Below are 119,356 nucleotides of genomic sequence, written 5' to 3' on the forward strand. Positions count from 1 at the left end.
CAAAACATCAAGACCACACTAGCTCCTTCTTTCATTGCTGTGTCAGTTCACAAGCTTTTAACTTGTGTTTGCCAGTGGAGAGAACAGATATGAATCAAAGCTAAAGCAAATATTTTCTGACTATGAACCCTCTCTAAGTTCAATAGCTCTCCCAATAGTTCCCAGTTGCTCTTTTGTTTGAGGCAGAGGCCCCTGGGCTCCAATTTGAGCTCTGACGCTTAGTTTTCAAAACCACCTTTGAAGTTGCATGTGTTGATGCTCTCAGCAAGTGGGAGCGAGAGGTCACTTCTTTATTTCTCTGAATGAAAAGAAACAGTTTAAAATATCTTCCTGGTTAGCATTTAGCTTCTTGCATCAGCTGTACAAGGAAGTACTTTTACTGCAGACAGTAGCACTAAGATGGTGCTAAAAATTAGGAACATGTACATTGTGTTTCTTAATACATGCCAGAGTCGCTCATCTGGAGAAGCAGTTATGTTACGACAACGTACACTAAGTTCATGCATTTGCTGTGACAAAACACTAGAAAACATCAATCTTTAGATGACATACAGTAGGAGTTCTGAGTCCTAATAATGTAAAAGTTTCCACAATAATTAAATTCCATTGCAAGGACACTGACATTAATGGAGCATAGTTTAAAGACTGTGTCAAGATAAAGCCTGTATTATCACTACAGTTTGTTTTTAGTAACATTTCCACTAATGTTAAACTTCATGTCATCAGTAACTATTGTCTTTATTCAGTAACACAGTATTAATACGTATAATCAAAGCAGCAATTTTAAAACTTGAGTGGTTGCTTACACAAAAATACACTTTTTAACAAATATTCCTCTGATCTGTTAATAGCAAAAAACATACATTTGTTTCCCCAGAGTGCTCTGAGAAGTTTAAAAAGGCATCCAAAAGAAATGTCAGACACCCAAGATTTTTCTTACCCTTAGTACTTCTTAAAACACTCAGAGCTAATCTTAGATTATACTTTATCACCAGAAACTGTCATAGAAAACTTGAGCTATTCCTAGACTACAAAAAACCCCACTTTGAAATAGATCCTCTAGCAAAACAATGTCTCGGTTGCCTTTTTCACCCTTGCTTACAGCTATGCCAGGATTTCAGCTTTTGCTGTAGTGAGGCTGCACTGTATTTGCACAGTAACTTGTGTATTTTTCTAAAGCATTAACTTGTTTGCAAGCTGGGGGAACATTCTCCATTAATTGGTTTGCAAGCAAGTAGAGCTCAGCAACTCCTTTATCAGGAATATCTTTCATATAATGCTTTGATCTTGGCTATTTCTAAAATGTGTTGCTTGTTTGATTTTTCTAGGACTGCACTTTTAAGTGTCGGGCAGCTGCAGCCTCTTAAAGTAGCAATCATTCAACTAGCAGCTGTTAGCATAGCTGGCTTTTCAAGTCCAGCTAAAAGTAGCTGCTATAACTTTTCTGAGAAGATGTTATTTAACTTACAGAGGGCTTACTAAGAACTTCTTAATCCTCATTTTGAGGTCATACATGAAACCAGAGATTCCATAATCCTGTTTTGAGAACAAGTATGGAGGACCTGAGGGATTTGGGAATCTAGCTCCAATTTCATCACTTTGTGTCATCCTAGATGAATCACTTCTGCATCCTCAGAAAGAACGTCTCAAACATTTGTAACATCCTTAACTCCTATAGCTGTTTTTCTCCACCCATTCCAATTTTTGAATGAAGTATGGGGAGAATTCACACCTTCCCCCAACACCCAAATCTGGGAATAAGTTAAAAGCCTTTAAGTACAATGCTATTAGGAGGGCAAAATCATCTTGCTAAGGGTTTAAACGAGAAATTTTGTCCAAAAATAAGCTCTCAGGAATCTTTATCAAGCTGCTTAAGCATTTAAAATGAGAATGTTAGCAGGCAATGTCTGCAGAACATAGTTTGTAAGGCAGATTGTATGAGGTAGCAGTATATATTCTGATGTTATTCTAATCTTGGTCTGGATGAAACCATGACACTCCCCCTGCAGAGTGCAAACAGTGTGATGGTTTATTTAAAAAAAGAAAGTGGGTTTAATTCGAGGCTGAAAATATGCATCTCTGTCATAAAACAAAACATCAATTATCTATGCCCAGGTTAGATGCTGTCTTGAACCCAAGCTTGGTCCAGAATAATCCTGAATTTACATGAGCCTGTGAACTCTGCAGCTCTTTTCTCGGTGCTGTGGTACCTGCTGTGCTTAGACCCCACATTCCCTGTCTCAGCATTTTGGGGGGGGGGGGGGAGTGTGAGGAAATGGGGAGCAACCTATCAAAAACAGAACAAAAGATCCCAAACAAACAAACAAAAAGGGACAAACAAACAACCAGAAGTAACCCCTAGAACTGGCTCATCCTTTCTGGGGAGCAGTACAGTTGTAGAAAGCCTCTAGTTCAAAACTAGCTCTCCAGAGCCAGAGGAAAGCTTTTTTTATTCAGTGCCTTTATCAAGGAATCGAGGCCTGATGTTTACCTAAGCAACTGTTTTGCTGTATGTTGTAATTAGGGTCTTTTCAAGCTAAAAGAATGTTAGGAGGGTCATCTAGTTAAACCCTGGAATTAGTTGCCTGTGTGACCTGAATTTCGCCCTCGGTGCATATTTTAATTGCAATGTGTTTTCACACTGTTCTTTTTTTTTTTTTTTTTCCCTACAGCATGGGTGCCTTCCTCAGTGCTCAGAAGCGATGGTAGCTGTTGAGTAAAGGCTCTACCAGGTGCATTCTTTGCTCTCAGAGTTCAGCGAGTGGTTCCACACCCCTCAGTGCCCGGACAAGCTCAGCTTAAGCGCTGGCCTGGAGTTTTCCCTCGTAGTTACAGGTAGCTTCTAAATTAATTTCTCCATGGTGTGACAAACTGCCTTGTCTTACAGACAAGCAGAGGCACAAATAAATTAGGCAAACACTTTGCACAAACCCCGAGTGGTTTCACCTCCAGCAGCCTGGAGCACAAGTCTGATGAGGAGCAGTTGAGGGAGCTGGGGCTGTTTAGCCTGGAGAAAAGGAGGCAGAGGGGAGACCTTATCACTGTCTGCAACTGCCTGAAAGGAGGTTGGAGCGTGGAGGGGGTTGGTCTCTTCTCCAAAATAACGAGTGATCCGACAAGAGGAAATGGCCTCAAGTTGCGCCAGGGGAGGTTTAGATTGGATATTAGGAAAAAATTCTTCCTGGAAAGGGCTGTCGGGCATTGGAACAGGCTGCCCAGGGCAGTGCTGGAGTCACCATCCCTGGAGGGGTTTAAAAGGCGTTTAGATGAGGTTCTTAGGGACATGGTTTAGTGCTGGAATATAGGTTAGGTTACGGTTGGGCTCGGTGATCCCAAGGGTCTCTTCCAACTGAAATTGATTCTATGAGCCTGTACTCATGGCTGCCTCCCCCGGGGCATTAATATCGTTTCAATATTGCTCGGCCCGTGCTGCTGCGGTGTTCGACGCCGAGGCTGCGGCCTTCCCCCCCTCTCCTCCCCGCTCGCTTCTACGCAAAGGCCGCGGGGCTCGGTGCCCGGGGCGCTCCAGCCCCGGGGCAGCTGCCCGGCGGCCGCGGGCGGAGCAGCCCCGGCTCTGCGCCTCCCTCGGCACTGCGCATGCGCGGGGAAGTGCCCGCCCTCCGCCCGGCCAAGCGAGCGCGCAGGCGCCTCTCCCGCGGTGGGCGGGGCGGGGTGGCGAAGGGCGGCTGACAGGGCGGCTCTCGCGAGAGTTGCTCCGGGAACGGCGGTTGCCGAGCAGGCGGCGGGCGGGGGGGGCGCCGCGGGCCGGGGCAGGAGCGGCAGCCGAGGCGGCGCTGGAGGGGCGGCCGGGACGGGCCGCGTGGGGCCGGGCAGGCGGCGAGGACCCTCGGGCAGGGCGGCGCCCCCCAGCGCTGCGCGGTGAGTCTCGGGGGTGTGTATGGAGAGCGGCCGTGGGGCCGCCGAGCCCCCCCCAGCACCCGCCCTGGTGCGGCGCGGGGATAGGCCCTTCTCGGTGGCGCCCGGCTCCCCTGCCCCCCGCGGGCCTTGCCGGGACGCGGGGGGCACGCTGAGCCCTGGCGGAGGGCGGCCCTCGGTGCCGCGGCCTGGGCCCCTGGCGCGTTCCGCTTGTCCCCGGTGTGCTCCGCGGGAGCCGCCTCAGCGCAGCCCCTGCACCCCGGGCTGTGGGGCTGCGCCCGGCGGGCCCGACCTTCCCGGGCCGCGGCGGGGCTGCGGTGAGGTCCTGGGCTGGAGGGGCGAGATTCACTGTCAGGGGCCGCTCTCCGTGCTCGGGTCCCCCAGGCGGCTGTTAGTCGTGGGTCGCTTCCCGCTTTGCCGTCTGTCTGTGGAGCGTTGGCTGCTGGTAGTTCTCGGGGCTTATTTTCAATATTCCCCGGAAGAGTTCTGTAACTTCAGGCTGCTTCTAAAGGTTAAAAGGTTGTGAATACCCAGTGGGCAGGTTAACATCCATATCTTTCTTTCTCCAGAGACCTTTGGGTCATGCTTCAAATGTGAGTTGCTATGATAGAGACGTTTTTCTTCCAGCCTTTTCTTTCTCTTCTGAACTTCCTGCTTGAGATTCATTGTTGGTTTTGTGGTATAAGGTTTAACTTGCCAATATACTTTCAAATGATCTGTAGAAGACAAGGATGCAGTCTTGTTAACTCCCACAACATCTGACTCAGACATCTCCTTTATAACCTAAAGAGAAAAATATTCTGTAGCACAGTTAATAACTGGGGGAGCAATTCATAGATAAATATAGTGTTTAGGGAAATTCATTCTTTGTTTTAAAAATTATGAAATGCCTTTGGTTAAGGGCCAAAATTTGGAGGGTCACAAATTGTTGATCTTGTTCAAACACAGTGTCGTTGGTAATAATTTTCTGGGCAAACTTTGGATATTGAGAATTTGTTCCAATAAAAGGCCTTTCAATTATTATCATGTGTTATGCTGATCAAGTCATGTAGTGTTTTAAGTATTTCATAATACCAGGCAAGCTTGTACTCTTTAAAACTGCTTTATACAGTTTAAAATAATGGCAACAAAAAAAAGTAGCAATAAATTTTGTGCAGTTGTCTACTACCTGATAAAATGATTTGATCTGATAAATATTGTCTGTGCCTTGTGCTGTAGCTTAGTTTCCTAAATAGTATTTTGACTTGTCCTCTGACAAGATGTGCTTAAGGAAGTCGAAACATATTAAGATAGTAGATCATGAGGATCATTTATGACCCTGAATGTTCTGGCTTTTATATGTTGATAATTTAACTTATATTTTACCTCGCTAGTTTATTGTGTTATACTTCCTTATTTGGCTAATTTGAATGAGTACTCTGCTCTTATGATTTTTTTCTTTCTATTCTTTTGTCTAGAGCCTGACACTTAACATTTCTGCATGTCTTCTGCATGATGTATCTGCACGTTTTTCTTTCCACCCCCCTTAGTAACGTTTTGTCCTGTAACAGCTGATGGAGCTTAGGATCTGATTCTTTGCAAAATCTTCCACTGAATGTATTTTCTTTCTTCCCTCACTTTGGCTTTCCCAAACTGTCCGTTCTTCTATTCCTGCCTGTGTAACTTCCCAGAAGAACAGCAAAACATTGGAAAGAGTACAGTGAGAAAGCTCTCACTTGCTAGAAAAAATGCTGTTTGTAAGAGCAGTATAAAAAAACCTACTTTTGCCTCTGTGTTTTTTTAAATATGTATTGAAAAGGACGTGAGAATTGTTTCCTGTTGGCTACAACAGGGAGGTTTGTATTCATAATTACTTGTATTCCGTCCTGAACTGCAGCTCTGTATTGCTAATACAAATTTACTGTTAGCTGCATCTACTGCCTTTGCTGCCTCTCCCCTTGCCCAGATCTTTTAAGGGCAAGAGAAGTATCTTGCCTCAAATCACAGTAAGGCAAGAGGTGAAAAACATATTGATATTCTTGAGAAATCTTAGTCATTTCTCTAGTAAGATCATATTATAATTCTTGTGAAGTATATTTATCGTATTAATGTTTTGTCTGTTATTCATTCATGCTGATCTTACTCCATTTGAAGTCTGTGGAGCTGGAGTACACTATAGGATTTGCAGCATGTCGTGTTTCACTGCTCTCTGCCTAAAGCAAACACCTACAGCTGTGCTCTCGGTGGGCAGGGGCCCAGCACAAGCCACTTCCCCAGTGAGCTTATTTTTGCCCTTTTTGTGCAGTGGGTTTGTTTGTATTTTAATAATTATGTGGCTGACTGTAAGAACTTATTAAATAAGATTAGTGAACAGCAAATGCTTTCTGAATGACTTTAAGGGAACTGATGTTTTAAGTTTACCTTTTCTGGCATTTGCTGTGTAAGTATCTGGGTTTAATATTTTCAAAGCTTTTCCCTAATTTACGTGTAACTTGTGCCTGAACTTCAGCTACGCTGTTGCCTAAAGTCATGATGGTTAAAGTTTTGTTCTACGCTGCAGCTGTTGTTAGTGTTGCTACCTAGAAACATCACTCCTTTAAATGCTGACTATATATCATGGTGGTAGTAATATGAATGCACGTTTAAAGAAAATTGTGTGATGAATCTCTTTCATCTTGAATTGTGCTGGAAGATTTCCCAACATTGTGCTATTGCTAAGCTCAGGAAAATGCCAGTATAGGTCTTGGGAATGCTGCATCAATTTCTTTATGAAAGCTGGATATTAACTCCTTCAGTTAAAAAACATTTCTTAGATGCTAATGTAGTACTAGGTAGCAGTACTTGTGTACCCCAAAGCAATAAACACCAATTGGCAGCAATTTCTTTCTTTAAAGGTGTCTTGAGCCTATGGTGTATTCTTTAAGTTGTGCAACTTGCTGTTACATTCTTAGGTTTGGAACTTTAGCTTTTCAAGCAGTGTTGGTGATGGTGTTTGCATGCCCATATAATGCTACACATCTTCAAATGTAGCTGTTTGAAACACCAAGCTTTTGCCAGTGATATTTATCCTTTAAGAAGGAACAGAAACTGATGATGTTTACCCTGAAACATACAGGACATGTAGACAGCATGCTTGAACAAATGTGTGCATTTTCCATTGCTTCATACGCAGTAATTCATGTTGCTCGTTAATATTGCAGAAAATTATAAATACCATCAGTTAAAAAAAAAAAAGGTTAGAAAGATGAGGAGATAGTGAACCAAACACAATAGGGACTGGCAAGGGGAGAGTGTTCCTGGTGAAGGAAAATCGTTGTTTGTATGAGCATGCTAGCACAGTGTGGATGGCTGACATCAGAAAGACAGATCCTTTTTTTATCAGCATTGAAACGAAAGTTTAGTATTTTAGACTCATCAAAATATAGCTAAGGTGATACGCTTTTTGGTTTTGATTAAGTGTGTGGGCCAAAGCTTGGATCCAGTATGTTCCTTTCCAGTAGCACAGGCAGGTTGTTCTGTATGATCGTCGTGGCTGCTGACAGCTGTGTCAATCTTGCTGACATTTCAGTAGTGGTGTAGGAGCACCAAAGAAAACCCTGAGCCCTGTCCGTTGATCAAGATAAATCCTGTAAATACCTCTTCTCGTTCTGCCAGTTTCTTGGGATAGAAACCTTAGTTCTGGTGTTTGCCTTGAAGTCCGTTATTCTTTATGGGGAGCTGAAGGTTGGGCAAACATGGGGCTTGTGGAATAGAAGCATGTTAATTGCCGAACTGCATTTATGTAAGGCAGGTTTTTCTCTGGAATGAGAAAATACTGTTGCCATCTGCTGCCTTTGCATATAGCAGGGCTCTTTCTGGGCCATAACCACAGAGACGGAATTAGCAGGTGCGTGGGTTCGCTGCTGTTTGTCACATCTCTGCTGTCTTGAATTGTCATTGACAAGTACCAGCTCTCTGCTGGTTCTCCAGAGGGTGCTCATGATGGTTTTTAATTTACAGTCTATCTTACTTGACTTTTTTTTCTGATCTTTTGTCTTCTCTGCTATCAAATAGAGCTGGAGTTAGATTAAATCCTTCCTATTATAACCCGAGATCAAGATACAAGCCTTTTCAATGGTTTCAGAGTGTCTGTATATACCTTGTCAGGTTTGGTGTCATTTCTTTTCTGGGCCCATAAGAGATACTCAAACTTGCTGATTTTCATGCTGTGCTTATGAAGATTTTTTTTAACATGTTCTGCTGCTCTAGACGCTAGAATTTGAGGATGGTTGCTTTTACGCTAGAGTGAGGCCAAACTTATGTCTCTAATATTATTTTAGGGCGCTTTTTTGGTAGGCATTCAATTCCAAGAAAGTCGTGTTATAGATGACCCACAGAAGTGTTCTCTGCTTTGTCTTACTGTATTTAAATTGATATAAGCTGTATGAACGGGAAGAAAATAGCTACGTTGGTGTAAGCTGCATCTCCAGAATGGTCTTTCCCAGCCGCCAATCCCCATCGTGGGGTTTAATTTTGTGTCCCCTGCGCGGGGATGCCCAGCCCTGGCAGGGCTGTCCCGCCGTGTCCTCTCGCCGGAATGCACGGTGCGAGGAGCGGGAAGAGGCTTCCCGGGGCGGGCCGGACCTGCCCTCCCGTCCCGTCCCGGGGCTGGCCCGAGGAAGCGGTGCCGGCGGCGGGTCCTGCCAGCCCCGCGGGACCGGCGGCTCCCCCTGCGGTGCCGCCTCCCTCCCCCGGGGCGGCCATTGGCCGCGGGACGTGTCACTCGGGCGAGCCGGGCCTGGGCGAGCGGCGGCGGGAGGAAGCGGCGGCCGCGCCGCGCCGGGCGGAGGGAGCGGCTCTGGGCGCGGCCCCGGCCATCGATCCGTGCCACTTCCCCTAATGGCCCGTCTCTTCCTCCTCTTCCCCCTCCCCTAGGGCGGATCGTCCCCCGGGCTCCCTGTATGTGAGAGACGGGGCCGGCGTCTCGGAGGGAGCCGGGCCGCGGGAGGAGCGGAGGCTTCGGGGAAGCGCTTCCTTCCAGCGCCCGCACCGCCGTGCGCGGCAGCCCCAGCATGGAAGCCATCGCCAAGTACGACTTCAAAGCCACCGCGGATGACGAGCTGAGCTTCAAACGGGGGGATATCCTTAAGGTAAGCGGAGGGTAAGGGCTCGGGAACTCCCTCTTTCGCCCTGGACTTTTCAGCTTCTCTCGGGAGTCTCTTCCTGTCCATCAGACCTGACCCTCTTTTGAGTTCCCAGCGAACGCCATCTCCTTTTCATAGGGTTCCTCAAGATTTCCTCGATCCCAATCTGACCCCTTTAAGATCAGGGAGACTGTTTCGTTTCTGGGTTAAGCAAGCATCCTGAAGTCTTTCTTCTGAGGTTGGGATATTTGAAAACTTAGTCGTAAACATGGTAGCAAATAAGCAGAAGTACAAGATAATCGCTACACTGAATTCCCTTCTACGAGAGGAAACCCCTTAAAGTAATCAAGATCAATTTTGTATTCCTTTCCTTTGCTTGCTGCCAAGGATTCCAATATCAAAGAGCAGTGATTAGATTATTTCTCAGTAGATAATCTTTTAGCATCAGGCTGTCAAATATTGGTGCTGAGTTTTATCTTCAGTCCTGATGAACTCAAATGATAAGCTTGTGGCTGAATATTTAATGGATCCGTGCAGATGTAAGTGAATGTTGGAGTGCATTAGAGGAATTTTGGTCTGTAGTTCTTTCAATATATCAAAGGCTTTTTAGGCTTCATCTTTGCTATATTAAGGGAACTTGAAAAATATTCGAATTTTTAAAACTTCATTTAAAAAAATGGATACACAGAACAAGCCCAAAATTTTATTTTGGGAAGGAATAAAATATAAAAATCCATAGTGATTTGGTGTTAGTGAAGCATAGTTCTAAGCTTTGTCACTTCCAAGTAGCATGAACCATATTGTGGAATGTTTTAATGGAGTTTCATTCAGAGTCAGTGTTTCTCCATAGAAGTATAAGATGGGCTTTACCTTCCTAGAGTGATGTATTTAGTATTAAAGCATTTTAAGTTGCTTCTTTGTAAAATGCTTTGAGTAGAAACTGTTTTGAGAGGTGCCTTTCCGGCAGATGCAAGGCCGTAGCTTTGTGTATGCTGACAAATCAAGTCCTGCAGACCTCAGTGGGATTACTGATCTGCTCAAAATTTTCGCCAAGGAACAGCTTGGTTTTAACTACTGTTTTAAGATAAGTTGGAGAAAACAACCGCTATGCGTAAATTTAATATGTGACTTTTATGGCTGATATTTCAATAACAGAACTGTGGCTTTGTTAAAAGTGCAGTAATATTGTGTGGCCATCAACAGATAAAGGCTGCAAAAACGTATCCTGCTTTGAGATTGTTAACTTTAAAAATAATTGTATCTGTATATATCCTACACATTCCTGTCCCGTAATCGATCTAAAAATGCCTATTAGACCAGTACGCTTGAGTTCCAGTGTTCAGGTAAATTACCATAATATTTCCTTTTGCTGTTTTTAAACATTTGGAACTGTCAAGATTTCTGTGAAAACCTTGCATTTATTTTTCTTAACCTGAACTGCGTCCTTCTATTTTGGGTTACTACTAGCTGCCCTCAGCTTTTATAGTGTATTTGAAGTAGAGCATAGCTGAAATAAGCTTGTAGAAAATGTGGAACAGGAAGGAAAAATGAAATATAATGAAATATAGTTTATTTTAAAGTATATTCTTAATTATTTTCACTGCATTTGGTATAGAAGTTTGTTTGAAGTACCTGGAAAAAATGTCTTATAAATTTGCATGTGTTTAAAAATATTTTATTCTCTAGGAATTGAAGGAAAAATAACTTTTTTTAGACTTTCAAAAGTTTACTCTGTTCTAAAGCTCTTACAACTGTGCACAGTGGCTGATAATAAGATGTTCTTGATGTCATCCCATAGATACAAATGTTGTCACAATAGCAGAAACACAGTGGTGTCTATGCTGTTACACTACATTAATCATTTTATTTTTCCTAGAATACAAAGAGGGGTTTTCCTACTCTACGCAAAACCTAGGCTGAGCACTTCTTCAAAGTGTTGATGAACAGTTCTTCAAACTGTATCTCTTTTCAGCTCATGTTCTGAAAATGTTTGCAGATTTTATATATTTCCTTCATAGATGAGTAAACTGAGGCATAGAAATAGGAAATTGCTCAAGATTATCACTAAAGTTAGTGGAAACTCCAAGAGTTTCAGGAATCCTTCTTCAACACATAGTTGAGACGAGTTCATTGCTGCGTGGTAAGGTTCACTGTTAAAGCTGGCAAATTTCAGACAAATAAGCCAACAACTACTAAAATTGTTACAGTTCACTTTACTTGAACTGACAACCTTCTGTGGCACGTTGTCATTTTGAAAGTCTGGTTCGCTTCAGATGTGTTTCATGTTGTGCAAATTAATTTCCATCAAACATGCCACATCAGTTTTGTTAGTACTTTTTTGCTCATGACTGAGAAATCTCAGGGCATCCCATTCATGTGCCTCATGTGATCTGTCTTATTAACCAGGTCAGTCCTGCTGCCCTCGAAAGAAATGGGAAGAGAAACAAATTTGTAACACGTTGAATGTACCTGCAGGCTTCGCTCCGTAGATATCCCTTGCTGAGGCGCACACGTAACTTGACGTGTAGTGGAGACTTCTTTAAATCCAGCTATTATGCGCCTCTGGAAAGTCAAATTAGTTTGATGCCATATATGATGATGGCAAAGGATTGTTTTGCAGAGAAATGTTACACTATGCCCACACAAAGAACAAAATCTATAACGCTTTAATTCCCACTCCTTAAAAGTTCATGTTTCTCTTTGTGGGGAGAGAAGGCAGAGATGCAAACTGTCTGACTCCCTCCGATTCCAGCAGATAACTTGCCTATGATGTCATGGTGCCATTACTGCCGCATACCCACAGATTCGGGACTTGATTGAATAGCATTTGAACTGGAGCCATTAAGCTGGTTGTTAGTAATCTTGTGGCTGGTTTCCAGAAGTGAGTGAAGATAGTTGACCTTTGGCTTGCAATTGTAAAACAGCTGAGTGAAGAGGAAAAAGTGCTCGGCCTTTTCTTTTGTGGGTGCTGGATGGTAAAAGCTGCTTCTATGATTTTTGTGTCCTGGGCAGTATACTGGATCCCCTTGCCCTTCTGTCTAGTGGTTCTACAGCAGTGGGTGGTATTGCCCTGCAAACTGACAGCTTTCTTTAAACTTTTAAAATATGCTAAATATTACTTGCAGAGCCTTTTTGAGTGAAAGGAAAGGTTGCAGCTTCCTTCTGTGTCTTCTGATCACAGTACAGTGCTGCAGCTCTCAAGATCACCATTCTTTTCATGTACTGGTGGTTGCTTCACAAAAGCTTGTTGGTGACTGGCATCCTCCTGGGGGTGTGAAGGTAGCCTGTCCTGTTATTTTAAAAAGTAAAAAAAGGGAAGCTGAGGGATTCCTACTTGAAATTTTGATTTACCGTTTTTCACTTTGAATAGTTGACAGTTGTCATGATGCTTTTCTCAGTCTTTTCCACTTTTGCTTGCTGTATTTATTGAAGTTGGGAGTAGTTAACTTCAGTCTCTGTCTGTATTTGTATTTCAGGTTTTATGTCCCCAAAAACTATTGTATTTCTAGCAGCTTCTGGTTTGTTGCCCTTTGTGCTAACTGGCAAGTATCCAGACCTAAAGTGTGCTAATATTTGCTGGTGGTTTGGCAGGAGCGGGGCTGGGAGGAGGAAAGAAAAATCATCATTCTTTCTCTCGTGTCATCATCATTTATTTTCTGTATTCCTCCTACACCTAATCTGAAGTGTGCAGTTAATACCATGGTGCTCTGATAACTGTTTCTGCATGGTTAATAAATATTCATTAATATATTGAATGTTAGAATTGTGGGTTTGTTTTTTTTTAAGTATAGACCACTGCTCCATTTCCTCTTTCTCCTTGTGTTGTAGGGTTGGGGCGTAGCTGGAAGTGATTTTCTGAAGAACTGAATAAGTTCCTTTTCCCAGTAGCTGTCAGCGTAATTAATTTGGGGTCATTTATAGATTGTTTTTATGAGTAAAATTATTCAGGTGGTGTTTTAAATAGAGCACCATCATCTTTAATTTGGGGATTTTCAGTTTTGTGTGACATACAAACCAGCTTCTCTATTTGCTAAAATACGGAATTCCTTGATAGAATTTTGATCATTTGACAATTTTGTTCAGCAAAGTCAAGATTTTTTTATTCCTACTCTGAACATACACTTGACAGTCACCTCAGGTTCTGTTCACGTGACTGCTTGCCACCAAGCTGGTTTTCTTTCTGTCAGCCTTTAAGAGGATTGAGTGTTTGCAAACAGTTGATGCTGAGACAGCATTTTCAGTTCCTGCATGAAAACCATTTTTCTGTGTCTGGATACAGTGGAACAGTTTTGAATAGAGGCAGGAGTATGACAAACAAGGGGAGCATGGCTTCCTTCTTCTTCATCCCTTGTATTTGACCTCACCTGCACTGACTGTTTTGTGCTGTCTGGGCTAGAGAACAGGAATTTGTGGCTTGCTGAAGAGTAGTGCAAAGACTTTTCCTCTGTTTTGGGTGAAATTGTCTTTGCTCTCATCATTCCTCTCCCTTCCATCATCTTTCCCCATTTTTGGTAAGGGGCTGGACTCGGTCTTGACAATTTTAATACATGAGAAACAGTTTTCTGAATTAGTGATTCAGGCAAATTGCAAGCACTGTGTGTTTCATAGTGAAGTAGGTTAAATACTGGAACAGGTTGTCCACAGAAGCTGTGGAATTCCCATCCTCGGAGGTGCCCAGACAAGTCCCTGAGCAATCTGATCTAATTAGACTTGTTTTGAGCAGGGGAGTGGATTAGGTGACTTCCAGAGCCCCTTCCAACCTATGTTATTCTGTGACTTAGCTGTGAGTGGCAACTCTGTGGTATGTGATGGTCGATGTGTAAAGGTGTGGTTAGGTCATGTTCCTTGGCTGGCCGCCTGGAATGAAGATATTTGTCATCAAGATGCGATCAATATTGCAGCCTAAGAAGACAAAGCTGTGCAAAAATTACAAAGACTCATAAAGACAAATACAGTTCTCTTAAATGTAGTTGATTTGACATCCCGGCAGTTGGAGATCTGTGTTACAAAGAGATGCTGCTATAAGAGGTTGCATTCTGCTGCTCTACCCAACTGTTCAATGCATATGTTTTTATTAATAGTACAAACTTTTCCAATATTGTTTGTCTTACGTATGACAGTAATCTGAAGGTGGGATGTGTTTTATTAGGCAACTTCTCTAGGTATTTGGGGGAAAGAACTGCCTAACCTCTCCAAGGCACATGTCCCCAAAAAAGCAAACACTCATGTTCTGTATTTGTAAACAAGCTTGAACCTTTTTAGAGCAAGATTGCATTGCTGAAGGTGTCTGTGTGCAGAAGACATAAATATGGACTACTCCAGATTGAAGGTATAAAGCAGTCTTTGCAAGCAAGGAGTAAACACATTCTTCCTTAAAAATTGCATCCTTGTTTTTATAACATTTAGTAGCTATTTGTGGTGATTATTTAAACTTGTCGCTGAAATTGGGAAAAAGTTTAGCTCTTGTGAGCTGGGTACTACCTGAAGCCTGCTGGAGTTTAGAATGTCAAACAAGACACTGACTAAAGCTCGTGGTCAGCTCAGCTAATTTTATTATATTGACTTAACATATATTGCATCCTCTTACAGCCAGGGGAAATTATGCTGATTTGAAGCTCCAGCTGCTTTTTGCCAGCTTAATGGAAGTGCTACAGTTGGAGATTCTCTGCGAGGTCCAGCTTTTGGTGTGACTGCTCTGGCAGACTTCTGAAAAGTGTTAGCATGGACATATCAGCAAATCGAATTTTGGGTCGCTAAATTATTTATCTGCTTTGTTCAACATGTGTGTCAAACTGCAACCAATGTGATTTGCTTTTGTTTTTATTTACTGGCAACACAAATGTCATTTCACTGGGGCACTAGTGAAAAGAGGCACTAGGTCTCAATTTTTTTTTAATGCTTTACTTGCTTTATTTAGCATTTTGTTAGGAAAGCTGCCTTTGATCTCTATCTTTTCCAGTTTACTCTGAAAATTCTGTTAAATTCAAAATGCAAATGAGTAGGTGACTTGTATGCATTCTGCATTTCTACACAGATCAGCAAACTGATACTGCTATAGTTTGATATACTAGTTGTTATCTGCAGCTTTATCCCACAGTGGTTCTTGCTCTTTCATTTCCTTTGCTGGCCCTGCAGCAGCAGTTAACGTTATCTCCCAAGTTGGGTAAACATCAGTGACTAGAATATACAGAAGGAAATAAAAATGTGGGGTTTAGATGCTTTGGGCCTTGGGAAAGAAAATAGGAATTGGAGAACAGGTTGACGAGAAGCTCAACATGACCCAGCAATGTGCATTTGCAGCCCAGAAAGCCAACTATGTCCTGGGTTGCATCACAAGCAGCGTGACCAGCCGGTTGAGGGGGGTGATTCTGCTCCACTCTGGTGAGACCCCCCCCACCCCCGGAGTCCCGCAATGAGCTCTGGGGCCCCTAAGGCAAGAGGGACATGGACCTGTTGGAGCAAGTCCAGAGGAGGGCACAGAGATGCTCAGAGGGCTGGAGCACCTCTGCTGTGAGGACACGCTGAGGGAGTCGGGGTTCAGCCTGGAGAAGAGAAGGCTCCGCAGAGACCTTATTATGGCTTTCCAGTACCTAAAGGGGACCTACAGGAAGGCTGGAGGGGGACTTTTTACATGGGCATGGAGTGATAGGATAAGGGGTTATGGCTTTAAACTGATAGAGGATGGATTTAGTTTAGATATAAGGAAGAAATTGTTCCCCGTGAGGGTGGTGAGACACTGGAACAGGCTGCCCAGAGATGCTGTGGGTGCCCTGTCCCTGGAAGTGTTCGCAGCCAGGTTGGATGGGGCTTTAACAAGCTGGTCTCGTGGAAGAGGGATTGGACTAGATGATCTTTAAGGTCCCTTCCAACTCAAATCATTCTATGAATACTTTATGATTTTTTTTTTCGTTATCTACAGTTTGGGGAATGCTGTATGAAGTTGTTCTTTCCCTCAAATGTCGATATCTTTTTAGATGGAGCAGCAGCATTGTTGATCTCAATCTGTCAAGCTTCAAGCTGCACTTTGTCACGTTCTAGGCTCATGCCCTGTTGCTGAGTATTTAAAGCACTGCTCATGAGTGGCACATCTTCAACTTTGAAGTCATCAGCACCTCATAAGAGTAGGTGTTCAAATGGAACAGAAAAATGGTTGTGAAGCAGATTGTCTGTGGTGGAGCCTGAACTTGTTCCCATGTCTTATATGCATGATTGGTGCCACCATCTGACAACTCAAGTGAGAATGGGTTGAACAAACTTAAGAATGTGGGTTTTTTCATGGTGACATGTGCTAAACACATGGGGTTGTATGACTGAGTTCTAGTGGAGCAAAAAGTGAACTGATAGTCTCCAGAACTGCTCATGATAATTATTTTTAGGATATTTGTTATACTCCTGAAACCCAGATGCGACTCTACAGTACCCTGATCAGTTACTAGATGCATCTGAAATCTGCATTTTAAATAGTTGCATTCATGGTTTTTCTCGGCCTGTCTTGCCTTTCTCTCTTTACTAAAAGTGTTTTTCTGCAGATACTAAGTAAAAGCCCATTTTAAAAATGTCTTAAATGTCTTGAAGATCCTAAGAGGCTTTTTTTTTTTTTTCCCTTAAGGAATGGTTGCTCACTTGTGTTTCTATAGCTGATCTTGGATCCTTTTGTCTCCAGTTGTTTGATGTTGTGCAAACAGATAGAGTCCTGTTATTGAATATTCATCAAATCAGTTGGGTTTTGATCCCAGGGGGCAGGTCAGGATGGTGACTGGAATAAGGCAGAAGTTAGGATAGCTATTTTTGTCTAGGAAGTAGATTGTCAGCCTCTGTAGAGTAATTAGTTTATAATTGTGATGTTGAAACACTGCTGACCTTTATAAATAAAATATATAGAGAGAATACTTAACAGAGTAGATTTATTCTGTTTGTACCTGCTGAATTTAGCTCCTTTGCATGCGTTCGTGTCAGCGTGCACACTTCGTCATGAACTGCGTGTTGGCTCTAGTGCAGCTGGACTTCATGCAGACAGCAGAAAGCATTTTTTTTTTTTTTAAGTTCAGCTGAACTGTAATTATACTGTTAGTCTCTAAAACCTCTTATTTAAATAATTTGTCTCTGGAATTCATGCTTTCTGCATTGAGCCAACCTACTTCTTGCTCTAACTTGTACTATAAAACTCTACAGGTTTGTATATGGAGGGGAAAAAAAAAAGTGCTGCTGTTATGCAAAATTGTTTCCCTTGGGAGGAAAGGGGGGAATTCTTCATGAGTTATGTATGAGCCAGCAGGTTCCACTAATCACAGCAGCCCTGCTGGTACAGAAGACTTGTGGTCTCAGCTACTCAGCCCTCTGGTTTGGGAGAAATTGGCACAAAATTTTAAACCATGCAGCTCTTGCTGAGCTTGAGTAGTTTTTTCCATTATAAATCCATATGTGCTGTCAAATTTTGAGTATTCTTTTGTTACCTGCACTTCTTTAGCATAAATATAGAAGTGATATTTTAACCATTTGATCTGTATTTTACTTTCTGCTGTTAACAGTGGATTACGGTCTGCTTGGAAAGAGTTATGCTTAGATTCCAGGTTGAAGTGGATTTATTTCAGAATACTAGGAAGGATTTTAGACAGCAAAAGTCTGCGTCTTTGCTAGTTCCTCTGGAAAATCTGCCACTTTTACTAAAGAGGTGTTTCCATGAGCTCCTGTGTAGCTCAGGCCTTGTGGTCTAATCTTTACTGCTCCTGAGGGCATAACTCATCATGGAAAATTCCCAAATTCTTCATAACTCATCAAGGAAAACTCTCAAACTTTTTTGGGGGGGAGTAGGGAAGGCAAACAAGTGCTCAAAGTGTCTTACAGTTGCAGAGGAAGGACAGAAACAAATGCAAGGAGGAAAATGAGGAAGAAGTAGCAACTGTAACAGAGACAAGTCCAATGAAAACCTTTAAAGGTGAAATTTGGCATTTAAGATGTTTTTCCCCAATCTTGCCGTCAGACAGTACTTGAATTTTTGCGAGATGAACATCAGCTTGACAAATGTGCCTCGTTGAGGCAATATCAGGAAGATTTGTTGTGCATATATTCCACAGCTTAACTTTGTAATGTTTTGCTTGTCCTTGAAGAATACTTTTTCAAGACGTATCCTTAGCCCTGAAGGTGATAAAGCATGGACTGGCAACTCAGGCTCTCTTCTGACTGCTGCAACGGAGGAAGCAGAAGCAACTTCTGCTTCCTTCTTGCCTTCACTTCTGTGCTTATTTCTCAAAATATATTTTGCACCAACGCCTCTGCCCTGCCTCTAATGAAACTATAGTTTGTCAAAAATTGATATGTAGATTTGTCTTTGACCGTTTGTACCAAGGCGCTTAAACTTTCTTGCAGCATCAAGCTGTTTTGACACTTCCTTACTCCTTAGCAAGAAGTGATACATTCCTTCTTGTTGTGTTTTTTTGTTTTGTTTTGTTTTCCCTGAAAATTGCCATTTAGGTTAAGAGTGTAATTTGCTCCCTTCCAGGATGGGTAGATGAAGACTGTTGTGACCCTACCTAGGAAGACCTGGATGGAAAGTAACAGCTCTCTTAACAGGGTCACAAAAAATAGTGATAACCAAAATGTTTATAGTTGACCCAGCTTTCCTGGCTTCCTCTCCTTCCTTTGCAGCTTGTTGTGTCTGGAAATCTTGCAAGGTGTTACCTTTACTCAGTTTATTTAGGCAATGTAAAAAAGGAAGAGCCTAGGTAAAAAGAGACTTCCGATGTTTCTATAAACTTTCTTGAGCTTTCTTTTGCTTGAAAAGCTTGTGTTTCATTCCACCTGCCTCTGTTTGGATTACAAACGTGTGTGATGCTGCAGTAAGATTAGAGACACTGTTGATGCTATTTGCATTATGAGTAATAAGTTCCCAGTAAAGCTTATTTGTTGAGAAGAAAAAAAATATTTTTAGCTTTCCAAAAAGCTGTAGTTATTAAACATAAGGCAATATGTTGATAAAACAGCTGCTCTACAGTCTGATCAGCTACTGAAATGCACCCACAGGTGACTCCTGTGAGCAGCAGGTTCGTGTTCCGTGGCAGTGTCTGAGCTACCCAAAGTTCTAGTCCCTTTGGGGCTCCCTAGTTTAAAGTCCTCACAAAGCAAATATGGTTATACCATTTTCTTAGTTTGCTTTGCATCTAACTGGACTTAGCCATTTTTGTTCAGGATTGCAGTCCAAAATAAGAAGTCGGGCCATACCCAATCGGACTCTTGCAAAACCACCTGTGTTCCCTCAGTCATGGTCCCCAAAACTCATAATTTACTAATTGGGAGCAGAGAGCATCATCCAAATGAGTGGAGCTGGCTCTAGTGTCCTAATGCGGGGAACAAGTAACACTGTGGGGGGTGCATGGGTCTGGTGAGGGTTTTCAGCACTGTCAGAGACATTCTGTGCTGACCTCTTACACAGCCCTAGTACCATGTTGCCAACTACCTGTATTAGTCAGCTTTCTCCTACTTACTGTTCATTGCCACAGATGATATTGTTTATTATACCTTTATAATGGATTCTGCTTTATCTCAATTAGTGATTCATCAGTCTTCTATACGGAGCTGTATTTTTGTTCTCTCTTGCCACTGATTAAATGAAGGTCTGAGGTGAAGACTGCTTTGTGCTTTTATAGCTGTGCCAGAAGAGCCCAGCTTCCAAACAGCTGCTTGAAAGTCAACTTAATTGGTTAGCTCTATTTCCACGGTATTGTGGCTGCATACGAGCGATATTGCTGCAGAGCAGCTGGGACCAACTGGCATCTGTCGTGGTACAAGATATGTGTTTAATATCTTTAGATAAGGCCTGATCCTGGTTTGTGAGTGTGTTATTGAGATGGCATCCACATACTGAGGTCTTCCCAGAACTCTGGTTTTGGGCAAGTTTTTGAACGCATCCGTGCCAATGCATGGTCTGAAAATCCCATTTTGTTGTGTAGCAATGAGTGACCCCTGTTCGGGGCCCTGGGGGAGTTTTTTTGTGGTTGAGGCATTGATCTCCTGATTGAAATCTCCCAGTAAGGGAGAGTTTTAGTGCCTTAGCTTGTACTGAGGCTTACAATGGAGATATTGTGCTACTATAATGTACTTGAGAGCTTAAAATTAGTCTGTGGTCAAGTAATATACCCTAGGGTGTCAGTGGCCTGCATTATGATATCCCTTCCAGGTTATTGCAATGGAGCCATAACGAGTTCTATTCTTGTTTTAATTTGTTCTTGACCTGGAACAGTTCTTCTAATTTGAGACACTAATTAGGAGATGTTTTTAGTTATCTCTGATCTTTTCCGTAAAGAATTTGGTGCCTCAGCTGTCTTTAGGATTCTGAAGCAAGTTACTGCTTTTGGCATTTAATATCTGCATTTCTGCATTATTCATGTAAGGACACTCTTTGATTTTTCTTTTCTGCCCATAAGCCAAGAAAGCAGCAATAGACTTTTCTTGTAGAGATCACTGGTATTCCTGATAGTACGTTACATTTTTAAAAAAATTTTTTAAAAAAAGGAAATAAAAATAGCACTTACTGGTACTTACTAATCAGTTGCATACCTCTCTGCTCCTCTGAAATATCATAGGTAGTGTATCTTTTTAAATTAAAAAAAAACCATTCCTGTATTAGTATACTGATTTTTTTTTTTTTTCTCAGCCCTGAGTATCTTTGGGTAAGTGTTTCTTTTCCTAGTTCACGCAATAGTGAGCTATAATGACTATTGTACGCTCGGTCTCTTATATATACAAAGTTCTACTCTAACTCGGTGTATGCAAATTCCATGTAAATGTTTTATTTTCCTTTTATGGAGAGAATTGGACATGAACTAATGCTATTTTATTAGCCCTGAAGTGAAAGAGGAACTTCATAACATAAGGGGAATTTGTTTAAAGCATCGCGTTGACGTGCAGATGTTGCCCTTTTTTGTAATACTCCTCATTTCCCCTCCCCTCTCCCCTACAGTGCATAATTCAGGCAATTACTTTCAGTGAACCCCCTCAACTGTGGGTTTGGACTGTTTCTAAGGTAGAATGCAAGTTAAACTTGCTTTGGAGTTCCTCAGCTTAAATCAGAAAGGAACATTGTTTTGACACTGAAATTAGTGTATTTTACATACTGTCAGGCAGTTCTCTGGCCCGCGTGTCCTCTGTACAGCATGGTAGTTGTCTTTCCTCCTTCTTCAAAAGAGGAGGTTGTTGATGTCTTTCCACTTTTTTGATATTCACGATGGCTTCTGGCCTTCTGTCTGGGTTAGCTGAAGGCCATTTAGTTCTGATAGCTTTCCTTGTTTTAAAGGAATGATCCTTATTCTTCCACATCTAAGTCCTTGTGTCTGGTTCAGATGTCCTCTCCAACCCATCATCAGTTATCAAAGTATCTTCTTTTTCTAGTCTACGGAGGAGTGCATGTTGTCACAGGCTCTGGTGGGGTGTGTGTTTTTCTTTTCTTTTTGAAAAGCTATTCTTTCCTGTTTTGCCAGAAGTTGTTGAGCTTTTTACGGTTAAATCAAGGCCATTGTAATTTTGAATTTCGTTATTCCAACTTTGTGAGTACAGGATTGTGCGTGTGTTATTCTGTATACTACTGATTCTTCAGAAATTAAACCTTAATCTAATGATGAGTTTGGAGAAGAAAGAAAGATGGATTAGTGTTGGAGTGAATCAACACCTTTAACTAAGGCCCATTGTGACCCAAAAATAGGCTCAACTTAAAAGTCATTAAAAGATTTCTGGGATATAATCAGTCATTATTCCATAGCAGACTGAAAACAATCATGCATTTCTTCTTATCATGAATTAAAGATAACACGAGACGTTTGTACACCAACCCTATTTTGTGTTTTTATAGAATTTGGTGCATTTGTCCTACTGAGGTTCACATCTGCTAAAGGACGAGTGACTGAGGAAGCTTCGTGCCAAAAAGGCTGGGATTTCAGGCACTCGTGTAAAAGTTGGGGCTGATTGTGAAGTGTATTGTCCAAGTCTTCCTAACGAAATGACTGAGGGTATGATGTTAAGAATATTGACATACAGGTTGTTTCCCTCATGATGAAAGAGCTATGAAAACCTGGAGAAGAAATGGAGGGGTTGTATCTGAAACAAGTTGTTTTGGTCATTTTGTAGATTTAGAAAGATAACTGAGCATAACCAGTTGGTGCAATTTGTTTTTCTTGGCCTTTGAAATTCTTAGAAACATTTCTCAAAACAACCTGTGAACCAGAATTGTGATTAAATATATTTTTACACAGGTTATTTAGCTGCAAAATCCACTGAAATCTATTTATTTTCCCTTTTTTGTTGTTGTTGTTATGGGGTGGGGTGTTTTGTTGTTTTTTTTGTTTGGTTGGTTGGGGTTTTTTTGTTTGGTTTAAATCAAACTTTTGTTTTGTTGACTTTTTAAAAAAACTTAGTTTGCTTCCTGAATGACCAGAAGTCTGAATTGGAGTGTACCTGATGTCTTTGGCTAGCAAGGGTCTTTCAGTCCATCTGTCCTTTGAAATCTTTTTCTCTTAGCAGACCGGAGCAGGTGGAAATGACCGGAGTTGCTGAGTGAAATCTCTGTTGTATCCCATAACAGCTGTCACAGGTGGCTTGAGCTGTTTGAACTGCCTCTGAGCGTCAGGTTATTATTGCAGCATCAGCATAATCCTGATGGGGTTTTTTTGGTGTTTTGTTGCTGTTTTAAACCAACCAGGTTGGTTGATTTTTTGTTGTTGTTGTTTGGGGTTTTTTTTTCGGTTGGTTATTTTGATGGTGGGTTGGGTTGTTTGGTTTTTTTGGTTGGTTGCTTTTTTGTGTTTTTTGGTTGGTTTGGGTTTTTGAAACATCGGCACAAGAAAATGTCAATGTGCCATCTCAGGCCTTTAAAAGCAAGTCCCCTAAAAATCTTTTTTCCATTAAAGGGCCTCTTTATTATCCTCTCTTTCTCCCTCATTTAATGTTACATGGGCAGGAAAATCATTTGGTGCTAATGTAATCTTGTACAGTAAAGCTGCATCTCATTTCTTCTTGTTTGGTTGTGTTTTACGAGGTTGGAGACATGTCAAATGTTTCTAAGTGAATATAATGTTCTAGAGCCAATTGTGCAAACTGCCTTCGGTTTGGTAGGAGCTCATAAGTTTTGCAAGATCTCTCGGTGTGCTTTGCATTATGCAAATGTGACAGGAATGAGTCAGACGATATTCAGCGTTCTGATCAGAAACCATTTGCAAGTGTCTTCCTCTTGTGTGTGTGTGTCCCACTAGAGAGGAAGTCTGAGCGGCTTTGCAGTTACTGGAAAACAAGAAGAGTTCCTGTCCCTCTTCAATATTCTTGCTCTCTGAAGATCAGCCAGACCCAGTACCTGTACATTTCCTCTCCAGTTTGAAATGTTGCTAGACGTTTAGTCAGTAAAACCAGGTTAAATAAACTGGATCAATTGAAAATACACTAGATGACAACTGTCACTCTGCAGCTGACAAATCTATTATTGTATGGTGATTTTTATACTCTGGAAAACTGTGCTCTTATGTCATACTAAGCCAAAATGATGTTGGTTTTATGCACGGAAATTACCTTGATTTTGTACAGGGAAAGATAAGCTGAATTAATTTATCTTTTTGTTAGTCACTAGTCATTTATGACTGAACTTACAGTCTAGTTATTAAGGTGTCTTGTTTTAAACAAGGCTTTGTTTACATTTAAATGAATTAAGATCCCGATAGGGAGCAAAAAATCATCCCTGCAAGGAGGCTCAAGTTAACACGATGGTTGGTTTTGCTGTTCTTTTTATGTGGACGAGACTGTCTGACCAGCCCTGTGGAACTGATGTGATCAGGTCTCCCACCTTTCATCAGTGAACCATCCCAAAATGAAATGACTTAAAAGTGCTTTCTGCGGATCTGCGTGTCTTTGCCACAAAGGAGACTTAAATTTAACATTTTAAATGTAAAGATAAGAGCTGAGGCAGCAAATTATGCATATATACACGCAGGGTTGGGGCAATAGAAAGAGCTTTGTGTGGATACCGACCAAATTATTAATTGTGGCTACGTGTATATAACATGTTACAAAATCATGAGGGCTGTGAGAGTGTGAACAGGCTTTTTGTGGGCTGAATTAAGACATCATGTAAAATTATTGGCTAAGTGCAGATGCATGCAAACTGCTAATGTGCTCAGAGTTAGGAGAGTAATTAGTCTGAACCAACAAGCGAACCTGCTTGGTCGGAGATTGGATCTTGTGGTGCTTTTTTTCTTTTTCTCTGTTTTTTAATTCCTCCCCTTTCTCAGGCCTTTGCATAACTAGTGTACAATACTGCTCAACTTCACATTGAACCTCAAAGGTCTTGTGTTGCAGGCTTTGATTTAGAGAGCCTGAGGCTTTTGCTGACCTATAGGATAGGGCTTTTCTTTTTTTTTCTGGGAAACAAGAGCAGTTAGCTGCTTGAAAAATAATTTTCCATTTATCTTTTAGCTACCAGTGTGTTTTTAATTCCTTGGGTGATGTCTTGCTTACCTCTGTTTCCCTTAACAGTGTTATTTAATCTCAAGGCATCTTCCCGATCCTATTTAGTGTTAAAATATAGCATGCTAGTTTTTTCTTTCCCCTAATTTTCCCTATTGCTGATTCTTGGCCAGGTTCCACTGAGGTAGCTGGACAGTGGCCACCGTAATCTCAGTGATCTTGTGTATCTGGAGCTATTTCATGCTTCCCCTCTCCCCCCGACAATATGAATGTCCTGCAGAACAGGAGAATTAAGGGTTCGTTTCATGCTGCCTCTCTTTAATACACTGCCTTAAACCAAGACTAAAACTGTCCCTTCCTGTGACTGCTTTGTGTCAAGCTGGTCACAGGTGCAAATTGCCGTCTTAACAGTGTTTATCCACCTTATAGTGTAAATCAGTAAGCAGCCTCTAATCATGTGCAGTTTTGAGATCTTTGTCTGTTTTTTAAATGGTTGGTTCTTTCCTTGCTGTGTTTTCAATTAAAGCATCTGGGAATGGTATTGGCCAGAGTCTCAGTAAATTAGTCTCTAAGCTAGTCTGTAATATTCTGCAACTTATTAAAATTACATTGATGTATTGCTTTTTCTTATTGTTTGCGTAGTATGGATTTGGAGCTCCCCGATTCTCCCTTCCAATATGTTACATTAGAATTGGTTAAATAGGTACAAATCTAGCAAAATATTGACTTACAGCTATGGTGAACCTTGAAAAGCTGCCTATTCTAGGAAATTGGCCTCCTGTTATCTCTGATTTCATGCTTTTTCCATCTGTCTCAAAATGAAGAGATTAGGGCTGATCCTAACTACGTGTGTGAGGCAGATTATGGTAATCTTATTATTCTGATCTCATTACACTGAGTCTCTAGATTTGAGAATGTCCTGGTCTTAACCCTTTCTTCAACAGTTACAAAAAATTTAGTGAAAAGGTAGTTGAAGCATGTTCTGCAAACTTCAAATTAAATGTTTATATCATCCTCTCTTGAAGACGACTTTCCTAGTCAGAGCAATACACTTAGTAGTTGTTCGTGGTGGTGGTTTTTTTTGTCTAAAGAGACTATCTAAAGTGACAAGTAAATCAACTCACTTGAGTTACAAAGGATGAAATTTGCCCTATATATGGCAACAGTAATAGTTATTAAGAATTCCATTTTCAGTTTAATACTTTGGGGAATCTAAGAGCTCATTCTGGAGATCCTTAGTTCATGATAGGTCAGAATTCTTTTTTTTTTTTCCCTAGCTTTTCTGTAAAGAAATGAGATTTTCCAGACTTTTGTACCAATGTTTGACGGACAAAAATATAAAACTTAATGGAGTGTCTCCCACTCATTACAAGTACACGGAAGTTAATGCAAGATGCTGGGGAATACATAGCTGTATATTTTAAATGAAGAAGGGGTGACTGAACTGCAGCACCAAATTCCCTGCCTTTCCAGTATCTACAGCACAACTTGGCTGTTGCTACTGGGAGGTCAATTTTAATTGATTGCCAAGGGTTAACTTGCTAGTTTGTGGTGAAGGGACTTTCTTCTGCACTGGGCTAATACGTTCTGCTGAGAACACTAAAGCAAGCATCAGGTGGACTTTGAGGATTCCAAGAGGTCTTTTTCTTCCACTCGTGGAAGAAGCTCTGTTCTTTCTGCACAGTTTCAGACGCCAGTTATGAAATAAGTGTTAGTGCTGCTTCAGGCCTGTAAATGAAAAGAAAGCAAAATGACAGCTGCTCGCTGTGGGAGTTAAAAAGCAAATATCATTCTCTGTCTTTAAGTGATCTGTATTTTATTGTAACTCCTGTTCTAATGGATTCATAGGATATTTTGAGATTTGTACTACACTGATGGACTTCCAGATTTGATACTGCAGGGGACTATTTTTAAAGCATTTGAATATTGCTCTGACTGCTCTACTGGGCATCTTTGAATATCAGGCATGTTTGCCAGTTCCCATCCTGAAGTTGCATTTGGAGGGCAGGGAAGAAGATTGGAAAGGAAGGGGAAAAGATGTGTTAGTACATCAAACAAAGCTGGGATAGAAGGAAGCAAGTGTCTTCTCCTTCTCTGTTTATTCTGTCATTTTTGTAGGTCATCTAAATTGGACCTTTTTGTGGAATGATACGTATTGTTGGACCTGGTTTTGCCTATAGAGGAGCACGCAATGCAGCAACATAGCTTAAGTTGCTGCCCTAGCTGCCTAGAGTACATTGAGTGTGTAACTCTTAATTAAGCTTCATTGTTTTGTAGTACAGGGATCACTGGAGCTTTTTCCTCTAGTTGCTAAGTCCTGTGCTCTGGCTATATAAACTTCACATAAGTGAGCAAGTTCCACTGGGACTGAGCAAACTGGGGAAAATGGAACCCTTGCAAATTACGTGGCTTTTTTCTTTGCCCTGTTTGGTCTTGACTGACTTCCGAAACACTTGGGCCAGCGCAGGGTGGGGATGGAAAGTGCAGAGGTGGGAATGAATGGCTGGAGGGAAGAAAGTACTGGGAGAAGCCTAACTTTGCCCTGTCACAAACTTCACTTGTGGAATCCCTGCCTTGGGGACATGCCTTGGCTTTACAAGCAGGATATTCTGTTTTGCCTGTCACTCTCGTGGTAGCGCAGATACTTGTAGTGTGGCACTATGAGCTGACCAGGGAAGAGAACCAGCAGTGAAGAGGGTGGTGGTTGGTTTTAGCTGAGGTTGTCTTTGATTTGGTTTTCAAGTGTTTGTGCTGGCTGCACTGGGAGAGACCAGCTTTGGCGCGGGAGTTGGATCCGTGTACCCCGGGCTGGTGTTGCTGCCCAACGCTTTTGCTGCTTCATTCCAGCCCTTGGGCCATACATTTGGCTGAATCTCATGATGGCAGAGCAGCGCTCTCTTGGCAATTGTAGAACAGCCCTTTCTTTTTGTAACTTCAATTATTTTTCTTGCTGTTCTCAAAAATTTGCCTTACCGAAAAATGCTGCTTCTATTGTGCATTTGCACTGGGTGGTGATGGTTGTTTTGCTTTGAGTGCTGAGTTGCTGGCAATGTTTTAATATATTTTCAGATAACAGTGAAGTATTTGTTTTTTCAAGTGAGAGGTAGGAAATTACAAAGAATAAAGAATTGCATGAGTTGGCTTAGTGGTAGCATGCCTGTTCCATTTGGGGTAGTGGAGGAGGAAGGGGGAATAGATGGTGATGTAAGGGCTTTGCTGGGACACTCCCCCAGTAATAACTCCTGTGAGGAGCTGTAAAGGGTGGAAGGAAAAATAAAGATGTTGAGGATTTCGTGACTTGGACACTTGACATGAGTCATATCTTTTCTGTTTTAACAGGACGGTAATTCAAATGAACATAGTGAACCCTTATTGTATCACATGCAAAACTTTTTTTTCTCTTCGCCTGAACTTCATTCTTGACAAAGCAGAGGGTAGATTGCGGTTGGTCTGAGTAAAGGGTTGTCTCTATAAACCAGAACCATACGACTCCTGTGTAAAATTCTAGCAAACAGGGTTGTAGAAGCCCTGCGCTGATGAGGCAAGTCTTTAATTTACGGTATCTGTTGATTTAAGGCAACTGTAGTAAGCTTTACCTCTGAAAGGCTCAGTGTTGAGATTGGAGGCTGATTTTTCATAACATAGAAAAGTAGAGGGACTTTCTGCAGTATTTTAGTTCTATTTTCGGGTCTAATTATTACTTAGTCTTTCCATTTTGCCAGTGTTTGAAGTCTGCTTAATAGAGATCTCTGTCTTCTGTCTCACAAGCATTCATATCATTTTGTTCTCCATCAGTATGCTTGGTAAATTTTATGGCCAAAGCTAAATTATGCTTTCCCAAAGGTGCAGAGGCAACTGCTGTTGCCCATCCTGACAAGAGCAGGAAATACGGCTTCTTTGCATGGACTGACAGTTGTTTGTGGAGGGATTCTCAGATCCTGTCCAGAGCACTGATGTTGCTTTGCAGCGATTGTTCATAAAATCCCGTGCAGACTTTTAAAAAGCGATTTTCATTTTTCATCCTCAAATGAGATTTCAACACCATTAACTTCACTTTCAGTAGGATGGTGATTGAAATGCATGGGTGAGGAGTTACAGATGCATTTTAAAGTTGGGGAAAATACAGTTCAAATAGATGGTGGTATACTATTGTTAGATCACTAAGACTGTAAACCCTTTTTGGTGCAAACAGGAGACGTCAGGCTTCAGCTTCACTGACCAAAGTCATCAGCCTTTGCGCCTGGCTCTGAAGTGAACAGTGGTGACATTTGGGCAGCTGTCTCAAGGTGGTGGAACGTGGTTGGGCTTTTCCTTCTGTACTTTCAAATGCAAATTGCTGAGTATGCTCTAGGGGCTGCCAGAAAAGTACACGTGTGTCTTAGATGTGTAAGAAATTAGTAAATATCGATTGTTTAATTGCTACAGAAGGGATATTGCAGTTAACACTTGCTTGACATCCTGTGTCTAGTAGGTTTGAGTTTTGTGCACTGGTATTAATATGTAATTTTTAAACATCTAGTCGTAGAGTCCTGCTCTTGTGTGTGATTTCTCAATGTGTAGTTGGATGTAAGGGATGGCTTTTGCTATGCATATCAGTGATGTAACCAGTAAAGAATTAAACTTGGTGGAAGGACCAACAGCTATCACTGTTGAAAGTATGGAGCAGAAACAAAAACTTGATCGCCCCGCCAGTATTTCTTGTAAGTGTTCTTGAACTTGAAAGCTGTCTCATGCATGAAGTCTGTGTTTTCTCTGTCTATGCTGCAAAAATCTTCATTTGCCTCTTGCCAGGATGAGTATGAGGCATAGCTCAACCTGGCTGGCTAACCTGAAGGTAACTTTTCTTTCCATCTTATCCATTAAAGGTCCTGCCTTCCATTTCTGTACAGCTTGGAAAAAAGCTGTCTTAACGCCCAAATTAAGCATGTCATCAGAAGACACAAATATCTCAGCTGAGTCCCTCCCTCCTGCTTCCCCATTTCCCTTCCCAGTAGGATCTAGGTTTTTGCTGCCCCTTTGCAGGACCCATCTGTGGGCTCCTTGAACTCTTGTCCACCTCATGCTCAGTTTAATTCTGCCTAGGTAAAACTTAAAGCACATGGAACTATTAACTCATATATATGTAAGTTTTGGTGTTGCTTGTTGCAAGAATTGTGGAGCAGGCCTTCCAAAGGGAACTAAGGGTGTTTCCTTCACGGCAGCGCCTGCTCACACAGTCCTGCCCTGGTCCTTCCCTTCCCGTCTCCTCAGCCGCTTGCTCCAGTTCCAGAGTTGGACCCTGCACTTGCTGTAAGTATCTGTGTAGCCAACCAGTGAACTGAGATAGGTGAAAAATACACCAACTGTTCCACGGTCAGATCAGTTCCCGCTGCATGGAGCACAGGGGAGGCCGCAGCCGCACAGCAGGGACGGCACAAACCAGCTCAGACAGCGCTGCTGCCCAACACCCAGCCCCTGCAAACCCGTAGTGCAACCTCTGGGTTTGTAGCTGGGTAGGAATTCATGCTCAGAAGAATGACTTAACCAGTAAGATGGTTAATTCTGAGGTCAAGATGTATTAACAATTTCATTGCTGACTTTTGAGATGCCTGCAAACATCCTCATTCCTGGATGCAGGCTGAAGTCATCTGGATTTTCGCTCATAGTTCTGTGTTCAGTTGAATAAGTGTTCCACCTTTCAAGGCGTGACTTGACAACTGTGTTTTTTGAGAACCATCAATAAGAGACTTGAAACGCGCAAAAGTTCAGTGATATCAGAATAACTAAAGTGTTGCATAGGTTTTCAATTTTTTTTTTAACATGGCATATCAGGTGTAATTTACCTTGGGAACTTAGGTCATAGATAATTAGTTGTCAGATATTATTCCTGATGTCTTACAGAGCTGAGTATGACTGTTTTGCATTCTGTAAAATTTACAATGCTATAATATATTAAGCAATCAGTATTAATGCAAGAATCTATGCTGGTAGAATCCTAAAACCTTTAAAGTTTAAAACCAGATGAAGCAAAGCTAAGGTTTTTATTGTTAGCTTGTCTGCACTGTAAAATGAATGCATAATAAATACTGTAATAAAAAAGTTTAAACAAAACCGTGCATTTAAAGAAAAAATATTGTAAATATATGCTAATTGCACTGAAAGCCTTTTTTTTTTTTTCCCCCTGTAATGTTGCTAATAGTCTTGCCTTGATCTTTGGAAGCATGTTGAGTCTTCTGCTTGTGTGGTTGCAATAGCTTTTTCACTGAAAAAGAACAGAGCGGCTGCAGGTCGAGTTAATTTGCTTCCTTTAAAATTAAAAAAAATGAAAGTCTATGTTTTGAACACTTTAGAAATTTTTCTTTAAGGCCTTTACGGGCTGTATCTTTTCTTAGTGTGCTTTAAATTGTAGCAGACAGTTTTCTAAGTGTATTTCCCGCTGAAACATAGTTGGGTTTTGGTAGTGGTTTCAGTCAACCTTTAAATTTTTTCCTTCTGACTTGTTTTGTAGCTGACAGTTAATGTTGGTATCTGTCTTACTTATCACCAAATAGTCAGGTTGTCAGTACAAGGCATGTGCGTTTTTTTTCTTTTACCTTTTCCAGGTTTTCAAAGTACCTCAAGACAGCAGTTTTCATAATGGCTTTAGACGTGCTGTTAGTGACTTAAAGTTGCCCGTGCGTCCTGGGGTATCAGGCGTAGTCCTGCACTGACATCTCCAGCCTGTTCACAAGCAACCAGGGACACCTCGTTTAGGTGAAACCTATTGTAAAAAGGATCATGAAGATATTTAGAAAACCACAATCAAGCTCAGGTAGCAGTGGTTCATGATTGCACTTGGAGGCTCTGGATGTCTTTCCACAATATTATCTTGGGTATGGTAATATTGTGTTAATGAACTGGGTGATTAAATACAGCTTGCCTATAATATTTGTGGTGATGATTAGTTGAGTTGGGCTTATGCGTGCTGAAGATACCATTTAAAACTATCTTGATGGTTTGAGGAAATATATTATGAAAACAGGAAGGTGTTCAAGGATTGCCGGGCTGTTATACACGTAGACAGAAATAATCAACTGCACCAGCACAGGAGGGGGAATAACTAGCTAGGTATCAGTTCCTCTGAAAATACCCCAAACATTACAGTGGAAAACCAGTTGAAATCAAAGTGGCGTCAAGCAAAACTCCTAATGAGATGTACAAACAGGTCTGTAACACCTTGCAGCATGGAAAGAAGTTCTTCCACTCGGTGCATGTGAGGCCTTGGCTGGGTAGCGCTGTAGCTTGAAGTCCACAAGACTACTGTAAACTACCCTCTGGTCATATACCCTACATTTCTGATCAAACACTGAGTAAGTCCAGGTTGTTCCAGTAGTAACTGTCTTTCCTCCTGCTCAGCTTTTCCAGCCCTGGGGTGGAACTGCCTTACCCAGTGTGGTATTTCAGCAGGATGCCAAGTGTACCGAGCAATATTCAGCTTCGGTGGCTGCAGTCACCTTCTTTGGAGGTTTGTATTGTGCAGCTGTTCATAAGCAGTTTGTCTTCCTTAACACATCCTTTTAAACTTTAACCTGCTATTACTTATGTACATCATAGCAGCTCTGTTGTGTACAAGCATTAGAATGGTTGTAATGGAGAACCTCTTAAATGGAGCAGTTGCTCAACGTCACTCCACAAACAACTGTTCCTATCTGGTTAAAAGCGATAGGTAAATTGCTTGGCTTTGTGTGCTAGGAAAAGCAGTAATTAACACACGTACAGGTGTGGAGCGTTGGACTTTGTGGTTTCTTGGGCAATGAGATATAGCAGAGGTAATGGTGTGCATTCTCCATTTGGAATAGAAAGCATGACTCTCTTAATGTTGGCATTGCTTTATTTCTTGGTAAAGGAGTCTTGGGGATTTTGTTTGTAGAAGTTTGGGGTATCGAACATGAGGTGATTCAAGGCTGGTTGTTCCTGTTGCAATGTCGTGTTCTTCAATGAAAGGCAAGCCCTTCCTTGTCCTCTACTGAATGTTTGAGTGTGTGACTGCTACAGGGTGCTTAAAGGCAACGTGTGAGACACTAGCAAGGAATTATGCCTTCTGGTCCTAGAGGAATAGCGGAGGAATTGTCCCCATCTCTGAGAGTCGGGTGTATCTCCTTCCTTGGAGATGGTAAGAAATACATTCTTTGGCAGTACATTTTAGTGAGAGAGGTTAGGGCACATGCCAGTAGACGTAGGAACTATATGATATTCAAGTAAAATTGTTATGCAAAGCAGATTAAGAATGGATTTCATGAGCTGTGAATCCAGTCTGATTAATGGACTGTCATGCAGGTGTATTTCCCCAGGGTATTTTCACTTTTACTGTATGTGACCAGCTTCATTTGTATTGTAAAACTAAAGGGCAACCACAGCTCGAACGACAAGCACAGGCTATGGTTGCTTGTTCTTCATTACCTTTTTCAGTTTTTCTGTTTGATACACAACATCAAGTAATTGTTTTACAACAGAGCTGTCATGATGAGAGAAGTTGTGTGAGAAATACATGGTTTTTATATGCTTGCAAACTGCCACAAGACTACTGCTGATAATTCTGCAGTGTTTCTCTGTTAAGCTTGAAAGCAACTCTGAAAAACTCTCATCAGAATGATAGCTTGATAGCTTTTTATTATTATTATTATTATTTTCTGGTAGTGTGACTTTCAACCTTCATCCCTCAGAGCTTGTGCCAAGAGCTCTTACAAAAGCTTTACAATTTCCTTAAAGGCCTGGAAAGTTGTAGCTGGTTGTACTTGGATAAATAGTCCAGAGTATATAACAGATGTGCTTTATGCTTGGTACCCATGTTGCTAAACTTGAAGGGATAGCTGGAAACAGCCCCTCTTTTCAGATGGCCTGGAATTTGTAGCATTTCCATTAGCGGCAAATAGAGGAATAGAAACAGGAGACCTTACTCTCTGACCACTGGGTAAAAGTAGTTCTTTTTTTTTTTTTTTTTTTTTTTTCTCAAAATTGAGGGTTTATTTAGATGCTTATGTCAATGTATACTCTGTTCTTTAGGTACAGATGTGCATATATGCATTGGGGTTATTTTGGGGTGTGGTTTTGGATTTTGAACCTTTCCCAAACAGAGCAGGTTTTTACTCGGTATTCAAGGCTGTTCTCTTTCCTCAGTAAAACCGAGGGGAGGATGGCAGAGAGCTCTCCAGGCTTCAGGGCTCGACCTGTTGTTCAGTTTGTGCTTCGCTGATGGTTCTTCTTTTGGGACCCTGCTTAAACCTAAATTAAACAGCGCTAATCTGCTTACTTTTTAAATAAATACTCAGTGGGGACAGACACTTATTAGCAAGCAAATTACCGTCCCCTCTGGTACCCGAGTAAACTAATCCGCAGTGCGCAACAGCAAACTCACAAAATGCTTTGCTCTTCAGTGCTTCCCAGTTCCATGTGGAGCGGGTTTGAGGTTAAGGAAGGATGTTTTGTCTTCTGTTTCCGTGATAACATCCTGAGCACTGCAGCCAGTTATAAAAGGTGGCTGGTCCTGGTCTTTAGTCACTGTAAACTAACCCTTGGACTGCGAGGGAAAAACAACACTCCCCTTCCTCTTTTTAAGAAACCGTTCTTGTGAATCCCACAGCATTCTGCTCTCCGCGTGTGCGAGCCAAGCCGTGGAGCTTAGGCTGTGATAACAATCTGTTTCTTTTTCTTTTTCTTTTTTTTTTTTGATCAAGCACTGAAAGGAGACAGTGCATTCATCTTTATGTATTCACGTAAGCACCATAAAAGTTGCTGAATGTAAAATGAATCTCACCTCTGAGAGTCCCTGCTGTTGCTGAAACACTTGTGTGTCTTTTAGATGAGGGAAGCCCAATTAGAACACTGACTGTAGCTACTGCCAGCTCTGAAAAGCTATTTTTGTTTGGGTTGTAAAATCACCAATACTGATTTTTACTGCAGGCCATCATTCTATAATGGAGATTATTACATCAACCCCCTTCTTGAAAATATGTGATTTGTGGTATCTGTAAGTTCACCTTTATACAAGTGGTAACAGTGGGAGAACTCACTTGAAGACAACTCTGTAATCGCTGAGGCTGACGTCTCGCCATCCCTCACATGCAGTGTGGGCAGAACTGCTGAATTTGTTCTCATTTTACCTCTGTGTGCTTGTGCTACTGGAAACTTCCTACACAGAAGGAAACTTCATTGAAGAGGAGACCTGTGGCCAAGTTCCTTGAGCTTTATTGACTCCTTCCAGGATCTACATTAGACATTTTGGAGACCACTACAATACACTTTAAAATACAGTATGAGGTTTGGTTTTGGTGGTGTTCGATTTGGGGTTTTTTGTTATGGTTGGGGGCGGGGGGAGGTGTTTGGTTTTGTTTTGGGTTTTGTTGCTGTCATTTGTTTTTTCCTTCCCATTTCTTTGTGCCACATAAATCAAAATAGGAGAGCCATAGGAAAAGAGAATTGTTGTCTAGATTTTTTTTTTTAACTTGTCTCTCTCTTTCCCTTGTTATCTTAAATAAATAAATAATCCTGCATCATTGAAGGCTTTTGCCGGAGGGGAAATAGTAGTACAAGACTTGCAAGGCCTGAGAGGCAGGGTGGGTTAGTCTGTGCTGAGTTCTGTCCTTGTGGCCAGACTTGGTTGTACCTCATCTGACTTTGAGTTGCCTCAAGTATTCTTGTGTTACGTACCAAAAATTTTTTTAAAAAAGGGGTTTTGAAGAGAAAGCTTGAATGCTAATTCCTAGCTACATTCCTGTCTTTGGACTTTGCTTTGTTACAACATACTTTACTGTACTTGCCAGCTGGTGCTACTGTGGATTTTTTGACCACTGTACCTCTCTATCTGGAATATTGTGTGGTGAAATATTGCATGGAATTGGAATTGCAACTTGACTTTATCTAATGTAGTTAAAAGTAATGTCCTTTCCTGTAATCTTACCCAGCTCCTTTTCTCCATCAGCCCTTTCTGACGTTTAGGAGAATACTGGATTTACCTATAAATGGTTATATGGAACAAAACTCCAGTGATGAGTAGATTTGTGCCGTAGGCTTGGAGGGCAACATTAGTTATAGTTTGGAAAGAGAAGCTTAGACCCTAGAGTGACTGTCTCCTGCAACTTTCATTGTCATTTTTCCTTTGTTGTCTCTCAACTTTGTCTTGTCTTTTACTTTGGACTAGTTTCCAGGCTCATTCAAGGTACTTTGTGTGGTGGGAAGACTTTCTGAAATTTTTTTCGAGTTTGTGTTTTGTGCTCTTTTTGTGCCTTTAAAAATATAAGGGTTGAAGAAGTGTTTCCACAGTGATCAGGAGAATTGAAGTGAGGGTGAGAATGAAAACCTGTATCTATAACATGTTATTGCATTATATTACAATCTACATGCATTATTTAGCTAGTAAATGATAACACTTGGTAGTTAAATGCAGTTATAAAACAAGCTTTCTCTGACTGTTTTCACTAACACTTGCTTAGTGGTCGTTAAGTGTTTTCACAGCTTTTTGTATCCGCCTAGAGAGTGACTATTTACAATCTTAAAGTGTGTCCAAACATGGTACTTTAGATTTTGATCTGAAAACTGTGGGTATTTTGCATTTCCTATGTGTGATTCTGATAAACTGAATATAAGGAAAAGCCTAAAATACTTTAGCAGTTATGTGTTCTTGAGCTAGTCACCTTAATTGTCTAATGTATCTTTTTGCATTGAATGTTTGAAGTTAAAATTAACTGTACTGTGTGTCACAATGAATAAGCCAAGAAAATAAACATTCTGATTTGGTTTGACCTGAATTACAACGCCATTTCGAGGTGCAGATTACCCTGGGTTTCCTTAAAATGCCCTTTCCTCTGTACAGCCACCTTGTCGATGGCATTTTGCAGGCAGAGTGAGGAGGATTCATTTGTTGGGGGGATTTAGGAGCCACAGGTTACCAGAGAAGTTTGTGAGGAAGGAAAACGCTACGTGCTGGACTGTGTCGAATCCAGGTGTAGCTTCCATTGAAGCAGTGGGCACTTGCTTGGAACGTAGCTGGTTTGTACCTCTCTTCTTGGAGCAGAAAAGGAGCCTTTTTTCTCTGAAAAAAAATTCCTAACCACCGTTCCACCCTGGGACGAGTCATTTCCAGGCTTAAATATTCAGTTGCAGCATTGCTGCCCCTTGAATTGTTTGTTCACTTTTAAAATTTTAATTCCTGCCCTAGTTTGAGTGTCGTGAGCACTTGCCTTGGATTCCTGAGACTTTGGGAATATTTTTAATATACTGCATTGTTTTCTTTGTGCTAGCGTCAGTACAACTTTGTCACAGAGAAAAGCTCCATTGGCAGCTGACAGGTTGTAGTTGAGCGGTTGTGTTACCTTCTGTTTCCGTTAGCACATCAAGAATCCCAAAACCTTACAGAGCCAAAACTCAGAACCCTCCTGAACAAGCTTCTTAGGTCTTGTCTCTCCAGACCCCAAGCATCGATTTTTTTTTTTTTTTTTTTTTTTTTTTGCTAAGTTCTCACACGCATTTGAGGCCTTATGTTTAGTTCAGCTAAAACTTGGTGACTGCCTTGTTGTACCTCTTCTCCATTTCCATGGGAACAGATGGGCTTTTGTTGATAAGAGGTCCGTTATCAACCTAGGAAACGGGACAGGACTGGAGCGCTGTGGCTGTAGGACAGGGCTGACTGCAGGCTGAGGACATCGCATGGCAGAATGTGTTCAAACGGAGCAGCTAAAAATATCCTTCCTTCTTCCTCCTCCCGCACAGATGCCCCAATGTGAAAGGAAAAGTCACTCTGGCATAGACTTGATTAGATCTATAGCAGACATGGGGACTGGCTGCAAAGGAACACTTTATGTTTGAACCTATACAAAGAGCAGCAGTTTTTAACAGTTATTGAGATAATTTGTGCCTTTTAGATTTTTCGCGGACTCTCAAGGCGCTCTCAATTTGGAGCAGTGACTCTTAAGTTTCTCTTTGTTGCTTAATTTATCTGTATTTATTGGTCCTTGGGGAAATTCTCAAAGCAAAATCCAGTGATATATGCAGTGCTTAGACTAAATTTTATAGCTTTGGGAAAATCTTACCATAGTTCAGTTAAGAATCTCTATTTTTCTTAGAGGCATGGCGCTGGTTTTTTTAAGTATCCAGATGGTAAATTTTATTCTTAATTATTATCTGGAAGATCTCTTGGGGACCAGTTGGAGGTATGGGATAGATGGATTTACTGGATGCTTTTCTTAAAATGTTTTGCAGCAAAATGGTTTGATGACATGAAATCAGTTCTTTCCTTTCAGTGGGTTTATGATTTGAAATAAGAGAGCAATGTCAGGTGTAAACATCTAAACCAGATACCCCAGTGCAGAGATTTTTTTTATGTGGGTTCCCAATTTACTTTTTAATTGTATGTCAGTAATGAATGTCAGTGGCATATGTTTTTTTTTGAAAGCTAAAATTTTACATAACTATTCTGCAATTGTCATAATAATAGCTACATAACTTTGTAGCAGCCACCGGAATTCCAGCCTTGTGCGTCTGACTGTAAAGCTGTCCTGAATTTAAGGTACTTCAATACAAGTCATTTTTGCTGGACTAAGCATGAGAGCAGCTCCAGTGGTGTCTGTTTGAGACACCGTCAGAAAAAAACAGTTTTGGAGGTAATATGTTGTGGAGGTGACTCCTCTTAAAACGATACGTGAACATGGAGCGTTGTAAAGAAACCAGCATGTTCTGTTGCCTCTGGAAGACCTGGAAAGGGGCAAACGGGTGCTCACAGGGTGTCCGTGTGTGTATAAGCTTCTCTGGTATATAATGTAGGGCATGGACGGTTTGGCTGTCAGCCAGGGTGTGAATGGAGCTGTGACAGCTTGTTAAAATGATCCTAGAAAGGACAACGGGCTCTGAAGATACGTGAGGCTGGGTGTGAAGCAGGAAAAAGTCCTTGGAGCAAAGAAAGATGATGAAGGGGGAGCTGTGGAGGGTTCATTATTGCAGCAGAAGTCCCCTGGACAGGTTGTGAAAGCAGTTCACCTTACTATGCCTTTTATCCAGCTTTTCTTTTTTTTTTGGTCACAAAGCTTAATGCATATTTCAGCAATGCTCCCTCACTGGCATTTGGCTTCAGGCCAAGCATTAGTGAGTACCCTGAGCGCTGTGTGATTTGGCTCCTCCAAATCTATTATTGTATCTTCAGAGCAAAATAAAACTCATTAAAATGGTTAACATTTGGGCATTAGAATTTCTGATAATTTTGCATGCCAACTGCCAAAAGCACAAATATGTGGTAATGGCCTTCATATGAAGCTACAATTTACCAATTTTTTTATTCTTGGGAAAAGAACAGACTGCAGTATCCCTTAACTGCTCTCTGGTGGTATTGAAGTGGGTTTGTAGTACACAATCGTAACAAAGGTTTGATCTGTGCTACCTTTGCTAAAGGAACGCATACTACTGCGTAAGATGTGGCTTATTAGAAATCACATAAAGATGTGTCATATTTGTGTTTTATTGTATTGTATAATGACTAGCAATGGCAGCTGGGGTATATAACAACCAAACTTCCTGGGCATTCAAGCTATGTGCCAAAATCCTTGCATGACTGAGTTGTAATCTGGGCTTCAACCTCTACCCTCTCTCCCGCTGGTCTCTCTGCAATTCACTTTTTTACAGATGTTTTTCATCTCCATCTGCCCTGCTTAGCATCCCAGAGCTGCCTGTTGGTGTCATCTGCCGGTATTTCGTATTCTGGAGTGGAACCGGTTTCTGCACCGGACTCTGCCTCTCAGCCAGTGCAGGGGTTCTGCGATGTGCATAGTTTTTGTGCTAAAGGCAATTCAGCAGACACCAGCTGATGTGTGTTGACTCTCTGCGTGTGAGCTTTTACCTCCCAGCTGTATGAGAGGCACACTTGAACTGCTCCTGACCTGCAGACAGATCGTCCTCGCTGAAGGCTGGGCTGCAATGCGTGCTAAAACAGTGCTTGGAAATAAAGAAATGGAAGCTCAAAGTAGCAGCTGCACAAAAGATAGCTCGAATATTTTTAGCCATATAAAAGTGCTTAGCATCTTTTAAGCATTAAAGTTTCTTCAACTGAAAATATCCCGGACTGGGCAGTAAAGTTGCATATCTTTGCTCACCTAAAGTGTGTGGATGTGGCTCTGTTCCTGTGCTAGTTCCTCGATGGAAGCGCTGGCACCTGGCGATGTCCGTCCTGCCACCAGCCTCGGCGCTTGGGCGCTCAGGAACAGCCACCCTGCTTCACTGGGGAGATTCAGATTCTGTTCTCTTTTTGCTTTACCGGATTTCATTTCAGTAAGCCTTGAGGTTTTTCTCTTTTACATGTAGAATTCTTCAATAGGGCAGATTAGGATGTTGATATGTCACGTATTTTTGAAAGACAGCAAAAATTGTTTAATCTTCTGAGGAACTCCCATCAGCTGTAAGAATTTTAAGGCCTGCATTTGCAAATTCTTGTCTGCTTTTCCTTTTTTTATTTCCTGTCATCACCCTTCCAAAAAAGAAACATAGTGAGATAGCAAAAGTTGGATATAGCAACAGTTGCTTATGAAGAATTTTCTTTTTTTGGTGGATATCTTCATCATGGCTGCATGTGTATGTACTGTGTGATCTCTGGATCTGCATTCATGTTGTCTTTGCGTTTCCTCATCTTTCTGCATTCAGGCAATGCTTAATCATGTGATACTTTTGTGACTTGAGACTTTAAGTGTATCTTCCTTTTTTGTTTTTGTTTTAAAACTCAAGTCCAGATTTTTGTTGGCCATTGTCACAAAATTAAACAAGACCCTCAGAAAGCTGAAAAGAAAGAAAGTGCTGGGGAGAAAGTGTTGTAGTGCTTAATTTTAAAGGGGGGCAGGTTCTGTGTGATGTTTGCTTCCAAAACCAAATACAATCTCTTTAAGGAGGGGATAGTTTCAAACTACATCATGGCTTTATTTACAGAACGTAGTACTTTACTCAACAGACGACTTGCAGTCAGAGTACCAGGCTTGCCTATTGCGCTGTACCAGTTGACAGAAACTCAATGAAAAATAAAACACCAAAGTTGTTAGAGCAAGTATGCTTCGAAGTATCAATTTGTGCCTCTTAAAGCTACCTCTTCATGTGGCTCCTCTCTCGTGACTCCTGATCTTTCATTTCATCCTAAAGTTATAGGAAGAAAAGTATTCCTTTAAAAAAAAAAAAAAAGAGACTTTGTTCATCTACGTTTGCTGCTTGTGTGTGTTTAACTTTATTAACATGAAAAATGCTCAACAGGCAAGTTGCTGTTCCTATAGTCCAATTTAATCTGGTTTTAACTTGTATTGGCATAAACCAGCTGAAGCTGCAGGTTGTATCTGGGCCTGTGCTAATGTTGTCATGAGGGAAGTTTTTTGTAAAAATTCTCTATAATATAGATGTTGCCTACAATCTTTACCGTATCCAGTGTGTAACCAGTGCAAATGCAGAAGAGCTGGATGAAATCATGTTTATGCTGAAAGCATCAGGTTTGTCAGCTGAATTCAGGAAAAAGTGATCGTTAGAAGTGATAAAGAATCAGAGTTTCTTGGCTTGTAGATTTTTGACAATATTTTGGTGATGACAGCTGACTAGGTTGAGATCTGTGCCAAAGATTATGTTGTTAAAAGTACCTGTGAATTTAGGGTGACTTCCTTACTAAAGCATGGAGTTTTGGCACTAAAATCCTTTGGCTATTTTAAATTACTCATTCAGCTTTTTGTTCACCACAGTTCCGAACGTTCATGAGACGCAGTAGAGAAGAATGCCTAGTACCATTTTTGTAGGTTCATCTTACAAAAGCAGTCTTTGAAACACAAATAGGAAGAATAAGCTAGTACCTTCCTCAGTTTTGCTGTGTCTTGAAGCGTGGTAAGCTGCTTTTTTGTTTGCTTCCTTCAGGTTTTGAATGAAGAATGCGATCAGAATTGGTACAAGGCAGAACTCAATGGAAAAGACGGCTTCATTCCCAAGAACTACATAGAAATGAAACCGCATCCGTAAGTAGAGCTCTGGCGATAGGCTTGCTTGGTCTTAGTTTTGTGCATCCTCTCCAACAGAAGGACGGTTTTCTGTGGAATACTTTGCAAAGTGTACCTTAGCAGACCTACCAACGTGTCTGGATGGATCAGGGATGGTTACTGAGCAGTGTTCTGGCTGTAGTGTTCACTGTAACTCATTTCACAGCTCGCTATACAGCAGGGTGGTTTTGGAAGCTTTTCTTCTGGTAGCTCTGGTATCTTGCCGTAGGGTCAGACAGACTGATCTGGGGGACAACAGGCATAAACCAGCAGAAAACTCTCTACTAAAGAGTTGTCACTACCACTGCCCCAAGAAAAAGAATGACTGTGGTCTTGTGATGATTCTCTATTTTATTTAGCATCACAGATAAAAGTAAAGAGATTGTGGCATTCACAGCTCGCCAGAACGATGTTTAAGGATATCTGGAGCTGAACTGTTAGTATGTCTGTCACATCACAGAATTGTTTAGGTCGGACAGGACCTCGAGCAGTCATCTGGGCCAACACCTTCCTCTCAAAACAGGCCAACAGCCGGTTGTTGTTCCCACAGCAAGTGGGAAGTAAAGCGAGGATGCACAAGGAAATTCTGAAATTGTTTAAAGCCTTGTCTGCCTTGTAAGGTTTACCCCGATTGTGCCAGTCCACCAGGGATCATAAATGTACTTTGCAGTTTCTCTCTCTCATTGATTTGAATCATTATACTTCTCACAAGTTTTGGAGGCATTTGAATTATACTGTGGTGATGTCTCCTGTAATGATGATGATCAATTTTTTCTGTAACCATGCGTGGCATTTTGTTTTAGAGGGATGGAGCTGTCAGTTTTCACTTTTTGACATCTAAAGGGAATCAACAATATGTGAGCCTGCAAGTGGGTGAATTTGGTAGCAGTTTTTAAGCATAGTTAATTTGACCTTTTCTGAAAATGTTTAAACTGCTGATGGCAGCTGGATGGAGTTAGCTCCATGTGTCAGCAATGCCGAGAGTCTTAACTAGTGCATTAACAACCCTGGGAAATTATGCAAAAGTTTTTATAGCATAATGTTTGCTTAGCTGTAATGTGGAGCTCTCTAAGTAGTCATACAGGTCACACAAAAAGCAAATTGCAGGCAACTGGCTACGTATGAGAGAGAATGTTCGTTTTCTCAGATTAGTAACAAATCTTGTTGTGGGAAAGTGGCGCTAGAGCTTTTCAAGAGGATTTTGAAAGAAAGCAACTGAAAATGTCTTTAAATCCTGTCCTAGGATCTGAGACTTAAATGCTCCAGCCCCAGAATTAGTCTTAAATGCAGTGTTCTTCCTTTGCAAATCTTACAGTTTGCTTTGTAGCTACTAGCAAATGAAGCTGAAAGGAAAATGTCACGCCTCTCGCTCACCAGCTGAGTCAGCTGGGTTCTGAAGGGTTAATCACATTTGCCACGTCAGTTAAGAAAGCGAAGATGTGAGCAGACACAGGCATGATACTGGTTGAAGAGCTGCAGGAAGCTCTGGGCAGGGAGGCTTCCTGTGCAGGCACCGTGGCGCGGGGCGGCAGGACCGGCCTTCTCTCTGCAAGGGGCAGGGAAAGAATTTGCTGTTTGCGAAACGGCCTGGATCCAACTTACAGTGCGCGTATCTCAAGTGTTTGTGTTTGTAATCAGCTTTCCTCGAAGATACTGCAGAAGCCTCACTTAACAATATCATGACTTATGCAGAGGAAATCAGCCAAGCTAATGGGTTGTGCGAAGTAAAGCCAAAACTGGCGACTCAAATGAGCCTGAACGCGATGTGAACTTTTTGTTGTACCATCGGCGCGTCTCCCTCTGGCTGTGCAGCATCAGCAGTAGTGCCTGGGTTTGCTTTTGCAGTGCTGACTTGGGTGAGTTTCACCTATATTGCAAAGCTGCTTGGAGACAAGGGTTATCAAGCTTAGTGCTTCAGCAGGGAAGCTGTGGGAATGTTGTGGTCGGTTTCTTTGGCCTAATTCTCTTGGGCACACTGTGATTTTTGTTAATTTTTTCAGTCATTCAGTAGCAGAGATTCATATGTGCACAGCACTTCTGATGCTTTACAAATGTGTTCTTAGGTAGACAGTAGACTTTCAAAATAACTTTCCTTGTCTCTTTCATCTGTGGGGTTTTCTTTTCATCTTTTTTATATTTAGAATTCAAGCTCATTTGGCTAAAGTGGTAGTGAAGCCATAAAACTGCAAGGGAGTTCAAGAACTGTAGAAGATTTTTAGTCTCTCTATTGAAGGTAAAGTGCCTTCGATACAGCTGGCAGAAAACTTTAAGAATTTTATATTGTTACTTCCTTTAATCAAATTGTACCCTTTGTAGTGATGCAGTAAAATTTAGGGGGAAAGTACAGTATACTTGTGAGGCTTCGGGAAGGGTAATAGATGTTCTGTCAAGCTCTTTCAGATACGGAAGACACAGCCAGTGAGAGGAACAAGAGCTTCTAGTAGCTGGAGAGTGTGGTAATCAAGTAATCAGTCCTCCTTCACCTCTAGAGATAGCTGCTTTGTAGTGAGGAAGATCTGGGGACTTCATGAAAGCTTCAGCTTCTCTTAAGAACAGCTCTGTTTCAGGAGAGGGCTCTGCAACTTCTGTCTTTTTGCTGCACCAAAACCTTCACTTAGAAAATGAACTCTGTGACTGGAGTTCTTGTTATTAAATGCTCTCCGCTAAGGTCAATCATCTGCATAGTTGTAGGCTGTGCTTCATGCTCCTGTCCTCTGTGATCTGTTCCTTGGAACTGAAAGCTGTACTTTTTGTTTGTGAAGATGGTTCTGCTTTTCCCATGCCATATGACCCACCACTTGGCCCATGTTTGCCTTTAATCTTGGAGCAGTCTGGAAACGCAGATGTAAATGTGGATAAGAATCCCATGACTGGGGTCTGTCCGTCAGTGCTGACGATCTGTTGCATGAGGTGGGTTCACCCGTGGTGTCACGGAGCTGGTCAGCCTGTGGCTTTCACTTCTGTGCAGTTGTCAAGAATTTCAGATGTGGCTTGATGGTGCAGCTGTTTCATGTGACTGCTCCTGTGAAAGCTGCTGGATTGTCCTGGCTGGAGGAGAAAGTGAGAAAACAGGGCACTGAAACAAGTTTTATCAGCATCTTTCCTAGAACCGGATCACATGCCCAGCAGAGAGACCTTGAGGGAACTTTTCTTGCTTGTTCTGCATGTAACTCCGCTCCTGGCACCCGCGTTAGCTGACAAGCGATACCTGCCCTTGACCACGGCGCTCTGGTAGGGTTGGGAAGATTGGGCTCTGGGCTGCAGGAACAACCAGCTGCTGAGTGAAGCTCTTCGTTCTCTCTGCTGAAAGAGTCGTGTCTTACCACCTCATCTAAAAGAGGCTAGAAATCGGATTTGATACAAAATGCACTTTCCATTTGTGCAGGATGGGTCAATCCGTAGACAGGATCTTGTTTCTACAGCTGTAATGTTTCTGAAGAGAAACCTGTGAATGAACTCCTAGTGTTTCCCTTGTATTTTGCAAAAAGACTTTTTAAAAAATATTTTAAAAATTCCTACCCACTAAAATAGTGATGTTTCTGTGCTTAGTCTGTAATAACTTAAGTTTTTTATATTGTTTGCTCTGCAAATCATGACTAAGGCATGGGTGGCTTTTCCTTAGGAGACATAAGTGATAAAGGAGACTGATTATAAGTAATAAAGGAGACTGATCATCCCCCCACTGATTATCTTTGGATAATAATGAAATAAAAGCTGCTGTATCATAGGGCAGTTAGGAGTGACCAGCCACTAGTGCAGGACTTTGTTGTCTCAGAGTTGATGGCATCCTACAGTTTGGACAATTAAACCTTTGCATGTAGTGACCTGAGATTTTATTCCTTGGTGACAAAGGAAAGGACTTGAGTTTCTTGTTTGAGCTAGGCATTTAATCTGTTTGATTTTAGGTTATGAGGCCTATGTAGCGCAGACCATAGTTGACATGTTAACTTTGACCAAGGTTGTAGCCAGTTCCCAGCATAGCTGTCTTAGTCTCACAAAGCAGGACTTTGTTGTGAAGCAATTGTGTACAGTAGGTTCTCGTTGTGATGTTTTATGTGCTAAGCTGCAAAACAATGTGAATAATGCATTAAATTTTGAGCAGGTTTTTTTCCACCTCTGTAAACAAATCCTGTAACTTGAGGATTTCTCTCGTACCACATCTCTGCTTTGCTAAATTGGGTGAAATGGGGTGATTGCAAGTACCTGCTTATCAAGTTACGGTTGTGTTATTGCCAGGATGAAACCTTGTGAAAAACCACTTAGTTCAGAGCCTGTACTTGAGTGGCAGTGAGGTGCAGTGGAGTTATTTCTGTTAGGAATCACTTAATCTCTATGTGAGTATCTACATCTGGCTCTTCCATGAAAGGAATACAGTTCTGAACTTTCCATATTACTCTCCTCCCTCGCTCCACAGGTGGTTTTTTGGAAAGATTCCCCGAGCGAAGGCTGAAGAGATGTTAGGCAAACAGAGACATGACGGTGCCTTCCTCATCAGGGAGAGCGAGAGCGCTCCGGGGGACTTCTCCCTCTCCGTCAAGTGAGTAGTGCCCAGCAGCAATCCTGGGTGGGGATCGGGCCTTCTGCTGCTCCTTTGGGTAAAGGACATGTGATTGTCAATGCTGAGGAGTAGGGATGCTCCTCCTGATGCCCTGTAGTGTTCCTGTTCTTCCAGCGATACTGATTCCTTTTCTAATAGAACAGATATATATGCTCTGGTTTATAACAAGCCTACAGAGCTGACCTGCTGGCATGTTGCTCTCTGGCTTTGTAGTCCCGGGCACTGTTGGTTTGTCTTTGGATCTCGTTCCTCGTCCTTGCAGCCCCGAAGTGCCCAGTGTGTATGTGTTTTAGCCCATTCTCCTTCATTCCTCTTTGGCAGTGATCTGTCTTAGCAGGATTTTTTTTTTTTTTCCCTGGTCATCTTTGGTCTGTAACCAAATTTTTGTCCTCCCATACAGCAGCACTGAGTCATGCCAACAAATCAGATTAAAGTCACTGATTTTGAGGTGTTTATATTTCTGTCTTGGATACAATTGTCCAAGCTGCCAAACTAGATATGAATGGGAGAAATTCCAGAAAGTGCATTCCTTTAAGAAACAAAATTATGATAGCGTGGCTCTGCCTGCCTGTTAGCTTAGTGTTGCCATCTGGTGGTAATGTCTCAGCTGATTTTTTTTTTTTTTTTTCCCTGTTTAGTTTAAGAAAGTATTTTCTAAACAATGATGTGCAGGATTTGGAATGGTGAGAAGCTCTCAGGTTGAGGAAGGGAGAACAGAGGCAGTACTCACGAGTGGTTTCACATTGGTTTTTTTATCCAAGGTATTGTCTACGTTTTCAGCCAAAATACAGAAGCTGTGTATGCCAAGCGTGTGGCAGTTGTCTCCTGTTTTCAGTCTTTTAGACTGAAGGAAAAATATTGATGTGCCATTCTTCTGGAAAAGCCTGATGGACTCTTTGGAGTTCTTCTTTATTCAGAGTAAAATATTATTTTTCAAAATAAATTTCAGTATTTGAATTCGATCTTTCTGATTGCTGATTTCTGCAAAACACAATTGAAAAGTGGTTTTCAGACATCTTCTTAATATCTGTATTACCAGTGTTGTTGACAGTTTTCACTGTGCCCTGAAGGACTTTTTTGTTCCAAACTCCATGCTGATGATCCCAAAGGAAGAATACTCAATGATTAATAATGTGCTTTTTTTGTGTTCTTCACTCCTTCCTCCCAGGTTTGGAAATGATGTGCAGCACTTCAAGGTGCTTAGAGATGGGGCTGGCAAGTATTTCCTCTGGGTGGTGAAGTTCAATTCTTTGAACGAGCTGGTAGATTATCACAGATCCACATCTGTCTCCAGAAACCAGCAAATATTTCTCCGGGACATTGAACAGGTGCCACAGGTAAGAGGAGTGTCCTCGTAGACTGTTTAGACTACTGCAACCACAGCCTGAAGTGGGATTGCATCTTAGATTAAATGAATAGGGATGGAAAGAAGCTGACTGACATTTTTCTTGCCTGTAGAAGTGCATCGTTAGAACCCACAGCCAGAATTATACAGGGAAATAAGCTGGATGTCTGTGCAAAACCTACCTGCTAACTCCTTCGTTCCCCTTTAGTTCTGGCAAAGTGTTACTGTTGCTGCTTGAATATTTGTCTTGTCTTAATGTTTCTGAATACTGTTGCAGGAAGATCATCTGATTCCTGTGATTTAAAAATGGGTTTACTCCTGGTCTAGGACATGGTAAGAAAGGACAGTTGTACTGGTTTATAGCCAGAGCTGCACCCCTCTGTAGCCAGTGAAGTTTGGTGCTGCTCTTTCCTGAAGAGGTGGTTACAGGCAGTAGCACATGGAACATCTCTGGCTGTCTGCTTTGGATCTAGCCAGTGTTCAGAGAAACCAAAAACTACCGCTAAGTGCCAGCAGAGCAGCTTGTGTATATCTAGCTTTGTATTGTTCCATTTCCCAGGGCAATCAGAATGTTACGTTGCATGTAACTGGACCTTTTGTCAATTTTTGAATAAATCCTTTTGCCTCTATGTGCAGCATTCTAGTTCTAGCTTGAGGCCAAGGGATGTGGAACTCGCACAGTTCTCCAGGTGCCACAGGCACCCTCTGCCACAGTTTGTCTGAATTAACATCTGGCTGCACTCTTTGGGTCAGTGATAAACAGAGGATGAGAAAACAGCTGGCCGAAAATGATGAGCATGAAGAGACCTTCCTAACCTCAGATTTTAAATAAACTGTTAGTTTTTCCATAAGAATTGAAGTATTTGCTGACCAGGCAAAATCTTCTGTGACAGAATTTCTTAGTACTGGAGAGTTTTAAGGAGAAAGACGCCAACATCCAGTTGTTATGGGCAACTTTGTGTATCACGGCGTTAGGTAGATTAGTGTAATATTCATGTTGTCAGTTGGTGAAAACAGGATGAATAAGCAAAAAGACCATTGTATTGCAGTACAGATTTACAGTAGGTCGTGAAGACTGGAAAATACTAGGAAAACATCTTAGTCATCTCCTATCTTTGTTTCAGCTCTTTCACAGAAACTTGACTTTTTTTTAAGGTCCTCAATAGACTATGCTTTCCTTTTCAAACATCTTGTTACAGATGTTGGAAGCTGGCTTGCAGGGAAATGAAACAGTCTGCGTGTTTATTGTTAAAATCTGGTGTAAGTTAAGCTCCTGCCTGAGGGAGCAGGTGCCTCTAGTGCTGCGGATGATTCTCACTTTGTATATCCTTTTCTTTCCCTTTTCAGCAACCAACGTACGTTCAGGCCCTGTTTGATTTCGATCCCCAGGAGGAAGGAGAGCTGGGCTTCCGCCGCGGAGACTTTATCCAAGTCCTTGACAATTCTGACCCCAACTGGTGGAAGGGCGCCTGCCACGGACAGACGGGCATGTTTCCACGCAACTATGTGACCCCAGTGAACCGGAACATCTAGAGATAAATATTAGAGATTATTTAAAGAAACCAGAGAAACAGTAAATACACATACAGAGCCTAACTGCAGCCAGTGACCTAAAATCACACGGCGTGAGGTGATCCTCCTTCACTCAGTATGGAACTTCAGGGCTGGGGGGGAAGAGTTCAACTTACACACCAAAACTTATCTTAAAAAAAAAAAAAAAAAGAGAGAGGGAGAGAAAAAAAATAAAATAAAATAACAATTTTCCTCAGCTGCTCCTGGGTTACCCCCTTTCATTCACTCTTCTTGTTTCCCCCTCCTCCTCTGTCCATCAGTGCATGAAGTTTTAATGCCATATAAAGTCTTAGTCATGCAGTTAAAGGAAAAGGGAGAAACTCTGCTGGTATTTTCTCTCTCTGCAAACGGTCTTCATTTGACATGAAGGGACATGAGAGAAGAACCAAATCCACAGTCCTGCCTTTAAAAAAAAAGCAAAAATCATCAGTCTCTGCTTTTGCCTTCAACATTCAGCTCTTCTTGCCTGGGAAAGATGAGGTGTTAATCTACTTTTTATTGTCTCTTCTCCTTTGGCACTTTCTTCTGAAGCTCAGCAGCTTCCAAGCAGGGGAAGGGAGAAGAGTTGTGTGGCTTTTTGTTTCTTTTTTTTTTTTTTTTTTTCCTTTTGAGTCACAGAGCTGCTTTGAGAAACACCAACGTACAACTGAAGTCTGTTAATGCTGTGCTGACAGCTTTTTTGTTTTTTCTTAAAGGTGTACGGTTGAGCACATTCTGCATTTTTTTCCATAGTGCCTTTCCCTTACTTTCTTTTTTATTATTTTTTAAGTTAAAAGGACAGTCCAGAGCTTTTCAGAGGGTTTTTTTTTTTCTGCCTATGTGTAAATAAATACTTTTAGGGGAAGGGTGTAAAGGAGGGTGGTTTTATCAGTGGACATTTGAGAAAAAACTACAAACACAGATGGAGCTTTAATCTTAAGATTTGTCTTACAGTTCAACTTTCCTTATTCCAAGGAAAATAAAATCAAGGCATGCAAGTGGCAGCTTAGGCTGCTCACAGGTGGGGAGCTGCAAACAGGAGCCTCAAAAGAAGTAAGAGGAAGGGGGAAGTTATGACCAGGGAAAATGAGGACAAATATTTCGGGGAGGGAGGGTTAAGGGCGGAATTTGAGAAATAATAGCCCTGAGATGTCCTGTAAAATGTACATTCCTTTGATGGAAAACTTTATAATGCAGAGAAACCTCAAGAAATAGTGCTTGAAAAGATAACCTTTATGCTATTAGTGAATGTTTCTACATGATGCATGTAATCAGCCTGTCTCTTTGGCCTGGATAGGGAATATTTGAAGTCGTGTTGCTCTTGGAACGTGGGGTTGGCATCACTGTTCTCCAGTTTCTCTTCCCTCCTCAGGTCAGTGTTCCTGTTGCCGTAGATCCCCCACCCCACTCCCCGTTCACAGCAGGCTGTGTGATGACCGTAATCCCCACCCTGCACCATGATGCCATTTTTTGTGGCCGTTTGCTCCTCCACCAGAGCAATGTGACATTAAATTGGACGGAAAGGAAAGCAATCCAGCCGCACCGCTCTCTGTGCCAATCTTCAGTTGCGTTATTTTTCCTTTTAATGGCCATTTGGCTGGATCCCTTCACCCCACCAACGAATCCAAAAACTGCAGTGGAGATCTTCTCCCGCTCTGCCTGAGCTCGGGCAATCTTCTGTTGGAGGGTGCCTTTTTTTGTACTAAGTGTTACAAATGTTTTATTCCTGAGACGAACTCTGCCTTACACTTTAATTTTCCAGCAGGTGAAAGAGAGAGCTATCCTGTAGAGTATTACTTTCTCCCCCCTCTCCTTGCTAGCTGTCACTCACTTTCTTTCTTCTTTGTAAAGTGATTGGAAAAGGAATCTATGGCATTCTACACCTGGACCATTTGATTGTTTCCTTATTTTGGAATTGGTGTATATCATGCAGCCTTGCAGACATATGTCTTGTGTGTGTATATATATATTAAAAAAAAAAATCAGTGTTTAAATAAAAAAGGCCTATGTACTTAATCCTTTAACTCTGCAGCAGCATTTGGTAGATAGTAATTAACTGTGAATAATAAATATACATTGAATTCTTCACTTGAGCATCTGTCTGTTATTTCAGTTAACTGACCAAAATATAACTGATTGACCTAATGTGTAGGATATTAATGGCTACAGGAGGGAGAAGCTGTAAGGTCCGCTCTGGCCTGAGGTGCTCGGACTCTTCAGGACTTAGTTCCATTTCTGTGTTCCTGGACAAATTCTTTACTCTTTCAAGCTCAAGTCACCGGAGAGCTGTGTCATTTTGCATGTGTGATAGCGAGGAGGAGGGGAAGGAATGACAGTGTCGCTTCCAGGACTGGTGACCATGTGTCTGTCAGCTGAGAGAGAGGGTGGCACTTCAGTATTTCTTCTAAGAAAGTTTTTTTTTCTAGGCTTTTTACCAAACCGCTCCAGCGCCCCTGTGGCACGGGCTATGCTGTTGCGAGGAGCCAGTAAGGGAGAGCAAAACACCGGTTCTTTCTGGAGTGTCTTGCTGAAGGATGGAGGGGAAGACGTGCGTAGGACGTGTGTGAGCACGGCAGCTGCTCAGGCTGGCACGGGAGCCCTTGTTTTCATTTTCGTGGCCTGAAGAAGTGGAACTGGAACAAGGTGTGTGGGCAGCTCTGCAGCTCACCGCTCTGCTGGCTCTGCAGCTGCTACCCAGCCTTCGCCTATGTTCAGAAAACGCCAGTGAATTTTGTAGTCGATTTTAATACATAATAGGAAAAAGCCCACATGAGGGTTTGGGTTATTGTTTTTAACAGTTGCTCTTAGTTATTATGCTCAAGTACAGATAGTCAAGGAGTTTGCGGTTGCTCAGAAGTGCCTGGACATCCCCATGATGAGTTCCCCGTTTTTCATTTGTGCCAGTTAAGTCAATATAGAAATGGTTTGCAGTGGCTTTTTTGTGATGTTACAACAGAATGTGTGCTCAGAATTATGCGCTGTTCATACCTTGGGTGTCTGCTGAGAAGTTTAGAAAAAAAAAAATCTTATTTTCCCTGTGCTTTTTAGAGGGAAGAGAAATGTTTGTTGCTACTGTGATAGTATAACATCAAGGCCATGGTGGAAGAACAATCAGCGAGTCATTTCTTTCTCGGGGTTTTCCTTTCCCAGTGACCAGCTTTGGCATGTGGGTCAGCAAAGCTGGTGCCAGGTGGCAGAAAAAGCTGAAATCCGTCTTATTTTACTGTCATCCTCCAGAGCAGCAGCAGGAGTGCAGTGTTTGTCAAATTTTGACTTATTGGCCCCTGATTTAAAATACATCTGCAGAAGTCTTCCACTGGCATTCCTTTATGGCACTTCTGCATTTTTTAAGCATAAATTTTTAAAAAAGGATTAATAAAGCAGGTCTGGCACTGAGATAAGTTGCTGTTGGGCTTCTGAAGGTCTGATTATCCACCTTTAAATTCTGCTGATTACTGGTGATAAATTTTATAGGCTTTACTGCCTAACATCAGACACCTTGGATTTTTTTTTCTTCACATAAATTACATGAACTTCTACAAAATACATATTTGCAAGGTGTTTGGGGAAGGTATAAAATCTATACATGTTGCTCCATTATACACCTATTTACATTTGCAGGCTCAGGGCCTAAACGTGTTAAGCCTATTAATTCCCTTCATGCTCAAAATCAGTGGTTCTCTGGAAGAGGGAACACTGTGAGATGAACTTTTGTGGAGGGGGATTTTTATGTATATAAACAATGGTATCCAAAATCCCTCATACTGATGGTCAGTTCGGCACAGGGTTGGAAGTGCTGCCTCAGGACACAAAAATCAGGCTGAAGCTCTTCAGAGAATCACCTCATCTGGCATGTTGTGTCCAGTTCTGGGCCCCTCAGTTCCAGCAGGACAGGGAACTGCTGGAGAGAGTCCAGCGCAGGGCAATGAAGATGCTGAAGGGAGTGGAGCATCTCCCGTGTGAGGAAAGGCTGAGGAGCTGGGGCTCTGGAGCTGGAGGAGAGGAGACTGAGGGGCGACCTCATTCATGGGGATCAATATGGAAAGGGTGGGTGTCACGAGGATGGAGCCAGGCTCATCTTGGTGACAACCAACAGTAAGACAAGGGGTAATGGGTTCAAGCTGGAACACAAGAGGTTCCACTTGAATATGAGAAGAAACTCCTGAGTGAGGGTGCCAGAGCCTGGCCCAGGCTGCCCAGGGAGTTTGTGGAGTCTCCTTCTCTGCAGACATTCCAACCCGCCTGGACACCTTCCTCTGTAACCTCATCTGGGTGTTCCTGCTCCGGCGGGGGGATTGCACTGGATGAGCTTTCGAGGTCCCTTCCGACCCCTGACATTCTGGGATTGTGTTAGTCAGTCGCAGTATTAGTTGGTCCGTAAATCAAATTTCGCCGTTGCTCGTGAGGCTCAGAGTTCTGTCTAGGTGGATCCCGCTGTGCAGACGGTGTTTGCCGGAGCCCGCTGCCGCTCCCGCCGCCGCTCCCGCTCCCGCCGCCGCTCCCGCCGCCGCTCCCGCTCCCGCCGCCGCTCCCGCTCCGCCCGGGACCCGCGGGGCGGGGCCAGGGACTACATTTCCCAGCGCCCCCCGCGGCGCGCAGGCGCAGTGCGGCGGGAGCCGCCGGCGGGCGGGTGAGGCGAACCCGGCGCGGCCCGCGGCTGCGAACGGGCCGTGGCCGCCAACCGCCGGCCCGGGCAGCCACCGGCCCCGCACGGGCTCTGGCTCCGTGTCCCCCTCCGGTGCCTGCCACGGGCTGGGCCGCGGGGCCCATGGGGAGTGGGGGTGGTTGTGGGGGCCATGAGGTGGATGGAGGGGGGGCGGTGAGGGACGCGCGGGGCCGGGCGCGCTGCGTGTGGCCCTCGGTGTGCCTGGGGGGCGCTGACTGGGGCGCCCTGTCCCCGCCCAGGCCGCAGGGACCCCAGGCAGGCATGGTCGGCTATGACCCCGAGGCCAAGTGCGTCTCCACGGTGGAAGCGGCTGTGGCGGGATCAGCATCTGGCTTCGTCACTCGGGTCCTTATCAGCCCCTTGGATGTCATCAAGATCCGCTTCCAGGTACTTTCTTCGTGGCGTGCCCGGGGACAGGGGGTGGCAGAGCCTGTTGGAGGGCAGAGGTGGGCTTGTCCTGGGTGAACAGGTCACTCGTGCAACCGGCGAGCACTGAATCTGCCTGTCAGCTCTCACCTGCATTGTCTGCAGGGTGTGCGAGGTGGCAGAGCTATCTTGTGCCCGCCGTTCTCTTTATATAACCTCAGTCTTTGAATGGGACCTTGTGCTTTTCATAGGTTGTTTGCTTTCTCTGCTTTTCTGAATGATTGCCACTATCTAGCTGAATTTCACCATCATCCCTGATTGCCTTTGTGTTGCGTGCCTGTTTTTATTCTTTTAGAGCCCCACGTAACTAACATCCCAGTCAGTTCTAGGTGCGATTCTGTGCGAAGGCACAATGTCATCTCTTGGCATTGGTTGGCTGACAGGGTTATGAACTCCTGAATTGAACACTTGAATCTTGTTGAAATGTGGCATGGAACTGAAAATATTTTCTGTTTTTCTCCAGCTTCAGATCGAGCAGCTCTCCTCCAGAACCCCGGGGGCCAAGTATCACGGCATCTTGCAAGCTGTACAGTGCATCTTCCAGGAGGAGGGGTTGGGAGCCTTCTGGAAGGGCCATGTTCCTGCTCAGTTCCTTTCCGTTGGCTACGGAGCTGTTCAGGTAAGGTGACCAGATGTGATCTAGGCCCAGCGTATGTACACAGGACTCTGCTTTGCTTCTCTTCAGACTGGCTGCGTGGGCAGATGCAGAAAGGTCCAGGTTTACACTGTACTGATACAAGCCAGCTCCAATCTCAAAGATGTGTATAATGTTGATGCATCATTCCTAAGTTAACATTCCTGAGCTTTCTGAGCGGCCAGCCTGGAGCACAGCTGGAGCAAACTGGGTTCTGTCTCTGTCTGGTGACACAGACGAGCCCTGTTTGTTCCTTATGCTTGGCTTAGCTGTTCATGTTTGAAGCCTGTGTGGTTCTTTGCCTTGGTTCATGCTTTCACCCTGACAGCTTGCTAGTAAAAGAATCAATGAAGCTGATGATGGTGTTTTACCCAGCATTGTTATGCTTCATTTTTAAATATTAACATGTTTTATGAGCAATGGTTGAAAGAGTAATGGATAGGACATCTGTAATATAGCAAATACTCTTCAGGACACATAGAGCATTAAAATGAGTTTTTCACAATCCTGAATGCAAGATTTAGCAGAAGTGTCAAGAGCTCAGAATATCCCAAGCATTTCCAGGGCTGCTCAGTGATTTTTACAAGATATTATTTGAGCACATGCTCCAGCAAGTTGCAAGCTGGGGAGGGCTTTTGAAGGACAGAAAGTGGTTACAAACGGTGGGTGGAGCTGTTTTGGTGAAATCAGAGGAGTGGGAGATCCATGTCAGTGATAAGGTTTGTCTCCCTGACCTGTGTATGTTTGTTTCTGTAAGTTCATGGCATTTGAGAGCTTGACGAAACTGGTGCACAACGTCACCTCATACAATGCCCGCGATTCCTTTGTGCACTTCGTCTGCGGTGGACTGGCGGCTTGCACAGCCACTGTTGCAGTTCAGCCCGTTGACACGCTACGCACCCGCTTTGCTGCTCAGGGTGAGCCTAAGGTACGGCTTAGTTTGGAATTCTCATCCACAGCATTAGCACATTTCACATGTGTCTGAGGTTTAAAAAGTACATAACCGTTGGTGGGTTAGCATAAAGGGGCACGTGCTGTTATTGGGCAATGTTTTCACTGTCACCAAGTTATCCCCTGTGCTGTTGACACGGCTTTTGTAATTATGTTTTGCTGCTCCTGATTGTGTTTGACTCCTGGTAGGTGATCCAGAAGGGAGAAACTGTCCTTAACAGGATAATTCAATTTTCATTTCGGCTTTTGGCTGTTGATAGAATGCACTCCCCAGTGTTGAACATTGTGTGTTTGAAACTTTCCACTTGCACAGAATCACGTTTAGATAACAATGGGGCTGCTACTCAAAACCAATCACTTTTCACCTGTGTTTTGTTTTCTTATTTATGCAGTAATTGGTCTCCATGCTAATTAGATCTATAATAACTAGACTCATATGGGTTTGTATCAGAGCCATTTCTGGGTTTTGACTTAGCCTGCAGTAGAATCACGGTATATATTATATGAATTCTGCTGCAGGAGCAAGCAAAGCTGTTAAGAGAAAAATAAATATCCGTGATGCAAGAGATCTGAGGCCACAGCTCTCAGCTCTGGACCTTGTTTTTTCCCCTCAGAAGCACAGCTGGGATGTGGGATAAAGTGTCAGCCCAGAGCTAACAATCATTCATTCAGTTAGTCTCTTGTGGCTCAGAGGTAGGGTTAGGTTGTCAGCTTACTTGTAAGTCACAAGGGATTAGCTGAGAATACTGTGTGAAGACGTGCAAAATCACTTTGTTCATCGCTTGTGCTGAAAATCAGTCATTTGTATTTTGGGCAGTGGGAAATGCCTGTCCTCCTTACTGGGAAATAACCTGACCTTTGGTTTCTTGATTTTAAGCCCGTTTCACTGGAAAGTCAGCCTCTTTTTATTGTCTAGATCTATCGCAACCTTCGCCACGCAGTGGTGACCATGTACCAGACAGAAGGGCCTCGGACTTTCTATAGAGGTTTGACTCCCACTATCATTGCTATCTTCCCGTATGCCGGGCTCCAGTTCTCCTTCTACAACATCCTGCAACAATTTTCTGAATGGGCGGTTCCAGCTGAAGGAAAGAAAGGAGGTAGGCACTTGGGACAGTGATGTCTGCAATCTGGGGACAAAGAGAGGATGAATATTCGTTTGGGGGACTGACATAAGCTCAGTTTTCTGTCCTATCACTCTTTTTGACGCAACATGTGAAAAGTGTCTCAGTTTCCCATCTCTCATTCTTACCCCTGCATGGTGAAGTTTACAAAGAGCTCCTGTTATGGAATAACCATGATGGAAATACGGACAGATGGGAAAGTGAGGTGTCACAGGCCAGGGAACTCTTTCTGGAGCTGTGTCACGTTACTCATACTGTGGGAAGAGAGTGCTGGTGTAATCCTTCTCTGTTTCATTAGTGCTGTGGGGACAGAACTCTTGGATTTCCTCAGGAAACCTGCCTGCAGATTCCAGCACAGCTGTTACAGAAGAGGATTCATTTCACCTAATTTAAAACTACTAAGCTCTTGATTTGATATTTTTATGTTGATTTCTAGCTCCGTTTTAAGAGAACCTCATACTGATGCAACCTTGACATTTCTAGTTCTAGAGCCTCCCTGAGAGACCGTGTGTGCAGCATCAGCGTGTGTTTGTTCCTCGAAGGAATTTCTTCAATAGAGGAACTAGAGTTTTCAATATCACGTCTGCATATTTTTATTTTTAGATGGCAGAGGCTGATGGCGGTTTTGTGCTGGTAACTCATGTTTGTCAGGAAAAAGTCTAATAACACGAAACTCGTTTCCCACAAGCTTTTGAAATCATCAGGCAATGTCAATTTGTGACTTATTCCAATCCAGAATAAGTCAGTTTGAGCAATCAGGAGTGCAAGATTTCCAGTGACCCGGCTTTTACTGGGGGCATGAAAGCTTTTCGGTCCACTCATGGCAGGTTCTCTGGTGACTGGGGTTTTTTTGTGCAATGCTACTTGTCAAAGCAAAAGTGCAAATCAGTATAATGAACCAAGATGAGGTGTTACGCTCTGGCTCCAATGGACATTGCGGCCCTGATGTAGAAAATATAGATTGAGGTTCTGTGGCCCAAACTATGCAGAAGAGGTGATGTAACTTTAAAGAGCCTTTTTGGCCTTATATTTTGTGAAAAGTGATTTTTGACTTAGCTCTCATGATCTTTAATCAGAACTCTCTGCTAATTCTCTTTTTCCTCCCTGATATCCTCTCTCCCTTCTGCTTCTCAGGCAACGTTAAAAACCTTGTTTGTGGCAGCTGCGCTGGAATCATCAGCAAAACCCTCACCTACCCTTTCGACCTGTTCAAAAAACGACTGCAAGTGGGTGGCTTTGAGCATGCCCGGGCAGCCTTTGGGCAGGTGAGAAATGGTGGAATTGACTGATTTGCATGAGGATGGATTTGCATCAAGACAGTCCAGAGCCAGGCCGCTGCACCAGGGTGCACTGATGATTCACCAGCGGTACCTGCCGCATTTATATTTGGGTTGGGAGCTCCTGGGGAACTTCTGGGAGCTGAGCATTGGTCTCACTTAATAATGGGAATAGCTGCATGAATATACTGGGTTAATTTTATGGCATTGTCCAGCATACCTGTGCTCTGCTTTCTCATCCATCTCCATCAGGCTGGCTGTCTTGAAACTGGGAATGAATCAGGCAGGCAAAGGAGTTTCCATTTACTTTTTTTAGTTGCAGCTTAGTATTTCTGATTCAGGACCAAATTACCAGCAGAGGATGACACCAGCTTTGTGCTGGGATTGCCAGGCTGTCAGGATCCTTTTCTGCAATTAATATTTTGATACAAAGAATGGACACCAAATGTTCAGCGTGTGTTTTCTGTATCAGAACATCCTGAAATTCAAAGCAAATTAAATACTTCCAGTGTTCCTTAGCACCATCCTTGCCACCTCAAAATACACTCTAAGACAAATACAGATCTTTCAAGGAGCTATCTCTCTTTCTTCCATGAAATGTGGAAATTTTCTTTTTTCCTTCAAATTCTTTGGCTCTGAGAAGCAAATCAGTCTGTACCTCAAGATACTCTTGGGTTAGGAATTTGAAGTCTTAACTCATTGCATTGGATGCTTTTCCTTTTCCAGTGAGGCACAGAATTTGTTCTTAGCATTGATGTGTCACAAGATGTTAAACTTTGGCAGTGTGACAGGATGACATGCAGACAGCTAATTTAGAGACTTCTGACTGCTGTAGCTGTGTTTTCTTTCTGTCAGGAAACTGAAAAGTTGTCCCTCCTTAGAGAGGGAAGGGGGTGCAGAACAGTAGCAGCACAATCTGAAATAATTACCTCGCAAACTTGCACCATAAATAGTACATGTTGTTGTAGCATAAAGATTTAACGGCCATTCAATTAGAATGATCTGCATAAGCAATTGCTGATGCAAAATTTGTGTTTTTCCTCTACCCCACTCTACAAACTGACTCTGAAACTTTCAGGTAGTTATAATAATACCCAGAAAGGCACCTCCAGGCTGCATGTCTGGATTATGTTTCTGTGGTATAGTTTGGGGCTCTCTGTGTTCTTTTCCAGGTAAGCTGTCCTGGATTTTTCTTGTTTAACCTTTTCACCATTTCTCCCCCAGGTACGGATGTACAGGGGTCTGCTGGACTGCATAAGGCAGATCCTGCGAGAGGAGGGCCCGGGTGGGTTCTTCAAGGGCCTCTCGCCCAGCTTGCTGAAGGCTGCAGTCTCCACTGGCCTCGTCTTCTTCTGGTACGAGCTGTTCTGCAACCTGCTGTGTGCCCTGAAGAACACCGGCAGCACTACGAGGAAGGAAGGCTGAAAGAGGCGAGTATTTGCCTACCTGGTGTTCTCCTGGAGGAGGGAAAACTGATGGCTTTGCCGTCGTGAGCACGTTGGAAATGTCGGAGGTCCACCAGCCTGTCGGAAATCACCTCCTGAGACCGAGCAGAAGGAGAAGGTGACTGTGGTTCAGCTGAAGAAGCTGAACTGCTCTGCTGGAAGCTGTTCAACTGAGCACTTATTTTCTCTGTCTCCTCTCATATCAGCAGACATTTAGTGGGGAGAGGGGGGAACCAAGCAGACAACTACCTAGCAGAGTGATGTGAAAAGGCACCCGATAAAGTGGGTGAATTCCTGTGCTCGCCCGGGGTCACAGAGAGATCCTGGCGTAACTCCTGCTGCTTAACCAACGTAAAGTCACTTTGTACCTCTGCATCTGCACAGCTTTAGTTCCTTGCTCTGTGGCCTGCTCTTCACACCATATTCCTTTCTTGGTGTTGCACAGGTAGCTCTGTCCTGCTGTTGTGAAGTCACTTAAAACCTCTTCAGCGTGCACAGAACCTCCATTTTCCTTTACTTTGCTGCCAGCTGCTGCTTCTCGATTACCACTCACTGGCTGCGCGTTCTCAGCCGCCTTAAACACAGAATCTTCTAGTGGATCATGCTGACCCAAACTTTCTCTTTCTTCAGCTGTGGTGAGCTTGATTGTATCCTAAGTGCCCATTTCTCTTCCTGCATGTCTTGCCATACATCTCTTAGGGTTTTGCATTGCCTTAGTCACGCTTTTTACAAGTAGACCTGGAGATTAAGAGCGCCGCTCTAAGAGGATTCAACGCACAAGCCAGTTCTTACTTCAGGGTTCTTTGTTTCAGTGTAGTGAGTACACAAATGCTGTATAGAGTTTTAGAAATATTTAGTCTAAGTTGGAATGATGAAGGAAAAGTCCTGTGGAAACAAGTAAATGTCTTTTTTTTTTTTTTTCTTAAATACCACTTTTGAATGTTTCTAGCAAGTGTTTCTATAGTGGCCTCAACATTTCTGAACCTCAGTCCTACAGTGGTGCTAACAAATGAAAACGTTTTGACAAGATTAGCTGAAGTGAGAGGACTAAACATCAAATTGGAATTGGTTGGCTTAGCATGGTGTTTGACAGGAACAGGCTGATTGAATTAGAGCTGGATAAGTGTTTTTCTGGAGCTTCAAAGGTTTTGTGAATGGTTAAAAAAAACAAGCAACACATCTCTGATTTATGTAACAAGGGAAAGAAGGAAAAATACTTTATTCCTCTTCTTTTATCCTGTTTTTCCAAGCTGAGCAGGGTGCGGAAGGCAGAGTTCTGAGGAAGAGCCTCTGTGATTCAAAAGCGTGTTCGTCATCAGGCGAGTGGTGTAGAGGGCAGAGCGCTGCAGTTATGTAGAGGATGGTTTGATGGTTCTTCTCTTAATGCAGAACTTTTTGTGGCTCTTTTGCAATATGCGGGGTGTTAATCCCAAATGGCCTGGCCAAATTCCAGCGTGACCAATTCCATTCTGTTGACGTAAGTTATCCTGGTGATTTTGAGCATATCAGCGTTGCTCACTTATCCTGAGCTATTGTGAGAGGCTGTTTTTAAAGAGCAGCTGTTTCACTGGTGGCTGAGGTATCTAGAGAGATTCCTTGCAAGCCCAGGCCAAATAACTTTATGTCTGCTGTGGTCTGAGATCTTGGAAGATCTCACTGGAGTTCCCCCGTTGGAATGACTGGGATTTCACTCTGATGTAATCCTATCAGCGGGGACTTGTGCTGCCTGAAATTCACCTCACAGGCTGCTCAGCAGTTGCGCTGGTTTTCTTCTAGTGCCTTTTGCCATCAGAATGTCCAAAAGCGCTTTAGCAGGCAGAGCGTTGAGGACGAGTTGCACTGTGGTGGTGAAGGGATCCACCATCGCTCTTAGCCGGCCTGGGACGGGGGAATGTTTTCGCACAAGTTCTGTGAAGAACAAACTGTTTCCCGTAGTGCCAGCCGGCTCGTGAGTTCCTAGGACAGTCCTCTTCTCAGGATGCTCATCCAGAGCTGCATAGCATCGGTTTTGAAAATAAATTAATGTTTTACAGTCAGTCTTGGAATAGATGTATTTCATTTGGGTTTAAGTTTCGTCATGTAGAACTGTAATTCTCTGTGGCATTTTGCTGTGTTGCCTTCGTGGATCTTTTGCAGCTGCTGTTGTCTGAAAGCATCAGAGCACAATGTGCACAACACGTGCCTACCTTTGACAAAACATACATTAAATATTTTGTTATGCTCCTGTCTGGCTATAGGGGTTTTTTATTCCTTTTTTCCTAGTGTGTGCACTCAGTTGGACCCTGCAGGGCCGCTGTCACCCTCCTGCTTCCCAAAAGGGACGATAATCGGAGCCCAGAGGCTACAGGAGCCATCTGGTTTTCCCATTCCATCGCTGGCTCCTGGGTGCTCGTCACCATCGGACAGCGGTGGGGTGATGCTTTGGGTATCGCTGTTGAGCACCGCACCAAGGGGGATCGGCCGAGGGGGTTTGTGCAGCCCCCGGCGTCCCCGGGGACCGTCAGAACCGCGGCAGCTGGTCCTGAGCTGTGCACCCGCCGTGGATGGGTTCAGGCTTTGTTTGGATTTAGCTGGGCCACACAGCGCCGCAGAAAATGTTCCCAAACTGCTCGTTCTGCGTTTCCTGAGGCTGTTCTCTGGTTTCAGCAGCCTGGCTGCTCAGCTGGCCCCAAAATGAGGGGTCTGCCCAGTGAAATGGTTGGGAGTTCACAGAACAAAATGTGCGGTGTGTTATATCCCGCTCAGCTCTTGTTGCAGTGACTTGGTTTAGTGCGTCTCTCCTCTCTTGGTATTTTTTTCTGGGTTTTGTGCCGCTCGGCTACAGCCTGCCCTGGCCTGGAGGGGAGCGAGGGATAACCGCGGTTTTCACCCGCAAATCGGTGCGGCTCCCAGCGGCAGGGCCCGGCCGGTGCTCGGCGGGGGAGCCCCGGGGGGACAGCGGGGCGCGGGGTTCAGCGCTGCCTTCCCCGGCGGGCGGAGCGGAGCAGCCGCCGTGCCCGGGGCGCAGGCGGGGATGCCGGGGGGAGCCGGGAGGCCGTGCCGGGGCGAGGGGGTTTCCCGTGGTGGGGTTTCCCGGGGGCGCCCAGCGGAGCAGCCGGCTCCATCCCCGCCGTGGCCGGTTGCTCGCAGGCGGTGGCGCTGCCGCCGCTCTCCCGGCCCGGCCGGCCCGGCCCTCCCCCGGCTCCGGCGAGGAAATGACCTAAGAGGAAACCTGGGCCGTGCCGGGAGGGAGCGGGGCCGGGCCGGCGGGGCCCGGGACGCTCCGGAGATGCCCCGGCGGCCGGAGGACACAGCGGGGGCGGCCGGCAGGTCGGTGGCGGCTGCGCCCGGCTCCCCCTGCCCTGCCCGGGGACACCGCGGGGTGCTGCTTGCCCTGGGATCCGCCGTCCCGGGGGCCCTTCGGCGTGTGCTGCCCGCGGGGCTGGGGCGAGGCGGCTGCGGGGGCTCCCGCGGGGCTCCGGTGGCCCCGGTGCCCCGGGCAGGGGGAGTCTCGGCGCTGGGGGTTCCACCTGCGGCTCGGCGGGGCTGGGACGGGGGCCCGGGCGGCTGGGGGTGCCCCTGGGGATGCTCAGGGGTGGCAGAGGAGACTTGGGGCCCTTCTCCCTCTTTTGGCGGTGGCCGGGGCAAATCCAGCCTGTCCCAGCCGGTGTGCCCCCGCCGGGTAGGGCCCTGGCACACGGGCTGGCTGGTCACCGGCACATCAAGGACACTTACCCCAACCACGTCAGTCCCCGGGACAGCTCGTGTTGTGGGGACCGCTTGCAGAAGAGTAGTTGGTACCCACACCTGATGCTGTGCCCAGTGTCACCCACTGCCACTAGCCCTTCAGGAAAGGTGGTCCTGGCAGCAGGATCTCAGGTGCAGCCGGGCTGGTTTTGCCTCTCTCGCTGTGGTTTGCTCTGGGCAGGGTTATTTGGCACAGCAGATCAAAGCGGCCGTGCCTGTCCCCGGGGAGCCGTGGGGAAGGATGCTCTGGGAGAGGCGCTGGGCGGTGGCGGCAGAGACGCTGCCAGACGGGCTCGGGCGCTTCCTGCTTCGCTGCGTGCGGTGCTGAGCTCTCGCCAGGTTCCTGCTGCACGGCGATGCTGCCGGTGGGACGCGGGGCTGCCGGTGAGCTCAGGCCGCTCCGCAGGCAGTGCAGAACCGTGTGAGTGTGGATGCAGAGGGAGAGAGACGGTGCAGAAGGCAGAGAGGTCGGACAGGAAGGTGTTTGCCAACCAGACACGGCACGGAGGGCACCCAGCTGCTTGTGAATCCATCTGGGAAGGATGTGCAGGTCTCGGGGCAGGTAACCCTGTGTGGGTGAGAGCTTCAGCTGCATAAGCCTCTGTGGGGCAGGGTCTGCCCTGGGCCGCACAGGGAGGGCAGGGTCAGGCTCTACCCACCAGCAAGCTCCTCTCTCTGCCCTGAATTATTACGTGTTGTGCCACAGCTTCATGGCAAGTGGAGTGTCTGAGGGGTCAGGCTGCCCGCGATACCTGTGCCCTGCCTCTAAATGGCAATGGGCTCTTCGGCTTTAATCCGGGTAGGGACCTGTTTGCAGAGACGGGTGAGTAATGGTCCAGGAATTTTGACAAGCTGGCAAAACTCACTTGGCCGACTGCCTTCTCCTGTTTGTGCTGTGGGTCTGGCCAGCCCGGCATTTTGCGTCCAGCAGATCATCTCGTGTGCGTATCAAACAAATCCCTTCCTCTCTGTGCCATGCGTACCGTCTTGCTGTCTTCGCTGTATCACAAAGCAGAAGACAATCTAGAGACTATTTGGGAGCGCTGTTGGTACTGCAGAGAGCTCTGCTTGACTGCAGGGGGCTGAAACAGGAGCTGTTGCTGTTGGGGATTTGGCTGCAGAGCTTGTTGCGTCTGACGGGAGAGGAGGGAGCCTGCCTCCGGCACACGAGGGGGAGAGTGTGCCTGGGATGCTCGGGTGCCGGTTTGATTCTTCCCAGGCTTTTGTGTGAAACCAGCTGAATGGGTGTTTCAAAGGCACAAGGAAGAAGCTGCGTGGGGTGCTCCTGGGTGTGTTTCCCCGTGATAATAAGCCACAGCGAAGTCACCTGTGGTGAGATCGGTATATTTAGAAGCTGCCTTGGTGTGCTGTCCACTTTGAGCCTACAGATCAACAGACTGAAATATGCTTTTCATATTAGAAAAATGCTCTGAAGATGGAGTCCTATTCATAGTCTGGTAGGAAACAAGGCTTAAAAAGATGTGGGAGTGAAGCTTTGCTTGGATCTAGGACTGGAGTGTCCTGATAACAGAGGAGTTTCCTTGGGGCAGGGGCTGTCAGGAGAACAGCCTGTGCTCCAGCACTAGATGGGATTTGCCAAACGGCCAGTGAAGGTCTGCCCTCTCTGTCCAACTAATCTCTGTGTGCTCTTTCCCCAGGGACTGTCACTAGCCCATCCGTTGCCCTGACTCTTGCCCCTGGAGGAAGCCAGTTATGGGGGAAACAGGCAAAGAAGAGTATAAAATACAGTCATTTGACAGCGAGACTCAGAAGCTGCTGAAAACAGCCCTCAAAGGTCAGCAGGCTTTTTACCGGTTCCTGTGCCACTTGCAGCTTGGCTGATAAATGAGGCTGGATGCTTGGGCCCCTTTAAGGAACAGCAGTTGCTAAGTATAGAAAAGCTGTTCCATAAACGCTGTTGATCCATGACCGGGTGCTGCTGATGAATCTTCTACAGGAAGGTCTTTGCTCCCTGCCCCTTCTTACCCCCTCTCGCCTTCTCTCCAGTGTTTAATGCTGCAGTTGTTCAAACTCAGCTCCTGGTTCTTATCCTTGTGGTTTTCCTTGATTTTGGGGTACCCTCCTCTCCTGCTCTGAGCATCTCTCACCCCTCTCCAGTGCCCAGTTCCTGCTCCCTGTCCCTCCCGCTGTGAGGCCGTCTTGTCCTCCCACACCCCCAGACTCCTGCTCACCTGTCACATCTCTATTCAAAGCCCAGCAGGAGTTTGCACATCTGGCTCTCGCTAACCCAACTTTGAAGCAGTGCTGGGATTCCAGATTCAGATCAACTTCTTGCTTCTTGTATCACCTATTTTTCTCCATTGCTTTCCCATCGTGACAGCTGTGTCTCCAGCCTGGGAGGACTGTGCCCCATTGGAGATCGTATCTCCAAAACAGCTGGAGTGTGAGAGGGGCTGTGACTCTTGATGTGGAAGCAAACATGAGGTTTTGCACCATGTAACGTGGTTGTACCAGGCCCTGTGCCAACCTCAGTTGTCTTCCAGGTACCCCAAAGCAAGCAGGGCACAAAAGGGTGCTGGGTCCTGACAGTGCTTCTCCTCTCTGCAGACCCCAGCAACGTGGACCTGGAGAAAGTGGCCAATATTATCGTGGACCAGTCCCTCAAAGACTGCGTGTTCAGCAAGGAGGCAGGACGCATCTGCTACACCATCATCCAGGTGAGAGCTCCTCGTGTCGCGACAGTGAAACACTTAAAATGTGCAGGTTGTCCCGAGGCTGGGCCAGGAGATGCTTCGCCCCAGCCCTGTGCTCTGACTCCTCCACCAGCTTCTCCTCTTCTGCCACTTGCCCCATGCAGTGGTGGCATCCAGACGAGCAGCTGGCGAGCACAGGCAGTTAGTCGCAGCTTTCCTGTCCCTCTGGGCAATCACAGGACGGTATCTGCATGGTTCTGCATCCCCCCACCCCTCTCACACCCCCATTTCATCCCTCTACCCTGTTTTTTCTGGGCTCATAGGCAGAGAGCAAACAAGTCGGCCAGAGCATCTTCCGGAGGAGCCTGCTGAACCGGCTGCAGCAGGAGTACAAGGACAGGGAGGAGCTGCGCACCCGCTCGCTCCAGGCCTGGATCTGCTACGTCACCTTCATCTGCAACATCTTCGACTACCTGAGGGTAAGGAGCCGGAGCAGAAGCACCTGCCCGCTGCTGCCTAGGGGTGCCAGAGGGCATGGGGGTCTGCAGGGTGTTGGGCGAGTGTTGTACAGAGCCTCGGAGACAGTTCTCAGCACGAGGATGCTGCTGGTGCTACCGACAGGCAAGCGAACAGGCTTGGAGAGGCAGAGCCATCTCTGGGAACAGTCCCAAAGTCTGAGCTTCCTCATTTTGTACCTGGTGTTTGAAATCCCCTGATTTGCCTGCTCCCAGATGTCCCAGATTTAGTTCCTGTGAGGTGCTGTGGGGGACCTGTGTGTGCTCACATGATTTCTAGCCCATGTACTGATGGAGTTTGTCTGCAAGCCTTCACTGCGGTGTGTGTACTTGGACGCCTGCTTGAAGTAGATGTAAAAACGATGCAAGTAGAGCTGCAGGCAGGAAAAATGCTCTTGCAACGAGTGTATTTCCCATGGTTACCTCCTTACATTTAAAAATAGATGTTTTTTACATCATTTGTTCAGCTTCTCTGGCTCCTGAGACTCAAACGTCTGGTCTCCTACGTAAATCCCACCAATCCGGCATTTGGCAGCACAACAAAATTCTGCTCTCTTCTTTGAAAAGCAGCAAGGGAGTAACTTGGAGCCCTTTTTGGCTCCAAGCTGACGGTGGCTTCTGCTCCTTACAGGTGAACAACATGCCCATGATGGCTCTGGTGAACCCTGTTTACGACTGTCTGTTCCGGCTGGCCCAACCTGACAGCCTGCGGAAGGAGGAAGAGGTGAGTGCCATCTCCTCATGGGCATCCTGGAGAAAATTAATGTTTTTCTACCTGTTGCGGGTGCATTTCTTTGGCAATTTTGTCTGAAAGGTAGAGGAGTTCAGGATGTGCTTTTCCAGTGCTTTTACTAGAACAGATCCAGCCTATCCTGCTTCCTGGACCACAGCGACTTGCGGGAAGCAGAACCGTCATAGAATCACAGAATGGTTTGGGTTGAAGGGACCTTCCAAGTTCCCCCAGTGCCACCCCTGCCATGAGCAGGGATATCTTCACCAGCTCAGGTTGCTCAGAGCCCCGTCCAGCCTGGCCTGGGATGTCTCCAGGGATGGGGCATCCACTCCCTCTCTGGGCAACCTGGGCCAGGCTCTCACCACCCTCAGCATAAAAAATTTATTTCTCATGTCCAGCCTGAATCTCCCTCACCTGTTGGAAATTTAGACCAGAGGGAACAGGATGAGTTGGCCCGTAAGTGACTGATGGGCACCTCCACAGAGATGTGCCAAACCTCCCCGTTCCTTTGTCCTCAGCCATCTTCTTCTCTTCCTTCTGAAGGTGGACTGCCTGGTCCTACAGCTCCACCGCATCGGCGAGCAGCTGGAGAAGATGAACTCCCAACGGATGGATGAGCTCTTCTCCCTCCTCCGAGATGGCTTCCTCCTGCAGGAGGGGCTCAGCTCCCTGTCCCAGCTCCTGCTGCTGGAGATCATCGAGTTCCGAGCTGCCGACTGGAAGATGACGGACGCTGCCCAGAAATACTATTACAGCGAAGTGATGGATTAACCGCAGAGGTGGAGAGATGTGGAGAGATGTCCCCAGCACTTTCACCAGCAAGCTTCACACCAAGTTTGGATTTATTTTCATCATGTTTTTCTAGCACTTCCTGTAAATAGGATTTACACTGGCTGGTGCCTCTGGACATGTCACTGTCCGGCTGCAGCTGGTGCCAGCCTGACTTTGGAGGTCTGGAGCAGTGGGACAGGCAGGGCACGTTTAACCCAGCAAGTTCTTCCACTGATTTAGTCTAATATTGGGCTACTGCCAGCAAAGGGCAGGGAAGGCTTCCAGCTCAAACCAGCATTTGAGATGTGTGTTAAGGCAAGCACAGTTCAGGCTGAGAGCATTTTGGTTTCACCCGAGAGGCGGGGGAGAAATCTTTCACAGCTCAGGTTGTACCTGGTTCTCCAGGCCAAGTCACAGAAAACACTGTGGCCTCACCAACAGCTCGACCAAGTGCTATTTTTCCCAAACTCTTTCCAGCTCCCTGGCTGCACCTGCATGCTACAGCCTTCCCCACGGGTCACCAGCCACCAACACCTGCAGCAGGACAGGGCCCTGAGCACATGTAGCTAGGAACAGGTTTTACAAGTTTTATACAATTACTGTCATGTTTTTTCAGAATTTAGCGACTTTCAACTATGATATGTTTCTTATAAGAATGGGAGAGGAAGAAAGGAAACAAAATAGTCTATTGAAGGATTTTTTTCTAATAAAAGTTTTCCACTAACATGGGTCCTGCCTTCTCTCTATGCAGCTTCTGAGCTATGGACAATACTTAGAAGTTGTCCTGACTGAAGCCTTAAGGCTGTGATAACTATTTCATCCTCTGATGCAGGGTGTCAGTGTGGCTTTACACAACCAGGGTAGCTGGAAAAAGCACCGTGAGATTCAAGCCACAAAGGTTCGGAATCAAGAAACCTTCCCCATAAAACTGGTTTTATTTTCTTCTGTTAACATTCCCATGAAATCTGTCCAGACAATGCTGCTGATGACCAGAACCAAAAAATCAAAAAAAGCCTTTTATTGCCTTTTGTACCAATCACACTAAGGCTGGTTATGGTGTGGGGGAAAAAGATTCAGCTCTGCTTTTAGCTGTGCAGCCAAAAACATCGCTGATACAGGACCTCCCCCAAGAAACAGGTAAGTGGAAGATTATTTTGTATAGCATTGCTGTAAGAAAAACATCTAAGGCTTCTCTTCACAGGAAAGTGATTATGAAATAACTGGAGTATCCGTGCAGGGGTCAGTAACGCTTTCCGATTCCCCTTCCCCCATCCAAACAAGCACAAAGGAAATGAACTTTGTGAGGATCGGAGGAGCTTTCCCAGTTTAGTTCAGAAGCTGCCTGGCAGGGATCTTCCCCCTTTCCCTCTTCTCCCCGGCCTCTCCCAGGCTGGCAGCCCTGGGCTGGTGGCATCGTGTCCCCTGCGCTGTCCCTACCACCAGCGAAAGTGGGCGTAAGCCCGGTTGGCCTCTGCCATCTTGTGCAGCACGTGCTTCTTCTTGATGACGGGCCCTTCGTTGTTGAAGGCCTGGAGCAGCTCCTGGGAGAGCTTCTCGGGCATCAGTGTCCGACGATTCTTGTTCTCTCTGCACTCGGTGATTAACCACTTCATGGCCAGGAAACGCTTCCGATTGTCCTTCAGAGGGACTGGGACCTGGGAAAGGTTCACACCGCAACAGTTATCGCACTGTGAGGGTGCAGGAACCTGCTCTTCTCCAGCTGTCACACAGGCCCAGCTGGACAGGTGCAGATTTACACTGTGGCAGCACGCTGCTCTCTGCAGCAAGACCAGCTCCCAACAGCTGATCTGTGCCAATTCACCTCCCCTGTCCATAGAAACTGTCTGTTTCTACCAAAATGGAAATTCTAATCAGCCCTGGGCCTTTGTGAGGACTTGTGGCCTGTTTGGGAACTGGACCCTGGCTGGTTTGTGCTCGCAGGGATGGGAGATGCTCCCCACTCCCCTGCACTGACCGGTGCAGCTGTGCCGCCGCATCTCATTTCTCCATCAGGCTCTCTCGAGTGTCGCAGAGCCCATACTTAGAGACAGGTTCTGCTCGTGTTTCAAACACCACACTGTACCTAGTTGAATTTTTCTGCTACGCTGACCCTCCTCAGGGCTTTGGGGCCTCTACCCAAGCAACATGATGCAGCAGAGAGGGTAGGTCTGGTAGTCCTGGGCCTGCCAATTCTTTTGCTGCCCATCACTGATCTCTGTCTCCTTGGAAAACATTTGCTGAATACTCCTTACCTAGTCAGAGGAGCAGAGACCAATGCTGAGAAGGAATTACCACACTCACACGCTGGGGCATGATCTTGGACAGTTTTTTAGGAGCTGTTTTAATCCAGATTGCAAAGTGGCTCTTTCCAAGGAGAGGAAAGCCTGAGCTGAAGCGGTGAAACCAGCACATCTGCTTCCCTAGCGAATTCTCTCCTGACCAGACGTGCTCCCAGCCCCCCCTTTCACCTGGTAGGTTTTGCCTCCTCTGGTGATGCTGTTGAGCCCGATGATGGGCTGGCAGTTCTTCAGAGCCTGGTGGAAAATGACGTAAGGGTTGCATTCAATTGCCTCCTTCTCATCTTCTGGAGCTTTGTGGTACTTCTCCAGCTGCTTCCTCTTAATGGCCTCTAGAGTCTTGGGACAAAGACAAGGAGACATGCAGAGCAGAAGGATTATCCCACTTCATGAAATTACATCGCTTTTACAAGCACTGCATTTCCACTTGAGCCTGCAGCTGGTTTTCTAGCCCTGTAGGCAACAGGCCAGTCAAGGATTCTCTTAAGTTTTACTTCACCCTCTTCCAGCTCTTCACTGAACATTGCATTTGGGGTGAGGAGGCTGAGGAGGGAAGGGACAAAGTGGAGCCAGGAATACAGGTCTGTGTGCACTAAGCAGCCTCCCCTCCAAAGCCTGGATGAAAAAGCCCAGGGTCTGCTTGTTTTTCTGTCACAAGGAATCAGCAGTTACTTGGGGAACATGTGGGCAACATGTATCCCCATTTCAAGGCTTGGAACACACCAAATGGGATCACCAGGTAATACTGGTTATTGTATGTTGGAGCAGGGGGTCAAAGCTATGTCATGTTGGTGACACATTTGTGGGACTTCATTGGCAAGTTATACAAAAGACAAGGCTTGAAAGAGAACTGGAAAGAAGGTCTTCTGAGAAAATTATGCTTTTAAGGGTATATTCTGAGTTTATGGTTTAGTGGTGGACTTGCTAGTGTTGGGTTAACAGTTGGACTCATTGATCTTAATGGTCTTTTTCAACCTAAATGATTCTATGATTCTATATAAGCTTCCAGAGACGCTGAACGTTCTCCACTAAGCCATCACCACTTGGTCTGTGAAGTGAATGAGGTTGGGGCTTGTACAAAACGTACATCTGGTCAGGGAAATAACGGTGGGACTATCGTGTGTGCAGAGGGAAATGTGTTAGGACTGTAGAGATGACCCAAGTTCTAGTAATTCCTAATTCCAGTGGGCTTGATGTCCCAGCCTTCTATTTTGTATTGTTTTAACATAATACTGAGAAGAAACATGAGTTCTCACCTGAGACATGAGGCTTCTGGCCAGCACTTTATTTCCATTCTTCATCATCATATTGGTGAATTTACTGTAAACACAAAGCCAAATGGAATCTGACTTAAATTCTGATTTTATCACCCACAGAAATAAGCCCCCACCTTGTGTTGTTCCCACGGTTAAGTCTGGGTGCTGCCAGATCTGCTGTAATTATCTCTAATCATTGTCAGTCAATGGACTGGCTTTGTGGGAAAAAGATTAACCCGAATAAAGGGATTGTGCAGTAACAGAGGGACATGCAGCACAGCAAGCGAAGGCTGAGGAGGACAGCACAGCTCCCAAGCATTTTTGCTCCGTAGGACCTGGCTGTAACAGAGGACACGATGCTTTTTCTGACCTGATCATTGGGTCACTGAACACAGAGCTGGAGAGAGTGGGGGGAGCAGCTTTTATGGGTCGAACAGCCTTAAGCTCCATTTTTTCCTTCTCCTCCTCAGACAGCTCCTCATAAGGTTTCTGATACAATTCCTTGTTTACTTCTGGCTCTAAGTAACTGGGATTGTAGCGGCTCCACCTCACCTGCGTCAGCCTGCAAAGAACACAAGAAGGAGGGGAGCTGTAAGCTGATGGACGCACCATGCCGTGACAGGGATGTGGAGGATGTGAGCCCATCTCAGGATGTTAGACTTGAGAGGCGTCTCTGCCGTCCTCGCCATCACTGCGGCACAGCCAGAGGCACATACAGGGCCCAGAGATTTGCTGCAGACCTAGAAGGCTCTTTGCACTCTGCATTCCTGGTCTGCACAGCTCCCCCGGTAATTCAGGCACACGAAACGCTCTTGTGCTCCCCAGCCAGGGCAGCAGCGACACAACCACGCAGCACCGGCCACCCCAGCGGTGACCGGGCACAAAAGCATCCTCTTCGATGAGAGAGCGACACTCACGCCGTGGAAAACGCGTCCCCCTCTGCAATCGGGCTCGCCGCAATATTTCTTACCATGAGCAAGGCCTTTGCAACACCACCCTTTGGCATTTGTTCTGCGGTGCAGAATAACCTCCCGCTCGGTCAAGAGACTTTCTCTCTTCACACAATCCCAGAATGTCAGGGGTTGGAAAGGACCTCGAAAGCTCACCCAGTGCAATCCCCCCGCCGGAGCGGGAACACCCAGATGAGGTTACACAGGAAGGTGTCCAGGCGGGTTGGAATGTCTGCAGAGAAGGAGACTCCACAACCTCCCTGGGCAGCCTGGGCCAGTGTTCTGCTACCCTGAGAAGAAGTTTCTTCTCATATTTAAGCGGAACCTCCCCACTCCCACAATTAATAAATAACCCCATAAAACAAAGAGTCAGGAAGCTTTCCCGGCGATACAACCTAAGATATCCTTCCAACTAGGGATATTTTCCCACACAAACCGAACTGCACCAAGGGGCAGGGGGGTCCTGCCCTGCCCTGCCAGGCCCCGCCTGCACCCGCAGACCAGGGCCCAACCACCCCCCACGGAGACACGCGCCAGCCCAGGGAACAGCGAACCCGGCCCGGGGAACGCCCCCCGCGCTCGCTCCGGGTCTCTCCGTTGCAGGTTCCCCGCAAAACCCCGCTCACCGGGGCAGCCAGGCCCGCAACCGCCGGGCCAGCCCCGCCGCGCCGGGCGCCGCCATCTTCCGCCGTGCGCGGGGCGGGGCCGGGCGGGAGGGGGCGGGGCCGGCGAAGGAGAGGGGCGGAGTCGGGAAGGGGCGGTTCTTGTCCCGGCCCCGCCCCTCCGCTGGGCTCTCGCGCGGCCGGGGCGGGGCCTCGGGCCGGGCCGGCAACATGGCGGAGGCGGAAGGGGAGAGCCTGGAGTCGTGGCTGAGTGAGTACCCGCCGCCCCCGGCCCCGCTCCCTTCGGCCCGGGCCCCCCTCAGCCCCGGCCCCTTCCCATCGCCTCAGCTCACCTGAGCCAGGGTGGTCCCTGAGGCGCTGCCGTCCGGGAGAGGGCGGGGGGTGTGTGAGAGCTCCCTGGGAGCGGTCCCCCGGGGCAGGGACCTCCGTCCGCGGGGCCCGCGGCCTCCCCGGGGTCACCGATCCCTCCCCGGCTCGCCCCCGGCTCGCCCCCGTCGGCAGGAGGCACCGCGGAGCGGGGTTCGGGGCTGTCACTGCTCAGTGGGCGGGTGAGGGGGGCGGCTGTGCAGCTCACCTTGCTCAGCACCTGCAACGCTTTTGCTTTTTTTTTTTTTTTTTTTTTTTAATTTTTTTTACCATAAAAGCCGACGGGACGTGTCCGTCCCTGCTTTATCTTCTTCCCACGTCTGGGTTTTGGTCAGAGCCTTAGTGCTGTTTGTGAGGTCGGGACCTGTAGGGTTTTCCCAAACAGATGGTGTTAATGCGTTACACAACCGCGCTGTTCGGGCAGACAAGTTCTGCTTTACGCCCAGTAGCAGTTACGGGTGGCCATGCCAGACGGACTGGAATAGTCAAAAATCCTTCATCCAGGTAATGTGTTTTTATCATGGAGTCTTAAGCGTTAGAGACGGGGAAGAGCAAACCCCGTGGCTCATTCATGCTGTGTCTCCCCGTTGTGTGTCTGTCCGTGCTGTCCGTGGCTCGGCCGGCGCTGGAGATGTTGGTTGTACAGAACCTGGCGCACTGGGAGATGATTCTTGAATGAATCAGTCATAACAGTAATTGGTTTTCATATATTCCATGCACGGGGCTCCAGCTGCTGTCCCTGGGAGGCTGTCCTGCACATCACTAGCTTGTTGCCTAGATTTTCTTCTTTTTTTAATACTTATCTGTTTGATTACAGCAGCGAGCGAAGTTCCTAAGTAGTTGTGTGCTGGGCAAACAGCAGAAGGTGGTTTTTACCCTAAATACCTTAGACTATAAAACCTGCTACCCTTTTGGAGTTATCCTTCCATAAACAAGATTAAATAATTATTTTTCTTTCTTGGTGTTTTTATATAAAATTCAAACACATATATGGTATCATCATCTGTTATAGGAGTTACTGGCTAGATGGTGTCTTCAGCTATTCTCATTTTAGATCAATCCCTTCTGTCTTCTCTCTGGTTTTGCTCCTCCTCTGAACTCCCACAGTTTGTCAATATCTTTTATTGTAGCCAGTGAGACGCATGAAGAAACACCCACATCCCTTCCTTTTAATCTTCCTTTGAGGAGAACTGACTCACCCAGTTCAGTTTATGTGTGAAAATATCTCTAGTAGGAAGGATATTTTAGGTTGTATCGCCTGGAAAGCTTCCCAGCTGTTTGTTTTGTGGGGTTATTTATTAATTGTGGGAGTGAAGAGAGAAAGTCTCTCTCCTTGGCCGAGCGGGAGGTTATTCTGCACCGCAGAACAAATGCCAAAGGGTGGTGTGGCAAAGGCCTTGCTCACGGTAAGAAATATTGCGGCGAGCCCGATTGCAGAGGGGGACGCGTTTTCCATGGCGTGAGTGTCGCTCTCTCGTCGAAGAGGATGCGTTTGTGCCCGGTCACCGCTGGGGTGGCCGGTGCTGCGTGGTTGTGTCGCTGCTGCCCTGGCCGGGGAGCACAGAGCGTTGCGTGTGCCTGAATTACTGGGGCAGTGCAAGGGCTGGTGCATCCGAGTGCTTTCCCCAGGCCTCCTGAGTTTTTTTTTTTCTTGTAACTATCACAGAGCTGTGCTGTGCAAACCTTGAGGGTCTGTCCCCGCTGTGCCCTCACCAGAGGGAAGGGCCAGATTTGCTCAGCCAACTTCCCAGTCTCGGGAAGGTGCAAATATCTTCTTGCCAATGATTTTTTTCCTGTCCCGGTGGTACACAGCTTTCCGTGCTGCCCTGTCTCTGTCATCAGGTGGAGTCATAGACCCATAAAGTAACATCATCCTCGTGTCCTGATACTGCAGCAGGATCTGCACTTCAGCCAGGGATGATTGAGCATCCGCATGTCTCCTGCCTTATTTCAAGCAGCTGGGATGAGAAGTGATCCTTTCTGTCCTCTCCCTACCAGCAGCTCTTCTGTACTTTGCTGAAATAGGAGGTTAGAAAATAATGTCAGTTGTACAAACACAGCTGGATCCTTTGGTTTTAGCGCTGCCTGTTCTACCGCATCCGAAAGGAAGCTCATTGTATCACACTCATGTCAGGCTTAGGCAATGTCCAGGTATGTAATAAATGCAGATGGATAAAATATTATGATTGTCTTAATTTATTTTTTTGTTGTATTGTCATGGGTCAGCATTCTGCTTCTCCTCCCGGGGATACAAGCAGAATCCCACTGTTGGACTCAACATGCTTGGGTTGGTGATTTCCAATTCATATGCTAAGCCTGACCCAGGGAAACCCTTTGTTGGGTTTTGGTGGCTTTTGTCTCATTCCAATAGAGAAGTAAACCCAGGAAAACATGAGCATTCATTACCAGTCAATGAATGGTGTGTGGATCTCTGCATTCCAACGTCATTTCTCCACAGAGAAAATAAGCACCTTTGTTTCATATCTAATGATGCATCTGCATATTGACTCATTAGCGTTTCAGGGTTTAGCAGAACAACTACAGGCTGAATGGCCCTGGCACTCAGGTCAAGTATGAAGCAACTTTACGCGTCCGAAGTGCAGAGGTTCCAGAAAGCTGAGGCAGAGACGGCGACATGACTGGGGTAGTGCCAAGACTTTCGTTCTCAGGGTTTTGATTCAGATCCCCTTGATTGCCAACGTGAAATGGGATTTTCAGGGTGGGACCTGGTGGACAAGTGTCTCTGAAAACAAACTTTATAACCGGTACCAAATGGGCCTTTGTTGGCAGTTTCAACAGAGGAGCCAAGGATTTGATATTCCAGAGCACCAAGCTGTAATAAATCCTTTCATGTAAGGATTGAAGCATATTTGTAAGGCACTGCAAGGAGCTCCCTGCCCACATTTTAAGCGTCCTGCATAACAATAGAGGACTTTAGGTTATACCTTCATAGGCGTGATGCAGCTTCATGAAGGGTTGTCTTGAAAAGATTAAGTGAGGTAATTTAGCTCACCTGGGATGCTGTGTTCTGTGGCTGTAACCGAGATTGCTAGGTCTCCTTGTACACCATTGCGTTGTGTCACACAAACGCATCAATCTCCAGAGCCAGGGCAGGGCTTCTGGTCAGGCTTATTAACTTTTATGAACTGGGCTTTCACGTGGATATTTTATGAATGTTAGAAATAAGGAGTTTCTTCATGTGGAACATAGCTTCCCTTCAGTAATCTCTCTCCCCTCCTGAGGCTTTACTGTCTTAATGTGAGAACTGTAGGTGAAAAAAACTTAGATGAATCTGAGCTCTAATCCGAGAGTGTGGAACAATCCAGTGTCATTCTAAGAAATCTCTGGAGATGTTCGGAACAGCTTCAAATTAACATTTGGAACATGGAAATGTTGGTTACGTTTTCCTGTTAGTACCAGATCTCTCTCTTAATTTTAGGATGTGCAACCAGCAAAGAGTTCATTTAGTTTGATTGTCCTTACTTGTTTGTGCTCTTCCTTTATTTATAAAATAAATTCCATTAACTCCAGCCAGGAACTCTATTTCTTTCATCTAGGCCTGCAGAGCAGCAGAGGTGCTTTGGAGCACCGAACCGTGCACGATGCCATTTGCCATGCGTGAAAAGGCTTTAGGTTGTTTTAAGTCCACAGCTCCGTGATGCTTCCAGGGTGTTCAGCAGTTGTGAGCATGGTAATAAGGTTTAAGCGCCACGTGTGTTTTGAATAGTTGCTTGGCTCTGCAGCATCTGCATTTTAAACTTAGCCTGCCTTGAATCTCCTGAGTTCAAGCAATAGCTTTGGTAGCTCAGCTTGTGCAACAAGATGTGAACCTACGGTGAGTCCCTCCCCGGCTGCCGCCTTTTGCTTATCTCGGGTCCCATGAAAGTCAGCAGCGGGCACAGAGTCGCCTCTGCAGATGCAATCCATTTACAAAATTGCTTTACAATTATCCTTCTGTGGGGAGGAAAATACAAGCAAACCTTGCAGGGCTGCCACAGTAGGAGGATGGAGGTGCCCTGTGGAAGTGAGGTTTCAGAGTAGGTGTTTGGCAGCTGGTTATATCTGCCTGTGAAAAGGTAACAGGATATGTTTTAATGATGATAAAAAATGTCACTTCGTAGTGTAGCGTGTGTTTACTTCGTTAAGCTTCCCTCTATGATGACAGTGCAGGGATGTGTGCTAGTGTTTTTCCTGTCCTTCATCCCCTGCTCTATACTATCTGGCTAAGCAATATTTTCTGTATCTCTGTGGTATTAAAATTTTAAGGAGGGCTTCTTAAATGCTAGCCCTTAGATATATACCTACAGCGCATTCTTTCTTTCGTTACAAGAAAGAAAAATCATCCTGTCTGGTCATCTTGGTTAGAAAATTAGGTTAAAGCAGGAATCTTCTCTGTTGTAAGCTCAGTGCTCCATCAGAGTGAAGAAGAATACGTGGAGAAGATGCATTCATAACAAAAAAAGATGCTGATGGCCTCACTATTCTGCAATCAGTACAATAAGCAAGGCCCCAGTACCCGAGGGAGCGTCCTTCAGGAGCCTGAAATAGCCCAGTCAGGAGAGCATCAGTCTCTCAGTTTGAGCATCTAGGATTTGAATTCCTGATCAGGTACATGCTGTGGTGTTTATTACTTGCAAGAACATCTCAATGTATAATAATAAATTTCAGCTCATCCTTCCTAGGAGAGATGCTAAGGCATCTAACAAGTCAGCTGGCACTCTAATAGCAAGTGTTAGTGCTAAATGACTTATATTAAACAGCTGATGTTCCAGCTCTTACTCTACAAAACTCCCAGGGAATACAAAATAATTTCCTATGTAGAAAGTGTGAGGGTTTAGCCTTTAAGGAATTGAATGTTATAGTCAAATAGAAAGAGAGAGCATTTCAGGCAGAAGGGAGCTGTGTGAGCTCAAATATTTTATCTTGTACTCTCATTTGGAGTATGGAAATAGTGTGTTTCTAAGTACTTGAGATTTGGCACCTATTTTTTTGGAGAGCAGTGATTCTTGCTGGATATTTGGATGTCTCAACTTGGACACACCCTTTTCCCTGAGCTGACATACCATGTGTGAACTTTTTTCTCCTTTTTTTTATAGTTGGCAACAGATGTCAAATGCTTTTCTCTAGGAAATGCAGGACCTTTTAAACTGTTTGGCTTTTTTGGTTTTGGTTTTTTTTGCTTGATTGGTAATATGTTCTCTTTCTCTTATCAAAGATAAAGCCACTAACCCATCTAACAGGCAAGAGGACTGGGAATACATCATCGGATTCTGCGACCAGATCAACAAAGAGCTTGAAGGGTGGGTGTTCCAAACTGCTCTAAACTTAATAAATTAATATTCACAGTTTAAAGTATATAATTTGATCATCAAATTTTCATGTTTTCTTTTATGTATACTGATACCTCAAGGAAGATCTGTCCACAAAAGAAAGAAGATGCTGCAAAGTGTGGTTTCTCTTTTGGGAGGAGTAGCATGGCTCATACACAGACTGAGCACTAGGAAAGAGGGAATTCTGGCTGTGCCTCTAACGTCAGCTTTTGCAGCTGCAGGGTTCTCATCTAGCCCAACTCAGTCTGTAAAATGGGGTCATAACTCTTTGTGCGTGATGGGTCTTGGTGTCTTTAAAATCTTCACAAGGCTTAACGGAGGAAACCTCCTGGGTCACAGCATTCCTGTGAGCTAAGGAAGAAGTATTTTCTTCTGGAAAAAGGAAACTAATGCAAGAGAAATGAAGTGATTTCCTGGGCTGGGGACTGTACTGGGAGTTGTTTGGTCCCTCCCAAGCAGGAATGTGGAATTGCTGGCTCAGACTGCCAGCCCTCCCTCCCTTCCATGTGTGCAAACACCCAGGCTTACAAAGATGCCCTGAACATTTCTTGTTAGCTGATGGAAAGATGAAAAGTGCTAAATGGCATTTCCTTTCAATTACACAAAAGGCATCTCGTTTAAACAGTAGAATTTGTGAAAGCCTGAAAATCTTTCAACGTGTTCGCCTACTCTGTTTGTAATGGGGATCTGCTTCGTTTCAGGCCACAGATTGCTGTGAGGCTCCTGGCTCACAAAATCCAGTCACCACAGGAATGGGAGGCAGTCCAAGCCCTGACAGTAGGTAGTCCTTACCCCTTCTCTTAAACCCAGTTATGTACCACTTGGCGTCATCCGTACGGAGAATAAGGGGGGCACAGTGTGTGTCTGTGGCGTTAGCTGGGGCTGAATGCTGATTCCCCTCTGCCCAGAGGTGGGCAATGAGAGGGAGCACGGTGACGGAGCTCAAGCGTCCAGATTGCTCGTTAGCAAGAAAGAACTCTTTGGTTTAGTTTCCTCTGCTTTCATTTGTTATCTTCCATTGTTATGAGACTCATGGTGAGATAACTGACCTAGGTGTACGTGGCTGAGGGGAGGAGACCAGCCTGTCTTGAGGTGTCACCCCTAAAGACGGGAGATTTGTGCCTGTATCGCAGAGCAGGAATCTGTGTCTCGCTGACGTGGGTCCTGCAGTTCCCCTGGACACAGAATGTGGCTGTGCTGTCACTGCAGGGTTTTCGTGTTCATTTCAGCCCCTGTTTCTGTTACTTGAATGCAGGTGCTGGAAGCTTGCATGAAGAATTGTGGGAGAAGATTTCATAATGAAGTAGGGAAGTTTCGCTTTTTAAACGAGTTAATAAAAGTTGTGTCTCCAAAGGTCAGTCCCTGAGTCTTACTGCTGTATTTACTTTTTGTTTGGCTTCCATAAGCTACAGGCAACATCCAAAATGTTTGCAGTGCTCTGTTGGCTCATTGCATTTATTAGCCTGTATTCAGACCCGTTTGTTAGCAAAGGTTTTGGGTTTTTTTTTTATGCTCTGCTTACTATTTTCTCAGTAAGTTGTACTTACTTAACATCAGTATATAGTCTCTGTACTGTTTTGATCCTTCAAGAAACTCAAGGGCTTCTAAAGCTTGGGCTCTGGTTTTTTTTAAAAAAAAAACAAAAACTCCAGCACCAGTGGAGGAGAGATGTGATGCAGAGGTTAAAACAAGAGACTTGGCAGCACACCCAAGAGTTCTAATCCTCACTCTGCTGCTGACTTGCTGTGTCAAGAGTGCCTGGTGAAGTCCCTCGACACCCAGGATCAGTTTAACGTGGTGAAAATAGACAGAGGCACCCCAAGGCATGGTCGATGCAGCAAACTCGTCCAAAATTCTTTCCCTTGAGACAGTGGAGAAGGTGGTATCTGTATTGCTGTAATTTTTGCGTAACGAAATGCTGAAACCAACAGAATAGCTGTAATTTCTTTTGCTGTAGATAATCACAAAGCTTCTGTTCGCTGTTACTTCAAATGCATTAGAGGAGCATTTTTTCATCTTAATAAGATGTATCTCAGATCATCTTACAATTTGGTAATCCAGGCTTTTGAATGTATATCACTGAACTCCCATTCTCTGGGTTTGGGCTTTATTCTTAAAAAGAAGTGAGGAATGTGGAAAATTCACATCTTATTTCCACTCGCAGTACCTGGGAGACCGAGTCTCGGAGAAGGTGAAGACCAAAGTCATTGAATTGCTGTATAGCTGGACAGTGGCGTTGCCGGAAGAATCCAAAATCAAGGATGCCTACTACATGCTGAAGCGACAAGGTAGGAAGTCAGCCGCTCGTTTGCACGTTCTCTCCAGCCTGTGCTTTAAGGAGGAGAGTCACAAAATGTACAGCTTCTAATTACATGGGGTCAAAGCAAGCTCTGAGAGGAGGCAGAATAAGGCAGAAATTCCCTGAAAAGCTTCACGTTATATTTAAATGCCTTGGGCTGTGTTAGCTTGCCTTTTTAACTAGATTAGTTAAACACCTTGCAAATACTTACTTTTGTTTGTTTGTTTGCAGGGCATTTTTGAGTTTTTATGGAACTAGTTATTAAATGATTTGAACAAGTCTAATTTAAAGCATAAGAAGAACCTCCATGTAGCCTTTTGTGTTCTTTCAACTGGATCTCTTTACAATTGTACATTTAGTTCAACCAACATGAATTGCTTGTGTAGGCACAGTGGAAGAAGTTCAGCTGAGAAGCATGCAGCTTCAACACAAGAAGAACGGGTGCCAGGAAAGCTCTTGAAGTAGAGCACAAATCTAGGGATTTGACAGCAGAACAAGCGGGAAGCTCGGCTCTTTCCCCACTTGTGGTTGAGAGTCTGCTCATCACCCCGTTTTGCACTGCTGTCTGCGTTCTTGCTCAGCTCATTTACACAAACAAATGTCGTGCCCTGGAGTTCGCACAAAGCTGGGTTGTCTGAGGCTTCACTTAGTGGTTCAACAGCTGAAAGAGTGAAAGACAAACAGCGGACAGCTGTTGATTATACCGAGCTATTAGAGGAGCAGTATGGACATGGCAACGCAGTTGCTGGGGTTTTGGCCTTTACCAAATAAAACTTTTTAGTTTTCCAGCTAGCATGCCGGTAATCTTCATCCCCTGTTGTTCATTAGAACAGTGTGCAGGTGTCACTGGACAGATCGGCTGTGTGTTCGCTTTGATCGCAGCCTGCGAATAGCTCGGTGCGCTGCCTGGTGTGACTGCGTGTGCAAACCCCTGTGGGTTCCCTTTCTGCTTTCAGGGATCGTTATGTTTGATCCTGTGATTCCTGCGGACAGAACCCTGATTCCTTCTCCACCGCCTCGTCCCAAAAACCCTGTGTTTGATGATGAGGAGAAATCCAAGGTATGGTGAAGGCTTGTATCATAATCACTAATGAAAAATGATTACTTAATGCACATGTAGAACAGGGGAGGAAAGTTTATTAATTCAGCTTTTATTCTGGGGTATGTGGTGTGTACTTTCACAGAACTCATTGGTTTGAACACGACTGCTTTGTCCACCTACCTAACCTGAAGTTCCAGCTAAGGCTTTGTCTGTGTTACCACTATGAGAATATTCCTGGTTAAAGCATCATCCTGCTCTAGGACTAGAAGGCACAGAATGTTTCACACATAAGGCCAAAAGCGATGTATGGGAGGAATAATTATCTAGTGTCAGAAGTCTCTGAGATTTCATAGATATGCCCTGTGTAGAAGCAAGAATGCAGCAACTCACATAAAATAATAAACCATAAATGACTCCTCCTGGAGTCGCTGTAACTACAAAAGCAGCGCAAGGTTTATAATAATGGGCTGGATCTCTTTTCCCCTCAATTGTTCACTTAGATTCCTCTCGCTGCTTCCCTTTGCCAAAGGGTCTTCATTTGTTTCCTGAATATCCTCTTCTTGTCTTACAGCTTCTAGCCAAACTGCTGAAAAGCAAAAACCCAGATGATTTACAAGAGGCCAACAAGCTTATAAAATCCATGGTAAAAGAGGTAAGAAGTTCCTGTGGGATTGGTTCCCATTGGCAGTCTGCTTCATACAGTTTAACCAGTTTGACTCCAAAATGACGGGGAGCTTTGGGATCTTGTGAATGGCAGCACCTGGGTTTTTGAGGCCCCGGGAGCATTACATTAGTACATTCCGTAGTTAAGTTGTGGGGACTGAATGAGACTCACCGTCAGTGACATCCAGCCTTTTATTATTTTTTAAAACACACGACATTGCTAACTTGCATCTAGTCCCCGTGGTTACCAGCATAAAAGGGGGGCATCTGATGACTGGGTAGGGCTCTGTATAATAGGAATGTGTTGAAATTTTGACTCCAGCTCACAACTGGGAGATGTTTGTATCACGAAAATGTCTACAGTTCCTGTTTGTAGAGCTGGGACGCATCCGCCCATGGAGTCCAGGAAATGACTCCTAGTGTTTCTGGCCAAAAAAAACCAAAACAAAAGGATAGCTTCTAGACTGGAGAGGATATATAGGTTACTGAAATGTTTCCATTCAAGCTTCTCTTGTCCCCAGGGCAGACTCTCCTACATCTTTAGCTGGAATCTCAAATCAGAGATGGGTGGACATTTTCTACCAGAGAGTGCTTGTGGTTCCTAGTAAATGTTTTGCTTCAAACACATCTTTTTCATAAAAGGCCATCAAGTGACCAAAAAAAAAAAAATCTTCTGAAAAGGTCAGAAAGGAACTTTTGGGAACATACTGTTTTGAACACTTGTCTTTTTAGTGGTATAATTATACATTAAAATCTATTTAATGAGACTCTTTGGAAATGTGGGGGTTTCTAACATTTCGGAATGGTGGTGAAAAGACAAATAAGCAAAGCTTCACATCAATGAGGACTTTTTTTTTTTTTCCCCCTAGCTTAACCTTAAATAGACATTACTTGACATGCTTTACAGATAACACCTGCTGGTGTGATACTGGGGACCTTTACAGAAAAACTCACTTTTCATGTCTGTGTTTTACACCCTGAAGGATGAGGCTCGGATTCAAAAAGTGACCAAACGCATGCACACACTGGAGGAAGTAAATAACAATGTGAAGCTGCTGAATGAGATGTTGGTTCATTACAGCAAAGAGGACTCGTCAGAGGCCGATAGGGAGCTCATGAAGGTGGGTCTGAGCTGCTCCTTCTTCCCACTCAGTCCTTTCTTCGTACAGACTTGAGTTTTGCAGGGAATTACAAACAGTGCAGTCAAATGGAGAGCAGTGGCAAGAAAATGACCATGTTTTTAACAGCTTTCACCTGAGGACTCAGTGCCTTACAAGGACAGTGGGTAGTAGCTCGGTTTTGCACGTGCTGCAGATGAGGTACAGCTCTTCTCCAAACTGCAGCATGGCAGAATCAAGACTCTGCAGTTTGTAATTCTTACTCCTATTAGGATGCACTGATTGCGGATCCCTCATAGCACTGTGGATGGATAAATTAAAGGCTGAATGGGGCAGAAAATGTGCCCTCCCCTTCAAAGGAGGAGTTTCAGCTAGTGGTGTTAAAAGGTTGGGAGAACATCAATAAGTAAAATCAAAATAGACAGCAGGGATGGTTGGATAGGCCCAGGGCCTTGAAGAATTACACCTTACCTAATTAAAAAAGTTATACCTACTTGTGTTTAACAACAAGCTCCTGAAATGGATGGCTGGAAGATCAAGAAACTGGTGCGTTTATGTGAAACATTTTCTTCTTGCCACTGTTCTTCTGTGTGGTCACAGACTCTGTGAGTAGTGGTTGCAGCACAATTGAAGCGTAATCGTTGAAGCACAATTCTGCTCTTCCTCAAGGTCCTGGCTGATTAAACCCTTTGTCTTAATCTGCCTTCCTAGGAGCTCTATGAAAGGTGTGAAACCAAAAGACGGACATTATTCAAGCTGGCCAGTGAGACAGAGGATAACGACAGCAGTTTGGGTAAACGAAGCTACGCTGCTGCTTTTTTAGTGGCTTTTGTGAGCTGTGACTGTGCAAGGGCTCAGCAAGGGGGCGGCTGCTGTAAAGACGCCTCTTTGCACTGGATGCACTTTGAGCAAGCAAATACAAGACTAGAGATCTTTGCCTCTTTATGCTTATCATTTAAATTCAGGCAAGGACATGACAGTAGAGCTGGTGGTTAGGGAGGCAGGAGGTGATAATGGGGGCAGCTGCTGCTTTGGAAGGGGAAAGGAGTTGCTGTGGGGAACAAAACCTTGGGCTCATTTTTACGTTGTTACTGTAATGTGCTCGGACCTGGGAAGGCTGGGATTGCTCAGAGAAGCGTGGCAAAGAGAGTAATGGAGCTCGTAGCCAAATTATTGTGTGGTTTTTTTCTTGCTGATTATTTAGTTGATAACTGAGTACTCTCAGCATTAGTGGGAGCAAAGTGTCTAAAGTCTTGGAGGTCGTTTTTCTCTCTCTTGCATGTAGGGGATATTCTGCAGGCCAGTGACAATTTATCCCGTGTGATAAATTCCTATAAAAAAATAATAGAGGGGCAAGTGATCAATGGTGAAGTGGATCTCCCTGGGATGTCGGTAGTGGAAGGTGAGTTCCTGTTAATTTTAAATCCTGCAATTCTAAGTCTTTTGGACGGGGTTTCCTTTTAATTGTGGTGAAGTAGGCTATTCATTGGTTCTTGTGGCCAACAGTTTTTGAATCAGAAGGGGATAGGACAGCTCCTGAGCAGTTCATAAACAATTCTGGACATGAGCAACAGTGCTGCAGCTTTGCATTTTCCATTGCTTGTTCCATATTGTTGAAACCTTTGATAACATCAGTAGCAAACCTGCATCTGAACAGTTTGTGTGGCTGAAGTTCTCATACATTTTCCTCTCCATATTTGTCCTGTTTCTTAATGGTGAAGAGGATGATTTTATCAAAAAGGACAATAGCAGGAGAGTGGGAGCCAGGCCAGGGATGCTGGCTTTGCCAGCAGCTCCATTTGTGATTTTAGGACAGTTGCACACTCGACGCTTCAGCTTCACCACTGAAAGCTCTGGACACGTGTGGTGTGTGACAGAATTGCCATTTGGGAATCACACATTTCTGCATGGAGAGCAGCAGGGGAATGCATAATGCGGCCTGACAACATCTTATTGGGACAAGACTGTCCTAAATATGAAGGGAATTCTAGATCTAGACAATATGAATTTTCCTCAGCTCTCTGGTAGCCTTTGTTTATTGTAATTCTGTAGGATCTCCCAAAGCCTCATCTGAGCTCAAAAGGTTTAGAAAAAGCTGTGAATTATGCTACAAGAAGCACTGTGGAAAGAGCAGTGGGTTGAGCAGATGTTGCTTTTCAGATAGAAATTTCCAAAGTATCTGGATTGATTTAAGTAGTCTGTGGACAGCACTCGGTTAGGTGGAGAGCATGTGAGCCTTCTCTCTTATAAAGAGCCATAAGCCATGATTAAATGAGGATCCGTGTTATCTAAACCATCTCTCTGGTAATTTCTTCTGTGCATTGGGTTTGCTCTGAGCCTTTTGCCTTCTCTCCTAGTAGTGCTCTTCTCCTGTCCGCTGCAGGGAGTAACTCCACAAATAATCTCAACACCCTCATCGACCTCGCTGGACTGGACGTCACCAGCACCCCGCCACCTCCAGTGCCGCCCGCCGCCCTGCCGCCAGCCCCCTCGGTGGCCCCAGCCGAAATCCCCATCCTCCCGCCGCCTCCGCAGACGTTCACGCAGCTGCGCAGCGGTTCCTTCAGCCACGGGGAACTGGCACCCGCTCAGCAAAGCAGCGCGGCCAACTCCCTGTCCTTGCTGGATGAGGAGCTTCTGTGCTTAGGTAGGACACCAAGGGGCCCAGGAAAGGGCTGCTCAATCCACGCCTAACAAAGACGGCTTTCTGCCTTCAGCGTGAGGGCTGGCTGCGCGTGTAGTGTGCCTAAAAGGGCGTGAGACACCTTTGTTTGCTAGAGAAGTCCAGGGGACGCTCCCTTGCGTCATCCTGAATATAAGACCTGGTCGGTGAGCCAGTATTAAAAACTGTGATCTTCGCAGAGCAGGCTGCAAGTGAAGTAACACTTGAGTTTAAGTGCAGTCTGATCTCAGTGGGTGCTTGGACATGCAGGCTGCAGTTTGGTACCGATTTCACCCCAGACTTTGCAGCTGTGCTAAAGAGCAAAGTGCCTTTGACGTGTTGCGTATAGGAAGCTGCAGAAGGCCTGTCTGTGGAGCCCAGACATGAACAGCAGAAGACACTGTAAACCTGGAAGGGTTAGACGAGCTGTGTGTAGGGGTGTCTGTCCCCTCCTGGTGCTGTCTGTCTCTTTTCCCCAGCATAGGCTTGCAGCCCATTTCAGTCTTTCATCAGGTTCCTGGGCTCTGGCAGAGCTGAATCGAGTAGTTTGATGGTACCAAAACAACTGCCAAGGGATGACACTGACTCATTGTCTCCTCCACTCACCTACTTGATATTTTTCTTTTCAGGTCTGAATGACCCAGCCCCTACAGCAGTGAAGGACACATCAGAAAACAACCAGTGGAGCATGTTTGAGGTACAAAGGATGGTCTCAGGAGAAGGGGAGGGAGGGACTGTCCTTGTGAGAGGTCTTGGTACAAGCTGTGTCACCTTGGAGAAAGGTGCGATCACGTATTTAGGCAGAGGGGCTGCTGTTCCTGAGGGGAAATCTGGTTTAGCCCTAAGATCTGGGATAGCCACATCTGAACAGAGGAGATATCCCTGAACCTGGCTCTCTCAGTTTCCCGTCTGTCCCCCGTGATGTTAGCGCTTCCTTTGCTTAAATTACAGATCAGATGTAGCCCTGACATAGGCCACAGACTTTGCTGCTTGCCTCCCAGCACCTGTTTTTGCGGTAAATCTATATCCCTCTGTAACAGTGCCACCTCTGCAATGGGGGTAGCAGTGAGCGACAGCATCTCCTTGTCCTCTCTTTCAGAATGACCAGCTGGACCTGGATTTCTTTAATCCGAAGATGGTGACTGTTGCTTGCAACCCTGTAGGAAACCCTCTTCTCCATCACGCATCACAGACCACATGTGGAACGTCAGCGATGCTGCCCTCTGCTTTCCCAGCCTCTCAGACTGCTCCCAGCATCCCAGCACCAAACTCAGCACCGTTTGTGTTCTCTGCTGGGCCGGCTGCCCCCGCAGCGCCTCCTAAGACTATTCCAGCTGCTCCTGGATACTTCAGCTCATCTGTGGGGAGCAACATGTCACATAAGATGGATGCATTGGGACAACTCCTTGAAGAAGCCAAAGGGTAACTGAAAGTCCTGGACTTTACTTTGTCTCTGCAGATAGAAAGCCAAGCTTGCTGCGGTATTGGGCTCAGAGGCAGGCTTTCAACTTTCTGGTCTGGTGGAAATGTGTGACTTTTCTCCTCAGAGAGTTTCAGTTTACAAACTAATATGAGGGTCCCACCTCTGGGAGGGAGAAGCGGGCACTGCTAGGTAAGGAGAGGCAGGCGCTACGAGGTAAAGTACAACAGCTGCTCTGTTGCCTGATGCAAACGTGTGGTGTAAAGCTGAACAGGCTGCCAAGGTACAGAGGCCTTTGCCCATCTTAGCCTTGCCCACCTCTGCCAAGGCGGGACTCTGATTTCTTCTTGACTTAGGCTTGGGAGGCTAATCCTCCCACCAGCACGTCCCTTGTAGCTTGTCTTACGTGAGACCACGCTGAGCCAGGGGCTCCCACCTGGCTCCAGGCCGCTGCTTTGTCCTCGTGGTCCGCTGTTACCTCTGGGTTTGTGGTGAAACACCTGCTTCGCTTTCAGCTCAATTTCCCGTGTTTTTTCTGTCTCTCTCTTCCAGGACTGCCACCCAAGGTGTGGTGACACCCTTGGTGTTCCCTGGGGCTTCTTTGCCGACCACTGTCACCTCTGCCCCATTAATAGCAGCTGCAGGGCTGCCATCCGCTGCCCCCGGAGCCCCTCCCGTTCCTTTCCCCAGCAGCTGCACTGCTGGCTCGGGGAGTCCTCTGTTCCAGCCGGCATCATTCCAGCAGCAAGGCAGCCCCATGAAAGCACCTGAAATTTCTTTGGCCAATGTCCATGTTCCCTTGGAATCCATTAAACCCAGTAAGTATCTCAGGCTTTTCCACCTTTCTCTGAACACTTTTTAAAAGCAAAGCTTCTTGACAAAGCTTATGAAGTAGAGAGAAAGGATGAGCTGTCCCAGCCGAACAGTCAGATTTCCTGATGCTGCTGTGGATCGTCTTCTGCAGCCTAAACCTGCGTCCCTCTCCGCTTCTCTGCGGCAGGCAGTGCCCTCCCGGTGACAGCCTATGACAAGAATGGCTTCCGGATCCTCCTGCACTTCGCCAGGGAGTGCCCGCCGGGACGCTCGGATGTGCTGGTCGTGGTGGTCTCGATGCTGAACACGGCGCCGCTTCCCGTGAAGAACATCATGCTGCAGGCTGCTGTGCCCAAGGTAGGGACATGTGGCGTGGACCCATGGCGACGTGAAACCGTGCATTCGGGGAGTGTTCTGTTTTTCTTACTATCTAGGATCAGTGCAGCTGTGTCTGTTCATGAAGGTGGCTCGGATAGCACAATGACAGGATTGTCATGTGGACAGAGCCACCCTTGAGGTCTTTGGGAATCAGAATTTCTAAAAGACATCCTAAATCTGACAGTATATTCCATTCTGGTCTTACTGCACCTAGATAATTTTGGATGGCCGGTTTGTGTTTTGAAAACTGGCTCAATCTCAGCTACGATCTGCCTACCATCGTAAGTTGCTCACATGAAAACCTCTGACACGAGCACTTGGGTGTGAACGTGCTGTTGGGGTTCACCTGAGCAGTGCTTGTACTTGTTCCTATCATGGTGCACAAGCTGGGCTGGCTCTTGTTTCCTCATCCTCACATGTGGGTTGGTTCTCTTCAGCCTGGACATGTACTGTTATCTCCCCAGCCTGTGTGTGCATCTATCGTTGTCCTCAAGGCAGGAGATAATCCCTGAGGTTCTGCTTTCTTTTTCATTCCTAGTCCATGAAAGTGAAGTTACAACCACCCTCTGGCACAGAGCTGTCCCCGTTCAATCCCATCCAGCCGCCCGCTGCCATCACCCAGGTCATGCTTCTGGCAAATCCTACCAAGGTGAGAGGGGCAGCGGGATTTATCCTGTCCTGGTCAGGCAGATTTGATGTAAGCTGAATTCTCCAGAGGGGCTGGACCAAACATTTGAGCAGATGCAGCTCTTTATTCCTTATTTGCCTTCCAGAGCTGGTTACTGCACACCATTTTCAGTTCAGGGCCAGAGGGAGGCTGCGCATAGTCTCTTCCCCAACAGACTTTTATCAGCAAGGAATGGTTTGAGCAGGACCTGTGTGTTTCTTTCAGCAAAAGGGCAGTGGTCAGCTAAAGCTCAGCTTAAAGGGTGACACTCAGAGCTGTGTCAGGCGCTTGTCTGACTCCTTGTGCGCTGGAAGAGCCTGGCTTTGGTGATCACTAGATTGATGTCAAAGTAGCTGCTGCTGTAGAAATACTATTGCTGCGTTGAGGCTGTAGCCTGACAGACCTGAACCAACAGACAAATGTCAGATCGTGTCTGTTCTGTTATTCTTTGAGGACGTACCTGTGACCAGTGAAACAACATGGTTAACTCTTTATTTTCTGAGTTGCTGTTTTTCCTTGCTGTAGTTACTCATTTAAGTAGCCTGCTCCGTAAACCTCAAAGCTGAAGTAGTTTTTAATTACTTGACAAATCTACATGTTACTTCTTGAGAATTACAGCAGAAGGGTCCCTAAAGTATCAGCTGAAAGTTTTGAGATCCAAAAGGATAAATGTCAGAGGGCTTTGCTGGATTCTTGAAAAACTTTGTGAGGTACATGGCGATCCCTCACTGAAGGATGGGTCCCAGCTCCTGCCTCTTTTACGAGGAATTTTGCGGAGTAGGAACTGCTCTATCTTCCTTCCCATGATGAAGGATTTAATTTTGAACATGTTGAACTATTCCAGCACCATTCTTCAGGCTCACTGGAGAGCAGCTGAGCGGTGGGTGCTGGCCATATAGGTACAAGCTGTTATCACAGGTTATTCCTGCTTTTCTCCTGCTGTTCCCTGCTAAGCAATAAACCTTTTGTGGTATAAAAACTGTAAGGTAAATAACTCAGGTTTGCTAAATAGCTGAGCTTAGCAAGGGGAAGATGGCCAAGGTTGTGTGCAACAGAAGTATTGTGCTCTCTGCAGAGCTGTCACAGTGAAGCGTTGTGTTCAGGAGCTGCTCTCACGTTGCTCTTGGGTTTTGTCTTTGCTGCAGGAGAAGGTGAGGCTGCGGTACAGACTGACCTTCACACTGGGAGACCAGCCCAGCACAGAGGTTGGTGAAGTGGATCAGTTCCCCCCGGTAGAGCAGTGGGGGCATCTATGACCTTGGGACACTGCCAGAGACTGTGACAGGACCAGGGAAGGATCTCACGGGACTGGAATGAATGTGACGTGGGGAGGGACACACGTGCTATCCACTGGTGATGTTCAGCTTTGTTTACATGTTCTGACCACTCCGCTTGTAGCTTTAGTCCAGAATGTTTTCCCCACGTCGAAGGGGTCCCGGGACATTTATGCCAAGCGTGAACTGAGTGGCAGCCGGTCACAGGCAGCGCTGGCTGCTTTTATCTTGACCTCCGGGTGAATCTGGTTCTATCTTCCACTCTATTAAACTTGAAGTTGTTGTATTTTGAGGGGAGACCTGTCAGCAGGAGGGGGTTTAGTTGGCTCATTCCTGTGCTGCTGCCCAGAGATGCCGACAGGCTGGAGGGGCGATGATGCTGCCGTGAGCTTCCTCAGCGCAGAGCCCTCCCCGCAACGTCCCTCCCCAGCGCCAGACGGACCCGTCAAGCATGTTGAGCAATAAGAGGGAACGCTTGTTTTTTTTTTACACTGAGATGGCACTTAGCTCCATCCCTTCCCCTCCCAATGGCCAACGTAAGCAGCTCCTCACTCTGTGCTGTGTGACACTGCTGTATCTTTAGTTGGTATATTTATTTTATACTGCTCGCTGCCTCCCTGTTGTATCCGTTTGGGGCAGCTGGGGCTGAGTTTTGTGTGCAAATGGTTACACTGGTTATTTTTCTGCCTTCATTGCATTCGATAGTGTGGGGAAAAGAGGAAATGTGGTGAGGAGGTGAGCAGGGCTGGAAAGGAGCGGTCAGTGTTGGTGGAGGACAGCAGCCAGAGCGCAGAAACGTCTTTACAATCACTAATCGGGTCCAGTGACCGAATCCAGGGATAAGGAGTGATGACTCTCATGTCCCCTCATGCAGGCAGTATTGTTGTAGTTGAATACCATGTTTTATTGAGATGATGACATCCAAGATGTAAATAATAGAGCTATAGGATGTCTAACTAGAAACAAGCGGACAGGGAGAGGGAAGAAGGCTGCGCTGGGCTGTGACAATGCATGTGCTGGGTTTAGTGCTGTTTATTCGTGCCCTCTGTTCAGTGGCTCAGCGTGACTGTCTCCACAAGTGGGAGGGCAGTTCTGCACTAACCGGGGGCAGAAGCGCTGACCCCTCCAGCTGCCGCCGCACAGAAACTTAAGTTTAAATCACCAAAACTTGATTCCAGCAGCCCCTTCCTTCTCCCTGCCCGTTTCCCATCTCAAGCAGTGCCTCAGCAAGCTTTGAGACAGGCTGTTTTAAATTAATGTGGGGTTTTTTAACATCCTTTGACAAAAGCCCAGAGAGAGCGGGACTTTGGGCACTAAGCTCAGCTTTTCTAACAGTGCTGTCAAGCAACAGCTCTTACCACACTGTGAGTGGGAGCAGCTGGCTAGAGCACTGAGAAAATCCATACAGAGGAGGAGACCCTGCCTGTCGTAGGAAAACCCCGGAGGAGAACGTGCTGCTGGAATTAATGGTGGCTGTAAACCCCACTACTGCAAATGCAGCTTGGAGTTATTTGTAGCTGAATTTACTGTGTTGCAAAGTAAAAAATCACTAGAGGTGAAAAATTCAGCGGATTCCAAGGCCTGAGGTCCCGATCAGAGGAGGCAGCAGGCGGTTGTAGAAGGCCTGAAGGTGCCATCAAAGCTTGGCCAAGGAACTTGCTGCAAACACTTGACCTGAAGCTCATGAGCCTGGTCAGCTGCCCGATGTAGAAGGCAGGTGAGAGGGATGGGTAAGTTGTTTGGATCCTTTAAGAAAGTGGTTTTAAATCGATGGACTAGGATAGGGGACACAGAGAATTCTTCCTGCCTCAGATATGTTCTTGCCAGCACTTTAGATGCAGTAGGCGCGGGGACAGTGCTTGGGTCACAGCAGCGTGTCCTGAGGAAGGGGGTTTTGCTGCTTTAGATGCCTACGCGTGAATCTCACTGTGACTTTGAGGAAGGCAGAAGAGCACACGTGCTTTCTGCAGAATGGCTTTGTTCTCAGTGTTAACGGCAGCGCGCTGCCCGCACTGTACAGCCAAATGGAGAGGTGCTGTAGTCTCGCTGCGTGGAAATGCGTTGTTAAAAGCTTTGGACATTAAACTATGAATGTTCCTCATCTGTAGGGTGAGGTTCCTGCTTCATACCGAACAGCCGTAACTGTATATACATCTCAAATGCATTTGTTCTGCTGCATGTTCAATAAACGGTTTTCCCTACTTCGCGCTGTGGATGGCCCTTCCTGGCGGCTGCTCGTGGAAACCCGCAAACTCAACCCATCGTCTCAACACCATCCAAACTAAGCGAAAATGGAGAAGTTGCTCTTTTCTAAAACCACAGTGGTTTAAAGCTGGGCTTAATTTCAGTTCTGGGTATTAGAGCAAAGCAACTGAAAAAGCCACGGTACTGCTGCTGTTGGTAATGAGGTTTACATTAGCAGGAGAGGGGGCTGCCAGACCACATTGGAACAACCACCCTTAACACTTTTATGCAGCTCCTTCTTAAAAGTTATATTTAAATTTTTTTTAAAGTTATGGAAGACAAGAAGAATTCCCCAAGCAATATGCAAAAGAAGACATTTATTTGTAAAAAAGCAGTCAGGTTTATGTACAATGAGCCACAGAAGAAGAGTAAAATCACATCCTGCCTTCTTCAAGATCCTTCCAACGTGCCTTCTTTGATGATGACTCGTGCAAGATTTCGTGCAAGAGCCAGTCTCAGCATCTCCACTTTCATAGTCTCGACATCATCTTCCTAGAAGCAAGCAGAGTTTGGGTCAGGCTGCTGCACACAGTAACGACCTGGCAGCAGGTTCTCTCTCTGGGTTTGGGAAGTGAGGATGCAGGTCGTTAGGAGGGAGAGCACCTGTGTAATTACCTGTACAGGGACCTCCTGAGAAGAGCAAAAGCTACATTTCCTACTTTTTAGCTCAACGCAAGACAGCACTGCCAAGCCTTTTTTTTTTTGGCAGCTGCAGAGGTTTGCATGTGGACCAAATGGCTCCCTGTTCTGCGCCTGGAACGTTTCAAAGCTGGAGCTGTTAGATGGCAGCACCTCAGCTTTTCATTGCCTATGTAACTTGCAGTTATTTATCTTGGAAAAGCATCACAGTCCAGTCCCAGTCAGCAGAACAGTGAGGAGGAGAAGTTCTCTTGTACTGGGTTCGCGTACACTGAAATATCTCTGGATGATGCCCCATTTGGCCTCCAAAAAGCCTTGGTAACTCGGGCTCTCCCTCTTTTCTTCCCCCACTGCCCGGAATATAAATTTAGAGCTTGCTTTCCCCACCCCTCCCCACAGCCCCATCAGTTCATTATCCTGCTGTCCTAAACAGGAGCTACCTGGAATTTCTGCTTATCTGACTTCCCTGCAGTCAGGTCTTCCAGGCATCTCATCAACTCGTAAGTCTGCTCTGCTGAAAATATCACCTGTGGAAATGAAAGTGTTTACTGAAAATGATCAAGTTTAAGGACATCACAGAGTCTGAGAAGATAACTCAGTTGAGAGGCAGAGAATGCTTTCACACTCCCACTGATCCACTCTGACCCTTTAAATCCCAGGATCAGAGGATAATTCAGGCTGGCAGTGACTTTGGGAGGTCTCTAGTGCCACCTCCTGTGCAAAGCGGGGTCAGCTGGGAGCTCAGAGCACATGGGTCTGTCATTATTAATACTAAACTGTCACGTTCTTGATGGATCTTAAAAGCAAAAAACTGAGTTTAGAAGGACGCACACTAGAAAAATCTTCAAGTACCAGAAGGAACTGGATTCAGTGTGCATTTAAATTATCAGCACACATGTATTCCAACGCTGTTTTCTAAAAGCAGGAAATCAAGTTTAGAGTTGATTGTCCTCTCCTGGGTACTGTGCGCGCCCATGGACAGGACATTTGGGTGGCTGTGCCGTTCCGGAACTGCTGCGAATGGTTCTTCTGCACTGGAAGTGCAAGTCTTAGCCTGGAGGTGCAAAGTGGGGGTCACCACTTCGAGATACCTTGTCAGGAGGAAAGGGAAGGGTGTGGGGGGCTTTGTCACATGTCACCGGCTGCTCACCTCTTTCTGCTCCAGCAGGGGAAGGGCATCTGTCAGCAGCGTCATCCAGAAGGAGCAGGGAGCGATGTGAGCCGTCATCAGCATCAGAAGCAAGCGGGCAGCTTCCGAGAACCGCTTCTCCCCGTACAGCCGGTGGAACTCTCGGTACTTCCCTGCACACGGGTGTTGGTGAAGGGTAAAAGGCGTCAGTGTCTGTCAGACCTGGGGACGGGATGGCGGGAGGTCCCTTTGCTCCCGTGAAGCCTGTGCTTGAACTCAGCCCAAGTGAAAGGAGGCTCCAAAGGAGCTGAGTCTGGGGGAACGGGAATCTGGGGCGTGAAGAAAGGTTAAAGTAGAGGCTGGCTGAAAATGCAGCCAAAACCCTATTACTGTTTTTTTGTAAGGTTTCTGTTTGAACCAGCCTGTTTGCTAGTGGATACTGTCTAGTGTGCTGAGTGTTTGCAGGGTGAGCAACAGCATGAGCGGCTTAGAGAGACTGGTGCTGTCTGCAAAAAATGGGAACGGGAGGGGAGAGGTGGGGGGTGAATGTTCTTTTCAATATGGCAGAGTATCAGGAGGCCTGAAAGGCTTCATTGTCTCCTGATTGCTTAAATGGAAACTGAGATATTTGTTAATGTGGAAAGTTCTGCTTTTGCTAAGAATTAGTTTGGTCAATATCCAGCACATGAGAACTGGCTGAGGATGAAAGTGATTTTTTTTTTTCTGTGGCTTTGTTTGTATCCACTAAACTGTCGAAATACTGGAAGTAATGAGTCCCATTCAGATTCACCTTTGACTAATGCTTGAGCTGAAGACAGAGACGTGAAAATTGTCCAGCAAAAGTACACCTGATGTTTTTAAAACCTCAAAAGGAAAAAAAAAAGCAGAAGCATTTTCAGGCCTTTCAGGACTTTTATAAAAAGCAGAAAGGGAGGTTAATTTCTCTATAAACACAGTTGATAAACACAATTACACAATTAAACTACAGATCTTTGAGGCTGATGCAAGGGTGACTGGGTGACACTGGGCATACAGAGATCTGAGGGATTACCAGCTGGGTAAGTCACAGTCAGCTTCTCAGCTTAATTTAGGATAAGGTTTAAATGAAGGAAATAACAGTTCCAGTTTTGCAAGCTTGGCCCAAATGGGAACAGATCAAACTCAGGATAAACCCTCCCTGTAATGCTGCTGTCAGCCAGAAGGGAGTCAGTCCAATTGCAACAGCTATTCCAAATTCCTCTTAGATTTGGGCCCCAGTAATTGGGCTCGGTAACTGCCACAGGCGCATTTTAGCTCCATTTCCTTTTGGTCCATTAATCAAAGGGCACAGAGCAGCTGTGGGCAGGTGACCACAGCGCACGCTCGTGCCAGCCAGAAGGAAGCTGTGGTGTGGAAAGGGAACGAACTGGAGGCCTCCGCTGCTGCTTGGCACCATCGCTCTAGTGACAGGGTCGGAGAGACCTTTTGTTTGAGTGAGCTTGGAATTTGCACATGGAACCAAACAAAGATGCTGGCATTTTGGAGAACTCTATGAAGTTAGTAAAATTATCACGTTGTCAAAATAATTTAAACCAGTGGTTTACTCATTTGAAGAAGCCCCCGAAGGTCTTCCAGAGTGTGTTTGCTAATATTTCAAAGTCTCTCCAGGTAATGACACAGTCTGGAAAAAGACTAAGCAAGGGGAAGCCTGCGAGTGCCAGAATTGGAGGCCATCCTGCTCAAAGCAGCACAGAACAGATCCCTACTGTGAGTGCAGGTGGAAATGCAAGCAGGCTGCATCCCAAATCACCTCCCGTCATTTGCCTTCCCCTCATCACTAAAACAGGACATAGCCAGACAGAGGAAGAAACAAATCCAGACAATTCCACGGGGTTAACTGTGTTCTAAATAACAGACCAGAATGAAAACTGGAGACACTTCTTACCAAGAAATGTCAGCCGGTCACTGAGCAGCATGGATGGTCCCAAATTATCAATGAGGTCCAAGTCAGAGAAGGATCCCCTTTCACAATAGTCTTTCAGGAATCTAGGGGAAAATAAAACACAGTAACAGCTTAGAAGGGAGAACACTGTCCACATTATTTTGTATCTTCTAATCCCTTCCCAGAAAACTTTACTATACTACAGAGTTCCATCTTAATCAACCTGGCATAAGGGTTTCAGAAGACATTTCCTGGGAGTGGCCAATGAACTGGTGTAATGTGTGTTTCATTTTTCTAGGTTTTGTGGTAGTTGAGATCTATTCTTTAAAAGGAGTAAGTGAAGGAAGAGCACAGAAAGCTGAGGCTGGTGGATGCATAAATAACACTCATAGATCATAACAGATGTTCTATTTTTCTGCTGTGTAAAAAGGTTGATAAGCAGCAGGAACAAAAACAATTCTAAAAGCTTTTCATCTGTTTTGTCACAGCCTTCATTATGCTGCTTTTTTCAGAGCTGCTTCCTGTGATGGCTTTCTTTCACCTTCTGTTGAAAGAAATATGATTCCCACTCCCCCAAAGAACAAATAAAAAAACCCCAAACCACCACAAACCACCGGCGATGTCTTCCTACTCCTTTTTTTCACTGCTGAAGACAGAGAATTGCCTGGCCACCTACCCAGAGTGTAATTTCAAAATTATACTCTAACTATGCAAAGCAATTGGTAGCTGCCTATTTCCAATTAGCAGAAAAATACATGAGCTGGATTGCTAGAGATTGAAAAGCATAAAGAGATCTGCCATAGCTTTTGTCTAGGCCTAAGCTAAGCGTTAGCATCTTCTTCAATTTTGTAACAACCTTTCCACCCCTGCAAGGTCAGATATTGTGACAAGTTTATGCAAAACCAGGGACACAATAAAACTTTACTCTTTTTTATGTATAATTGTGGCTTGAGGTTCTTTTGCAGAAATGGTGGCTTAAGTGGCTCCCACTGACTTGTTCGGAGACTGTATGGTGAACCAGACTGGTTAAAAATAATCTGAATAAAGCACAGAACGGATTATCCTTCACCCAAACCAGTTCCCTGGTTCCATCTGACAGCCACGTTGGAGCAAGTGAAAGGGCAGTGCATAAGACAGAGATATTGCCAAAATAAAGGTTTATCAAAGCAAGGTCTAAGAAGATTGGACTGTGAGATAAAGCCAATCTGTTTCATTTCTAGATTTCGTGAAGTGAAACAGTGTAGAAAAGAAACAGGGTACTGCAGATGAGAGTACCCATGGATGCCGTTTTCTAGTCCAGCAGGTACTTGGTCTGAGGGAAAGATAATCCCCCTTCTCTGGGCCACTGCGGAGCTGCTGCCTCCCCCATCCCTTCCACCCCACACAGCAGCCGCCGTCCCAGGGCTTCAGCTCAGACTCACCGGTCAGATATCAGTGTAGCAAAAGCCGCATCTTTAGCTCTGATGCTCCACGACAGGGCAGAGCCCAAGCGATTATTCCGCAGAGCTTTCATGGCCATGATTTTACAGATGCTACGAACTTAGGAGAAAACACGGAGAGAATTAGTTTCAGCAGTTCCACTTGTATCACTACGAAACAGTGAGATTTAAGAATCGATCACCTTGTTCTTGCATCTGTCTCTGCTCACAGATCCTCAGCACTTTGAGGGCCTTCTGTTCAGTGTTGAGGGGTATCCGCTCAATGTGAAGCTCCAAGTACACTCTGCCGTATTCCGGACAGTGGTCAAAGTAATCTACCCCCAGCTGCCACAGGCTGAGAAAGGCAAAAAAATCATCAGGCATTCCAATGATATAAATCTTAAATAGGCACAACAGTAAAGCCACAAGGAGAATCTGAGTCTGCATTAATAACGGCTCTGATTAACTTGGTATTCAGACCTAAAAAGGCTTTTACTTTCTACCAAATACCAGCTGCCTGTTATACAACTTGGGAATATCTGCACCTCGCAGGTGCTTTGGTACAAGTTGCTCTGTACCAAAAAAAGCCCCAGTGGCAGGAGCAATTCTGCCCCGGCCACCAAGCTTGGGGGGTTCTAACAGACAGCTCGTGTCTGTAATGCAGGAAACAGGCCAGGGCTGTACAATCCCTCAGGGATGCTGAAATCCTAACGGTGGCTTCTGTAAGTTTTGCCTTTTTACTTCATTAACATGAATTTGCTTGGGCTGCCTTGATGTTAGTCTATCCTCTGAGTTAAAAAAAAGCTATTACCTGTAATGGGAGAAGAGTCCTGAGGCATACTCTAGCAGGAGGAATTCACGCATGTTTGAACCAAAACTGAGGGGGAAAAGAAAAAAGAAATACGCATTATTAGTTGTACCTCACTGGAAAAAAACTGCTGACTTTATTTCACAAGTACTTTTAATTTATGTAGCGTGTTTTCTCATGGGCTGTTGTAATAAGCTTTGCAGGTCAGCTTTCTCCTTGGGGAGACCTGCCAAATATTTACAGCACTTAGCAAATATAACTTAGAGGAAGTGCTTTAAGAAACTGAAACTTGAAGGAAATTCAGATAGCAAAAACCAATTGCTCGAACTTAAATTTATTCAATGCATAGGTATGGAAACTCTTTTTAGATGAGTTTCTCACGATTTCCAATAATCACAAACATTTGGGCCCTTGATTATATTTCAGATAAAATTATATTTTAAAAAAATCCTAACACTGTACTGAGGCACAGTTGAATAGCATGTCAAGTGCATGAGATGAGCAACTGCTGCTGCTTGTTAGAGCATCTGGGTTGCCCATAACTTCAGAGGCACATGCAGCAACTGTATTCTCCTTCTGTATATGCCCAAAATCCACATGCTGTTTCCGTCATCCTTGCTGCTGGGTGTCTGAATAATCAGTACAAATACTCACTAGAGATTGTGAGACTGCAGGAGTTTACAGTGATCCAGGAGGTCAGTCAGATGAGCCACAAACCACCAGTTGCTCAGGGCAATGCTGTATTTGAAGCAAGCAAAAGAAAGAAAAATCTAAGCCTACTGCTGCCAAGGAATGCGTCAGGTTTTCCACAGGCATTTCTTATCGATACAGAAGCTCTATTACAGTAAAACGTCTGGTTGCAATGCCCTGGACCTAATGGAACACCTTGAATTGCTGCCTGTTTCACGTGTTCTCGCTGAATTCTTTGAAAGGGTGATTGGGTGGCCTGTACCCACATCCTCTACCCCAAATACTATTGCAGTGAGTGCACACAGAAGTAAAAACCTTAAAACTCAACCTGCATTCCTTGATCACTTGATGCATCTCAAATTCAAAGGCTGCCATTAAAATCGTGTCTAGAGGCTCAGGGCTGCTTTCTCCACCCAGGAACAGGTCCATACTAGACTGTGGAATAAGATTACAAGACATGATAAAAGCAGAAGTTGTGAGATGGTAAAAGAGAGACAGTTTGTATTTAGCAGCATCGTCTCGGTTATTTTATGGGAAATAATATGTCATAGAGACTGAACACATTAACAAAAAAAGAATTGTTCCTTATTTTAGCATAAGGAATCTGGGAAAACAATTTGCAGGAACAAGACTAGTAACACTAGACACTGAAGGGAGTTGGTGTTCAATGATTATTTGTCCACTATATCAGTCTCCCAGTCCACTTACAGATTCTAGGAAGCATCTTACACAGTTGCTGTAAGATATCAACCCTCACAAAGTTTTTTCTTTAAGTACGGTAACCCTTGTTTGTGTGAAACAGTGGAAAATATAAAAATAATTCTATTGCACACCTGTGCATAAAACCGCAGTTCCATTGGCTTCACGGTTGGATGGGAATACAGGAGTCGAGTAACCAGAAAGTGGTACCAAGTAGTCAAGAGTTCCTTTTTCTCCAGTATGGCATCCTCATCTCCCAGCAGGATCTAACAGGAGAAAAACATAGGAGTAATTCTGCAAATTCAGCAATGTACACTGCTGCATCTTCATGGGCTTTACTCCCATTTTGCAAAGTTGAGAATTTAGTCAAAATTAAATAACAAAGATCCTTCTCAGAGCCAGTTTCCTAGTCAGCCTTATGGCCTTGGCCATGAAGAGAAAACGATCTGCCCAGGCTTGCAGAGACTGTTGCAAAACAAGGAACATGGTACAGAACACTGGCTGAAATCTCCTGATTTAAAGAACAGATCATCAAGAATATTACTTATGGCCACACAGGGCTTCTGAAATATACAAGGATGGATCCAATACTTGTCCACAGATTCTTTCCTTCCCAGCAAAAACACACCTTGCAGATCGATTCCATGTGGGAATTGGAAGCAAAAGTTCCATCCTGTAGGTACCGCTGACATTCCTCATGCCAGTGCTGCCATTTCAGCTCCATCTCGGTCAGCGTCTGAGTGTTGCTGAGCTGGACAGAGAAGACGATGACACGTAAAATAAAGGAAACACCAAGTCGAATCACAACAAGCACTTGGGCTGGACTCACAGTCATTCATGCTAAAAAGCCAATCACGGGCCTGCCATCAAGTTTTTCCTTGTCCTACAGTGTCTTACTTTACCCACCTAAATCAGGCAAAGGAGAGCCTATGAGAGATTACCACTCTTTTTTTCCTCCACATTTTTTCCTCCACAAGGAGATCACTAAAACAGACAAAAACTTTGCTGGTAAAGTCTTCAGAAAATTTTCTGTGCAAGAGAATAGTTCTCAGCAGCAACTGTTTCAGACAACTGGATAACATATCCTGCTGCAAACATTATCTTTCTAACTGCATTGGTTTGTCACCTAACAGGCTTTTATCTGAATGGCTGTGACTTTTGGACAATTCAAGAACACAAATATTATTACTGTAAAGGGTTACGACTGAGATGCTTTGATTGTGAACAAATTGCGATGTTGCAGGAACCACATCAGAGGCGGTGCTCTTTTCCCAGTGGAACTGCAAGAAAGAAATCCACTTTGTACATACGCTGGGCACAGGCATCTTCTTCATCAGGTCATCCAAGATTTTGTACATGTTCATGGATGTGGGATTGGCACTGGCTTCCTTGGAGAGCAGGTGCCGTGCTTCATCCATTCGGCCTTGCAGCACAAAGACATCCACCTGCAAAAACCACCCATCTGTGAGCACCACACTGCGCAAGGCTGCAAGGAGAAGTATCAGAGGGGAACTTAGACTTGTGATTTCGGCAAGTGGAGTTACAATGCTTAAACTGCATAGTTCTTGACTTCTGTGGAGAATGAAAGGATCAGGACGCGAATGAGAGGTAGGATGATCGTCAGAATGGCTCTATCTTAAAAGCTATGCAGGCAGACAGAAGCCGTGTCCTCGGTATCAGTTCCTGAGATGTAGTCCAGTGTCAAGTGGGCAAGAGGAAGGCAGAGCACACAGGCGTGAATTCTTTTTGTTTAAGAATCTTACAGGTGACGATACTCACCACATTCCAGAAGAGCTCGTGTTTTGATGGATTTTCACTGCTCAGAACTTCCCGGACCATGTTGTCCACATCACAGACATGGAGTCGAACCCAGTCAAGAAGGCGAAGTAGAAGGGGACCAGCTTTACACAGAGAAGATATTCTGTTAGTTCCCTCGTTTGTTCCCAAACTTATTTTATGTGCTTCTAACTTTGTTTGACAATCATTAGATGAGGTTTACTAATTGGATTTCTATCTGCCACACTCAAATTAAAAAAGAACAGAGTTCCTGAAGTGGCCAAGCTGTGGGAGCACCAAGCTGCTTGACAGATTCCGTGTGGCAATTTCAGGAAGAACAGCGGCAGAGTCCAGCAGAAAACCCTAACCAGTTACTTGAAGAAATAAAAGGTGAGTGATTCAGATCATAAATCTCGCAATGCCAAAAGGCACATAGAATGTTTCTGTTTAATTTAGCATCATGTCATTATTGTTAACTGAATATGAGGAGGAAATCTGGCACTAGGTGATTAGCTTTTCTTCAGATTAAGTAATCTATTATTTGTGAATCTCTCTTCTGAATGCTGGGACTGTGCAAGTAACACGTTTGTCTGCATAATGTCATTTCCTTAAAAAAACATGTACTTCCTTAAAATGCTGGCGTAAACAAACTGACTTCAGAAACGGCATCCTGAAATTAAAGGAATTGCATCAGAGAATGCATAAAAATGTTAGTTGGCATCAGCATACTTGATGCTTAAAGATGTGTTTATGCTTGAAAGTCAAATAGGCAACAGCTTTTGAAGTCCCTTTTCTTCACTACCCTTCTGTAAAAAAGACAATTTAATTGTCATGTACTACGCACGACAGGAAAAAGTAGGAGGCAAATTGAATAGCTTGACATAATTCAATATGAAGAAGACAATTTACTGAGGCAGAAAAGGTATTAAAAGGCTTATTGACACTTGTCATATCTCTAAAACATATTAGGATATGACACAATAGCTACTACATACATTTTAAACAAACAAATAAGGAAACAAAACCCCTTCCATCTAAACATCAGGATAGTTCACTGCTCACCTGCAGCTGCTTCGACAAACAGAATCTCACACAGGTTCCAGATCAGCTCCATTGCAGAGAGAATAGACACCTGAAGAAAGCAGGGCCACGTTTCAGATTTAGCAATTATTCCAGTTAGGGTTTTTTTTAAACCACACAAAGGTATCTGCTGCCCATAGAAATTGGTCAGTTAAGATCAGCTCTTACAGACAGAGAAATGTCATATGGACATTTCAGAGATACAAATGAAAAGAGAGACTTGGGCCTCAACCTGTCTACACACATTCAGCTCAGAAAATATGAAAGCTGTTTGTGTAGTGAAATGCGATGATAATCTGTCATCAGTGGGAACTATAGAACAGTATGGAAAGTGTTATTTTCAGCCTTTTTGCACTCCTGAGATTTAACATTACAGACAGCAAAGGGAGAGAGAAAGGCCAATTAAGTGATATCAGTGCAGCTAACAGGACAAAACTCCTGTGAGCACTCTGCTCTTCCCACAACATTCCCAGCGCCCAGCGTCTGACAGTTCCTGGTGAACATCTCGAGCTCGCTACAAGGCTCAGATGCGGTTTGTTAGAACCTGAGCATTTGAGAAGTGAAGTTTCAGAGAGGTGACTACTGGCTTACAGCTGGCTTTCAGATGGCAAAACATCACACCTATAACACTAAATATGTGTTTAAGAAATGGCAGTGAATCCAGACATTGGGCATCTTTTTATTGTTATAGAAATAATGGAGCTAAGTATTTATTCCTATGTATTCTTGGTTATGAACTGCATCCAATATACTAAGCCAGAACTAAATCTAAACTGCCTTACTGCCACAGTGTTGGCCTCAGTGAATTTACCAGCCAGTGATTCGCGCTCAGTTGCGACTACGTGACACGACTGCAGGTTACCTGAGTACTATACTGGCTGTGCAGAGCAGCGTCCCGGGCTGAAACTGAGGGAAGAATAAGGAAAGTCAGAGCAACATATTTACCTTATTTCACAGCCCTTTCTGGGCTCATAGGTACATAAAACAATACCTGATCACTCATCAAGCACAGACCTAGAGGAATACATGGCAAAGCTAACTTTTACATAAAATTTTATTTGTAACTTTTTAAAATAAATATTGTACAAATCTGGGTATGGCTACAGGGCAAGGATGGAAGGAAAAAGTAAAATCTCACACTTTGAAGGGAGGAAGCAAGCTGTTAATTTGGACTCAGTTTCCCATAAAACTGCAACCCAAGATATAAAAAGACTTCAAGTCCCCAAAAAATCAGTTAAACCACAGTGAGGAAAAAAAAAAATCTCTGACCAGATTTACAAACCAACTTGGAAATCCTGAGGATGGAAATGGAGTCTTGATAACGACTGAAATCTACACATGCTATTTTACAGTGGTTGTAATAACTTACAATTGAAATGGTATTTTTATAATCACAAATAGCATTTCCTTTTATTGCAGTAAGAGAACAAACAAACTAACTTACTAGCTGCCTGGTGCATGTCCTCCATACAGGCTCTTATCACCGATCGGTAGTTTTTACTCACTTGAACCAATCTGCCAAACACAAAAAGGCCGTAGTCAGAGAGATCTGTTTGAGTTTTAGTCTCATGCCCATCGTCCACTGAAATCTCGCAGGTTTCTCTGCAGCAGTGGACACTCCCAGTCCTTGGGTGGATGTAGCGGGAGTCAGCGAGGCTGTGCACAGTGGCTGCACGTGTGCTGCATACAGGCACAAAGGTGCCGGTCAGCATGGTTATTGGAAAGATCAAAGCCTTGTTTTGTAAAATTACCCGGAAACTGCCATATTTTTCCCCGCACTGTTGCTGCTGCTCCCAGCAGTTCTAAGCAGTCCGAATTTATGGGGTCAATAGCATTTGCCCAGCTGGAGAAGGAGCAGCGATGGTGGGTGTTTCCCACCCTCCCGCGCCCCATCTCAGGGAAAGGGTTGTCAGGCATTGGAACAGGCACTGGGAAGTGGTGGAGTCACCATCCCTGGAGGTATCTAAAAGATGCGTAGACGTGGTGCTTAGGGACACGGTTTAGCGGTGGACTTGGCAGTGCTGGGTTAAGGGTAGGGCTCGATGGTCTCAATGGCCTTTTCCAACCTCAACGACTCTGTGGTTCTGTGCCCCACTCACTGTGCTTTCCTGGACTTCCCCGCCAGCTCCTCCTCGCTCCGCTGCAGCCCGACGAAGATCCCGTGTGACTCGTTGAAGAGTTTCCGCAGGGTCTGGATGTAGATGTCCTGATCCTTGCGGACCACGAAGAGGCGGGAGGAGCTCGGCCCTCCCTGCCCGGTGCCTGCAACACACCCCGTCAGCTCCGCGGGCCCGAGCGCCCGGCCCGGCCCGGCCCCGGCCCGGCACCCACCTCTGCGGCCGAACAGGGTCTCACACACCAGCGCCTCCGCGGGGCCCCATGCGAAGCACAGCTGCCTGGCGGACGGGTCCGCTCCCGGCACCAGCAGCAGCGGCGGCTCCGCGTCCAGCTCCTCCATGGCGGCGGCCGCGCTCCGCTCCCGCCGCACGGGGAGGCCCCGCCGCGGCTGCCCGCGCCGCTGCCTGTGCTGCCCGCGCCGCTGCCCGCGTCGCCCCGGAGTCCCGCCGCGCTCCGGCGCTTCCCCGCCGCGCTGCCGGCCCCAGCTGAGGCGCCGGCCCGAGGCCGGGGGAGGGTGCCCAGCGGGTCTCCGCCGGTTCGGGGCAGGCGCCGGCCCTTCGCCCCGGGAGCGCCGGCGGCTCCGAAGGCCCCCGGCGGGGCGGGAGTGCAGCGGCGGGGCGGGCCGAGGGGGCCGGACCCGCTCCGCTCTCGCCCGGAGCTGCCGCGGGCGCTTCCCTGAGGCCGAGCGCGGCTGAGGGGCCGGGCAGCGCCTCCGGAGCCCTGTCAGGCGGAAGGGCCGGTGCTCCCCGGGGGTCTCTGAGCGGGGGCGAGGGGCGGGGAGCTCCCCCGAGGCCTCTCGGGCTGGCGTGTTGCTGCCCCGCTGAACATCGTCTTGGCCGCCGGTGGGGAGCCGGGGGAGGACGGAGGCCGCTCCATCTGCTTCATTTTCTTGTCTCGGCGGTTTAAGTGTTGCGTGGGTGCGGTGCTGGCTCCGGGTGCACGGTGATACAGTTGGTCAGTCAATGTTGTCGTTGTGTTCACTTCATTGACTGGATTGCCTTGTAATAACCACTTTCTCTTGTTTCTTTACACACTGGAAACACTTGAAGATAGTTGAGCCTCCAGGTTGTTGAAGGCGACATTCTGTAGAGTTGCAGAAGCTCTCAGGCAAGCTCTTTGATAAAGCTGACTAATCACATGCTGTGTGTTGTGACTCCTCTGGGTTGCCCGCCGGTTGGAGGACTCGTAATGAAGCATTAGATCGATCGCAGCAGGTCGGGGAGCCGAGCTGGCAGGTGTCAGGGAGAGCTCTGCTGTGCACGTCTGCCTTATTTGCTTGCTTAGGGTCGTGAGATCTTTCCCCTTCTCTGCCTGGCAGGGGTCAGGGTGGGGGTTAATACCCCCCAGAGATGGGCAATTTGCCTGGGGAGATCGCTGGAGACTTCCTGATCACCTGTCTGTGAACTGGGAACTCACGTACTTATGGGTTGGACTTGAGTATCCGTCAGTACCTTGGTGTGATAGAACACTAAGCACACACTGCTCTTTTCTTTCCATTCTGCTGTCCTTCCCATCTCTGCATGCCCCTCACTTTTTGCCTATCCGTTACAAACGCGTTCGGAGATATAAGAAAAATCTTAGCGATGTTGTCTTGCTGAGCTCACAGCTAGAAGCAGCCTGTCCCTCTCAGACTTTTTGAAGAAGCTCACTAAGAATTAATTTTTCAAGCCTGCTTAAATCATTCGCTGTCCTTGTATGACAAATGCTGCAACACTCCACTGCTAAATTGCCTTTTTTTACTTCATTTGCATCCATCATTTCCAATAAAAATAAAGCTAGCAGTTATCTTTGATAAGAGCATGTTGTGACACCGATCGTGCTGAGAAAAGGAAGTGGTGTCTATTCAGGTCAGTCAGGAATGGCTTGTTGCAGGGTAGAACAACTTAAAATAACTCTTCAGAAACCTGCTTGAGAAACTTAAGATTAATCAGTTTTAAGCAAGCTCATCCTATATTGTAAGAGTAATTGTAAGGGAAGGGGGCAAAAGAATCAAAGCCTGATGAGGTGGGAAATTACTAAATTGCAAAATAGGAGGTTTAGAAGCTGTTTCATGACTTGGGAGCGGAGGGACCGGTCAGCATCATGAACAGGGAAGGTACCGAACAGGCAGTGCCCCAGGCAAAAGGTATTTTCTGTTCCTGATGCTACACTAGTATTAATGAAGAGCAAAGCCTGAATAAGCCACTCAGACCTTCAGAGTCCAAGTTGAGTAAGCAGATTCAGCCCTACTCGCTTGCTTACACCTTCAAATAACTGTTTGCTTTCTATTCTTGCATTGAACTAAATGCAAAGTAACAGTTTTGGAGGGGCTGGAGTAGCTTTTGTAGGCTTATGCTTGTTAATGTGCAGTAGCACACATTTGTGCTGTCTTAATGTCCCAAAAATCTTAATGTCTTAAAATCTCTGTGTGAAAGGGAACATGTTGAACACTCGTAGTCCCTGCCCTCTTCAGAAGAGGGTGGAGAATTAAGCCCAAGAGCTCTGCAAGATCTAGACATGTCACATTTCTTCCTAATAAACCTGCTGTACAAGAATGAAGCAAGGCACGGAAATATTTCAGGAAAGAACATGTGGAATTTTTTTTTTTTTCCCCAGAGAGGGAATTTCTCTGGAATTCTCACTGTGATGCTTCCCCATTCACTTCCCTGAACTTGGTGCATTGGAGAGGAGGAGCTCAGAGGGACACAAAGCTTTGCCTTTGCCCCCTCTGCTGCTGCCTGGACCCTGCAGGTCTGCGTCCTTTGTAGTTCCCCGTGCGGCTTCTCCCCTGCCGCTTGCTCTAGCCAGTTATTTTTGCAGGTTTTAGCACTCTTTATTGTTAGCTCCACTGGCTCTCCTGTGTAATATGAGTTTCCTCTGTGGCTACATTAGAAGAAAAGCCATATAAATAAGAGGTTTGTAGAAACCTGCTCTGTGATGGGGAATCCATGTGAGACCAATGGTGATACAACTGAAACAGTTTTCAGGTTTTTTGAGCATGTATAACTTCTGCAGTGGTAACGAAATCCCATACGTTATCATAAAATCCTGTCTCTTTTTAAGCAGATTTGTTCTGTTTGTGATGCTGGCCTTAAGGTATGTCTCACTTAATGCCATTCCTGCATTCAGTGGTTTCATGCTGCCCTCAGGCCTTGACCAGTTTGATATCCAATACCCAAAGAAATCCTCCTCCTGGCCCTGCAACACAGGGATCTTCAAAAAGGGAGGGGGAAGAGGTGGAGAGCAAAGAAAAACAGGACAAATCGAGCAACATCAGTCTTGTGACACCATTCCTCACAGTGGGTGGCTTCTCTGTGATGTTGCATCATTTCTAAAAATAGAACTTAAGGTCTTTGGGGAAATGCACTGGTCCTTTGTTCTGTGAAGTGCCCTGTGCTGTTTTGAGCTTTGCTTAAAAAAGCCGTGCATGAAGTAGAAGAGTAGTGTGGGTTTAAAGATGCTTTATATCCTTTTTGTCATGTATAGTCCTGCTTCTTCATGGTGATAGTGGACTTCAGAAGGTCCAAGTGGCTTTGCCCATGGCTCTTCAGAGCTGAAATATAAGGTGAAGGGGGATCGTAGGAGAGTGATACCCCATGAAACTGTGCTAGAGGGATTTGGACAGAAGCACGTTATTTTCTCTAGCCACAGGTGATTCTTGCCTCCCAGTAGCTTAAATAAATAGAAAAATAATAGCGAGTAATTAAATGCAGGGCAAACAGGCAGGATATACTGATTGGAACAGTCTTCTGATGATAAATCAAGGAAAATTACACAGATAGGAGTGGAAAGTACATCTCAAAGGAGTATCAGTTTGAGCTGCAGTCACAATTTAAAACAGCATCTCAGTTGCTTTCCTGGGTCAGATCGAGCTCTTCCAGTGCCTCTGATTTTTCCAGAACTGATTCATGAAGACCTTTGAGAAGGAGTAAAATACTAAAGCATTCTATGAAATTTTAGATGACATTTGATCTTCCAGAGTACTGGGGCAGGGAAATTTTACGATACATGGGAGCCTAGTCTACAGGGAGATGGTAAAAGACTTCACTACCTGTTTTGTGGAAGTTCAGCTGGCTGTACAGGCCATCTTCACTGCCTCAGGTGAAGAGAAGCTGCCAAATTAATGTATACTGTTATTAAGTTGCAAAAGACGTACCCATCATTAACCAATTGACATGATAACAGCTTTCTGACTACCTGCAAAACGAGGGGATATTTTTCAAGTTTTAGATCTTTCTGCATGACAAGAGGGAGACAGAAGATTAAGTGATACATTGTTTAGAAGCAGAGCGCTTAGTTTATATTTAACGAATAATTAATAGATGTAAGTAAGAAACTAAATTATAAGTAACATAATCAATTATTTCTTAGTATAGATGTATATCAAAATTTTCAAAAATTGTAATGCATATGTAGTAATTATGTGAATAAAAGCAACACCTGAGCATCCAGTTGCTGGAGCACTTATGGAGGGTGATCCCTAGTGTTCCCCACCGCTGATAAAATAAAGAATGCTGCTTAACAGTATAATCAACTCTGCTGTTAAGTTTATGTCTCCATTTCACAGGTAGCGTTGGGCTGTGTTATTTTCTCAGCTGTGGACTCAGGTAAAGGTTCAGCTTTCTGTCGTCTTCTTCAGTTTCCAGACAATTCCAATAAAACAAAAAAGCCCCTGAGAGCCTGCACGCAGAAGGGAGGTACCGGAATTTGAAGTAGCGTGACAAAAGGCAGAGGAGGGGGATCAGAATCCACAGAGAGAAGTGAGCATGAACTCTGTATTTACTCGTAAGTTAAAGTTTGTCTTCAGTTGATATTTCACTACTTGTGCAGTTTATTGTGGACAAATCGCGTCTTGTAACTTCTCTGAAATGGCACAGGAGGTGCGTTACGGGCAGGCCTGGGTTTTGTCATGCCAGGAACAGGGGGCGTGTGACCAAACGGCCACCTCCACATCACGATCCAGAGCACGCTGACCGCACGGGGCGGCGCCGGTCCGGACTGATGGATGCCCACCCGCTAAATCCATCCCTGAAGAATTTACAAGAGCCATTTTTGTGGTGTTTCTTTCCCACCTCTGTGCTGTAGACAAATAATTGACAAATGGTGGCAGCGGGTGTAGAAAAAAAGGCTCAGAAACTGTATTGTGGGAACTTGTTTAGTGGAATCACTGGAGTTATTGAGAATTTCCTCCTCCCCTGCATTGGCTGGAACTTGAAGGAATCACATTATTAGTAGTATATCCTCTCATTTGTATATTACAATTTTTGAGGTGCTTCATCATGCCCTTAGCTTGCTGAAGAATGGAAGTAAACCTTGACTGCGGTTGTTTTCATTGTATTAAAGATGCGTTTTTCACGCAGCAGAGGCCCAGCGGGTCTCGGGTCCCTCTGCGGACACCACACGTATTTCACAGAATGTCAGGGATTGGAAGGGACCTCAAAAGATCATCTAGTCCAATCCCCCCGCTGGAGCAGGAACACCTCGGGCCTCACCTTCCCTGGGAGGAAAGCCAGGGGCTCTGGAAGCCCCGTGGGTGGCTGTATCGGTGTCACCCATCACGCAGCGACGGCCATAAAATGGGAAAAAACGCGTCAGGTTTGAGGAGGACGAGATGGAGGGGTCACCCGTGGGGGAGCGTCAGGTAAAGGTGCCGCTGGGGACAGCGCGGCAGCCCCAGGAGTGAGGGCGGCCAGCAGACGTGCCGCGGGGGCGCTGAGGGGACCCTGAGGAGGCGCGAAGGTGGCGGGCGGGGGGCGGAGGCCCCTACCCGGGCTGGGGGGGGACGCGGGGCGCCGCGGCCCGGCGGCCATTTTGAGGAGGACAATACCCGCCGCACGGCAGGGCCCGCTGCGCCCGGCGGGCGGGGCGGGGCGCGCGCACGCAGCGCGGGACAGCCGCCGGGGCGCGCGCACGCTCCGCCTCCCGCCGCCGCGTTATGTAACGGCCGGGGCACGCGCGCGCTCGCCCCCACCCCGCCCCGCTCCCGTCCCCGCCCCCTCCCGCCCGGCGAGGCCCAATGGGCGGCGGGGCCGCGCCGGAGGGGGGGCGGGGGAGAGCCCGGCGGACGGGGCGGGCGCGCGCACGCACGGGGCAAGGCGCGGCCCCGCGGCAGTGCGTGCGCGCTCCCTTCCCCCCCCCCCCCGCCTTCCCCTCTCTCTCTCTCTCCCTCTCTCTCCTCTCTTCTCCGCCGCGCTCGGTCGGTTCTTCCCCCCCTTTGTGAGGTGCTCGGAGCGGCCCGGACATCGCTCGCTCGCCATGGCCGACGAGAAGCCCAAGGTGAGGCAGGCGCCCTCCCGCCCCCTTCGCCTCCCTTCCCTCGCTCCCGCCGCTTCACTTCGCCCCTCAGGCTGCGGCGGCGGGAGGCCCGGCCCCGGCGCGGCCAGCCCACAGCCCGCGCTCCGCCGCGCCGGCTTTGCGCGCCATTTTCCTGCGCACCCAGGGCCGCGGCGCCTTCCCGCCCCGCCGGGGGAGGGGGGGCCGGGGCCGCTGCCTCCCGGGGCTGGCGGGTGGAGGATCCCCGGGGAGGGCGGGGGGCGAATCCGGGCTCCCTTCCCGCCCTCCTCAGGGAGAGAGGCAGGTCTGGAGGCGGTTGCTGCCGTAGCCTTCCCCCTCCTCCTCCTCCTCCTCCTCGCCGGGCCGGATCCGGCCTCCCCTGCGCGGCCGGCGGGGGCTCCGGGCTGGCCGGGCCGTAGCATCCCCGCTCGGCCCCGGCCGTGCGCTGGGGCCCTCGCCAGCCCCTTCCCACACGGGGCCTTTCCGGGGCGGGCGGGCAGCGCTCCCGGCCCCTTTGTGCTGCCTCTCGGCCCGGCCGCGGGAGGGGCCGCCCCGGGGGGGGCTCCAGCGGGCGGAGGGGAGACGCGTGGAGCTTCTTTTTAACAGCAGGAATTAAAAACCACAGCGAAAAAAGAAAAAAACCCAAAAAACAACCAAACCCGAAACACACAACCAGCGAACGCCGCGCTGCTGCCGATTTTTTTTTTTAATTTTCTTCCCCCTCCCTCTCCCCATATTTTTAAACTGAGTTTGGAGACGCCTGAAAATACCGAGCAGGCGGGTGCGGGATGTTTCACATGGCGGGACCCGCACCCGGCCCGACCTCCCCCCAGCTTCCCCCGCAGAAAACAAAGATGCAAACGCTGCCCCGGCCCTGGGGGATCCTCCCTGTGCCCCTCCGGTGATAACTCGGGATCGCAACGAGCGACGGAAAGTTGTGTCGTCGGGATTTCTGTGTGTGGCTTCTCATGGGAGCACGGGGATCGGACTGCTTGTTCAGGAGGGGTTTTGTTTAAACGTTTTCTGAAGGAGAAAGCTTGGTTGTTTTCAGGTTTTGTCACCTTCTCAGATACAGTCATTTAAAGTGTCTCGGAAGTTTTCTTCAGAAGCACCTCGACTGAGATGAAAAAGTTTGAGATACAGTAAGAAAGCGGCTTGCTACTAGTGGTTGAGATCATAGTTATTACCTAAATAAATACATTCCTTTGGAGCTGTGATGTTGCATATTATTGTGCCCTTGATATATATATTTTTTAATTTGTTGTAAAACGACGGGCCTAGTAAGTCTTTACTGCTACTTTGCAGGGTAACCAATCTCAAGAATGATAACTGATTAGCAGAGTTTGCAGTTTTTAATTTTCAAATAAAAAGTACCGACCTTTATTTCCTAATTCAAAGTTTCAAGCTGGTGAACACCTACAATATCTTTATTTCCTCCTTTTTGATGACCTGTTGCGCTTTGGTAAAATGCTAACTTCTTGTTTCATACCTTTTACAAAAGTGGTTTTTTGTTGTTTTTTTTTTCTTTTATTTCCTCAACAGGAAGGAGTGAAGACTGAAAACAATGACCACATTAATCTGAAGGTGGCAGGGCAAGATGGGTCTGTGGTGCAGTTTAAGATTAAGAGGCACACACCACTTAGTAAACTAATGAAAGCCTATTGTGAACGACAGGTACGGTTCTTGTATGATCATCAGGGGAGAGGTGATCTCCAGAGAGATAGATGAACACAGTAAAGTCTGAAAACTATGTAAATATGCCAAATGATAAACAGTTAACAGAAACTAATTGTGTTGCATTAAGTGTATTGTTCGTAGGACCTGTTATAGGGTGGACTGGCAGGGTCGTGACAGGAAACGGGTAAAATAAAGATCTGTTGTTTGTGAAATCTGCATTATAGGTGTAGGCTGTTGGGAGGTGGCTGTTATTCTACTGCTCAAAAATATCAGTATGGAAGGGGTGGGTTAGGAACCTGTGGTATGAACTCTACGACAGTTGAGTGATAATCAGAGGTATTTTTATAACTCTGAGTAACTTCTTGGTCTAGTTGTAGACTTCTGATTTATTAGCTTAGTACTGTTGCATTGAGAAGAGAGAATATCAATGAGTATGTCAGGGTGTGAAGGTGTCTAATGTCTAGCTTGAGAAGGAGCGTATACATTTAATGAGGACTTTTGTTTTTTCTCTTGTGGCCTTGTCAAATTAACTCTCTGAGGGACAAAAAAATGTATTTTGCTAGTGTAGTGGCAACTGCAGCCAGGCTTTTAAGTTGCAGGCAGCTATTGCAAGTTTAAAAAACACCTGTGTAAGAATAGCTCCATTTATCACTTTGAACTTTTGGTTAGGAAAACTTTGTCTCTGCTGTCTCTGATTCTTTAATGAATGCGTGCCTTTAAAAAGTTCCATCTCTACAGAAGGGTTTGGAATTGGGGAAGGTTTATTTTTTAAGAACAAAAATTCAGCGATACTATCAAATACAATAAAATAAGTATAAAATGTTGAGGTAACTATTTCACCACCAAGCAAAATAAACTAATTCACATACAGAGTGGTAAAACCTCTTCAGTTTACCCTTTGCTGCAACAGGATAGTGATACAAATAAAGAGGGAAAATCAGCTCTTGCTAATATGTTCTTGTGAGCTCATTTTTCCTACCTCTGTCATACAAGCTCATGTAATATTATGTAAATCACTGTGTATTGCTTTTTCTCCAAGCATAAAGTGCAGTTATATCTGTCTTTTTGGGAGTTTGAGGGTTGGTTAATTGTTTGTAAAGCCCTGGGAAAGATGGTTTTAGAAGTACCATTTGTACTTCAGATACTTGGATGCAAACGAAAGATTTTAAAACTTTTCACCAAAATTTCTGATCTACTTAAAAAAAAAAAAAAAAACAGAGACAAAAACCAAACCAACAAAAACCCCAAGGTGTCAGTTGGAGAGAAAAAAGAAATCTTTAGAATGGGAGACATTTTTTTTCTGATTTTGGTTTTAAGCTAGTAGGTATCCAAAGGATATTTCTGTGGAGATGGACTTGTCTTTAAATTTTATTTTTTAGGTGCTTGCTTCTCAGACTTAGTTTGAAAGCATTTGTTTTGCGTGTCTCTAAAAGTTAGATTTTGTTTGTGTTTCTAACTTGGCACACCCACTCTTAAAATCCTTAAGCTGTGGACTTTGGATTTAATTTTGGGAAGGTGGAAGCTCTGTATAGTAGAGAATTCAGGAGCTTTAAAGAATGAAAATAATATATTTCATGTAGTAGACCTAAAATGGAAGTAACTAAACCTTGAATGGTATGTTTAGATGGTGAAGACTATTTGTGATTATTTTAAGTGGGGAAAAAATCATCCATGGAATATGCTTAATTTTTTGTAGATACTAATCTCACCAAGGTACAATTTTTAAATACGTTTTCAGCTGTCATTTACTCAGCTCATAAAGTTGTCAAAAATCTGCAAAAAAACAACACTTTTTGGAGTAGGAAATATATATTTTAAGAAACACGATATCTGAGAAAACGGTTCAAACCAAATGTTGCTGTGCAAAAATGTGTTGCTGCCTTGATACTCGACCACATGGTTTTCTTAAGTGGGATGATGTTCTGAGCAAGCACTGCGCAATCTTAGTCACGCTAGAGAAGGCATTTTGCTGTGAACTATAAAGTCTTGACCAAAAAGTTTACTCATATTCTTTATTAAAATCGACTTCTCAAAAATAACTACTAAGTTTTCTTTTGTGTGTTGTAACTGCTCTTGCATGGCGAAGCACAGGTGGCTTTTCTAATTCGGAGTGCCAGAGCAGCTCCATGCAATCCATTGGATTTCCTCCAAAACCAGCCAGACTTCTTGCATTTTTAGTTACTCTGTAGAGACAGTAGAGTAGCTAGAACTGGGAAAGAAGTAGATACCAAGGTTCTTAGTTCTGGTTGTATCCTTGATTTTCATTCATCTTCCTTTGCTCTAGAATACCTTTGAAAACTTGTGAATTTGAAGCTTGTGTTATTAGTAGAAGGGATTGTTGCTGTTTAGTTCTCTTTTTGAATCTGTTGGCTCAAGTGAGGATGAGAAAAGTCTTCTGGGGGATCGGAGAAATCAGCAAAATTACTGTTGCATGGTAGAAATGCTAGTTTGAAATACTATTCAGTAGTTTTTGGAAGTAGAAGGTTTTGTTTTGTGGAGTTTTTTGCGTTTTTTTGGTTTTTTGGTTTTTTTTTAAAGTTCCAGCTTTGCATGGATAAACTTTGATCTGTTGATTTCTTGTTAATAGGAATTCAAGGTAAAAAAGTTACTGTTGCCAGCTCTTTGCTGCTGCAGATTAATAGATGGTGGTTGCATTTCTGTAAAAAATATTTTGGAATACCTTTGCTTTTGGGGAAGATGAAAAAGGAGCGTTAAATATTACTGTTTGACATTTGTTACCCAAAGCGTTGCATTTAATTTTTGAGTGAATTATTTAGAAGCGCTATAAAAATCGTGGCCTTTGGGGTGACACTTGTGTACTAGGAATTGCTTTATTTTAACGTACAGTCAGTGGGGGCACTGTTGCTTCTCTTAGTTGTTGGACACAATGCAATTTTTAATACAAAACAGATTCCAGGGATTTGTAGTGAAGTGCCTTAAAGTCAGTGCATGAGGGGAGTAGGAAAACTATATTGTGCATTATGAATGGTGGCTTTTCATGATCGTGCTGTAATTCCAGTGACAAGTTCAAGAGAAAACTAGTGAGTGCTTTCACACCAGACTTACTTCACTTTGTGTTACTTCTCTTTGTCCAGGGGTTGTCAATGAGGCAAATCAGATTCCGGTTTGATGGGCAGCCAATTAATGAAACAGACACACCTGCACAGGTAAACGACAGAAGCAAGACTAGAGAACTCTATTGGAAATTTGCTGCAGGAATTGATGCTTATGTTTCATATAAAATACTGGTGTAATTGTATCTATTAGTGGTAGAGCTTGATTTTTTTTTTTACCATTATTTTGGTATAAGTAGTTTAGAATTACTGGAAAGGGAATCTTAAGACTTTTTTAGTGTTTTGAATAATAAGTCTGTATCGCTGTAGTAATAAAACAAGAAAATTAAGTACAGTGTACAGATGGTGAGTCTTGTAAAACTGTCAACTTTATTGAGTCACAGCTCTGAAATAAGAATTGGTAAGTTAAGAATTGAGGTTTTTTTCCTGAAGTAGTGCCTTATTTTTTTATAAGAGCTTGTCAGGATGTTTTCAGATATCCTGTTTGCAAACTTACATTTGTAATACTAAAGTAATTTTCTGTTATTTGTAATTTGAAGCTCCGTTTCATCGGCATAAAATTAATGAATACTGTGAAGTTTGGGTTGTCTGTAATAGGGTAAAACAAAGGCCATTCCAAGAATGGTTCACTGCGACTCTTGAGTATTTCTCTGTAGCTCCATGTAGCTGTGTTTGATCAGCCTTTCCAAGTGATACAGTTTTATATGCTTTTCAGAACCACTTGTTATGAAATAAGGGACTCTTGTTTTCAGAAGTTTTATAGTAGATTTGTATTTTCTAAGTGGTTTCTCCCTAGAGTGTGCCTCTTATGGCCACAATCTATGCAGCTTTTTACCATGGAATACTCATAATTGAGGCAACAGGGTGCTTTTCTCTCCATCCATGTTATGCCAAAGCTGAGGATCAGTCTATTTATAGCTGTGGTAAATGCCATAGACCAGTTTGATTTCCTGGAGTAGAAATTGAGACTGTTTAGAAATATAACTTAGATTAATTATAGCAACTCCTTCAATCTTAGTAGAGATTTTGTCAGTAGGTCACATTAACATCCCAGGAATATAAACTGTAAAACATAGAGTGAAAAAAGAGATTTATATTAATATAGTATTGCTGTTCCTCACTGGCGGTTTGTTACATCGTTGACTATATAAAGTGTTTTAAATTTTTTTTTGTGCTTGCTGATGCTCAGTTTTACTGCCTGGTTGGGCTAGGACCCTTAATTATAGTCTGCTTTCTTTAGTGCCGTAGCTGAAGCCATTTGCACATTTGAACAACAGCAGCAAAGTGGAATTGTGGCAGTGTTCTAAGGTAAACTGAGGAAGTAAATAGGAGAAAGAAGCAGCAATGGCAAAAAATATGAATGCTGATCTTTTCCGTAGGAGTCATACAATGCATCCTGAAGTTACACACTAGAATTTATTCTAGGACAACAGCTATCAACTGGCTTTTCCCCTCCACCCCCTCATGAAATTTCTTTGCTTGTGAGTTATGGTGAAGCAGGTTAAATGTGCAAAGTGGTGATGATGGAAGGGAGTGGGGCTGGGCTGGTTAAGCTGTGTAAAAAAATAAACATGAAGATAGGAAACCCAGGCTGTAGTAGATATTTGAAAAGAGCTGAAAGCCTTTTTCTCTTTTCTGCTGTAGTTGGAAATGGAGGATGAAGATACAATTGATGTGTTCCAGCAGCAAACAGGAGGAGTTTACTAAAAAAACAAAAACCAAACACACACAAAAAGAACGCCGCTACTTTCCAGTCCAGAACTGTGCTCCCGCAGGCGACACATCCGCAATTAGAAAAATGAGACGAGACTTGGTTCAGCCACATCCCGACTACTGCAGTATAGTTTTCTCTCTTCTCTCTCTGATTTTTTTCCTATTCCTTCTATTGTACATAAAGTAACTGGTGTATGTGCACAGACATAATGCATATTTTTTTTAACTAAATGGCCAATGGTATGTTTTGATCAACATTTAATGGAGATGGGGTAGGAAAACAAACTGGTTCTGTGAAAATGCCCCTTTCTCCGTTAGTGGCATGCTCCTTCTACTTTTATCTTTATATTCCAGTAAGTTATTTTGCTCTCACTGTTTAAAAACAAAAACCTTGCATACCTTGTTTGATTGGATAATTTCAATGTTTTTCTTTTATCATTGTAAAACCAAGGACAATTTTATAACTTTTTTGTACGTAGCTGTTACATGTAGAGCAATCTCTGTCTAAGTAGGGATAAATTACTCTTAAAAAAAAATCCTAGATAGTTTTCCCTTCAAGTAAAGCGTCTTGTTGTTTAAATAAACTTCTTGTTTAAAATAACCAGTTTTCTTTATTTTTCTGTGGAGTAATAGTACTCAGAACTTGTATTTCTTTCTCTGCAGCACTTTATGCTTCTCAATTCTCGGCTTTCTGTGCGGTAAGTAAGCATAATCCCCCTTTTACAGTCAGAAGACTGCTGGAAAATGAAAGGCTTCCTTGAGACCTCTCAGTCAGTAGTTGAACTGGAAATAGAAGTCAGCTTTGTCTTTTTTTGTGCGTGTGTGCATGTTTGGCTAAGCCAAAGAAGTTTGATTAGACAAACTGCAAAATACTGGACTACTTATGCCTTTGGGTTGAGCTCTTTTTGTCAGTCTTTCGTGGAAACATCAATGTTGTTACAGTAGCTTATTTAAAACTCTGTATTTGAACAATTTCTGATGTGGACATTAAGCTTAGAAGAGCAAATGATTTTGTTATCATTCATTTTACCATGGTATCCAATGGGAGATGCTTGGAAATGTAAAGCAAAAATAAAAAGTTGAGTTGTGGTTTCGGGTGTATTTAGCCATGGTGGCATAGATTCCAAGCTCTGCTTTACCCTTACAGTGTTCCTGCTTGAAGTGCTGCAGGGAGCCG

General features: G+C 45.1%; 8 protein-coding genes across 10 annotated transcripts; 5 read left to right on the forward strand and 3 right to left on the reverse strand.

Moving 5' to 3' along the window:
• The first annotated feature begins 3,683 nt into the window (after positions 1 to 3,683).
• On the forward strand, positions 3,684 to 50,926 carry GRB2 (growth factor receptor bound protein 2). Its single transcript, XM_065648036.1, has 6 exons — positions 3,684 to 3,879; positions 8,770 to 8,984; positions 41,289 to 41,386; positions 45,822 to 45,944; positions 47,134 to 47,302; positions 48,658 to 50,926. Exons 2-6 carry the CDS (start codon positions 8,907 to 8,909, stop codon positions 48,841 to 48,843), a joined length of 654 nt encoding a protein of 217 aa, XP_065504108.1. The 5' UTR covers positions 3,684 to 3,879; positions 8,770 to 8,906; the 3' UTR covers positions 48,844 to 50,926.
• A 2,578-nt stretch (positions 50,927 to 53,504) lies between these two features.
• On the forward strand, positions 53,505 to 61,603 carry SLC25A19 (solute carrier family 25 member 19). Of its 2 annotated transcripts, XM_065647789.1 has the most exons (7): positions 53,505 to 53,599; positions 53,767 to 53,914; positions 54,417 to 54,572; positions 55,345 to 55,515; positions 56,455 to 56,638; positions 57,797 to 57,927; positions 59,164 to 61,603. In XM_065647789.1, exons 2-7 carry the CDS (start codon positions 53,789 to 53,791, stop codon positions 59,362 to 59,364), a joined length of 969 nt encoding a protein of 322 aa, XP_065503861.1. In that variant the 5' UTR covers positions 53,505 to 53,599; positions 53,767 to 53,788; the 3' UTR covers positions 59,365 to 61,603. The 2 variants fall into 2 exon arrangements, with proteins under 2 accessions (XP_065503861.1, XP_065503862.1); XM_065647790.1 differs by lacking the exon at positions 57,797 to 57,927.
• A 646-nt stretch (positions 61,604 to 62,249) lies between these two features.
• On the reverse strand, positions 62,250 to 64,027 carry LOC135996276 (basic proline-rich protein-like). Its single transcript, XM_065648097.1, has 2 exons — positions 63,977 to 64,027; positions 62,250 to 62,930 (listed from the first exon to the last, which is right to left on the reverse strand). Exons 1-2 carry the CDS (start codon positions 64,025 to 64,027, stop codon positions 62,250 to 62,252), a joined length of 732 nt encoding a protein of 243 aa, XP_065504169.1.
• Positions 62,576 to 68,507, forward strand: MIF4GD (MIF4G domain containing). Its single transcript, XM_065648039.1, has 6 exons — positions 62,576 to 62,693; positions 64,769 to 64,905; positions 65,679 to 65,788; positions 66,088 to 66,243; positions 66,911 to 67,003; positions 67,556 to 68,507. Exons 2-6 carry the CDS (start codon positions 64,824 to 64,826, stop codon positions 67,781 to 67,783), a joined length of 669 nt encoding a protein of 222 aa, XP_065504111.1. The 5' UTR covers positions 62,576 to 62,693; positions 64,769 to 64,823; the 3' UTR covers positions 67,784 to 68,507.
• A 188-nt stretch (positions 68,508 to 68,695) lies between these two features.
• MRPS7 (mitochondrial ribosomal protein S7) lies at positions 68,696 to 73,002 on the reverse strand. Its single transcript, XM_065648037.1, has 5 exons — positions 72,913 to 73,002; positions 71,707 to 71,898; positions 71,337 to 71,400; positions 70,252 to 70,419; positions 68,696 to 69,438 (listed from the first exon to the last, which is right to left on the reverse strand). Exons 1-5 carry the CDS (start codon positions 72,966 to 72,968, stop codon positions 69,217 to 69,219), a joined length of 702 nt encoding a protein of 233 aa, XP_065504109.1. The 5' UTR covers positions 72,969 to 73,002; the 3' UTR covers positions 68,696 to 69,216.
• A 97-nt stretch (positions 73,003 to 73,099) lies between these two features.
• Positions 73,100 to 93,214, forward strand: GGA3 (golgi associated, gamma adaptin ear containing, ARF binding protein 3). The gene is made up of 17 exons (XM_065647953.1): positions 73,100 to 73,159; positions 78,491 to 78,575; positions 79,307 to 79,382; positions 79,861 to 79,959; positions 80,770 to 80,893; positions 81,861 to 81,964; positions 82,518 to 82,598; positions 83,593 to 83,730; positions 84,439 to 84,520; positions 85,013 to 85,129; positions 86,111 to 86,374; positions 87,019 to 87,086; positions 87,489 to 87,811; positions 88,362 to 88,627; positions 88,810 to 88,979; positions 89,539 to 89,649; positions 90,813 to 93,214. The coding sequence occupies exons 1-17, from the start codon at positions 73,120 to 73,122 to the stop codon at positions 90,921 to 90,923; spliced, it is 2,259 nt and encodes a 752-aa protein (XP_065504025.1). The 5' UTR covers positions 73,100 to 73,119; the 3' UTR covers positions 90,924 to 93,214.
• A 270-nt stretch (positions 93,215 to 93,484) lies between these two features.
• Positions 93,485 to 105,852, reverse strand: NUP85 (nucleoporin 85). 2 transcript variants are annotated; one of them, XM_065647754.1, is made up of 18 exons: positions 105,677 to 105,852; positions 105,445 to 105,607; positions 104,790 to 104,860; positions 104,208 to 104,251; positions 103,328 to 103,397; positions 102,269 to 102,390; positions 101,800 to 101,934; positions 101,118 to 101,240; positions 100,624 to 100,755; positions 100,119 to 100,225; positions 99,755 to 99,838; positions 99,104 to 99,169; positions 98,496 to 98,647; positions 98,296 to 98,413; positions 96,878 to 96,978; positions 94,975 to 95,126; positions 94,265 to 94,351; positions 93,485 to 93,677 (listed from the first exon to the last, which is right to left on the reverse strand). In XM_065647754.1, exons 1-18 carry the CDS (start codon positions 105,801 to 105,803, stop codon positions 93,576 to 93,578), a joined length of 1,956 nt encoding a protein of 651 aa, XP_065503826.1. In that variant the 5' UTR covers positions 105,804 to 105,852; the 3' UTR covers positions 93,485 to 93,575. The 2 variants fall into 2 exon arrangements, with proteins under 2 accessions (XP_065503826.1, XP_065503824.1); XM_065647752.1 differs by having other exon boundaries at positions 105,445 to 105,852.
• Positions 105,853 to 111,496: 5,644 nt separating this feature from the next.
• SUMO2 (small ubiquitin like modifier 2) lies at positions 111,497 to 118,780 on the forward strand. Its single transcript, XM_065648016.1, has 4 exons — positions 111,497 to 111,718; positions 113,258 to 113,389; positions 116,488 to 116,559; positions 118,111 to 118,780. Exons 1-4 carry the CDS (start codon positions 111,698 to 111,700, stop codon positions 118,171 to 118,173), a joined length of 288 nt encoding a protein of 95 aa, XP_065504088.1. The 5' UTR covers positions 111,497 to 111,697; the 3' UTR covers positions 118,174 to 118,780.
• Positions 118,781 to 119,356: the final 576 nt, after the last annotated feature.

Source organism: Caloenas nicobarica, chromosome 18 (assembly GCF_036013445.1).
Source record: "Caloenas nicobarica isolate bCalNic1 chromosome 18, bCalNic1.hap1, whole genome shotgun sequence".
Lineage (NCBI taxonomy): Eukaryota > Metazoa > Chordata > Aves > Columbiformes > Columbidae > Caloenas > Caloenas nicobarica.

Bases quoted from the DNA above. Each gene is read 5' to 3' on its own strand.
- NUP85 (XM_065647752.1), bottom strand. From the start codon at position 105,803: ATGGAGGAGCTGGACGCGGAGCCGCCGCTGCTGCTGGTGCCGGGAGCG. The intron at 96,979-98,295 runs GTGAGTCTGAGC...ATTTTCCCCTAG, and splicing joins GCTACACTGATATCTGACCG to ATTCCTGAAAGACTATTGTG. The intron at 94,352-94,974 runs GTGAGCAGCCGG...TCATTTCCACAG, and splicing joins CCCTGCTGGAGCAGAAAGAG to GTGATATTTTCAGCAGAGCA.
- GRB2 (XM_065648036.1), top strand. From the start codon at position 8,907: ATGGAAGCCATCGCCAAGTACGACTTCAAAGCCACCGCGGATGACGAG. The intron at 8,985-41,288 runs GTAAGCGGAGGG...TGCTTCCTTCAG, and splicing joins AACGGGGGGATATCCTTAAG to GTTTTGAATGAAGAATGCGA. The intron at 47,303-48,657 runs GTAAGAGGAGTG...TTCCCTTTTCAG, and splicing joins ACATTGAACAGGTGCCACAG to CAACCAACGTACGTTCAGGC.
- SUMO2 (XM_065648016.1), top strand. From the start codon at position 111,698: ATGGCCGACGAGAAGCCCAAG. The intron at 111,719-113,257 runs GTGAGGCAGGCG...TTTCCTCAACAG, and splicing joins TGGCCGACGAGAAGCCCAAG to GAAGGAGTGAAGACTGAAAA. The intron at 113,390-116,487 runs GTACGGTTCTTG...CTCTTTGTCCAG, and splicing joins AAGCCTATTGTGAACGACAG to GGGTTGTCAATGAGGCAAAT.
- LOC135996276 (XM_065648097.1), bottom strand. From the start codon at position 64,027: ATGCCGGGCTGGCCAGACCCACAGCACAAACAGGAGAAGGCAGTCGGC. The intron at 62,931-63,976 runs GTGAGTTTTGCC...GGGCACCCCCAG, and splicing joins AGGAGAAGGCAGTCGGCCAA to CCGCCCGGGCCCCCGTCCCA.
- MRPS7 (XM_065648037.1), bottom strand. From the start codon at position 72,968: ATGGCGGCGCCCGGCGCGGCGGGGCTGGCCCGGCGGTTGCGGGCCTGG. The intron at 71,401-71,706 runs GTCAGAAAAAGC...TTGTGTTTACAG, and splicing joins TTCAGTGACCCAATGATCAG to TAAATTCACCAATATGATGA. The intron at 70,420-71,336 runs GTGAGAACTCAT...CTTTGTCCCAAG, and splicing joins CCAGAAGCCTCATGTCTCAG to ACTCTAGAGGCCATTAAGAG.
- SLC25A19 (XM_065647789.1), top strand. From the start codon at position 53,789: ATGGTCGGCTATGACCCCGAGGCCAAGTGCGTCTCCACGGTGGAAGCG. The intron at 55,516-56,454 runs GTACGGCTTAGT...TTTATTGTCTAG, and splicing joins CTGCTCAGGGTGAGCCTAAG to ATCTATCGCAACCTTCGCCA. The intron at 57,928-59,163 runs GTGAGAAATGGT...TTTCTCCCCCAG, and splicing joins CCCGGGCAGCCTTTGGGCAG to GTACGGATGTACAGGGGTCT.
- MIF4GD (XM_065648039.1), top strand. From the start codon at position 64,824: ATGGGGGAAACAGGCAAAGAAGAGTATAAAATACAGTCATTTGACAGC. The intron at 66,244-66,910 runs GTAAGGAGCCGG...TGCTCCTTACAG, and splicing joins ACATCTTCGACTACCTGAGG to GTGAACAACATGCCCATGAT. The intron at 67,004-67,555 runs GTGAGTGCCATC...TTCCTTCTGAAG, and splicing joins GCCTGCGGAAGGAGGAAGAG to GTGGACTGCCTGGTCCTACA.
- GGA3 (XM_065647953.1), top strand. From the start codon at position 73,120: ATGGCGGAGGCGGAAGGGGAGAGCCTGGAGTCGTGGCTGA. The intron at 80,894-81,860 runs GTAGGAAGTCAG...TTCTGCTTTCAG, and splicing joins CTACATGCTGAAGCGACAAG to GGATCGTTATGTTTGATCCT. The intron at 88,628-88,809 runs GTAAGTATCTCA...TCTCTGCGGCAG, and splicing joins CTTGGAATCCATTAAACCCA to GCAGTGCCCTCCCGGTGACA.